The sequence below is a fragment of the Rhinolophus sinicus genome, chromosome 16 (genome assembly GCF_057876585.1).
Source record: "Rhinolophus sinicus isolate RSI-liver-muscle chromosome 16, RSI-T2T, whole genome shotgun sequence".
Lineage (NCBI taxonomy): Eukaryota > Metazoa > Chordata > Mammalia > Chiroptera > Rhinolophidae > Rhinolophus > Rhinolophus sinicus.
Window position 1 is genome coordinate 125,823,112 of NC_142516.1, and position 144,179 is coordinate 125,967,290.

Genomic DNA, 144,179 nt, shown 5'->3' on the forward strand with positions numbered 1-144,179 from the left:
TTTTCCTCACTCAAAGAAAAGTCAGCTAAAAACAATTCACTATTATTGTAGTTACCTCCTACTGAATATTTACCATGTGTCTACACTGTGCTAGTGCTTTACCTATATCACCTCTTTCTTTACACCCCTTTTAATAAATGAGGGAACAGAAGCTCAGAGAGGTTAAATAAAGTCTTAGAGCTCACAGAGTTAGGAAGGTGCACAGCTGGATTTCAGCTGTGTTTGCACTATGTCAGGCACTCTCTTCATTCTCATTAATGAGTTGAGGGAGGGGGAGGTTGCACTTGAAAAGACCACCACCCCATTGGGGGGATTTATTTCCTAAAATGAGTCCTTGTCTTTTAAGGACATCCACTGAACTATTCCCAGATGAAAGAACTTGATATCTAAATAATCTTGAGGATGGTAACAAATGAAGCAATATTGACCAGAGTAGATAAATATTTAGTGTACTATTTTTAAATATATTGTTTTTTAAATATGTTTTAATTTTTTCAAAACAAAATGCTTAAAAAGAAGAAGAAAGAAATGGAATTGAAACTAAAGGTCAAGGGGCTGGCCCGGTGGCTCAGGTGGTTGGAACTCCGTGCTCCTAACTCCGAAGGCTGCCGGTTCGATTCCCACATGGGCCAGTGGGCTCTCAGCCACAATGTTGCCAGTTCAACTCGTAGAGTCCCACAAGGGATGGTGCGCAGCGCCCCCTGCAACTAAGATTGAACAAGGCACCTTGAGCTGAGCTGCCGCTGAGCTCCCAGATGGCTCAGTTGGTTGGAGCGCATCCTCTCACCCACAAGGTTGCTGGTTCGACTCCCGCGAGGGATGGTGGGCTGTGCCCCCTGCAACTAGTAACAGCAACTGGACCTGGAGCTGAGCTGCACCCTCCACAACTAAGACTGAAAGGACAACAAATTGACTTGGAAAAGAAAAAAAAGAAACTAAAGGTCAAAAAGGGGCACAGGGTGGCCGGTTAGCTCAGTTGGTTAGAGCGCGGTACTGATAACACCAAGGTTGCAGGTTCGATCCCCACCTGTGTCACTGTGAGCTGCGCTCTCCTTAAAATAAAAAAATTTTTTAAAATGAGGGGCAGCCTTTCTAAAGAAGACAATATTTCACCGAAAAGAATTCTACCATGACATCCTTCTGTTGAACTGCAAAGAACTGCAATTCCCTTTAAATACCCCTTTAACTATCTACAACATCTAAGCTTGGCCCCTATCTTCATCTCCACCATAAACTAGAATCTCCCTGAGATGCCCATCCTAACTCTATCAGTCTTACTTTGCCAAGAGGTGATGGAAGTCCACCTGTTTGAGCCTATGTGTCTCAAAAATAACACTAGCACTGATATGGAGGAAATGTCCACTGATGCACCGGATTGGTTGAACACTTGCTGTCCGGAGTAGAGCCCCCCTCTTCTCTGAGGGGGATACCCTCCAAAACTCCCAGTAGATGCTTGAAACCATAGATACCACAGAACCTTGTTACACTGTTCTTCCCTACACTTACATTCCTATAGTAAAGTTTAATTTATAAATTAGGCACAGTAAGAGATTAATAATAACTAATAATAAAATAGAACAAATGTAACAATGTACTGTAATAAAAGTTATGTGAATGTAGTCTCTCTCCCACTTTCTCTCAAAATTTCTCATTTTACTGCATTCACCCCTTTACTTAAAGAAAGCACTTTACGGCTTCTCTTTGGCATATCCAAATTCCTGTATCACTAATCTTTCACTTTGGGCCCATATTAAGTAAAATAAAGGTTTTTTGAACACAAGCACTTAGATACGCAATAGCTGATCTGATAACCAAGGCGGCTGCTAAGTGACTAACAGGTGGAAAGCATCTACAGTGTAGAGACACTGGACAAAGAGATGAGTCATGTCCTGGGTGGGGCACAGCTGGACCTGGAGAGATTTCATCCGTTACTCAGAACAGTACACAACTTAAAACTTCTGGATTGTTTATTTCTGGACTTTTCCAATTAACATTTTCTGACTGCAATTGACCATAGGTAACTGAAACTGCAGAAAGCAAAACCGTGGATGAGAGCAGACTTCTGTATATACAAGGGCTGATAAATAATGTACCATGCGTGAAGAACCTTATCCTTTCGCATCTTTCAACAGCTACAATTTATAAGTGATTCTGGAGCCTAGATTTGACTTGAGGATCTCAGCAAGGAACAGTTCGTAGAGAGAAAAACTACCAAGTCAGTTCATCTCCAATGCTAGTGATCACGGTGCCAGGTAGTGACTTTGGTCCTTTGCTTCCAATCTCACCTGCTCCAGTCAACACCTTTGTATTATATGCGGTTGTGGTGGAATTTTGTATTGCGGTGCCCTCTCTGGCTTGGGAATGGGCATGTGACCAAAGTAAAGGCAAACGGACCCTTCATCTCCCAGGATCCCTCGTCTAAAGTGGAGTGGCTTAAGGACAGAATAAACTTTTGAAGTTGATTCATGCTCACTGGATTTTGAACCTCCTCTTGAGTTTAACCATATCCTCTGTATTAGTCTGCTTAGGGTGACATAAAAAAATACCACAGGCTAGGTAGCTTAAAAGGCAGAAACGTATTTTCTCCCAGTTCAGGAGGCTAGAGGTCCAAAATCAAGGTGCAGCAGAGTTGGAGTCTGATGAGACCTCTCTTCCCGGCTTGCAGAGGGTGGCCATCTCACTCTGTCCTCTCAAGGACTTTCCTGTGCGTGTGCAGAGAGAGAGACATCTCCTTATAAGGACAGCAGCCCTATCAGATTAGGTTTCCACACCATGACCTCATGTAAGCTTACGTGCCCTATCTCCAAATATAGTCACATTGGAATTTAGGGCTTCAACATATGAATTGGGGGGCATACAATTCAGCCGATAATATTCTGAATTTAAAAAAGAAGAACTGTCCTCCTCACCTTAGCACCCCTTTCCATACAGCCCACAATCTGACCCTTATCTGCTTGGTTTCCTCCTACTTCCATTTTGGATTCACCTCATGGCTTACCTCCTCCGTAGACCTGACTTGGACTTCAGTGCCCCTTCTCTGTGCTCCCACAGCTCACTATGCTGAGCGCGCCTAAGAAAGGGGGGAGTGGGACACATGATCTGAGTGGCACGGGTATGCAGGGCCTGCCAAGGCTTGAAGGTAGAACAAGAACACCTGGAAAAGCCCATCCCTGCTCCAGGACATACATGCACACAAAGTAGTAGTCAGCTGCCAGGGGAGGCACCAAAACCCACCTACATAACAGACCCCTGTGGGGTTATTTTTATGAGTATTTGTTCTATATTTCCATTTTGTGGGCTGAAAGGCTCTATTTGATCAGGAGCTTTATAAATATTAATAGGATCAACCTAGATATAATAGGGCTAGGGCCCTTCTCTGGCACGCACTGTTTTTGTTTTGTTTTTCTTATTATTAATTTAATTTCCAACCTTCTTCTCCCTAACTACTACTACTCTATAGACTAGAAAAGCTATTTTTTTCTTCCGTTTCAGCCTCCTTGCAGCCACAGGTGATCCTGTGATAGGCCTATAGCCACTGAAATGTGAATAGATGCAAGTTTACGACTCTTAAGAAGGCTGATGCGAACCCAGGATAGATTGTTTTTATCAATTCCACTATGTGCCTGCTAATGTTTTCTAGCACCACAAAGGAAAAACAAGTAACTGTAGTTCCCAGAATTTCCTCTCCCATATGGTTCTGAGTTCAAGTTTGCCATAAAAGATACTCACCTGAAAGTTTGAGGACAGGAATGAGAGGCCAGCATCTTTCAGAGACAGTAGCCAGTAAGTTAATGACAAATGTGTGTTTGAATCAGCTTCCAGAGCCGTTAAAAACAACTTACTTTGCTGTTTCAGATAGATAGTTGGTAGGAGCTTTGCAGAGGTTCTTGAGATTTGTAGTAACTTGTAAGCTCTGAGCACCAGCCACTGGGGTGCTGCGTGCTGAGACCATCAGCAGTGCTGTCTCGCACCTGTGCTCCCCAACCCTTCCCATGGTTATGTAAACATCTAATTCCATATATTAAAATGTTTCATGCTTCAATACATATAGTTCCTTTTGTTTTCCTGACCAAATCCTGAGTGATATCTGCACACAGGTTTGACGCCTAGGGCTACAACAGCTCGCTTGGGGCTGAGGAAATCAACAGAATCATAGAGATGCCAACAGAGGCTTTCCCTCTCTGGGCTGCTAAACCAACGCAAGAAGCCACCTACCTCCAGACTTTCCCTTACTGAGACAAATAAAACCCTGTTTTTTTAAACCACTCTTGGTTGGGTATTCTGTTATTTGTAGCCTAATGCAATCCTGTTGTATCTTCCAATTTTTCAAAAATAAATGAGAGTCAGAGAACAAAGGGGGTGGGGGAGGGAAGGTATAATGAAAAATATTGAATTACTTTCAAATCTAGACCTGGCATATTAGCACTGTCCATCAAGTTAACACAATGATGATGGACACAAAATAATAATTTGCATAAAGACCAATATAAGAAGAGGTATGATGACTACTGTTCTTGCCTTCTGCTCTCACTGGAAAAGATAATTATTCATCCAGCAAGGTGCATATGGAGAGTACAGGAAGAGAGGGAGGAGGTGATCTCTCTGAAATTTAGCAAAGAAAAACAATAGAGGGGAGAATATTCATGCATAGTATTATAGAATCATAAAATGTTAGGGTCCGAAGGGGTTTTAGTTTCATACCTTCATTTTACACATGAGCCTCAAGGTTGCTGTTTAACTTGCTGAGGTCACTGACGGAAACAATCACTCTTTTTGTTTCTTTTTCTATTGCAACTCTCTCTCCCCAGAATTAATTCAATCATGCGACTATGAAGCTGCAGTGGGCGGGGGGGGGGGGGAAAGGGAGAAGGCAAGTCAAAGAACAGACCTCAAATTGAACTCAGAATCCCTTCTTCTCTGCTACTTTGGCCCACTGTCTGAACAAAACAGGTACACATGACTTTTTCATCCCTACAGATGAGGTCTTTGCTAAGAGGTATGTCAGCCCTCATGTAGTGAACTCGCAATGGGCTCACTCACTGTCCTCCAACATGTCCACATCTGTTTAACTTTTAGGGTGAACAAAAGTTGGATTTTCAGGCTGAGACCTTCATGACATGAGAAAAATCCTGATAGTCACCAGTGAGCCAACCTCGTGGGAGACCAGTCTCACTTTTAACCAAAGTTGTGAGTTCCTCGTGTGAAATTCTCTGAAATGCACTGATTAGTGTAAATCTATCTCCAAATCAAAGGAATTAACCACAGGAAAAAAAATGGGTACCCATAAACGAGACTGCAGTCTGCGCCAGTGTCAACTAGGGCCAAAACCCTCTGGACATTAGAAGGGGACCAATGTATGGACAGTTCCACGTGGGGCCTCCGGTCCCTGTTCGTCCCCTCTGACCGGGTACCTTGGCCCCACCCCTAATCAAGCTAGAAGGAGTCGGCCTCAAGCAGCCGCATGAAGTCCTAGAGGGACACGGGTCGCGCTTTCCCAGACTTCTCCTTTAGGCTTCTCCACAATTGCTGTTCTGGACGCAACTGTTTCCAAAGTTCCAGTAGGAGTGCATTGGGTTGTCAGTCTATTTTCTTCCAATTGACCCCTGCTGCCACGAGATCACGCCACATCTGTGCGCGTGTTACTCTCTGAGGCCCGCAACCTCGCCCCTTTACCTTTGGTTTGGGCTTCCAGGTCTCAACTGTGCGGACCTCCTGTCTTAACTTCCTTCGCCTCTGGCTTTCAACATCCCCCAGGGTAGCCATGGCACCCTACATAGGGTGTAAGAATAGCAACCAAGGATCCAAAAGCACTCGCAGGTGCAGTATCCAAAACCAGATCTCTCATGCTGGCTGTAAAAAGCTTGTCATCCGGCCCCTGTATGTTAAGGTTAAAAATAGCTTGTCTCATACCCATTTCATGGATGATTTGTGTAAGTTCCGTATATGACTGCCATTGACTCACAGTGTCTGGCAGCTCGCCAGCCTGTCCCCATACTGTGTGTACCGCAGCAGTGAGCCACTCCATTAGGGAATGGTTGCCCTGGTCGTAGGCCAACCTATGGCAATTCTGTAACCTTTGTCGCAGGGACGGATGCACTGTCACGAAGGCTAGCTTTTCCATCTCGCCTGGGGAGCAGAGAATGCTGTCTGCTCCCTCATCCCATAAACGTAATAGCCAAGCCGAGACTGACTCTCCATGGCGCTGTCTGTACCGCCTCCCCAGTTCCTGCAACTCAGTGGGAGTGTAAGGGGTATAGGTCGCGAACTCAGTCACAGTTAGGTTGCCGGCAACAACACCCCCGGGGCCCAAAGGTTGTTCAAATTTTGCCCTTTGCTTCAAGATGGGCCGGACTTGGGGGTTGGGAGCTACATTGTCTCCACTTGCTTCCTCCGCCTCTGCCTCAGAGTCTCCACTGTGGGGCCCCTCTTCTAACAGGCGGACCCGAGTTTCCAGCGCTTCCAACCGGGACACCTGGTCCGGCACCTGGGCCATTTCATTAAGCACATTTTCCGTGTTGAGACTCAAGGCCGTGAGGAACATCCAGCCCACGCGGCCGGCTGTAGCTTTCTCCTCCTCCGGCAACCACTCAGCCAGAGCCTGCAGGGCCCTCTCCACGCTGGCCGGAGAGCCGTCCATGTCCTCCCACCCCTCCTTCGGGGTCCAACTCCTGAGAACAGTGGCCACTGGACACCACACACTGTGTGGGGGCCACACGTCCTCCTGCCCAAAGTCAGACTCCATCCCTACCTGGTCGGAATCTTGCTCACCGTGCCAGGTGTCTGAGTGGGTGGAGGCCTCCGCAGAAGATGTCCACAACCCTCGGAGCCTAAGGCCGCAGCAGATCACCAAAATGAAGGCAACGCCTTCCATGGCCAAGAGGGTGGTGTGCCAGCTGGAGGCTTGAGTCTCCCAGGCGGACCGCGCCTCCCGTTCCCGGTGTCGCTCCTCATGGGCCTCCTGAAGCTGGGCTCTCACACGCACAAACCACTCCACCATACTTCAGTAGGTTTTGGCACCGTACCCTGCTTACGAAACTGAGCTTTTATACGTATAAACTGCTCCAGTACTTTCTGGAGAGTTTCGGCCAACATCACACCCTGCTCGCTGTGCCATTTGTCATGTGGGGCGGCCTGCAGGGCCTCTGGTCCCGATCCCCATATAAGAACGCAGGACACGGTGAGGCCAAAAAGGAACACCCATGGAGCCATAGGTAGGGGAGTCATACCACTATAGTCTCACTGGAGGCTGGATTCACACGACGTGCGACCTGCCGTGTGCTTTTCTGCCAACCAACCGACTCTCTGATTTCCCTCGACTCTCCTCAACTCCCCAACCTAGCCGTGGCAGTTATATTAGTGGCCAGTGGCTCAATGGTTACAGCTGATGGCCATCTACTACCCAAGCCAGCACCCCTCCACGTGAGGCCGAGAGCCTGGAAACTGCTCTCTGGGGCTCTGTCCCCACAGTACCTCATGAGGCTTTATCAAGGCTGAACCTTAAGGAAGCTGGCAGGTGGCAGCAGGCCTTGGGGTGTCCTGGATTTTTGTGGAGTTACCCCAGTCTTAGTACTGGTGGCAACCGTCCTCAGTTCACAGAATGGCCCCTCCTACGCACCTCCAGGGTTACCACAGGCAGGGAAAAACCACGGCTTATTTTGTAGCTCCTACCAGGTAGTCTCTGGCCAGTCACAGGCAGTGGCTGCCCTGGACCTGTACTGAAGCCCCTCTCAAGAGACCCCAGAACCAACCTACTTGGAAGTAGGCTTTAGACCACAGCAGAGCACTGCCCAATTATCCCAAGTGGCACATCCAAAGGGCGTCTCAACAGGCACCAGAGCCCACTGGAGTGAATCCCACTCCAGTGTGTGTGTGTGTGTGTGGTAAGCCCCCAGCACACAGGCCTGTAAGCTGTGGATATGGCCAAACCTCACAGCCAATCAGCCTGAGGGTCAATCCCACCCACTGATGTGCCAATAGCAATCAAGACTCAACTATAACAGGAGGATACACACAAGGGCCACTTCTGAAGTACGTGGAGCAGGTGTCAGGACCCCACAGGGCACCTACTACATAAGGCCACCCAGCCAAGACTGGGAGACATAAAAGATCTACCTAATACATATAAAAAAAACACAGACAAGTAGCCCAAATGAGGAAACAAAGAAAAACGTCCCAAATGAAAGTAAAGGAGAAAACTCCACAAAAAGAACTAAATGAAATGGAGGCAACCAACCTACCAGAGACAGAGTTCAAATCAATGATTACAAGGATGTTCAAAAAACTTAGTGAGAACTTCAACAGAGAGACAGCAAGCATAAAAAAGGACCTAGAAACCATGAAAAAGAACCAGTGAGAAGTGAAGAATATAATAACTGAAATGAAGAATGCACTAGAAGGAATCACGAGCAGACTAGAGGAAGCAGAGGATCAAATCAGCAATTTGGAAGACATGGTAGAGGAAAACACCCAATCAAAACAACAAAAAGAAAAAAGTACCTCAAAAAATGAGGATAGTTTAAGAGACCTCCAGGTCAACATCAAGAGTAATAATATTCACATCATAGAGGTACCAGAAGGAAAAGAGAGAAAGCAAGGATTTGAGAACTATTTGAAGAAATAATGACTGAAAACTTTCCTAACTTGGCAAAGGAAATAGACATACAAGTCCAGGAAGTGCAGAGAGTCCCAAACAAGATGAATTCTGACAGGCCCACACCAAGACACATTATAATTAAAATGGCAAAGGTTGGTTACAGACAAAGAAAGAATCCTAAAAGCAACAAGAAAAAGGCGACTAGTAACTTATAAAAGAACTTCCATAAGATTATCAGCTAATTTCTCAATATAAACTTTGTAGGCCAGAAGAGATTTGGCACAAAATATTCAATGTGATGAAAAGCAAGGATCTTCAACCATGATTACTCTACCCAGCAAAGCCATCATTTAGAATCGAAGGATAAATAAAGAGCTTCTTAGACAAGAAAAAGCTAAAGGAGTTTATCACCACAAAACCAGTATTAAAAGGAATGTTAGGAGGACTTCTTTAAGATTAAAAAAAAAAGAAAAGATCAAAATTATGAATAACAAAATGGCAATAGCTACATGTCTATCAACAATTACTTTCAATGTAAATGGATTAAGTGCTGCAATCAAAAGACATAGGATGGCTGAATGGATAAGAAAACAAAACCCTTACATATGCTGCCTATAAGAGACTCATTTCAGATTGAAAGACACACAGACGGAAAGCAGTGATGGAAAAAGTGATTTCATGAAAACGAAAATGAAAAAAAAAAGCTGGGGTAGCAATACTTATACCAAACAAAATAGACTTTAAAACAAAGGCTATAACAAAAGACAAAGAAGGGCCCAGGAATCCCACTTCAGGTTATTTAAGAAACTGAAATGCTACTTTGTGGGAATATGTTCATCCATATGTTCATTGCAGCATTGTTTATAATGGCCAGATGTGGAGGCAGCCTGGGTGTCTGTCGATGGAAGAATAGACAAAGAGGAGGTGGTAAATATATACAATGGAATATTGCTTGGCCATGGAAGGGGATGGGTTCTTGCCACTGTGGTGGCATAGATGGACCTGGATGGTATTGTGCTGAGTGGAGTGTAAGACAAAGACAGATGCAATGTGATTTCGCTTATATGTGGAATCTAAAGAACAAAATAAACAAAATGGAAACAAACTCATAAACACAGAGAACATACTGATGGTTGCCAGGTGGGAGGGGGTTTGGAGGTGAGTGAAAAAAGGGAAGGGATTAAGAAGTACAAATTGGTTGTTACATAGTAATCATGGGGAGGTAGGATATAGCATAAAGAATACAGTCAATAGTATTGTAATAACTATGTATAGTGTCAGATGGGTACTAGATCTGTTGGGGTGATAGATGGGAGGTAGTTGGGGGGCAGGGTGAAAAAAGAGAAGGGGATTAAGAAGTACAAACTCGTAGTTACAAAATAGTCATGGGGATGTAAAGCACAGGGAATACAGTCAATGATATAGTAATAACTATGTATAGTGCCAGGTGAGTACTAGACTAGTCGGGGCATCATTTCTTAAATTATGTAAATGTCTAACCACTATGCTGTACACCTGAAATTAATATAAACTAATGCTGAATGTCAACTGTAATTGAAAAATTTTAAAAGGGGGTAAAGGTGAAGGGGAATAAGAGTCCACATTTCCAGGTGTAAAACAAATAAGTCATGGGGATGTAATGTTCAGCATAGGGAATATAGTCAATAATATTGTGACAGCATGGTACGGTGTCAGATGGTTGTTGCACTTATCATGGTGATCACTTCTTTAGGTATATGAATGTTGAATAACGGTGGTGTACCCCTGAAACTTATATAATATTGTATGTTAGCTATACTTGTATTTTAATAAAAATCTTTTTAAAAATGAAATGTGGTGTATTTATATAATGGAATATTATTCAGCCATAAAAAGGTATGTCATACTGATACATGCTACAGCATGATGAACCTTGAAAACAAATGAAAGAAGCCAGACAAAAAGGCCACATATTATATGGTTGCACTTATCTGAAATGTCCAGAATAGGGAACTCCACAGAGACAGAAAGCCAGTTAGTGGTGTTGGAGGCTGATGGGAAGAGAAAATGGAGCGTAGCACTATAATGGGTATCGCGTTTCTTTTTGGAGTGAGGAAAATGTCCAGAATTAGAGCGGTGATCATTGCAGATACTTTCAACTCCTTAAACTCCTTCCAAAGCACAACCCAAAAACTATGCACGGATCCAATATCATCTACCTCCTCTGTGCCTCTATCAGAAACAGTAGTTATTGCTGAAGAAAAACACCCAGTTAGGCAGAATGGTAACAGGTCAAATTCATACAGACCGATCTCAAATCTACACTCAACCACGCCAGAAATCTTCCTAATTTTCTCTCCTAATCCCCTCTCCCATGGGCTATTATTTCATACCTCACCTCTCCACTAAAACTCTGAATTCCTTCCCTTTTATCCTCAGCTGATGATCATTACTCATGCTTCATAAAAGAATATAGGGCACACCATGCCAAGCCCCTCATATTTTAGCCATTCATCCTCCATTTGCAGCTACTTTCTTCTTTTTCCTTCTATTACACAGAGGAAGTAAGTGCCTTTCCCTTAATGAAAGTCATATTTGTACATATCTGCCCTAGGCTGAATATTCTTTCCACTCAGGGCATTACTTTACGCCCAAGGTATTAAATATGGCATTTTCTGAGTGATCATGGGTGATCTAGTTTTGGTTTTTCTTTTGTCTATCTTTATTACAGATTACTGGTACAATTTGCTATTTAAAAAAGGGTATGACTCACAGTCATCTAAAAGTTCTGACAAGCTTGGAGATGAGGTAATACCTCCTTTGTCATTCGAGTCAACATTCAGCCACCATTTGGTTTTGGGGTAGGAATAGAAACTAAATCCTGCCAGCCAAGAAGCTAGATGAGCCAAAGTCTTGAGGAGATCATATTAAGTGCTACAGAATGTAATAACCATGTCTTGACAGGCTATATATCTCAAACCTCTTCCATAGCCGACTTAATTGTTACTAATTTTCTAATTTACCTTAATCATAAAAACTGAGTTGGAGAGGTTACCTAATGACTGATCTCTAAAAAAGGAATGAATTCAAAAGGAGTCAGACAGCATTTGAGAGGCTCAGGTGTGGGAGGGTTTATGTCCGCAGAGTCACGTTTCTTGTCAGGGAATCACAAGTCAAATTACAGGAGGCAGTGACAGGAATTCGGCTAAATTCCAATTCCCACTGTCAGAAGGTTATTCATCTACCTTAAAGCAACAGCTCTCTTTGGCAAGGGATGTTTCTTCTAATTAGATATCACTCCCTGTGGGCCACCAGCAGGACCTTTATTTTCTCCACAGTTATTAATCAGCTATCCAGTGTTAACAAGAAGATCAAATGTAGAAGTATGTAAATCCACTCTCAATTCTTTTTCCTAATCACTCAGCAGCCCACCTGAGGAGCTTACTAATGAGGTGCTCCAGCCAACTAACAAGCTGTCTGGCTCCCATTCTTAATGATCACTTCCAAAACGGGATTTTTAATTTCAAATATACAGGCCAGTTCAATACACTGAAATACATAACTTTTCTGCAACTTACTGGTAAAATTTTGTCTAAGTTAGGCAAAGTTAAAAAGTGAGTAATGAAATCACAATAAAATTAAATGCCCAGCCAATGGGGAATTGAACTGGGCACAAATTCAACACTTACGGACTTTTCTGACTATTCCCAGTGACTGAGCCCTCATCTGTGTTTCTATTATCAAAGTTTCATCCTTCTGATGTTTCTTTCTCTACTAACTTCAAAATAGGATTCATACTCTAAAGCAAGTATTAGTTTGAACCTTTTAAAATTGCCAATATTTAATGATTTTTCACATATAATCATGGCAATTTCATACAGTTCAACCAAATGCATAGGTCCTCAGAGGTTTTTTTGAATGGGTTTGAGTTTTTTTTAGCATACAAATAATTATAGTAATAGTAGTTGCAATAATTAGCATATTATTGAGAGCTCTCTATATGCCAAGCATTATCTATAGATAGATAGATACTCATTTAACCCTCACAACATTTAACACTCTCATTTCACAAATGTGAAAACTGAAACGTACAGAGATCAAGTAGTTTCCTCAATGTCACAGATTGGCAAGGCTCAATTCAAACACAGGTTGTCTGACTGCACAGGTATTAACCACTATGCTGTACTTCCTGCAGTTTCTATTGATAATAAATGGGGAAATAAAGTTTAAAAAAGCTCCTCTGATTTCATATACTTTTATAGCCATTCAAACTTCTACTTTTTTACTTAGACCCTATAAAGGATAAAATTACACATAGGTACTAATTGTGAGTCTATTATATGCAACTGACTTCTTAAGTTCAGGATTTACAGCTTTTGATAAGCTCAGTTACACTGTATTGCTTATAATTAAGAATCTACTAAGCTTTCCATAGGGTTAAGAGACTAGAAAATAGAAGACAGAGTACATGCATATGTACATGCATATGTACATACATCTGTGTGTGTGATATGTATGTAAATTAGGCCATGATGATGTGGTATAGAAAAAGACCCTTGATAGATTAAATAGAACCCTGAAAATTTCTAGTTTTATTAATAGGACTCAATATTCTGAAAACACCTCCCACATTAACACAGAGGAATGCCAGATATAACATCTTTTTTAATGTATAGTTAAGCTCACAAAGAAAAGTAATAGAAATTCCCAAATGCCAGAAATGAAGAGGTTAGTGAAAACCAGAGCATTATTATGAGTGTGCTGATGTGGCAGCCAACCTGGATTGGTGGGGTACATTTACACCAGTTTGACTAATCTAGGGAACTGGGTTTGTTTGTTCATTTTTTCAAATGTGTGTGCATATTATTCACAGTATTCCTTTATTATTCTTTCTAAGGTCCATAGGATCTGTAGTGATGTCCCCTCTATTCAACCACATTTTTAAGCATCAGAATTCCCATTTATTAAAGAGCTTGATTTAGAGAATTGGGTTTTAATGCGCACATAGTGTTAAAGCAAAAATCCTTGAGACTGTATCAAGTAGGGAGTTGAAACTAGGCCCTACCTACCTTCCCTCCCCTGCCCTCATAGACAGCATAGTGAAAGAGTAGACTAGCAATCTCTCCACCAACATAGCGTGAGGAAATGTTGTGGAAGCTTGTCTCTTTTGGCCTAGATTCTGAGTAGGGAAAAAAAAAGGAATTTCCTCATTGGGAATTCAATTATGGGTCAAAGTCACAAGAGAATCCAGCAACTTCCCCAGCCAAAACATTAACAGATAAATAGTTTCTAGGATGGTAATCTCCCTGGAGCACCTGGCAGAAGAAAACCACACAGGAGGGACACATACTCATCACTATTCCAACAAATAAAAGTTCTGCTAAATATGAACTCATAATATAAAACCACAAAACTCAGTACTTAGTAATCCATCATGAACAAGAACCAACCGAGGTAACAAGCACGTAACAAAGTTCAGTGGAGGGAGATTAAACCCTCAGAACTTCAGATAATTGAATACTTTAAAAATGAAGAATATAAAATGATTAAAGACATTTTTAAAGTAATCAAAACATAAGAGAATATTTGAAAAATAAAAATATAACTAACAAGCCTTTATCATATATGATGGTTAACGTTTTGTGTCAACTTGACTGGCCACAGGGTACCCAAATTAAGTACAATTTTTGTGTATGTCTGTGAGGGTGTTTCCAGGTAAGATTAGCATTTGAATCAGCGGACTCAGAAAAATACATTACCTTCTCAGATGAAGGTGGGCATCATTCAATCTGTTTAAGTCCTAAATAGAAAAGCCCAAGGAAGGAGGAATTCTCCCCTTTTTTGCTTCCTGTCTGCCTGTTTTAGTTAGGACATTTCATCTTGTCTTCTACAGCTCCTCAGAATGGGATTTAAACCATCTACTCCCCCAATTCTCAGGCCTTCACATTCAGACTAAACTACGCCATTGGCTTTCCTGGGTCTCCAGCTTGCTGACAGCAGATCATGGGACTTCTCAGGGTCCAGAATGGTGTGAGCTAATTCCTCACAATTACATGAGCCAATTTCTTATCATTGTGTGAGCCAATTCCTCAAATTTTCTGAAGAGGAAAAAATCTTTAAGTCCTCAAAAATGGAAATAGTGACAAATCTGTGTCCCCAAAATATATGCAGTAGGCAAGATATAGCTATAACTATATAGATTATAGATTTAGGTATAGATATAGATGATATAGATATACATACAGATATAGAGATAGATATATAATTTCTTTAGAGAACCCTAATACACCATGTAAAACAATAATAAAAAGTGGCAAATTTGCAGGGGAAAAACATTATGGAACTAGAATATTAACTAAGTATAACATATTATTGGAAATGACCTATAGGAAATGGTTCTCCTGCATACATAGTTCTGAAAAAAGTTGGTTATATTGATTAATTTCAGACTTCCTTTTTTTATTTCATAAATTATACATTATTTACCACAAAGAGAGCTAAGTGGACTATGTGGACATGGACTATACACATCAAAAACTGATTGAAAAGTGAGTTCACTCAACTAATTGTATCAACAGTACTAACAGTCATTTCCCACATTTGGTTTCCAATTGAATTTATAATTTAGCTTGATATTAAAAATGGCTTTCAAGCATATTCAACTTGTTATACACAAGACTAAAACCTTTTAATTTTTTTCTATTACTCCACTGAAAATAAAATACAGTTTGCAGTACGAGAGAGTAAATCCAGACTTTCATAAATCAAAATACAAATAAAATGTAATTGAAATTGAATACCTAACTTCTAGTTAGCTAAAAAAAAAATAAATAAAAAGTGAATTTAAAAATAACACATTAGAGAAAACAAAACTAATCAAAACAAAACAAAATTAAATTAGAAACAAAACAAAATTACAGAAAGAAAAATCATGATAAATAGAAAGCACAAAAGACGGTAACAAGAAGAAATCCAAACATATCGGTAATCACAAAAATATAAATGGATGACGGCCCTTGATTGATTAACAGAGCACCAGCTTTTTACAAATGCAGATATAAGCTGCTTACTAGAGACACAATGGAATACAGAAAGGTTGAAACCAAATATATAAAAATACATAGCAGATAAAGATTGTAAAAAATGTTGATGTATCTATAATACTATTTAATATAATAATCACTATTTAATACAAAAATGTTGATGTAGCTATATTACTATTTAATATAAGAAGAAGAATTATTATACTAGGGAAAAAGGGAGTCATGTCATAAGGATAAAACATATACCACCAATATCATATAACAATTCTAAACTTGTAGTCGCCTAATAGCAGCCTCAGAATACAAAGTAAAAATAGGTAAAATTACAAGGAATAAATTTTTTCATCCACTGTCAAAGGGAGATTTTAACAAAATTACCTCAGCAATTGATAAATCAAATGGGAAAAAAAATAGTAATATAGAAGATTTGGAAAATAAAAATGTAAGAAGCTTGAGCTAATGTATATGTATCTAGACTTACATATAAATAGAGTCTCATATCTATTTTAGATGTGTTATACATAGATATCTGTTATATAGCTATTAGGTGTTATACATAGATATTATATACACACCTATATATTATATTTGTATATTATGCATATAATAACATACTATTTTAATAGATATTATAATATATATAGATCTGAAATAGATGTAACAAAATTTTAAGGTTTAATAAACCTGGGTAGTGGATACCAGGATATCTGATATACTATTCTCCATCTTTTTCTCATACTTGATATATTTTGTAATAAATTTTAAAATTAATAATTATTCACAAGAAAAGCTAAAATTGAGCACTGAGGCTGAATTCCCCGTTTTGCTCTCTACAGTTTTGCTCTCTGTAGATGTCTGACACAGAAGAGAGAACTAGTACAGATGTTTCCCACTTGTTCTCCACAAGGTTCCCAAGATAAGTGATGTCACTAGCAACAAAACATCCCAGCAACTGGGATGGGGAGGAAATCAGACTAAGACTGTACCTTAGGTAGGTGGATATAGTATAAACTGGGGCAGATATTCTCAACCCTGTTTCCTCTGAGACATATCTGAGAAAGAAAAGTCACATCTGAGACACACTTCCAAAAGAGATATTTTTTGACTATGGGTTATGCACAGTATCGTGATTTGCTATCTGTCAATATAAGCCCACCTCTTTCTCTTCCTCATAACAGGAGACAACAAAACTTTTGACCTAAGATTTTAAAATAACAAGGCATTGTAATGGCTGTGTGCGATGTCAGAGGGGTAGCGGATGGGGGAGGGGAGTTTTCACTGTGTGAGGGATATAAATGATAAATGTCTAACTATTACATTGTTTTGTGCACCTGAAACTAATTTTAAAAATGTTAAAAAAAAAAAAAAAAGAAAAAAGATAAAATTAAAAAATAAAAAGGAAAAGACATTTAAAAAATAAAAAATAACAAGGCATTGACTTTAGACATCTGACCTCCTGACCTGTCTACACCAGTCCTACACCTGGCCCGGGGCGATTTGTGAGTACTGGTGATGCCTTCTGGATAGTGCCTGCTGTTTGCTTACTATTTCCTCATTACTTCTCACAACTGTAGCTTTGAGAGCAAATCATTACCCCCAAAGGGAGGTAGAGTAGAAGGGCAAATTAAGGACTCGAAGAAAAGATTAAGAGCTCAAAAGAGGATGCCACCCGCAATGCTTGAGCCAGTAGTTAATTAACAGTGGTGGTTGTAAGAAGGGAAGGGAGAGATGCAGCCAGTTTACTATTCCATCTTTCTTCTCCCTCTCACTACTACCTCCTGTGCTATACTACCAATCCCAGTCATCTCAACTCTCCCAGGGCCTACCCTATAGTAGTACGAAAGGAGAAGAAAGAGTGGCCCCAGGCAGGAAGAAGAGAGAAGTGAGGGAAACAGAATGAAAGGTAGAAGAGACGAGACAGGTCCTGTGGATGTGGACCATTCCCAAGAGGCCATACACATGTAAGGATCACAGTGGGCTGGGTCAGTGCGGGTGGGGGATTACCAGATGGGCCCAAACTAGTACAGGATAGGGAATTTGCACGGTAATTCTTTTTAATACTAATGAAAGCTACTTTTACAATTGGAGATTGGAATTCATACTTTGCAATGCTCAGATATTATTTTTAAGTGAAGACAAAAGAGGTATTCTACTTTTAAATAGTTTGTCCTATCCAGGCTCAAAATTTCAGTTAATGTGTGTTTCTGATGCTTTTGAACAGGTGCACATTAATTTAAGAATACCTGGCCACTTAAGATCCTAACACTTGTTCCAAAGGACCCTTGTCTTAATTACACACACACACACACACACACACACACACACACACACCTGTATTTTTTCCCAAGAGGTTTCTGTGAATTCTTTGAAATCAAGGTAACCATCAAACCTGTCCATTCCTTGACTATTCCTCCCTCCCTTGCCCAAGCTTACAGGGAGAAGCAGAACAGGAAAGCAAGAAGATAAAACAATTTCTTTTTCAAGTTTCACATTATTATTTCTGGAAGATAGTGTTGGAAGGGAGGCTGGCAAGTCCCAAGCAAGATCTGCAGACTGATTTGGTAAGCTGAAAACCCAGAAAAGCCGGTGGTATAGTTCCAGTTCCAAGACTGCAGGCTCGAGACCCAGCGAGAGCTGACATTTCAGTACAAAGGCAGTCAAGGAGAAGGAACAGCGTTCAAGCCTCACCCCCCTTCCCTTTGTGCCCCACATCTGGACAAGCTGATGGGAGCTTTCACCCCAGCTCCACTCTCTAATCACAATGAAAACCCATTTCAAACCTGTTTGAGAGGTCTGTCCTACTCTCCCAAGAGTATTCGGTTATGTAAGTGATAAATCACCTTTTATACCCTCTTGTGTATGTAAGGTGTCATTGGTCTCAACATCCAAACCAAACTTTGGGTGAGAGTCCATTTGCCTCTGCAGGGACCGTAACAGAATATATTTAAAATAAGTGATTGTTTACCACTATATTTGTGAATCCAACTGTAAAAATAATATCATCAATCTGTTTATTGTCATGATGCTTAAGGAGCTCCCAGGTTCAAAAGAATTCACTCCCCCAGTTAGACATCCTACTTTCAAAGACTTTCACTGTGGTTTTAAATAACCACAGAAAGTAATTTCTCTAATTCATGCCATTGTTCCTCCTTTGCTACTCAAAGCATGTACGGTGGGCTATTGTATGAGACCAAAACTGATGTATGACCAACTGCTTATTCATTCGATACGTACTACTGAACGTACTATAACAGACACTGTTCTGAGCAATGCGGATATAGTACAGAACAATACAGACAAATATCCCTGCCCTTGTAGGGCTTATATTCAAGGGAGGAGAGGTAGAAAAAACAATAAAGTAAATTATGTAACTTGGAACATAAGTGCTATGAGGCAAGAAATGCAACAGAATAAGGAAGATGCAAAGTCCTACGGCAGGAATGGGGAATTGAAAATTTTAAATAGTTTGGTTTTACCAAATGTATTTGTTTTTCCATTTCCAGGCTCATGCTAGGATTGCCCTTCCCGCCATATTAAAGGTAGGAATAGCCATCTGACTTGTTTTGGCCAATGAAGAGCAGAAATGACATGTATGCTTCCCAGACAGAGCTTTGTACAGTGGAGCATTACTGCATGAGTCCCCACAAGCCCTTCCCTGTGCTGCTGCAACTGCAGAACACGCCGAAAGGAAATTTCCATCAGCCAGAATCCCTGAGCAACTGTGATGAGCAGAAGCTCCTGCCAACCTGTGTGAAGACATGTGGTGTGAGCTGTGTTTTAAGCAAGTGAAATTTGGGGATTGTTATGCAGAATAACCTAAATTACTCTACTAATGTAGTCAGAGTAGACCTCACTAAGGTGACAGATGGAGGCTTGAACCTGAGTGGCAATAGTGGAAAAGATGAGAAGTCATCAGAATCTGGATATATTTTTATGCATAGAAAAAAAATTAAGTCCTGTATGACTGAAAACATGAGAACAGTGACAGCAGACTGCACTGGTTCTAACAGTATGTCAGAAATATCTTGTGTGAATAACACCTCTAATGTAAGCAAATATTATATTCCGGTAAGTCTGGGAGAAAATAAACAATCTAGTAGGTCTACAACAGCATAAACAATTTGCTAAGTATTAAAAGTTAAAAAAGAGAAAGACAGATTTCACTGCCTACTTTGTACAGTGGAGCATTGCTGCCCTCTAGTAATGGGGAAAAAAAATAATTTAGGAAAAGCTCGAAAGTGGCAACAACTGTTGCAGAGAAATATATATTTCAAAATTTTGTGATGAATACAGATGCAAAAATCCTAAACAAAATTCTAGCAAATCGAATACAACAATGCATTGAAAAGGTTATTCATCACGACCAAGTGGGGTTCATCCCCGGGGCACAAGGATGGTTCAACATACACAAATCCATCAATGTGATACATCACATAAACAAAATAAAGGACAAAAATCATGATTATATTAATTGATGCAGAAAAAGCATTTGACAAGATACAACATCCATTTATGATTAAAACACTTACTAAAATAGGTATAGAAGGAAAATACCTTAACATAATAAAGGCCATATATGACAAGCCCTCTGCTAATCTCATAATTAATGGAGAAAAACTGAAGCCCTTTGCTCTACGTTCAGGAACACGACAGGGATGTCCCCTATCACCTCTGCTTTTCAACATAGTGTTGGAAGTCCTCACCAGAGCAATCAAGCAAGAGAAAGAAATAAAAGGCATCCAAATAGGGAATGAAGAAGTTAAATGGTCACTCTTTGCAGATGACATGATGCTATATATAGAAAACCCTAAAGACTCCACCAAAAAGCTATTAGAAACAATAAACGAATACAGTAAAGTTGCCGGCTACAAAATCAACGTACAAAAGTCCATTGCATTCCTATATACTAACAATGAAATCTCAGAAAAAGAAATACAAAAAACAATTCCTTTTGCAATTGCAGCAAAAAGAATAAAATACCTAGGAATAAACTTAACCAAGGATGTGAAAAGAGCTATATACTGAAAACTATAAGACATTTTCTAAAGAAATTGAGGAAGACACAAAGAAATGGAAAGACATTCCGTGCTCACGGATTGGAAGAATCAACATAGTTAAAATGGCCATATTACCCAAAGCAATATACAGATTTAATGCAATCCCCATCAAAATCCCAATAGCATTTTTTAAAGAAATAGAACAAAAAATCATCAGATTTGTTTGGAATCACAAAAGACCCCGAATAGACAAAGCAATCTTAAGAGAAAAGAACAATACTGGAGGTATCACACTCCCTGACTTTAGCTTGTACTACAGGGCTACAATAATCAAAACAGCATGGTGTTGGCAGAAAAACAGACATGTAGACCAATGGAATAGAATTGAGAACCCAGAAATAAACCCACATAAATATGGACAGATAATTTTTGACAGAGAAGCCAAAAACATACAATGGAGGAAAGACAGCCTCTTCAATAAATGGTGCTGGGAGAACTGGATAGCCACATGCGAAAGAATGAAACTGGACTGCTACCTGTCACCATGTACCAAAATTAATTCAAAATGGATCAAAGACTTAAGCATAAGACCTGTCACAATAAACTGCATAGAAGAAAACATAGGTATTAAACTTAGGGACCTTGGGTCCAAAGAGCATTTTATGAATTTGACTCCAAAGGCAAGGGAAGTAAAAGCTAAAATAAACAAATGGGACTATATCAAACTTAAGAGCTTCTGCACAGCAAAAGTAACCATCAACAAAATAAAGAGGCAACCAACTGAATGGGAGAAGATTTTTGCAAACAGTGCCTCTGATAAGGGGCTAATATCCAAAATATACAAGGAACTCATGCAACTCAACAACAAAAAAACAAACAACCCAATTGAAAAATGGGCAGAGGACCTGAAGAGACATTTCTCCAAAGAGGACATACAAATGGCAAATAGACATATGAAAAAATGCTCAACATCACTAATCATCAGAGAAATGCAAATAAAAACCCCAATGAGATATCACCTCACCCCAGTCAGAATGGCTATCATCAACAAGACAAATAATAACAAGTGTTGGAGAGGCTGAGGAGAAAAAGGAACCCTCATACACTGTTTGTGGGAATGCAGACTGGTGCAGCCGTTATGGAAGGCAGTGTGGAGGTTCCTCAAAAAATTACGAATAGAATTACCATATGACCCAGCAATCCCTTTCCTGGGTATCTACCCAAAAAATCTGAAAACATTTATACATAAAGACACGTGTGCTCCAATGTTCATTGCAGCTTTGTTTACAGTGGCCAAGACATGGAAACAACCAAAATGTCCTTCCATAGATGAATGGATAAAGAAGTCGTGGTATATATACACAATGGAATACTATTCGGCGGTAAGAAAAGATGATATAGGAACATTTGTGACAACATGGGTAGATCTTGAGAGCATAATGCTAAGCGAAACAAGTCAGACAGAAAAAGCAGAGAACCATATGATTTCACTGATATGCGGTATACAAACCAAAAACAACAAAAGAACAAGACAAACAAACGAGAAACAAAAACTCACAGACACAGACAACAGTTTAGTGGTTACCAGAGGGTTAGGGGGAAAGGGGGTGGGAGATGAGGGTAAGGGGGATCAAATATATGGTGATGGAAGGAGAACTGACTCTGGGTGGTGAACACACAATGGGATTTATAGATGATGTAATACAGAATTATACACCTGAAATCTATGTAATTTTAATAAATTAAAAAAATAAATAAAAAGAACCTTTCAGAAAGGTTAAAAAATTTGAGTTCTCTTTGTGCCATGACAATTTACTTTATAACAATTTTTGATTAAGACATACGAGAAATTCTACGAAGGAAAACAAAATCTGGCATTGCTTTTCCAAGTTATCCATAATTTTCAAGAAGGCAAGAATCCTGAAACCCACTGGTATCATGACTATCGTAGGTATAAGAATTAGTAGTTCTTGTAGTGATATCAACAACACAAATCTTTTCTTGTCATCCATAAAAGATGATGAAGTGTAAAGAGTATAACTGGGAATTCCTGAATTTAGATTTTTGGGGTTTTTTTTTAGTCTATTGTACAAGTACAAGATGGTGGCAAACTTCCTGGCTGTAAAGAGAGCGGTTTTTTTTTGTTTGTTTGGTTTTTGTTTTTTATCATCTTCCAAGGCTTAATATAAAGTAGTAGAGAGCTGTAGCTACCAAAAAGACTGCAGTAATAAAATGTGCATCCACATCAAGGAAGTAATATATGCACTGAAGTTTGTACTGGTATAACCAGTATGAATTATTTCACCAGCTGGAGTAACAAATGATTGCATCTCTTATTTTTTCTGATTAAACTAGGCCAGAAGCCCAATATTTTAGATTAGCTGGAAGTATACTACCTTTCAAGAGACCTCTCTTCTTATCCCTTTATTCAAGAACCCCAGGAACATTATCCAAAGTAGCTGACCACATTCCTTAAATGCCTTCTAGAGGGCAATTTGAAGATCTGATCCATCCACCAGCAGACTAAAGTTTTTAGCTACCAATTATTGTTGCCACATTCTGAAAACTGGTTTTGATGTATTCTTCTCACTGTTTCTTCCAGTCCCTATTCTTGAACAGGCCACAGTGGTGCCCTACACCTAGATGTCCCAGATTATAGCTGTCTAGTTTGAGACCTACATGTTCAGCCACTCTTTCCAAAGCACACTCATTGTGCCCTGTTTTAAGATCTGGGGCAATTCCAGTTCCAGACATAGCCAGTCACAAGCTAAATCAAAACCAGGTTTCCCCTCAGACCATCTAGAATCCGGTAATAAGCCAGAATCACCAGTCTAAACTCATCCTGCCCTCCCTCAGTAAGTGCTCTAACCATCCAAGAGGTACTATTCAGGAGGTATTCCAAGAGAGAGGAGTGAAAGATGTTGATACATTGTTTTCCAATAGCCACCTTGGTCTCCAAGAAAATTACTTACTTCCTCTTAAGCAACCTTTGACCTTTACATATTAAAAGGTATTAAAAGAACTGGCCTTCATTAAGCCATTTTTTAAAGTTCTGTTATACACTTTCCCAAGAGCAGTAAATGGCTACTTACCATTTATTTACTTAGGAGACAGTCCTCTCAGAACAAAGATCTGCTTCTGTGACTCACTTTTTCCACCCATGTGGAAAGATGGGAGGTCATGTTTAAATGACAGCTCCTCTTACATCCACATCCTAATTTCAGTCTGGGTGCCACATTTAAGCATGGATCTTACCACTCCAGAAATATATCCTACAAATCTAAACATATACATATTAAAGATCTAAACTACATTAGAGTGCAACTCAGTTGCTTGGGTGGGGGCCCATTCTGTCCCTTTGTAGAGTGACATAAACACATGTATTAAAGATATCTTTGGATGTTCATTATCACATTGCTGAAAAAAGGAAGATTTTTGAAAACATGGCAAAAATCATGGGCAGATTAAATTATGCTATATCCATGTGATGGAATGCAACGCAGCTATTAAAAAACGTACTTTGTGAAAAAAATTCTGGATATGATGTATTATTTCTAAAACAACTGAAAAACAGAGATTACGTCTACGTACAGACCACTCTGAAGGGAGAGAGGAATGACCACAAGGAGTAGTCCAGATAGATTCCTTTTGCTTTTCTCTTTATATCCCTTCTAAACTATTTGAATGTTTTATAAAGAACTTAGAGTACTTTTATCTTTAATTATGGAATATGTATGATTATGACTTAAAAGTGTTAAGATATGTATAACTGCAAATCAGTTTAATTACATAATTTAACCAAATACAACTTAAATAATTTAAATTAATATTCATAATCTTGAATGTTTTAATGTAAGGGAAAAAAATGTCTTTTTTCCTCTAGTGTTATAAGGAAACTAAAGAGATTATGGTAGGGATAAAAAGATAAATATTATCAAACCTAGAATGATGACCAGATAGATGGTGGGACACCTAAAAACTAAAGAAAGAAATGACTGATGATGTTTTGGATGTCTGCCTTGGGAAAAAGAGCTACCTTCAAATATGTAAATGAGGGGAATTCCACTTCCAAGTAATTGAGGACTAGATGATTTGTACCAATCCTATCACATAGGGAAATTAGCAACACTGAACAAAATATGAAAAGACATCTTCCTGAAGGCATCATAGAGCTAACAAAACCATGAAGATTTACTGCTCCTGGATCCAGGAGAGAACAGAGACCCCTATAAAATATGTGGGGATAGTTCATTGCTGCATTTCATTCACTATGAAATGAGTTTCTTGGAAACAACGTAATGCAGAATACTGTAATGCTTAATAAGGCATTCTGTACGTCCACCTATCACGTATTTTACAAGAAGCATTTCAAATGGGAAAGGCAAATCCAAACCTAGAGTAAATGTATATTCCAATGACATCAAATCGTAACAGAAGTAGTTCAATGTAATCAAAGGGACCAATTCCCTGGTCCCCCAGGGAATGATAGCATACCCAGAACTCATTGTTGATCGCTGCTGTTAAATATTGGGCACTCAGCAGTGGCTGTAGCCAGATCAAATTTGTTGAGTAAAAGCCTCTGTTGCTGTCTATGAATAACCTTCACCCCCCTTACCACTGGAAAGAGTCAACAATGCCTTTCAATTTAATCAGATTAGAGAACATATTCTAGAAAACCAAGAACCAATTCAAAAAAAATCCTCCTTAAGATTGTTTCTCCAGAATCATTTCTGATACCAAAATCTGTATCAGTTAGGGTTCAACCAAAGAAAATAGAATCAGTAGCTGATATATAAACAGGGATTTATTGGAAGGAACTGGCTTCAATTGCAGGGATTAGCTAAGCAAGCCCAAAATCCACAGGGTAGGCCATTAGGAAGGGCAGGTGCTAATTCTGCAGCTAAAGCTGCCATCCACAGGCAAAATTTCTTCTTCCAGGAAACCTTAGTTCTGTTCCCAAGGACTTTCAACTGATTGGAGCAGGCCTACCCAAGTCATCAAGGATAATCTTTGCTTAAAAGTCAACTGATTGTACACATTAATTACATCTACAAAATACGTTCATAGCAATACCCAGAATAGTGTTTGAGTAACTGGGAACTATAATCTAGCCAAGTTGACACTTTATATAAAACTGACCATTAATCCTACCACTGGGGGTAATGCCAAGCAATCTGCATTTTTAAAAGTCCTTCAGTGATTCCGATGCTCCTTCACGTTTAAGAACCACTGGTTTAGAGACCAAATCAACAGAGAAGAACAAATGTCGGGAGTCAACCACAATGTTTTATTACAATTAGTCAGTATCTGTTGCTTACAATTAAAGAATCTCAGGAGATTCACCATACATATGAGGTTCTTAGTAACAAACAACAGAAAACGACTCTACTAAATTGGGCAGAAAAGGAATTTATTAATGTATGTATCAAACAGCTCACAGAATCGATGAGAAGGCTGGCACACCCATCTTAGGAAGAGGCAGGTTTTCAGGCATGCGCATCCAGGCAGCACACCACCCAGCCAGGACATACCACAGCAACTGTCCAGTTAGAATGTCTCCCTAGGAACTGCCACCAGACACTCACCAATACCTCCACTAAGGCTCTACTCTATCACTGCTGGGAATAGTCTTTTCATTGCCCTGAGGTCTTTGTGCCACTACCTCCAAGACCCAGAGGAAGCACCTGATTGACATAAGTTAGTCACGTGACAATGCCCTAGTTGCAAGGGGCAGGAAGAAGTAATATTTGACCCTCTCCCCTAAGGAGCTCAGAGTAGTAAGAAAAACCTGAACTTAAAAGACAATTATAATGCAGTGTAGCAAGTACAATAGTAAAAGTGTGTACAATGTGTTATGGAAGAGCAATAGATAAATTTAAGCCAGTCTTAGAGGATAGGGGTAAGAATGGAAGAGATCAAGGAGATTTAGAGTATGCATGAAACTATAGAAACATGCTTAATTGGTTGAAAGTATCAGAAATCCCATCCTAACATCCAAAAAGTTCTGCTGAACCCTCACGTGACTAAAACTGTAAAGCTTGTCTTCAGCTCCTTTTCACCTCTTTTCTCCTTTTATGCCCTCCCAACCAGGCGCACCAAGCTCCCAACTGAAGTACCCCACATTCCCTAGATCCCAATCCCTGTTGCAGGCCATCAACTCCCCAAAGGGACCCAGTTCTATTGTCCTCTATTCTCTGAGTCTTAGATCTTGGAAGTGATACCTCAGAATCTTTTCCTTAACAAGGAAGTGTTACACACACAACACATAAACAAGGAACTCTCTAGTGGGGATGGGGGTGAGGAGATCTTAAGCCCTACATACTCAGTTTCTTTGGCCTCCTTCCCTCCAGGTAGCCTCTGAAAGAGCCTCAAAGAACACCACTAGGATTTCTGAGAGCAGTCGGAAAGCCACCAATTTAATCAACTCTATATTCACTATTTTCGCACAATCTAAATGACCTGCAATAATGTATTCAAAAATAGAAATCTCAGCAGTGTTTTAAAAACAGCAAATTTAAATGCAGATCAATATAATCAGCCCAATCTATAGTTTTAAATTAATAAAATTTTTTTACTTTGCTCTCCATTGCATACTCAATGCAAGATTATCAATGCCTGTAGCAAAATAAATAAATAAATTAAAACCCAAAACAGTAAGCAAATGGGGAAAAAGGCAATAAGCTGATTTTCCTTTATTCCATCCCTTTCTACTACGGAGAAACAGGGTAAGAATTTTGTGCAACAAACCTACTAAGGAAAAACGTGTTTCCTCTGTAACATAAATTAAAATTTCTACTAAGTTTTACCAATAAAGAAAGGATAGTTTCATTCACAATACCCTTTAAACTACTCCCTAAATTACATTTTAAAATCTAAATAAGGGTTTGTTTTCACATGGTTCCTAAAAGGTAAAAATGAGACTCTCGGATTACAGAGCTTAACTAAAACAGACTATATAACCTTTGAGGATTGGGAGGCTTAGAGATTTATTCTTTTTAAAAAGCAATTTTTTAGCGGAGGCTTCCTTCCACACCATTTCTAAATTACTTTTTTGAAAACATTTACCAAATACTGGTAGCTGAGACAAGACTACCATGGAAAATTATTGTTTAGGGAACCAGACCTTCTACATGAACCCTTTTCCCTCTGGGAAATAGGGCAAAAAAGTAACATCAATCTGTGTCAAAGCAGCTAGAAAGAATAAGAATAAAATCCCTTGTTGGTTTGTTTTCATCATTTTAATGTAAGACCAAAACAGACTGCTACAACAATATTTGAGATTCCACAGTGAACTGCATGCTTTTGGTATTAAAAGACCTTTGTTGAAGCATGTGAACTTTACCTCTTAAGAAATGAGTATGGGGATTTCAAGAATTTTTTTCAGCACACAATCATTCACAACAACGTTCTAGGTACTTATTTTTTCTATCGTTTCCGAAAAAAAGTAATTCACACTTACCAGAACCCCCTCCGCCCCACCACCACAGAAGAATTCAAAGTTCCTGAGTTCAAAAGTGATCAAATCCCACAGGTTCATAAATCAGTAGTCCAAAGCTTGGTTTAAAAGTTTGAAGAACAGCAAACACCAAATACTAAATACCAAATAGACTATTATTGTTTGTATGAAGTAATGACTCATCAACTAAAACCAGACTGAAATTTTCTGTACCCAGGGTCTACTGGTAGAAAGCCTTCACTCTTAATGCTTCTCATAGCATCACAGGTTTTAGAAAATAAACAATATGTTTTCAGCATTCCACAGTAATCTTCTTTCAAACACTGTAATAAATATCTGCATGTTACACTAATATACAATTTTCTACCTAAGCATTTTGTCGTATTATCAACTCTCAGTCTCAAATAATAGAATACAAGAAGCTATATAGGATAAAACACTACAGAGCTTTTGAATATTCCTTTCCCCAGCTGTTAGCAGGTAGCACTTTTTTTTTAAGAGAAAGTGATGAAAAATCAGAAATTTTGCATCCAATGTTTGACTTCAACTTTTTACTTTATCGTCTTCTGGTACCACCATACCCTAAATGAGAAGAATAAAATTTATATTAATTTTTAAAAATGCACTAGAATTGCTCATAAAGTTAAACAGTAATACATTTTCTTTTTAGCAATTGAGTAAGAGAAAGATGAAGGAAGGAGAGAATGAGCGCCCGGTGGAACAGCACTACACAGGGCATCGCCTCCCCACAACGGCCCTCCCCATCATCCAGTCATCAAGTATACGAAACTCACACATGCTTGCAACGAACAACTTTTAGTCAGAAAACCAAAGATGTGTTCTATGGGGGGGGGTCAATGTGGTACAGGCAACACACAAAGTCTAAGCCAAAAAGAAGGAAGGCCAATGAAGCCTAAGCCATGTCCTACTACCTCGCCCAACTCCAGCGGTAAATAGAAGTAATGTGGGGGAGGGCTACAGACTTTCAAAGTCACGCACATACAGGCGTGCTAACACATAGGTTACAAAAGAACAGTGTTCCGTCTGGAAAGTCTCAATTTTTTTCAGGTTTTCCTTTAGGGTTTTTTTGGTAATGTTTTTATGATTTTCTTCATATAAGTCCCGTACGTTTCTGATTGACACTTATGATTTCTTACAATTTGTTTCAACTAAAAGTGAGTTTTCTTTTGTCACGTTGTATCCCATGCAGTTCTATTTTTATATATCCTCCCAATCACTACTTTACCTTTTCTCCCCAAAAGTAACAACTACCTTAGCATCTAACACCATAGGTTAGTTTTGCTTGTTTTCAGACACGTAGATTTATAAAATATGAATGTTGTAATCATATTGTACATATTCTTTTGTGTCTAGTTTCTTTACATTCGGTAGACATACCACGTGATTGCATATAACTATTCATTCTCAGTGTCGCATAGTATTCCATGGTATGTATATAACTCAATTCATTCATCCATTTTACTGCTGATGGATATTCCAGTTGGAGGTTATAATGAATAGAGATGCCACGAACATTCTTGAATTTATAGTTTTGTGTACAAGCATATGCATTTCTGTTACAATACATTTGAGAGTGAAACTGCTGGGTCCTGGGTATGCTTATGTTCAATTTCAGTAGGTAACGCCAGTTTTTCAAAGTAATTGTGTCAAATTTATATTCACACCAGCATTATAAAAATTTCACTTTTACATTTCTAAACATTTCTAAACATATGTAGGTATAGTCTATCAATTTCAAGAACTAATCATTGTTCTATAACTGCCCCCTGCTGAAGACAAACTCAATCCCACAGCATTCCATTACTGCCTCGCTACCTACCACCTCCCATTCTCTGCTAATTAGATATTTAACTCCAAATAGTTAATGTTTTTAATATTACATCTTCACGTTTTGCAAAATGTCCTCTTAACAACTGCAAGAAACATTATAATCAAACTTTTGACAATTATTTCAAGTATGACTCAATATATTTTTGAGTTTTACTGAATTTAGAAAGTTCAAACTTCTACTAGAAAAATCCACTTTAGAGCTTAAAGGATCCCTACATATCACAGAATTAAACATACATAGACACCAATGTCCAAGAAAGTTTTAGTTAGAACCTTGGTTAGTGGTAGAAGTGAGTCTAAACCAAATCCTTGTTTGATTTTTAAAAAATGTTTAGAAGTGAAAGAATGAATATGAATTATATTTTAATCTCAGTGAATTCTGCTATTAATATTTCTGGTGGGAATGCCAAATAAAACCACTATCACTAAATGTATAGTTAATCATCCTTCTTAAGTTCCAAAACTATTTCTGTACTTTACTGCTATGTAATAGAAACTTCTATATTTTGCTCTTACCTGATGCTGTTCTGGATTTTGTCTCTGAACTTGAACATGCTGAATGGCTATCTGAGCCTCCATGAAAAGGTGAGTAAGCACGTCTATTCCATGTGCTGGAGTACGAGGGTTGAGATGGGTAGTACCACGAGTCTGAAAAGGGTGTTGCTGCTCTAGAAAGACATAAAAGTGTGTCAAGCATTGTTCTTGTGCCTTTAATTTTTAAATACCTTCCTATTCCTAAATTATCAGAAAAAAATCTTTTTACCAAGTGTTTTTCTTCAATGTTCTGGTATATTAGGGTTAACTTGAAATAAATACTGTCTTATATCTCTGGTCGTTGCCATGGGGGAAGAAAGTGACAGGGATAAAAGGCATTTTCTTTCTGAATTTGCACTCAAGTAAAATCTAAACTTAAACTACCAATAATACTGAAGACATTCCAAAATCTGGCTCCACGCTTTTTCCAGCCTTGCTTCAATCATTCTCCTACCAAACCAGTCTGCCAACTATTCTCCAAAGGTTGTGTTCTTTCCTGCCTTCTCATTTTCTCAGATGTCAAATAAACAGTCATTTTCCTATCTCATATTATCTATAAAGATGACATAGGAAGAAACATAATGAAAAGAAAATAACATACATAATATCAATCAAAGCATAGACAGTGTACCTTCTCCATCCCCAGAGAATCCGAATTAATAGGGTAACGTCACTGTAATTTATTTTCCGTAACAAAACCAAATCAAATTATAAGGAAAACAAAGAACTCTCTAAAGAAAAGTTGAATTAAAGACCAAGTGAGATAAATGCAAAGCCTACCTATTGCTGCCAAACAAATATCCTAATATTCCTCCAGTTCCCAAGCCAGTCCAGAAACCTGGTCCTGAATTTTCACGTCCTTGTTGTCCTGTGAAAGCACTGCCAAAACCATAAGTTGCACCATGTGGTCCTAGAAATAAAAATGATTATGTATATCATTTAAACAAAACATAGCATACAAAACCAAACATAATATGACACTTCAATTATTTTATCTGTCTTATTGTACTTATCAGTAATACTCAGATCTCAACTTATAAGTTAGTTGCATTCAAAAAGTGTATTTCTAAAATATTGGTTTATAACTAAGAAGCGCCTTTCCCACAGACATAAAAAAGAGGAATGTATTTTAGGATTGGCGGGACCTTCCCATAAGCTCACATTTGCTCTGGTTAAGATCACCTACTAGAACATGATCCTCACTTATCAGTTACTTCCTTTCTGCATTGTGAACATCTCTACAAGCTCCAGGTAACAGCTATATTTGAGTGTCTAATGGAGGAACCCATTAGAGGCAGCTACTAGATATTTATTAGTTGGGAAGTCAGATCTTAACGGGACCAAAAAAGCATCTTCTGCTCAGAGGAAGTATTCTTAAAATTGATGTATAATATACATAAAGGAAAGTGTGCTAATCTTACATGTACAGCATAATAAATTTGTATATATGTACCCACGCATGCACTACCCACATCAATAAATCATTTCTAGTACCGCAGAAGGCTCCCTCATGACAATTCCCAATAGATAGCCATCCACATCAGAGATAAGCTTTACTCTAACCTCTCTCACCATACTTTAGTTTTATCCATGCTTGAACTCTATAACTAGAACCAAAGAATAGGTGCTCTTTTGTGTCTGGTACACCATTATGTCTATGAGAGTCAACCTCACTCTTGTATATACCACGTTTTAGGTTTTTTAAACTGATGTGTGGTAGTACATTGTGTGAAAGGAAATCACAATTTGTGTCATTTTAATGTTTATGGACACCCTATTTCCAGTTTTTGGTTACGGTGAATAAAACTGCTACGAACATTCCTGTGCATGTTTTTTTATACACATACTCGTATGCATGCATTTCTCTTAGATATGTATCAAAGAATGGAACTGCCAGATCATAGGGCAGGCATGTGTTTAGTAGGCATTTAGTTTTCCAAGGTGTTTTACCATTTTACCTCCTACCAGCAACTTCCAGTTGACTATACCCTTGCCATTACTTAGTACTGTGTTTTTAAAGTTAGCCATTACAGTGGTTATATGGTAATTAATAATGAATTCAGTGTGGTTTTAATCTGCATTTTCCTGAAGACTAATGAGGTTGAGCACCTTTTCATATTTTTATTGGGCATCTTGACATGTGCTTTTACGGTAAAATGGCTGTTCAGGTCCTCTGTCCATTTTTAAAATTGGGTTGTCTGTCTTTCTCAGATTTGTGGGAGTTCTTTATATCTAGATACAAGTTCCTTATCGTATAGATGTCTTATAAATATTTTCTCCAAGTATGTAGCTTGCTTTTTCACTCTCTTAATGTTTTCTTTTGATGACCAAATGTTCTTTCATGGCTGGTACTTTTTGTGTTCTAAGAAATTTTTGCCTATCCCAAGGTCATGACAAGTATTTTCCTACATTTTTATCTAGAAACTTGTTTTACCTTTTATGTTGACATCTATCATACTTAATAAATGTCGTGTATGGTGTGAGACAGAGTTCAAGGTAAATGCTTATTACCAAATCTGATCAAGTTTTTCTGATTAAGATGATTTGTAATCTAATCATGCAACCTAGAAATAGTAATCACAAATACCTCAGAGAAAAAAAGAACAGAATTAGTAAAAAAAAAAATTTGAAAGTAAAAAATAAAATGAGAAGACAAATCTGCTTTGGTTTCCCAATGCAACCATTTTCTATTTCAGAAACTGCACAGAATTCATACCTCACATCTACCCGATGATGGCCATTGGCCAGGCAAACATACCTGTGAACTCTGGCTTAAAGCCTGAGGGAGGGGGTCCTGCTGAGTTGGTGAATCTCTGATGATGATGGAAATTTGGAGGATATTCAGAATATGGTGGAGGAGAATCTTGACCATTGCTAAGGAATAACTTATACACTCCAAAGGCAACAGCAAGTAGCACCGCGATGGTAATCAATCCACTGAGGCCACTGGAAACTGGGGAGTACAACTTATTATAATAATCAGAGAAAGAGTTTTTTCCAGACTCTCTCACTTTCTTCAGGCCAAGTTCCGTGTAATCTAAGTTATACTCCAAGCCACAGGAACCTCTTAGTACATACTGGTCTTCAGAAGATTCATAGCCTTCACAGCTCACCACAGTTTTTCCAAATTTGTATGCAATATCTAAATCGGTCTTACATTCCCACTGTGAAAAGTAGAAATAGGTTATTAGAACAAAAAAATTTTTTTTTCTCACTTAATGCATATCATTTGTACTATCTATCTGTCAGAAAACAGCAAAATGAAGCAAAGAAATGATAAAACAAGATTCAGGACAATGAGTCTTCCTGTGTTGGGAGAAGGGCAAGTTCGGGGCCTCGAAGATATTGATGTTGAAGGTCTACGTAAGCTCGGTGGTGGGCACATGAATGCTCATTTTGTTACTATTCCTTATTCTTTACGTATAGGTGTAAGGAATTATTTTGTACAAATTAAGTATTCCCTAATTTATAAATTTTAAGCAAATTTTCTAAATGGCAACTTTTTGCCACTATTGTTCAAGATGCTCTCCTCAAAAATAGAAGTTTTTATTTCTTAAGGCTCAAATATCAGCATCATATATGATATGATACCTTCATATAACATTACAGATAGCATATAACCTTCTGAGAAAAGCTTTCTATGCAAAGTTTTAAAAACCATGGACTAACTCTTCAGAGTACAATCCTGCTAGTAATTCTCTTAAGTTTAAAGATTTTCAAAAAATGCAGAAAGAATCCATGCTAGCCTCAAAAATTTCTACCTTTAGAAGAAAAAAAAAAGCCCAGGTTTAATTTAAATTTTATAACTATATTTTGAGCTGAATAGCTAATATGCTTCTTTAACAAAATTTAAAGAGACACAAGCTAAAATAGAGTTGGATTGGCTCTATGACTGGTTCTATCGCCTTTCTGTGAGTTTATCTCTAAGAGGAAGACAAATTACCTCTTCTCTCAAACTTCAGATACACTATTTTTATAACAGCTTTAATAAGACATAATCTACGTACCATACGTTCACCCATTTCAATGGTTTTTAATATATTCAGAGTTGTGCCACCATCATCACAACCAACTTTAGAATATTTTCATTGCCCGTATCTCATACCCATTAGCAGTCACACCTTATTTCCCCCCAAATCTCCCAGTTCTAGGCAACCACCAATCTTTCCCTATTCTAGACATTTCATGTAAAAGGAATAATACAATATGCAGTTCTAAGTGACTGGTTTCCTTCACTTAGCATAATGTTTTCAAAATTCACACATATTGTAGCATTTCAGTACTTCACTCCTTTCTATGGCTGAACAACATTCCATTGTATAGATATATCATATTTTGTTTATTCATTCATCAATGATGGATATTTGGGTTGTCTACTAGTTAACTACTATGAAGAATGCTGCTACAAAAATTTATGTACAAATTTTTGTGTGGACACATTTTCAACTCTCGAGTATATTCCTAGGAGTAGAATGGTTGGGGTATATGGTAACTAATCTTTTGAAGAACTGCCAGTTTTCCAAATCAGCTATACCATTTTATATTCCTAACTGCAATGCACAAGTTTCTCCACATCGTCACCAACATTTGTTTATCTGTCTTTTTTATTACAACCATCCTATTGGGCATTAAGTGGTATCTTATTATGGTTTTGACTTGGATTTCCCTGATGGCTAATGATGCTTATCATTTTTTCATGTGTTTGTTGGTCATTTGAACATATTCTTTGGAGAAATGTCTAGTCAGATGTTTTGCCCATTTTAAAATTTGGTTGTCTTCTTATTCAACTGTAAAAATTCTTTCTATATTCTAGATACAAGACCCCTGTCAGATATATGATTTGCAAAAGCTTTTTCCCGGACGGGCCTGGTGGCTCAGGCAGTTGGAGCTCCATGCTCCTAACTCCGAAGACTGCCGGTTTGATTCCCACATGGGCCAGTGGGCTCTCAACCGCAAGGTTGCCGGTTCAATTCCTCGAGTCCCGCAAGGGATGGTGGGCTCTGCCCCCTGCAACTAAGATTGAACACGGCACCTTGAGCTGAGCTGCCGCTGAGCTCCCGGATGGCTCAGTTGGTTGGAGCGCGTCCTCTCAACCACAAGGTTGCTGGTTCGACTCCTGCAAGGGATGGTGGGCTGCGCTCCCTGCAACTAGCAATGGCAACTGGACCTGGAGCTGAGCTGCGCCCTCCACAACTAAGACTGAAAGGACAACAACTTGAAGCTGAACGGCACCTTCCACAACTAAGATTGAAAGGACAACAACTTGGAAAAAATCCTGGAAAAATACACACTGTTCCCCAATAAAGTCCTGTTCCCCTTCCCCAATAAAATCTTCAAAAAAAAAAAAAAAAAAGCTTTTTCCTATCATACAGGTTGTCTTTTCACTTTCTTAATGGTATCCTTTGAAGCCCAAGTTTTTAATTTGGATAACATATAATTTTCATATTTTGTTGCTGTTGTTGCTATACCATTTTATTTAGAGGAAGATTTGTAAGTTTGCTGATTTAGGTAAATAAAACAAACTAAATCTCTATTAGTATTTCATGTTGTCAATTTCTTAATAATATGTACTAAAAGTGGCTTCTAATTATTAAACTCTTAGAATTAGAAGAGGCTCTCCTGCTACTAAACGTAAGTCAATGTATGATATCCTCTAAACTTTTTTGCTAATGGTATTCTCTTCTCTATCTCTTCAGCTCTAAAAATCTTATGCTTCCTTCCTAACACGGCACATACTTTCTTCTTTAAGTCTTTCCCAATTCCCCCCACTTTGTTGGTACCAACATGTAATTTGAGTGCTTGTCTTATCTCCTCTACCGGGAAGAGAGTTTCTTGGGTTATGACTCCATCTCTTTCGCTTTCCTATACAGTTTCATATATGTTTAATGAATGACGTCCCCTCACCATTAGTATCTTTTTCCCCATCAAGACTGTAAAAGTAATTTAAAAGTAAAATGAGAGTGGGACGTCTGAAGATTCTTGATTCAACTGGCAATAATAGAAATAAATGTTGTGAATTAAGTATCACCTAGTAAATCTGAACTCTCTCTGTGAACTGCACATATCATGCATACAGGTTGGAAGGGGAAATCAGCAACACAAGTTTCTTGCCAAATGACCAGTCATCTTAAAACCTTTTAAAAAGCTGGCAGAATACAAAGCAAAATATAATAGTATTGATTTAAACTGAATTCATTTAATAAAATCTATTCCATTTCTAAAGAATAAATTTTGGAATTTCAAGAATATGGTCCACCCTAAGTACAAAATGCCACAGTCAAAACAATAAAGACCACTGAAATGCTTTTGTTCAGAAGTAACCACCCTCAGTTCTAAAATAATTTTAAAATCAGCTGTTTGAAGCACAGTAGGAAGACATGTATTCCCACTGTTTACAATCTACAATTCTTTACCATAACTTTAATATATTTCTTAAGGATAAGTTGGTATTCTTTAAGGAATGGCAGAAAACTAACAACCAGAAGAAATCCTACCCTCCCCCATCCCAAGCATATGAAAAGTATTGAAAATTTACTAATGTCTTAAAAGAAAGTTCTGGTACAGAAAATTACAATGAATATTTCCAGGCCTTAAAATCAGTTCATTTCTTGTGGAAGAAGTTTCTGCCAAAGAATGAATAAATGATTTATCTTTATAGGTTTTAGGTTAACCTGAGATTTTCTATAGGTGCTACCCCCAAAATACTGAAAAATGCCATAATAAACACTTTATTAAATAAAAATCCCATTTAAACTGCCATCAACATAATGAATATTACCTGTACATCAAAACCATCCCAGCCTTTGTTCTCACACTGTATGACTTTTGGCGTATAAGAATCACATCCAGCTGTGCCTCCAACACATTTCAACTGTGGGATCGGATCCAGCCTACGGGAGGTAGTATAGCGGTCATAATGGAGGGTAAGAGCTTTTACATCCCGCAGCAATATTCTGTCTGAAATAGTAAAGACACACGTGAACAGACAGTAAATATCTTGTCAAACATATAAAGTCATCCTAATAAAACTCTTGTCATATGAAATACTTTCAAAAGTCAGGGTCTTTCTCACTTTTTGAGGATGACTAAGAAAAAATGAAACAATCTCCCAAAGCCATCCTAACTACAGAAAATGCAGGTGGTCACACCTTTAAGGCCTTCCTTCATTTCAGGCGTGATGCTCCCCAAACTGCTTCTACATCACAAGTTCTACATAATTTTTGCAAAATCAGAACAAAAAGTTCATTAACCTGAAACATACTATTGTACGACCACATTAATGGTTAACCAAAATGGCAAAAAATATACATCAATATACGTCAAGCACATTTAATGACTCTAATGTCTGTCAATAGGTGAATGGATTAATAAAATTTTGGTGTATTCATACAGCAGAATATTCTATACCAGTTAAAATGAGTGAACTACAATTTATGTATCAGTCTAGGAATATTAAAAACATTTTAAGTAAAATCCAAGATGCCAAATGTTTATGATAACTTTACATAAACCTTGAAAGCCAGCAAAACATTACTACATATTGTTAATGTTGATATGTGTATATAATGAGAGTATGCAAGCATGCACAGGAATGATTCAATCCCAAATTCAGATGAGTATCTCTGAGGAGAGAAGAGACTATTTATTTAGCTCCCCATCTTTGTTTTATTACTTTTGGGTGGAGGGGAAGATTTGCTGCAAATATGGTAAAATGTGAAGATTCAATAAAATTGTGTGGTGAGTGTATGGGTGTTCATTGTGTGTGTATTTAAATATTTAAAATATTTCATAATTATACAAATTAAAAATATTTAAACTGTTTTATAATTTCAAAATCACATTGACAAAGAGGTTTCAGAATAAGAAGTCAAACAAGAAAATTATGTCTGGCATTCATATACATAAATGAATTTTAAAGTATTACTGGAAAATTAACAGTCTTCCTCCTTATCGCACTTGGATTATGATGAAAGATGACTGTGAACTGGTTCACTCAACATCCATTTCACTCTCAAATTTGTATGCCTTCTTGCAAAGCTAAAAGAATCGCAGAATCTCTTGCAACTTCTGTTCCCAAAAAGGGACTCAAGCCAGGTCTAGAGAACAGACCTTAAACTCAGACTGTGTACGGTGTCCTTTGCCTAACAAGCAGTCATAGGAGCTCTGGGTTTTCGTGACAGCGTTCCAGCACCCCTTAATCAGCTTTGTGGATGTCAAGAGGCTTGATGTGAGCAATCCATTTTTCACTGCTGCATGTAGCAGGCATCACTTTCTACCATTTTGTTAGCATCGAATTCCCTGTATTCAACCTGCCATGATTAACACAATTTGCTGCCTCCCAAATTCTACTAAAACTACAATAAATGGATTGTTTTGTTGACATGAATAAACAATGTCAAGGAAAACAGAAAAGGAGATGGCAACAGAATTTCGGAAGGTGAAAGCAGATGGACTAGTGGTAGGTGACTAAGCCAAATGCCAGACCAACAGGGTTTGGAAAACTGAGAACCAACCTGACATACATAACAGAATCCCTAAAAAGAACAAGAAATGGCAGCTCTTGACTTGGAGATGCCTATAATAAGCACTACAAGGCGAAAGCTACTTGAGAAGCTACAATCTCCAGACCCCCTCCCAACTCTACACTGCTGCAACTTGCCCCTTCTCCACCAGGAAAATGTCTGGAGACGTATTCTCTAAGAATGGTAAAAACCGAAGGGCTCTGCACTGGGGCATAGTTGGCACAGCAGAAAGGTACAAAAACATAACAGGGTGCCCAAGTAACTGTATGCACTCTAAATGCTAAAAGCATAGACCACTTTCCCACATGGCTCACAAAACGCTAGCAACCATTTCTTTGCCCTCTGAGTGAGAGACTGGGAAGTCTATTCCTGCTGTAATCTAACCAACAAGAAATACATATATCAACATCAGGAGTTTTCCCCAAAAAGAACCGCCTAAGTAACCTTACAGTCACCAGGTCGCCCCACAGTAAAGTTCAAAATCCAAAAGCACCAACCACACATTGATAAGCTTCCAATCAGCTTTTTGGTTCCCACCAGTAATCATGAGCAGAGAGCCAAGAATTACTAAAAATATGAGGAAACCCCTAACATGGAATACAGCAACCAATACAAAGCAAAACCACAAAAGCAATTTGGAGGAAAGAGAGACTGTACAGAAGAAAAATTTAAAAAAAAATTTTTTAAAGCTATGATCCTTAGAAATATAAAACATTGCATACATAAAACAGTCGTTTTTAAAAGGAACACTCAGAGAACAAAACAAGAACTCCTGGAAATTAAAGACAGGGCAGCTGAGATGAAAAACTCCATAGAATTGTTACAGGTAAGACAATCTCCTAGGAAGTAGAACAAGAAGATGGAAAGCAGTAGGGGGGAAAAAAAGAAAATTACAGGACCAATTCAGAAAGTCTAAAAATCTAACAGGGGATGGGACAAACTCAGTGATATAATTTAAGAAAAATTCCCACAACTGAAGAATGTGAGCTGTCCTACTAAAAGGACCCAATAAATACCCAGGCCTCAAAACAGACCCACACGAAGGTATATCATTGTGAAATCTTAGAACACTGTAGACAATAACTGCCAACAAATTGTCAGAAAAAAAAGGGAAAAACAGGTCACATACAAAAGAGAAAGAATTAGAAAAGCTTCCAACAACTCAACAGGATAGAAAAAATTGAGAAATGTCTTCAATATCTAATGGAAAAAGACTGGCTGGGTATAGAATTCTAGACTGTCACTCAAACAGGAGGGTAGAATTTTCAGGAATATTAGTAATGGTACACAGAGTTCTTTCTAGTCACAAGGTGGGGGGTGGGTGGGAATTTAACTCACAAGAGCGAGATAAAGCCACTTTTATCCACTAGTCAATCTTGGCATCATTAATGGCAGAACAAATTGACATTACACTATCTCCTATGATGTAATCCCCAAAAGTACTTAACATGAATCTAATCAAGCCTTTGGACGTAAGCCAGTTTACTAAAAATACAGGGAAGAAAGAAAACCAAGCTAAAACAACATCATGAGAAAACAGAATCCAGAAGGTAGACTATTCTAAAGGACAATTGGCCCAAATTCTTCAGACAAGTAGTAGCATGAAAAAAAGGGCTGTCCTACCTTTAAAAAGACTGAAGGGATAATTCAATTAAATGCACTGCATGTTCCTGGATTGGGTCCTGGTTTGAACAAACTAGCTTGGATGTTTTAGGGACCACTATTATATCTGAATATGGAATGGGTAATTAGTGATATTAAGAAATTAGGTCAAAGAGCATTTTATGAACTTGACTCCAAAGGCAATGGAAGTAAAAGCTAAAATAAACGAATGGGACTATATGAAACTTAAAAGCTTCTGCACAGCAAAAGAAACCATTGACAAAATAAAGAGGCCACCAACTGAATGGGAGAAGATTTTTGCAAACAGTGCCTCCGATAAGGGGCTAGTATCCAGAATATACAAGGAACTCATGCAACTCAACAAAAAAAAAAAAACAACAACCCAATTGAAAAATGGGCAGAGGACTTGAAGAGACATTTCTCCAAAGAGGACATACAAATGGCAAATAGACATATGAAAAAATGCTCAACATCACGAATCATCAGAGAAATGCAAATCAAAACCACAATGAGATATCACCTCACCCCAGTCAGAATAGCTATCATCAACAAGACAAATAGTAACAAATGTTGGAGAGGCTGTGGAGAAAAAGGAACCCTCATACACTGTTGGTGGGAATGCAGACTGGTGCAGCCGTTATGGAAGGCAGTGTGGAGGTTCCTCAAAGAATTATGAATAGAATTGCCATATGACCCAGCAATCCCTCTCCTGGGTATCTACCCAAAAAATCTGAAAACATTTAGAGATAAAGACACGTGTGCTCCAATGTTCATTGCAGCTTTGTTTACAGTGGCCAAGACATGGAAACAACCAAAATGTCCTTCGATAGATGAATGGATAAAGAAGTTGTGGTATATATACACAACGGAATACTATTCGGCAGTAAGAAAAGATGATATAGGAACATTTGTGACAACATGGATGGATCTTGAGAGAGTAATGCTGAGCGAAACAAGTCAGACAGAAAAAGCAGAGAACCATGTGATTTCACTGATATGTGGTATATAAACCAAAAACAACAAAAGAACAAGACAAACAAATGAGAAACAGAAACTCATAGACACAGACAATAGTTTAGTGGTTGCCAGAGGGTAAGGGGGGCGGGGGGTGGGGGGTGGGAGATGAGGGTAAGGGGGATCGAATATATGGTGATGGAAGGAGAACTGACTCTGGGTGATGAACACACAATGGGATTTATAGATGATGTAATACAGAATTGTACACCTGAAATCTATGTAATTTTACTAACAATTGTCACCCCAATAAATTTAATTTAAAAAAAAGGAAAAAAAAGAAATTAGGATTAGTTTTGTTAAATGTGATGTTTTTACTATGTGGAGAAAACTTCCTTTAAAAAAAAAAAAAGGATGAAAACTGGAAGACTTAGGGGTGGCCTGTCATGATGCCTATAATTTACATTAAAATATTTCTACATTTGAATAAAAAAGAGTTGAAAGAAAACAAAGAACTTAAAAAGACTGATAATTTTCCATAAAAATTTAAAATACCCTTCCAAGAATTCCTCTAGCAGACAAACTAGAATGACTCAGCATCAAGGGATTCTACTAGGAGAAGTATTTGGCTTTTCCAGTATTGTCACAGAGGTAGACAAGAAGAAGGTAGAGAATGGCATCCAATAGTGTCTGTCACACTTGGTACAAACAGTAGAAGAAAAAACATTTTATTTAGAGTTTCTGGACCTACAAAATCCAAGAGAACTTTCCAAAAAACAACCCTACTATAGTAAGAGAATTAGGTAAAACAGCTGCATATTTTATCAAGTACCAAAAGTCAACAGCTTTTTCTATACCTGTAATATCCAATTACAAATGAAAATGGAAAGCCTATTTCAAATTAGTGACAAATTACATACCTACAAAAATATTTACAAATAAGCTTAAGGTCAAAATGTGATCTTCATATATAAGAAAATACTATGTAAGACCTAAATAAATTTAATGCACTTCCAACCAAGAACCCAGTTGGGTTTTTTGGAACCGGAAGGAAATTATGTTAAAGATCCAATGGACACTGATTTGTGGTTCTTCATTTATCCTATTAAATTTTTCTATATTCTAAAGGAAAAAAAGAAACCCAACAGAAAAATTAATGTTTATAAATAGCCAAAGAATTTTGAAAACTACATTGCCTACCAGATAATAAAGCTTACTATAAAGTTACTATAATCAAAATAGTATGGAATTGAAGCGGAAATAGACAAGGGAACTGTGAAACAAAAGAAAGTCTAGAAATAAATCCAGATATATGTGGGAATTCAATAAAAGAATAATGTAACCTATTTAACAGAAAATGCATGGGTTCTTTAATAAATGACACTGGCATAACTGACTATACAGCTAAAAGAAAATCCTCCTAAAGCTACATAAAAAGTTAAATCCACATGGGCTAAAAATCTAAAATTTCCAAGAACTATATTAAAATAAAATGTGCTCTACTAAACCCAAACTACCTCCTCATAAATAAAAAATTTAACAATGAAAAGGTTCAACGTTTAAAAAGCCACCAAGTATAATTAAACTTAACAGGAATAATAACTTGAATTTATTGTAGCAGAGTTAAGATAACGTAAAGAACACTGCAGTTATTAATAATTCCCATCACTACCTTGCTTATGACTTTGGCCAAATCACTTAATTTATCTATATAAAAGTCTCCTTTCCTGTAAAATTAAGACAATAAATCCAAGGTAAAATTGGTTGTGAAACTTAGATATGAATACTAAAATTATCTAGCAGAATACTTGACACATAATAGGTGATATAGTACGATACAAATTACTGAACATGTTTATGGGGCTATATACACATGGGATACCACCGTGTTTCCCTGAAAATAAGACCTAGCTGGACCTAATGTGTCTGTTGGAGCAAAAATTAATATAAGACCCGGTATTTATTTTGTTGTGTTATGTGTTGTTATGTGCCGTGATGTGACGTGACGTAATGTGAAGTGACGTTATGTTATACCCGGTCTTATAGGAAAATAAGACCAGGTCTTATGTTAATTTCTGCTCCAAAAGACCCATTAGAGCTGATGGTCCAGCTAGGTCTTATTTTCAGGGAAACACGGCATTACCATAGCCCTACAGCATCTTTCCTCCCTAGAGGTCCTAAAGGTCACTATGTTTTGTGTCCCCCAAAAGTCGTAAGCTGAAGCACTGATCCCAGTGTGATACTATTTAAAGGCAGGGCCTTTGGGATGTTATTCATTTTAGATGAGGTCATGAAATCAACTAAAATGACTTCTAAAGATGTTCTAAAGAACATCTAAAGATAACATCTTTACATCATAACATCTTTACTCTTCAGAACAAAAATGAAATTGTAATTGTTTTTAATTCTAATTTAAAGCATGCATCATTTATTAAATGGAAATCTGTATGTATGTGATACGTATACACATACATATATTAATTACAAGGAATATTATTATTCCATAAAAAATTATTTACATAATTCTAATAACATAGTGATATAAAAGAACATTTTCCCTAAAAATCTCTTATGTCCCACCACAAAAAATAATATGAAAATATTTCTTATATTCTAAAGTACAGTTTAAAACAATAAGAAAAGCTGAAATAACACAATGTAATTCACTCTAATGGTCAGAATAAGACGCATGAGTTCTGCTCTCATAAATGTTATGATTCTGCTAACCTACCTACAAGGTCTGCTGCCTCGTCCACTAAGCGTGACTCAGAGACTGTGGATGTCAAGGCAACTGCCAGTCATAGCAACAGGCAGTCACGAAAACAGTCAGCGACATCAGACACTCATGAAAACAAAGCGAGATGCGCAGGTGAGTGTCGAGCTTTCCAGCCCGACTCTGGCATAAGGGCTGTTGCCCCAGAACAGAGAAAGTGGGCAAATTCTGAGAGTCCAGAGAAAGAAGGAAGGAGATGTTAGAATACTAAGCTGTCCCGCCCCGCCCACTCCCCAACAATCCCCACTCTCCCGTAGGACTTCTGCGAAGACCAAAAGCGCCAGGCGGCTCACAAATAAATAGAGAGGGGGACGAAAATGAGGAATTAGAGCAGAAAGGCTCAAGGGGCGGCAAACGGAAATGGTCGCCCGCGAAGCCTCCCGAAAGCAGGCTGAAGGCGGCAGGAAGGGGCGAGTGAGGACAGCACTCACCAGGATTGTTCCAGCCCAGGACAGGGCCCCCGATCAGCAGAAGCAAAAGGAGGCTGAGGAGATGGCAGCGTCCTATCGCTCCGGGCCCACCAACTGCGGCCATGGCGCGCGGCTGCCAGGCATTCGCAGGCCGGAGCCGAGGCTGCGGAAGTCAGCGCGTCGCTGCTTGGCGATGCTGGGAGCTCGGGCCACGGAAAACGGAACGTCTGTAGGCAGAAGCCCAGCCACTACGAAGGTTCGGCCGCCAGTGTCACGTCACTGCCGCCGCGGCGCGTGGGGGAACGTGAGTGGACGCTGCTGGTCCCGCCCGTGGTGCTTTGCGCGGACGTGGGTGGGACGCCGCCATTGAGGGCGGAGCCAATGGCGGGACGCAGAGGCTGTGGGCGGGGCCGCGGGCCGCCCGGCGGGAGGCTCTCCGCTCAGGTGGTGCGGTTAGAAAGAAACCAACTCAAAGTGAAATCTAAGATATGTAGTCAAGTTATGTATTTACAAAAACCTCAATAACTTTACCCTTACTATGCCTTATTCAACTTTATGTCTTCAGCACCTAGCATAGCACCCGGCACTATTCGTGTTCTATTACTGCTCGCTAAATAGAGAAGATTCGAGCGAAAGGTAGCATGGAAATAAATTGTCTGGTTTCAGAAGCTCAAAATCTTTACATATTTCCTTGTACGTGGTGGCAGTAAGGGTTTACAAAATACCAGAAGAGAAACTACTGCCTAAAGAGCCAGCCAGAGAAAACAGTTCTAAAGTGCAGAGGCATTTAAGGTCTGACAGGCCTGGTTTCTCTGGTTCATTCATTCAACATATATAGGTTGAATGCCTTGGTGTGTCAGGTACTCTTTTAGGCATGAAGGATACACCCAAGGTCCTAGTACTCATGGAGCTTACACTGAAGTGGGATAGGACACATAAAGCTAAATAATAAATTAATAAATATAATAGGTAGAGACAAGGGCATTGATGAAAATAGAACAGTGAATAGGAGTACAATATAGAGACTGGGAGGCGACTTCAAGGAGAATCTTGCTGAGGAAGTGATTTCAAAGATTTGATACCTGAATGATGAGAAAGAACCAGCCATGCAAAGATCAGGGGAAGAACCTTCACGGCCTGGTGAACAGTGGATGCAAAAGCCCCAGCTTTGTGTTTCGAGGAACATCGTTCACTAATTTGACGAATATTTTTATATATTGACCACCTACCAATACCTAGTAGTACCTGCTAGGCACTACTCTAGTTTCTGGGGATGATACAGCAATGAATAAAAAAAAATTGAGGGTGGGGGTGGGGGCTAAAAGAGGAGAGGCAAACAAGGCAAGTATAACTGAAGCAAAGTAAATTAGGGGAAGAGTGGAACGAGAGAAGACAGAACAGTGGTGGCTTGGAGTGGGACCAAACGGGACTGGAATAAAGATAACAGAAAATTCTAGTCTCAGTACATTAAGTTTGAGGTAGGCACTCAGGTAGACATATCATGTAGACACTTGGATACACAAGTCTGAATTTCAAGCTAAGGTAAACTTGGTAGCTGTTATCAAAATGAAGACAATATTTAATGCCACAGAAGGAGATACAATGTGTAGGGAGAGAATTTAGTTTAGCTATGGCAGTAGCAATGTCTGAACCTGATTTGGATCCCGATTCAAACAAACTATAAAATAAATGACATTTATAAGACTGACATTTATAAGACAATTGGAAATGTGAACACTGACTCAATATATAAAGGTATTAAAGAATCATTTTTCATGTGTGATAAATGTACTATGACTATTTTTAAGAATTATTTTAGAAAAACTAAAATATTAAAGGTTAAAAATTGTATAAGGAATTTCCTTCAAAATAATATGGGGAAAATAATATGACAGTGTGGGGAAGCAGATGAGGAGTATAGTAAAACAACATTGACCATGTGTTAACTGTTGTGGATAGCTGATGGTACATGGAAGTTCATTATACTATTCGGACTACTTTTTTTTATATATATTTAAATTTTTCCATAATAAAAAGTTCTTTAAAAACTAAAACTTTTCTGATTTGATCTGTAAGGTAGTAATTCAAAATTAACAAAATTGTGGGGAGGATTAAATCAGATAAATATTTAAAACACCAGGCACATAGCAGCTGCTCAATAAACAACAGCTCTCTTTCTCTCACTCCCATTCCCATCTTTGTGAATTAACTTTGGAGGACAGGAAGCCAACTGAATGAAAAGTTTTGAAACTATGAAAGGTTAACTATTATGTAAGAATACTTAGAGAACATTTAAAGGAGTAACATTAATGTTTAGTATTCACTTGGCAAACTGATGAAGAAAACTGACATTCTGCCTTTTTCATATAATTATTTTCAAGCTTTAGTTTGCATAGGAAATCTTTAGGGTGCTTGTTAAAATTTCAGATTCCTGGGCTCTGCCCACAAAAGTTCTGATTCAGGTCTGGAGTGGGACCCAGAAGTTTGCATATTTAGGAAGCATCCCAAAGAATTCTGTTGTAGGTGGTCTTTGAAGTACAACATTTGGAATCACTATTTTTAAGATCTCAAGTGACTCTTGACAACATCTATAGACCAAAAATAGTCCTTAAGGTAGTGTTTTCTTCCTAGAAATACTGTGAATCTCATGGGAAAGTCAAATGACACAATCTCTTAGGATCCTGTGACCATGGAAGCAAAAGAATATAGATCCCTCTGACCTGAAGAACAATCCCAGTTAGCGATAAATGTCACGAAGGATGACTGTCTGTAATGCCCAACCCATTGTATTCACAAGTGGAAACTAGCGGACTAGCACTTAACCTTGCCACAGGGGCTTGTAGAAACTCCAAAAGGCTTCCTAAAATGTGATTTTCCCCAGGAGCCAAGCTATGAGCCTATGAGATAAGAACCTATCACTTCCCAATACCACCACCACTGATCAGCTATATCTGCTATGTTCCCCATTCCCTGCTTTCAAGGATGGAATACTGTGAAACAAAGCAAGAAAAGGTGTTAGTGGTGACTATTTGGGATGGGATCATTTACTTCCCCAGGAATTCTACCTACTCCTTTCAAGATGGTTGGGGAGGATGCATACACCTACTTCAGATTAGAGAGCTGGTGTCCACAGACTGTCTAAACAGCAACATTTCTACAGCATTCGAGGTCTGGAAAAGTGCTACATACCTCATTGCTGAATATCACTATGGTCACCTTCGAAATACTCCCCTTGGAAAGCTATGCATCAATGCCAGTGCCTAGTCCACCCTTCAAAGCAATTTTGGAACTCTTTTTCTGGAATGGCCATCAGAGCTGTCGTCTTATTACTCTTGATGTCCTGAATGTCATCACAATGTCTTCCTTTCAATATTTCCTTTATCTTTGGGTAAAGAAATAAGTCACTGGGGGCCAGATCAGGTGAGTAGGGAGGGTGTTTCAATACAGTTATTTGTTTGCTGATTAAAAACTCCCTCACAGACAGTGCCGTGTGAGTCGGTGCATTTTCGTGATGCAAGAGCCATGAATTGTTGGAGAAAAATTCAGGTCGTCTAACTTTTTCAGGCAGGCTTTTCAACACTTCCAAATAGTAAACTAGGTTAACTGTTTGTCCAGTTGGTACAAATTCATAATGAATAATCCCTCTGAGAGCAAAAAAGGTTGGCAACATCCTTGCCATAAGTTCCCGAACTTAATTGTCAGATCTCTTATATTCGAGTGTGCCTTGTGGTTTTGCTACCACAATCCTTAAATGGAAACTCTTCATGGTACAGAAGATGGCAGAACTTTTTGCACTAACTTGAATTTAAAAAAAAAAAATCCTACTTCTTCACAAGACACCTATAGATTTCTTTGGGACATTAAGCATCAAGAAGTGACCTGCTTACAAAAAGAATTGTAATTCAACCCCGGAAGTAGTGGAGAAAGGCAGAGTGGATAATACCTTTTGCTTCCCAGTAGCTCTCATTTTTAAAGCATGGTGGAAACCATTCACTCCACAAAATTTTACATGCCAGTTTTAGTCTGATGACTGAAGATTTTAAAAATTCAAATCTTATGTCACCCACCTCTACCTGTATCTTTTTAAAACCCTTCAAAAAATTCTCATTGCTCAGAGAGGGGGAAAAAACTCCTTATATAGGACCCTACTGTATAATCACAGTCCCCAAACCCCAGCAATCCTGCTGGCCTTCTCTCCTCTCCAGCAGACCAAGCTCCAGGCACCCAGAGTTTGCAGCCAAAGCTCACCCCCTCCACCCCCTCCACAAACACACTCCCCTCTCCACGACGGCTTTTCCCTCTTCTCCAGTTAACACACCTGTTCATCCCTTCCGGTGTTCCTCCCTCGGGGAAATCTTTTCTGACTGCATCGAAGGCTTTTATGGGACTATTAACCCATTTTCCTAGCAATTATCACTGTTGCAATTTCACACTTTTTTATGCCTGTCTCTCTCACTAAACGCAAGCTCTTGGAGGGCAGAAACTGTACCTCGTTTTGCTCACCCAAGGGCCAAGACCTGTTCCCAACACATGGTAAAGGTTCAGTAAGTTTCTACGATGACTTAAGTAAATGTATTTGTATCTCTGCTCTCTCCTTTTTTTCTAGCCATGTTACTACCAAAAACCCAGCGATTCTCACAAACTTCCAAGAGATCGGCTTTGTATTAAATTCACCCCTGACTGGATCCCGCTACTCCGTTCTCTGGAGGTAAGTCTCACCAGAACCCTAGTTCTATGTCGGAAACCGAGAAGCCAAGTGCAGACCACCCAACGAGCCTTACTTCTTCGTTACAAGGCTGGGAGGAGAAATGGGTGCGCTTTGAAGATCGCAACATTCTCCCCCAAAGACATCACACCTCCCGAAGGTCAGCGGCCACTTGCGCTCCCTCCTCACAGAATGTGGGACGTTGCGGGATACCGGAGAGGAGCTTCAGACCGAGCTTCCGCCAACCCTGAGGGGAATCTGGGGGCTGGCGTCCGCACGCCCCGGAAGCCGACCTGGGAGGAAAGCCTCCGAGGGCGGCGATCTGCAGAGGAGCCGGCCTGGGAAGGAAAAAGTCGGCTAGACAGCGCCGAGCCCGCGCGCCCCCCGCGTCCCTCGCGCCCCCGCTCGAGCGCGAGCCGCCGGCGGAAGTGCTGCGTCGCGCACTTCCGGGTGTTGTCTGGTCGCTGCCGCCGCGCGTCTGTGGTCTCCCGGCCGCCGCCGCCGCCTTGGGTCCTGGAGCCAGGAGCGACGTCACCGCCATGGCAGGCATCAAAGGTGGGCCTGAGACGCTGGACGCCACAGTGCTGGGTGGTCTTCTGGGGCGAGGGGGACGCGGCCCACGCGCGCCGCCGCCTCAGCCCTGGTGCGCGCCGCGGGGTCCTTGCGCCCGAGGCCGACCCCCGACCCCCGACCCTCCCTCCGCCCTCGCAGCCTCACAGCGGAGGTGGGCGCGGCGCCCTCTCTGAAAGGGCGGCGGGGACGGCGGCTTCTTCAACAGCCCCCACTTTCTGCTGATCTCGGCAGCCTCTCTCCTCCCCATCGCCCCGAGTACAAGGAATGAAGTGGTCTGCGGTCTCTTAAAAGTCCCGCAGCGACTCGGGCCATCAGACACGTTTTGCAGGAGTTTGCCTGCGAGAGAGAGGACGGCAGAGTGTGGGTTTGAGGGGTTCGAGGCCTTAGAGATGCCAACTATGGAAAATCAGTGTCATTTCCCACTTAAAAGGCGTAAGTGCGATCTTCAGAGGTCGAGCCGAACGGAGTCCCTCGGGAACGCCCAGGAAGGGCTTAGGGACGGTTCTTTCCGAAACCTGGGCCATCACATCCACTCTCAGGACCTGTAAATGCTCCGGAAACGGATGCATTTTAATTTGTGGTGGTTATGCGATGGGCTAGACCCTGTAAGCGACTCCGGGGTGCTCCTGTTCTCTGTCCTCTCCACAGTTGCCCGATGAGCCTTTTTCACATTTCAAAGTTTTTATTTAGTTAGATTTTTTAAAGATAGAATTGTGTTAAAACTTAAGGAAAAATTACTCGTTTGTTTCTTTAGAAATGGGAATGTTGCATTTTTTCCAACTGTTTGGCAGCTCTGTTAGTGTGATTAAAAGCAAATACCATTAACAGCATTTTCAACTTGACAAGAAACTACATTGATTTCCTGACCTGCGGCTTTGTAAAAGGGGCAGATAAGCAGGAAATGAAGAACTTTGATAAGTGTTTTCCTGTGTATTTTATTTCCTTTAACAACAACTTTTGTTGATCTTCTTCCCCAGAGTCACATTTTACTGTTTCTTCTTTAGCTTTAATGTCAGAAAACATTTTATTTCCCATATAAAACGTAATTTGAATAACTGAGATACTTTTTAATCTCCTTTTGAACTATAATAGACCTTTTTAAATCCTTTAAATCCTTTGAATCAATGCTGTGGTTTTTAGGGTGTTGCCAGGTTCTGTGCTCTTCCCCATTTCTTCAGTGTCATTAATGCGGGAGTCTCTCTCAAAAAAAAAGTAATTTCTTTCCGTAAACCTAGGTAAATATTAATTAGGTGAAAGTGTCTCAATGGAATTGTGCTTTACATTTCAGTCAGATTTTCTGATTGTTATGATTATCAGGATATTTTCTTCTTGGTGGCCTGTCTTTACATTAAGTAGTGTTGCTATAATTGAATTCCATTACTTATTTCTTGAGCCATTTGCTCATTGCTTTGTTATATATTGGGTTTCTCTGGTAACTCCCAGGTTAGGGAATTGGTCCCTTCTCCTACTTTAATTTCTTTGTAACCACAGAACCATCACGCTGTCTCTAGAGAGTTTAGATAATTGAGCTGTTTCATTGCTAGCTTAGAGGCTTTGGGAAGAGAAACCAGACTCATCTAAGTTTTGCTTCCAAATGTTGCATCATTCAATTGCAGTATAAATTCTTGTCTTGTTGATGTGTCATCTAGAACAACCATTTATGCACAAATGATGAAATTTATATATAAATCAGCCTAGATGCTGATTTCATAAGACTGGAGATACTTTACAAGTTTTGGAAACACTTCTGAACAATTTATTTAATTCCATTGGCATTTGTCTTATCCAGTATGACTGGGAGGTAAGATGTCACAGAAAATTATTTTTTTGATACCTGAATCTTACCTCATTTTACTTGATTTTTTTTTAAAGAAATTGCCTTTCATTAACTTCAAGAGTATACTCAAAAAATTTAGACTTTCTTTTTTTGATAAGACATAAATAATTGTTCTCTGTCAGAACAGAATTACCCTCAGAAATGGAATCTACGTGCCTGTTGTCCACGATTACCAAAAACTGGTATGCTTTTTGAGAATTTTTCTGCCTGATGTAAAATATTTTTCAGTCTTCTCCCTCCAGTCAGAGGGCAGATCTTTCTCATATGCAATTCTATCTCCTCTTTCTCATTTGTTTCAATATGGCAATCAAGATCATCAAACTTTATAAATTTTATGTCACAAGGTACAGGTAACAGTGATCTTTTCTGGGAAGGGAAAGTTACTTTTTACTTAATTTTGTTCTGGGTACATGAATATTATTGAAAAAATATAAATAAGCATTAAATGATTCTTTAAAATGAAAATGTTTTATTCTGCTGAAGTTCACAACAATTGTGTTACAAAACATGAATAAATAACCTCTGAATCAGAGCCCAAGTGGCTGTTTATAAATAATGTTAGCTTTAGTGTATGGGGTTTGTGACATCTACTATGTCTCTTTAGTGACCTTTGTTTCCTCCAGGATTCTAAACTATAATCTGGATAAATGGCTTCTGAATAAAGAAGGTGTTACCATATAGTATTTATAGTAGTGAACTTAGCTGTTTGGCAACTACTTTCAAAAAGTAGAGATGTTTTTTTACTTCTTCAGCATGTCTTACAACAAATATCTTTAGTGTTCAAGGACTTATTTGCATTTTAGCTCTAGTCCGACTCATTTTATAAAAGAAAGAAATGACATCCAGACATAATTATTTAGACAGCTAGTATGTGGCTGGTAGGAGGCAGGACCCAGCATCTCCTGACTTTCAGTTAAGCACTTTTTCTACTCTGCTACATCAGGTACTGTCTTTCCCTCCCTTACCTCCTCTTCTCTCCCTTTCTCTGTTTTTTCCTCCTTTGGTTCTTTTCAGGTATTCATTCTACAGGTATTTATTGTTAAGAGCTGGAGCATGAGCATCAACAACAGAAACCTTTTACCCTTGTAGAGTGAACAGTTTAGAAGGAAAGACAAATAAATCAATATAAAATTATAGCTGTGATAACTGAGCAAAGGGGAGGTGTACAGTGCAAAGAGAGCCTCTGCACATGCGTGACCCTCTGCCAGAAATGCTCCCCGCAGTTACCCACATGATTCACAATGATTTCATATAGATCTCTGCTCAGATGTCACCTCATCAGAGAGGCCTTTCCAGGCTACTGTGTCTAGAATAGCACTCCCTCCCCTTACTCTGCCTGATTTTTTCCATAACACTTGACTTTCATTTGGTTACTTTTTAAAATCGTTTTATTCTCCCACTACAATGTAAACTTCATGAGAGCAAGAGCTTTGATTTTTTTCATTATTTTATCTCCAGTATCAAGAACTGTGTGATATACATTAGGTGCTCAATAGATACTTGTTGAATGAATGAATGTAATTGGGGGAATTGGTCTATTCAGGAAGTTTGGAAAAACTTCACTGAGGAAGAACTGATTGAGCTGAGATATGAAGGAAAAGTAAGAGTTAACTTGGAGGAAAGAGGAAGGAGTAGGACAAGAATACAAGCTCCATGAGTGTGAAAGGGCCTTATCTCATTTATTAACATATCCCCAGGACCTGTTACATATTTGATGCTCAGTAAGTATTTTTTTAATGAAATGAATGAAAAAGTGTCTGAGGTAGAAGAGACAACATGTGCAATAGCCAGGTGAGGGAACCTATTGATTTCCAGGAAAGGAGAGAGGGCCAGTGTCACTAGAGTGCAGAGGGCATGGATGAGTAGCCTGGTGTGATTGATATGTGTCAGAAGTAAGGAGGGCAGATTATGAGGACATATTTTTAACTGACCAAAGCAAATGTAGACTCAGTATTTTCCTCATCATTTACATTGCCTTCCCTTGTAAACATAAAGTTCCTCGTTTGCTGTAAAATAAAAGTGCAAATTTCTTTCTCTTCTTTTTCTGTAACTGAAATATTATGTATGGCATTAAGGACTAAATAAATGTGTTCAGGGTTGACATGCCCTATATCAGTGATCCAAATAGAAACTAAATCTGCCATGCTACCATATCAGTGAGCATCCTTGATTATGACTATTTTAATTCAGAGAAGTTTTATCAGTAGTACTTGGCAGCATTTAACCCCTTTGCTGTTAATTTTGGTTTCTACATGTTAGATTTTGTCTTGGTAACTTTTAGAGCTTGTACAACTCTTAAACTTTAACTACATCATTAAAAAAAAGACATAAGTTATTCTTTTAATCACTGTAGTTGCAGAAATACAGATTATACATAACTCAAAATAAATTGATCATTTATTTATCTGCTTAATTCTAGGTCATTGATTAACTAGGCCTAGTCAAGAAAGTTGTTTGTACTCATTGATACATGTGAAAACACTTTGTAAAATATAATGCTTTGTATAAGTATGTGTCTGTAACTTTAGAAGCTACATTTCACTTTTAGAAACTATATTTCACCTGTACAATGCATCTGTTGCATTGTGATAATGCCTTAAAATAGTAATACTACAAAAAGACTGTACCCATTTTCCTGCATATTTTCTAATGTGTAAGAGATTAGGGGAGGAAACCCAGTTACAGTTTTGCCAAGTATTTAAATATTTGGAATAAAATTAATTGATTTAAATAATTAACTACAGATATCCTTGTATACTTTTTTCTTGTGAGTTTTGTGCCTGTTGGGGGTAGACTTATATACAAAGAAGCAGAAGCCAAACCAGAGAGATTTTCCCAATGGATGAGGCTTCTAAAGTCCAGTAAAGCTGACAGTGCAGAGTTTCTTCACATACTGTTTTTCAAAACGATAGTGATCTGTGAGTAAATATGGTAATAATGTCTGGAGGAGCATTGATCTTGCAGACTGGGATACTCATTAGAAATGGAACCAGTAATTAGGGTATACAGTTGTGTGCTAGTAATAGGTCAGGGCTTTGAAAATCAGTATTGCTTTATTTTGCTTTGAAGATGCTACGCAAGACTTAATTCTGATACTAGATAACTTACACTTTGGATAATACTTTTAATACATTTCTTTTGTGTGTATTGTTTTACTTTTTGCTTCTGGGATCACATGTAATGTTCAGACTGCTAATATTAATAAAAATAATATTAATTTAGTTTAATTAAATATTTCTATTTCACTTTTTATTTACCTTGCAGCTTTGATTAGTTTGTCCTTTGGAGGAGCAATTGGGCTGATGTTTTTGATGCTTGGATGTGCCCTTCCAATATACAAGTATGTAAAATTTTTTGTCTTTTTGAAAGTATAATGGCAAAATCTTTCTACTTTTACACCTTTAAAAAAGTTCTTTACTATTGTAGAAATAATCCTGAGAAATGTTTATTTGCCAAGGACAAACTTTTTTTTAAAGTGTTCACTTAAAGTTTGTTTGTAAATATTTTAAGACATCAAGGTGCAAAAAAAAAAAAATACTTTGGCTATTATTCCTTAACTATTGCCAAGTCTGTAACAGTAAGATAGCAAGACAATAGCCCAGCGCTACTGTCCAGTTTTGAGCACCTACCGATAAAATTAAATACAAGAAAATTAAAAATACCTTTTCAGCAAAACATACCATAAGCAGAGTCAAGAGACAATTAACTAAGAAAAAAAGTCATGTAAGCAATTACTTTTCTTAGAATAAGAAAGAACTTTTAAAAATTACTAGGATAAATTAAATATATAGAAAACTCACTAGAAAAATGAAAATATGAAATGAAAAACAAACCTGAAAAATAATTTCAAATTGCCTATGAGCACATGAAAATATACTCAATGTCACTCGAAATTAAATGAAATCCATTGGCAAGAATAAAAGATATGGGAAAACAGGCACTGTCATGTACTGCGAGTGGAAGTATAAATAACTGCAGTCTTGGAAGCCAGTTTGCTTGCAGCTCACAAAATGTATTTATTCTTGGAACTAGCCCTTCCACTTTTTAGAATTTCTCATACAAATCTACTTGCAGATGTTTGCACAGATATGTGTGCTCGTAATTGGGTGAGAGTATGGATGTTCATGGCAGACTTGTTTATAATAAAAAAAAAAGCTGGGAGCATCCAAAAGGTCTGTCAAAAGAAAAATAGTTAAATTATAGCACATCCATCAATGGAAATATGAAGCAGTCTTAGAAAGAATGAGGAAAATCTGTAAGTGCTAATACGTAAAATTCAAGATACATCGTTAAGTGAAAAGGTACGGTGATCCATTCATATTTTTAGAGTTTATCTGTATGGAAGTATGGAAGGATCCACAAGAAGCTCAGTAGGAGAGTGGGAAAGAAAACAGGAGATGTGGGCAAATTTGAGTTTTCACTTTTTGTGCTTTTGTATTGTTTGAATTTTTTTTCCTTAAGCATTTGTTCATTTGTAATTGTTTTCTATTCTCAAAATATTTAGGAAAAGATTTTTAGTAAAAACATAGATAAATCTTTGCTTATCATAAGCCTGTAAGTATAAGGAAATCTCCACTATGATGTGTAGTTTATTTTATGGCAGTTTCAAAGACTATTTCTTTTTAACTTTTTATTTTGAAATAATTACGGACTCTCAAGAATTTGCAAAAATAGTAGAGTGGTCCCTGTACCATTCACACAGCTTCTGCCAGTGGTATTGTCGTATATAACTATAGTTATATTATCAAAACCAGGAAATGACATTGGCACAATACAATAGCTAAACTGTAGACTAAAAGCCATTGATTTTTGTGATGAATTCTTTATTCTGGCTGAAAGTCTTCAATATTACTTTTCAGTTCATTTCCTGTATTTTGATTTCACTATTTTGGGAGTTCCTAAGAGACGTTTGGAGGTGTTCCAGCACTATGCTAAGGCAGGATATCATTGAAATCAAGGGCATGAATCTTGAATTGTAAAAATTACTGTGTTAATATTCCTCATTTTCCATATTCCTCTTTATAACCTAAAATGAAAAATATTTTTAATTTTGGGTCTTGATTCCAATTGTTATAATTTATAAAGCATTTTCTTGTAATATAAGAAATACTTCATTGTGTCATAATTGACATTAGGGATACTATGACTAGATGTTTCTCTATTCAGTGTTCAGGTGATAGCTTATTTTTAAAATGTATCATGCTTTCTACCTTTAGTTGTTATTCCTTTAGTTATTATTTTTAAAAAGCATATTTTATGTGCGGGAAAATAACAGATGGCAAAAACTGCATTAACTTATTTTTCTTTTTCTAGCCAATACTGGCCCCTCTTTGTTCTCTTTTTTTACATCCTTTCACCTATTCCATACTGCATAGCCAGAAGATTAGTGGATGATACAGATGCTATGAGTAACGCTTGTAAGGAACTTGCCATATTTCTTACAACAGGCATTGTTGTCTCAGCTTTTGGACTCCCTGTTGTATTTGCCAGAGCACATCTGGTAAGTAAATACATTCTTCACTAATGTAATGTAAAGTTTTTCTCAGGAAAAAGTTTTTGTTAAATGACATAAAAAAGGGCCGGCCGAATGGCTCAGGTGGTTGGAGTGCCGTGTTCCTAAGGCTTGGATTCCCACATGGGCCACTGAGCTGCGCCCTCTACAGCTATGATTGTGAACAACAGCTCTCCCTGGAGCTGGGCTGCGGTGAATAGCCGGAGTTAGGCGTGAGCTGCCCCGGGCTGCTGAGTGCTGCCATGGCCTACCATGAGTGGCTGGCAGCCGGCGAGAGTTGCCGTGAGCAGCTGCCCGACGACCGGCGACTGACTGCCTCAGCAGGCGGGGGACACCCAAGTCTCCCAATAGCAGCATGGGTCAGGGAGTTGTGTCCTACACAAGTAGACTGAGAAACAACGGCTTGAACTGGAGTTGGGGGGTGGGGGGCCGGAAGAAAGGGAGGGGGAATGACGTGAAAAAGAGATGAGAGATATAGGAGACTAGGAGATAGAGATAAAAATCTTACTTTCATTGTTAACTGATAAACAGTATATTAGAGAACATGGCTGGGGGCTGCAGCAACAGTTGGCTTGCCAATACTTCGCCCTCAGAATTGGGCACAACAGCTGACCAAGCCAGTGCTGAACAACCACAGGCCTGCCCTGTACAGCTTAAAACATGGAAGACCCAAGGAGGTCCTGTGTTCTTTGCAGGTGGGAAAGTGCAAAAGAGAAGGGGCTGGGCTACATATACTGGCTTCTTCCTCCCACATTCCCCAGTCAGATCAGTCTTCCATCTCGGGAGCTAGAGAAGGCGGAGAAGATAGGCATGTGGAGAGGGCGACTACTCCTCCTGCCCCTTTAAAAGAATGTGCATGAGTGTGTTTTCACCTTTGATACTTTAAATTTTTTTTTTTAATTTTATTCGGGAATATTGGGGAACAGTGTGTTTCTCTAGGGCCCATCAGCTCCTAGTTGTTGTCCTTCATTCTAGTTGTGGAGGGCACAGCTCTCTGGCCCATGTGGGAATTGAACCGGCAACCCTGTTGTTCAGAGTTCACACTCTAACCAACTGAGCCATCCGGCCACCCCAGATACTTTAAATTTAATATACTCTCTAGATAAATTTTTAGATTCACTAAGGAAGAGTTGGAACAAATTTCTTTATAAACGGAAAATTGTAGAATTCTGTTCTGCCTCCTCATGGCCCAAAGTCAGGCTTGCCTTTGAACAGTTAATCATCTTTCCGTGACTTTGTCTTTTTAAAAGAAATAGAGATAAATAAAAACAGCAATACAGAAGTACAGGTAAGTGTTCAGTAGTGTGAAAGTTATTATTACAAGTCTTATTTGTTTTAGATCATAATTGACATACGACTAGAGCCTTGATTTGCTTTTCATTTTCTCTCTGCTAACTGGGTGTTTGTGTGTTATTTCCATAGATTGAGTGGGGAGCTTGTGCACTTGTTCTCACAGGAAACACAGTCATCTTTGCAACTATACTGGGCTTTTTCTTGGTCTTTGGAAGCAATGACGACTTCAGCTGGCAGCAGTGGTGAAAGAAATTACTGAACTATTGTCAAATGGACTTCTTGTCATTTGTTGGCCATCCATGCACACAGGAGATGGGGCAGCAATACTTAATGGGTATAGCAAGCCTCTTGGGGGTACTAGGTGCTCCCGTCTCACTTTTATTATAAGCATACTATTTTCACAGAGACTTGCTAAAGGATTAAAAGGATTTTCTCTTTTGGAAAAGCTTGACTGATTTCACACTTATCTGTAGTATGCTTTTTGTGGTGTCCTGCTGAATTTAAATATTTATGTGTTTTCCCTGTTCAGTTTTTTTTTTAAATCAATATACAATGTTAAACAGTTTTTAAATGTAATAACCATTCACATTGGTTAGGAATTAAGATTTCTGCTGGCTGTTACTGGGCTAAAGTATATTTTTCCTCTTAAAATTAACTTCATTATTACAAAAAGTTATAAAAGTAAGTTTTCAATCAGTCAGGATGACATCATTCCCAATTTTATGCAAACATTCAGACTGTTGGCATACCTTATAGACTATATACTCAGTGCAAATATAGCTGCATTTATACCTCAGAGGGGCCAAGTATTAATGCCCATAAGGATTGCTGGTTTTGCCAGTAAGCAGGTGTTTTGTGAATTGAAAATTATTTTATGGAATTGCTACAAAGGAGTGCTTTTCTTCTCAATTGTTAGAAGAATTTTTTGTTAAATTTTAAGATAAGGGTGTAAAAACGGATTTTGACATATGGTTTTTATTTATGTCTATGATAGAGTGAGTTGCATTGTGGGAGGAAATGATGTTGAAATTCCATTTTTTGAATCCTGTTTCTATTTATAAGCGATCTTTTGGATCGTCTATCAGCCTTTCATGTTTTACTATGGGTAAAATGGACATTCATGGAACTACTGATAAGGGAAAATTGTGTGTTTGCATCATATATACCAGAAAACCTTTCCCTGTTCCCTCCTTTTAACTTATTTTATACGATGTATATATTAAATAACTTTTCAGATGTAGTTTAACAACACTTTAAATTAGAGGTGTTGAGCTCACCTGGAAAGGAATTGCTATGCCATACATTCAGAGTGCTCCCTGCCCCACAAGGCCTTGACGTAATTAGCAAGTGACTTGTTAGTCTGGCAGATAATTCATACATTAACAATTTAAGATTTAGACCATGGTAATTATAGTTCTTATCCTCTAAGGTTATATATCATGTGTACTTTAAAAATATTTAAGACAAGTTTCCTGTATACCTCTCAGTTGGTTTGATTTTTAACTCATCATGATAGATCTGCTGTTTATTTTTAATGGCATTTATTGTGTGAATTAATGCAAAGTAGCCAAATCCAGCTGTACAGCAGCTTCAGACACAAAGCTGACCCAACAATTCCGAGTAACTAAGCATGATCAAATTGCAGTGGTTATTTGCCGCTCACAATTATCCGTACTTTTTTCAGGAGCTAGTTATGAAAATGTTCAAGTTGGTCTGACTATTTTGTTAAGGTTATTTGTTTGTATGTTTCTTCAGTATACCTACATAAAAATTGTTTTGTCTTGAGACAAAACTGAGTAATCATGACAGCTATCTTTTGTTGTTTTATAAAGTTTATTTCTCAAGAAAATGGGAACAAATTTTGGGTTTGTTTAGTGTTTTACTAAAGATGCCTAAAAGCCACAGGTTTTATAGCTGAACCCAAGTTGTTGCTTTTAGTTGTGAGATGGGAGGCAGAATGAAATATCTGCCCAGTGGTTGTCCCATTTACATGTTAGGCTGAAAATGGCTTGCAGTGTTATAATGTTGTACACTTAAAGAAGAAGGTACGGATACACATGAGTTAGCTGGTGAAACAGTTGGGAATTCAGTGCCTGTGATTTACTCAATTTTTTTGGGCAGGAAGTACATTCTCTGGTCCTTCCCCATTTTCTGTTCTAGAATGTCAGTGCAGTGCACTGCAACTGTTTTATTCACTTGGCCATAGACTCTTTTTCTAACAGCTGCACATTCTTCCTGTATACTAATTACACTGGCAGCGTTGTGTCTTTGATCTTGCACACTAGCTCGACATAGTGCTGTCTCTGATTTCTAGGCTAGTTAACTTGAGGTATGAATTTTCCATAGAATATGCACTGATCCTGCATTGCCATTGTTCTATGGAAAGAAAACTTTTGATGATGAAACAATAAAGATTTTAAATATGTTTTTAGTTTGTGGGTGTTTTTGAAATGAAAATATACTGCACACTTCAGTTTCTGAAGTGCATTATCCATTTTAATAGTGTGATACAAAGCAGCTATGACATTAGTTATAATGTCATAGTCACTTCCAAAATAAAATTGAAGCTATAATAATAAATGTTATAATGAAGCCCTGTGATTTTGAGCTCTAGTAAAAGGATTGGTAATCTGGAGAATTAGAATTTTAAAATTTTTAACCGTTTACAAAAACAGCCATAGAACGTTTTGTTGACATAAAAAGACTACTGATGATCTAAAGTCAAGGTTGTACTAGTTCTAAAATTTTCAGAACTTTTTTATGACTACGTGTTTTAATATATTTACTACCATTTATTATTGCTGTTTACAAACGTTTCAAACAGTTAAAGGTAAAAAATTAATCTGTGTGGTGGTACAATGTAAACAGAGAAAACATGAATCTCGCTCCAAATTGTCCTAATTATAGTCTCATTGTATACTTTACAAAGTATGGATTACAGGTTCTTAGTGTCTGCTTTAATATGATTTTAGGGGGAATTGTCATAATCCAGATTTCTAGAGTTACTCTAGAATATTTTATTAAATGTGACTGGATTCATAAGTTTTAGGTAACTTTGAACCAGCGTGTCAAATTTAACAAGCAGCCATGCAGCAGTACTGTTAAATGATATGTACGTTTTAGATCTCAGGATGCTTTATGATGTATAAAATTGGTGGGAAATGCAAATTCATATTTCTTCCACCTAAACCTGTATTGTCCTTTCTATCAATGAAGATAAGGGAGCTCTTATTTTATTACAGGCCTCCTAATTTTCTAGCATTCCCAGGGAACAGAACATACCCTGTAAAATAAATATTGCAGATAACTGAAGCTTAAGTCAAAAAGAACTAACACTTGCTAACTGGAAACCTGAATGAAAGCAAAAGATGTTCATTGTCTGCCAGTAGTGGCGTGCAGGCTTTGGCAGATGTAAGTTTTTTCAGGGGCTGACAAGATTCTGCATGCCACTGCTTTTAACCAGATGTAGGAGATTTGTGACTTTGGCAGTAGTTTCCTTACCTGGGTAGTAGTGGAAACTTCCTTACCTCTGGATTACAGGTACAGATGTCTAGCTCCTTAACTTTTGTTTTCCCAAGCATTCCAATGATTTTTTTTTTTTTAAACAACTTTAATACCAAGATAATTCAATGGGGAAAGAATAGTTTTTTCAACAAATGGTGCTGGGACAACTGGATATCCATATGCAAAAGATTAAAATTGGATCCCTACCTCACACTATATTCAAAAATCAACTAAAAATGGATCATAGACCTAAATGTAAGAGCTAAACTATGAAAGTCTGAAATTTACATCATTGTAAATCTTCAATGACCTTGGATTAGGCAATGGTTTCTTAGCTATGACAAGCAACAAGCAACCAAAGGAAAAATATATAAATTGTGCTTCATCAAAATTTTAAAACTTTTGTGCTCAAAGGACACTCAAGATAGTGAAAAGACAGCCTATGGAATGGGAGAAGATATTTGCAAATTATACCTCTAATGAGGATTACGTATCCAAAATAAATAAATAACTCATAACAGTGGAAAGACAACCCAATTAACAAATGGACAAAGCATCTGAATACACATTTCTCCAAAGAAGATATACATGCCAATAAGCACATGAAAAGATGCTCAACATTAGTCATTAGGGAAATGCAAATCCAAACCACAATGAGATACGACTTCACACCAATGGGATGGCTAGAATGAAAAAGACATAATAAGTTGGTGATGAAGTGGAATAATTGGAACCTTCATACAATACTACTGTGAATTTAAAATGGTGCAGCTGTTGTGGAAAATAATTTGCAGTTCCTCAAAAAGTTAAATATAGTTACCATATGACCCAGCAATTCCACTCCTACATATATACATAGACAATTGAAAACATCCATACAAAAGCTTGTACATGAATATTCATAATAGCTCAAAAGTGAAGTATCTGTTCTTTTGTGAAGCATCTTCACATTTTTTTGCATATTTTTACTGTACTCTTATTGCTCTTATTACTGAGTTGTAAAATCCTGTGTCAGATATATGTGTTATTTTTCCCATTGTAAGGTTTGTGTTTTGCTTTCTCCATGCCTTTCAAAAAGCAGAAATTATAGTCTTACCTCTTATATTAAGGCCTATGAGTCATCTCAAGTTATGTTTTGTGTGTGGTATGAAGTAAGAGCTGAGGTTCATTTTTTTCTCCATATGAATGTTCATTTCCAGCATTTATTGTTAAGACTATTTTTCCCCTTTGAAGTTTTGGCACTTTTGTAAAAAATTAATTGACCATATAAGTGTCAACCTACTGTGTCTTTATGGTAAGCCTTCATACTCTTCATTTTTTTTCCAAAAATTGTTTATGCTGTTCTCAGTACATTCATATAAACTTTAGAAATAGATTGCCAATTTCTATTTTTTAAAAAGCCTATGATTTTAATTGATATTGCATTGAATCTACATCAATTTGGAGGAGAACTGAAATCTTAACAATTCTCTCAGTTACCTATTGCTGCATAACAAACCACCTCAAAACCTATTGGCTTAAATCAGCAGTCATTTAGCTTATAAATCTGCAGTTTGGGCAGGGCAAAAGGTTCATTTCTGCTCCATGTGGTATCAGCTGAGGTGGCTTGACTAGTGGCTGGTGGATCATCTCCCTAGATGACACGTTTAACGCTGGCAAATTGGTGTTGGCTGTCAGCTGGGAGCTCAGCCAGGATGAGGGCCAAGGACTCTTGTTTCTCTCCTTATGAACCTCTACCTGTCCATGGAAATGCGGCTTCATCACAACATGATGGCCTGACTCCTAAGAGCAAATGTCCTGAGAAAACCAGTGAGAAGCATATGGCAATTTTATGACCTACCTTGAAAGTCACATAGCATCACTTGGGTCAGACCAGTCAAAAAGGTATCCTCCCCCAACCCAGGTTCAAGGGAAATGGCCATAGACCACTCAATGGGAAAAGTATCAATGTTATTTTGTAAGAAACGCATACGGAAAGGAATATGGTATCCATCTTTAGAAAATGTAAACCTCCACAATTTTGAATGTTTCAGTCAACATGTACATCTCTCAAGTTTTTTTGTTGTTTTATTTTTCTCAGAAAATGTTTCTTAGTTTTTAGTATGTAGGTCTTATACTCATTTTACTATTACCGTGTTTTCCCGAAAATAAGACCTAGCTGGACAATCAGCTCCAATGCGTCTTTTGGAGCAAAAATGAATATAAGACATGGCATTATGTTATTATATTATATTATATTATATTATATTATATTATATTATACCCGGTCTTATACTAAGACTGGGTCTTAGATTCATTTTTGCTCCAAAAGATGCATTAGAGTGATTGTCCAGCTAGGTCTTATTTTCAGAGAAACACAGTAGGTTGGTACAAAAGTAATTGCAGTTTTTGCAATTATTTTTAATCTTTTAAACTGCAATTACTTTTGCACCAACCTAATGTATTTTACTCTATCCCTAAATATTTCAGGGTTTCTAATGTCATACTGGCATAGTTTCTCTCAAACCTGAATTGTGAAGTATGTTTGCGTGGTTTCCATGTCTTGTTCCTGTTTAGGAAACTATCCAGGCCTTTAATTTATTTAACAATAGGAAAACAGTATAATTTCATTTCATGAAAAGTAATATGAAGCAAACAAAGGGTAAGGAGGTGGGAATGCTGTAGTGGAAAGAGCATTTATTTTAGACAAGGTGGTTCTGTACATTTGAGCAGAGACATGAGTGATGTGAAGGAGCAGCCATATGTAGATCTGAGTGAGAATATTCTAGATTGAGGAAACAGCAATTTCAAAAGCTCAGAAACTTACCGTTTAGGCAGATAGAAGGAAGGTCAGTACAGGTGGACTGCAATGAAGAAGAAAAGGCCAAAGGTTAAGTTGGTAAGAGTAGCAGGTAAACTGCACTGCCTTTTGTAAACTATTCTTAGAGGTGACATACCATCACCTCTGTCATAAAATATTTGTCACACAGACCAATTTTGGTTGAATATGGGAAAAGGTGAATACCAGGGAGAGGAAATGGATCATTGGGGTTATCTTAGAGGCTTCTTATCACAGTGATTTTTACAGTTTTCGTTCTTTTCATAACAAGTTGGGGAAGGGAAATTCCTTAATATGACTTCACTCTGCCATATTTACCTAGTAGTCTTTTGCATAATTGTTTTCATGTAAATTTTTAAGCCTACACAAAAGTAGAGAATATATTGAGCTCCTATGTCCCCATCATGCAGCTTCAACAATTCTTAACGTGTGTCCAATCTGTTCTATGTGTATGTCCCCCATTTCCTCTACCCACTATTATTTTAATGTAAATCCAAGACATTTCATCTGTGAGTATCTCTAAAATGTGACCTGTTTATTTTTTAACATAAGCACAATATTATTACACCTGAAAAAATTTAAAATGCTTAAGAAGAAAAGTTGAGAAAATATCGCTTTAGTAAGTCGATACCAGAAAATGCCGCCCATGTTTCCACACTAGTGGATCCATTAAGGCACTTGATTTAATATACTCAGATTGGCCATGCAACTAAACCAAGGTAACAACTGCGTTATATGAATTGTACAAACTCCATGCAAGTAAAAAATATATAAACACATTATCTTGATTGTAGCTTAAAAGGTATTGCTAAGATAGTTGCAGCAAAAACCAAGGCAAAGATACTTCCTTTGAAATAATCTCATCTCTATTATAATTGTTCCAGGACATGAGGCCCAAAGCAGATTAATGTTACAAGTATTTGACAGTTATCAGTTGCCAAATATAGACTGAGAAATCAAAACTATTATTCAAGAAAGGGAGAATCAAAGGAAGTTCATAGTGTTTTATTAGTACTAGGGAAATAATGTTTCAGTTTTTTAGCAAGCCACAAAACTAGCAGTTTGTTCTTTTAATACAGTGAGAAATAATTGGAAGAAATATATGCCAGTTGTTTATAAAGAACCTTAGACACTCAGCAGATTATCTTTTACTTCTTCCTGCAAAATTTTTTGCTTGATGAATAGAGGCAGATTGGGAGAAAGCTGCTTCACTTTTCCTATGTTGAAAAATTGACAAAGCACTTACACAATCATAATGCCTTCAGGTTTAAAAATAAAGGATATTTTATCCACCTTTAGTTTTGGCACACTAGGAAACTTGGGCCTGGAGAGGGAATGGCTGGGGTCACACAGGTGGTTAGTGCTAGCCCTGGGACTAAACCAGACCCTCTGCCTCCTAGAGAGGTGCTCTGGCTACTTCCCCACTGGGCTGTCTCGTTAACATCAGAATCAGCAGTGATTACAAATCAAATGCTAAAGGAGCAATAGCCATGTTACTAGACCTTTTTTTAAATTTGTTGCTTTGGAAATAGGTGCAGTTGAGAAAGGTCACATACAATATAATCCCTTCACTTCTCAGTGCTGCTCCCCGAGATGATAGGGAACCAAGTTTCCTGCACCATCTGCTACCATGTTTCCCCGAAAATAAGACCTAGCCAGACCATCAGCTGTAATGCGTCTTTTGGAGCAAAAACTAATTTAAGACCCGGTATTATATTGTATTATATTATACCTGGTCTTATATAAGACCCAGTGTTATATTATAAAGACCCAGTCTTATATTATAATAAGACCAGTTCTTATATTAATTTTTGCTCCAAAAGACGCAATAGAGCTGATGGTCCGGCTAGATCTTATTTCCTGGGAAATACGGTATGTTACAAACATGTAAAGAATCTCTTGGCCTGATCACTGTACTGTACACCTGAAACTGAAGTTGAACCATAATGAATGTCAAATATAATTTATATATATATATATATATATATATATATATATATATATATATATATATGTATATATATATATGTATATATATATACATATATATGTGTATATATATATGTATATATATATACATATATATATATATATGTATGTATAGTTACAAGAAGCGGAGTACAGCATTAGGAATAGAGACAGTGGAAATGTAATAGCTGTGTGCGATGTCAGAGGGGTAGCGGATAGGGGGACGAGGGTTGTCACTGTGTGAGGGATATAAATGATAAATGTCTAACTATTACATTGTTTAGTGCACCTGAAACTAAGAAAAAAGAAAATGGAGCACATTGCAATGAAGAAAAAAAAAATCTGTTGGAAGTGGCTTGAATCTATAGTCTAATAGTTGGCATTTTAATCAGGATAATTACTAACGATTGCCATTTATTCTTTTATAGCAGTTGGTCATTGCAATACCCATAATCTATTGGTCTCTACAGTGTTCCTATGAGAACAGAGGTCAAATCAGCTCTTTCACACCCACGGAACCTGCTTCACCATCAACCTGCTCCTCATTGTTAGATCCCTTTCCCTTCACCCAGGATTGGCAGGCTGGCTGCCAGGACCTCTCAGGTGACCAGAGAGACAGCTCATTGCCTCCAGGAAGTCGGTCACATAGGCTGAGTAGCATCCTTTGGACAGAGGCAAAACTTGGCTTTCTTGGCACTTACCTGGTTGCCATGACAAACTCCTCAAAATTCTCCATCTGGGGGCCTCCTTTCCCATGTTCTCATGGAATTGATGAACAAGGATTGGATGTGTATCAGTGAACTCTCCCTGTGTCTGCTTTATAAAACTACATGGGTAAAAAAAACCAAGACTGGATTGTCTCCTGTGGAGAAGTTTAACAATTAGGGTGGATCGCCAAGTCTGGGCTCCAGTTTAGATCCACTGGCTACCTATTGGTCACGGCACCTGCCAACAGAGTAAAACCAGCACAGGTGAGTGGTTACCTATGCATTAGAGGGACGTGAACCTAGCTTATCCAAAATAATAGGTCAAGAGGTGAACTTAAGTTTCCATGGAACATTTATTAGATAATGCCATTTCACAAACAATGGTATCTGTAGTTCCTTGGTGCTCTTAGGAAGACACATTTTGTGGCTTTCTGTTAAATAATTTTCTAATTAAGCTTTGCCAGGATTCTGAGCTTTGCAGTTATCATGGTTTATCCCCTTTTCAGGGATTTCTTAATCACCAGAATTGCACACAGTGATATTTTCAAACAACTGGATAGGGTCCCCTTCTATCAACCCCCCCAAAAATGTTACAGTAATGGCTCCTACCAAGCCCTTCAGAGTGATTTCTCTGATGAAAGGTGGGAGTCCAGGGGTCAGGATGTGTATGCCCACTGGGGGATGTTTCAATGAGTCGCTCAGCTCTAATACTTGGCCCACAGAACCTAATTCACTTGTCCAGGGCTCCAGTCTACAGGCTGTTGGCCCCTTCCTTGCATTTGTAGAAGATAAGCATGATTTGTCAAAATACTATTCTGTTTGGGCCAACAAATGGGCCAGAACAAGACATAAAGCCGGGGAGGCCTGGGGGCGACTTCTAGATGAAACAAGAAGAAAAACATCAAATCCAGTTCTGGAAGCAGGTCAGAGCCATGAGGTTAATAAGAGGTGAATAAGCAGGTGCTACCAGGCACGTATCCAAGGGAAATAGAGGCAACCGGTAGAGTCTTGGGAGTGACAGAATCAGTAATTGAAGGAAAGGAAAACTAAGTTGCCAATTACTGAGGGAGCATCTGGGGCAGGAGTCTGGAACAGGAGTTAAGTCTTAACAAAGGAAATGAAGACTGGAGGAAGATCCATTCTCCCTATTCTCTACCCTTCTTGGATCCCAGGATCACATTTCTGCAGACAGATGGTTCCTGCTGGCTTTGACTTTCCCCTGAGATTGAAGTCTCTCAAATCGCACTGTTCTTTATCCTGTCCAGCTTCATGAAACCCTTCTTCTAGGTTGCAAATAGAAGGGATGGAAATAGATGTTCTGGTTTTAACCAATCAGAGGAGCAGAAATTATCCTTGGCCATGAACAGAGACCAAGGGCCATAAATTTGGAGACTGAATTGCATTTCAAAAGACTTTACTAAGCAACTAATTTTAAAAATTGAACATTTTCTCATAAGCATTTCCCTAAACATTAAAACCACTCACTTAAAAAAATGATTGAAGTGTAACATACTACAGAAACTTACGTATATCTTAAGTGTGGAGTTCCAAGGATTTTCACAAACTGACACATACATACATGGAGTCAGCTCCCCAGAAGTGCCTCTCTGAAAAGCACCCATTGTTAATAGCTCTGTAGTCTATCATAATTTGCTTAACTGTTCTGCTAATGTTGACTATTTTCTTTTTCTATAATAAATAGTGCTGCAATGATTATTTAAATTTTCTCCCAACTTACTACACTACTACCACCACCCCACTTGCCTTTCCGGTTTGGAATCTCAGTGAGGATCATTAGTTTAGTAACGTGTTCGGAATGCTCTTAGAGTCATTCAAAACGCCCTTGGCTATATCTACTGTTTCCCCCTTGACTGTCCCCAACCCTGGGAAACCCAACTGGTCTGTGCTGTCTCCTTTAAGCTACTGACTGTGGTGTGAGGAGTATAGAATTGTGATGATTCAGGCCAGCCCACATCCATGCCATCTGTTCATCCAAGTCCTCGCTGCTTGTTGTGTTATAGTCTGCGTGCTAAGACTAGGATGTTTGCTCCCTTCGTGTTAGTGAGTGATATTGACTGAGAACTTGCTAAGTGACCTAACTTAGTAGTATTAGGCAGACTTCTAACTTAGTAGTCTTTTTGTCAGGCTTTAAATAGTAAAAGCTTGCAATTTTGTATTTTGAGAAGGATGAAAATGATTGGTTTGGGAAGTTTAGATAACTGTACAATGCTTCCTATGGCAGAGGAGATGTAATCCTGGGTAAGCAGGTGATTTTAAGCAGTACACAAATACACCTCTTTCATTTAAACAAGTATGTGTTTCTTTTAGTGAGTACTAGAATAAAATATAATTAGGACACTAAACCCAGTTTTCACCAATGCCAGTTCTTAAAAAGAGGGAAGTCTTTTAAAAGTAAGTGGAGTTAAAGTTGATTTAAAGAAAACTAGTAATTATATACTAGTCCAGGAGGCCTGCAGATGGGTAGATGGTGAAAGTGCTAGTTAAATGGCATTGCTTCACTGTAACTTGGAGGTGCGACGTCTTTCAGTGTATTTTAAATCCTCACAGAGGAAAGAACAGAGGGAATTATTTAGGATATGTTGAGAAAAAGGAACCAGACCCTCAAAGTTGTGCTAAAACAGTGCTTACTTCTTGTTACAGGTCTCTTCATGTGACATATTTCATGAATCAGTTTTGTATTTAATAATTATGTAAGTGGTTATCAAGTCTTAGCTACATTTTCAGTTTATTAACATATCTCTGAGATAATATCAGCCTTTTCATTTTTAGACCAAGTTTTTCAGATTAATAAGGATGAGTCTCTAGTTCATGTAACAAGCCAATATAATGGGATTTAAGTGTTGTTTCGTTGGTGTTCTTGTCTTGCTAAACTCACATGCCAGGATCAAGTGGACCAATCGGACACTCAATTTTTAGAAGTCCGTGTATATACCATTTGCCATTTGGTTCATAGTACTTTATGTTTTTATGTATCGCTTTTCTTAAACTGCTCCTACACCAAAACTGCAAACTACAAGGGAAGAAACAACGTCTTTTTTATTTCGGGGGTCCTCTGTACCAGTATAATAGCTTGCTAAAATAGACACACAAATTATTATGGCAAGATATCAGGTATATTCATGCAATACTTAAAAAAAAACCTTTTATTATGGAAAAGTTCAAACATATGCATCAACAACGCACCATCTGCCACTTTCTAAATTCTGTGTCATGGATGTATAAGATGAAGGCTGGGGAAAGATGTCAGTTAAATTTATACTTTCTCTTTGCTAACAGAAAAAGCAAAATACAGTACACCATAGGAAAGACACTGTTGTAAGAATTACACAGCAGCCAGAGAGAGGAGAGGCTCCTGACCTCCACGGCCAGCATTACGTAGGCAATGATGAGTTGGGTGTGGGCCCAAGTGACAGTTCTATAGACCAGCTGCATCGGCCAGGATCTGATAAACAAATTGGCAAAGGTGTGAATCAGGTAGTCAGCTTCCACCATCACAGCCCAGCAAAGGAAACCAAACACCTGTCCCGGATGGAGTCCATGCCACCAGGCAGAGAAGGCAAAGGTCTGCAACAACGGCCAGGCCCTGCCGTGCTGGAAAATGAGGCGTCTGAGCCACCGAGCTGTGCTTTGGTTCCACTTTCTCGTGAACAGGGATATTCTGTGGGTTGTTTCCAGTGTCCAAATGTCCGCATCAGGGATGTATCCCTCCTCCCCAGGGCTCTGACCAAACTCAGATCCAAAGCCCGCTGCACAGAGGAGGGAGTCATCCAGGAGCCAGTGGGAGTAGTAGGTGAGTTTGAAGAGCCCAGCTGTGGACCACATGACACAGATGCACTGGAGTCGCTGGCAGTCAGCCAGTCCCGCGCCTGTACTCACCACCCCCCTCATAACCACCTTTAGGCACTCTAGTCCCAGAATCTGCAGACCCCTCCAGGTCAGAGCCCAGAAAGAGTGTCTGGGACACAAAGAGCTGGACCCTTGAACACGAGCCTGAAATCTCTGGAAAGAACACAGAGGGCCTCCTAGGAGAGCAGGGAAAAAGAGCAAGTAGCTGAAGTAGGGCAGTGCCTTACACAGATGCTCAAACAAAGAGCTCCTGTTCCTGATGCCTCCTGATGCTGCCTCCACTTTTCCCTCACAAATATCCAGTGAGAGGGATGTGACCCTCTGGGTCAAGAGCATGAGGGAAGAAAGAGTGATGCACAACCTGAAAGAGATGTTTTTTAAAATGTAAAAACACTCCGTATTTATTTCACCCCATTCCAGTCCCTCCACACAATGCCACAGAAAATGGGGGCCTCTGAACAATTAAGATCAATCTCACAACCTGCAGTGTCCCCCTGCAGTGACTCTTGGAATGGGCGGCCAGTTGACTCGGTTAGAGCGCGGTGCTCATAACACCAAGGTCGCCAGTTTGATTCCCACGTGGGCCAGTGAGCTGTGCCCTCCACAAACAGATTGAAAAAAACAATGACTTGACTTGGAGCTGAGCTGCGCCCCCCACAAGTAGATTGAAAACGACTTGACTTGGAGCTGATGGGTCCTGGAAAAACACACTGTTCCCCAATATTCCCAATAAAAATTTGAAAAATAAAAAAAGACTCTTGGATTAATTCAGAACCACAGGCTACTCTGGGCAGGATCAAAAGGTAAATGGGGAAATTAATCATTAGAGAAGCAAATAAAAGAATCACAAGAAATATTGTGGGGAAACATTGATTATAATATTTCTATGAGTGGTTTATAAAGATTAGGATCAGGGACCTGGGAAAAAATTGCCATAGAAAAAACAAACACTTAGTAGCAAAGAGATGATAGGAAGTTGAAGATTTTAAACAGGAACATTCCTGACTAAGATTCTGAGGGCTTCAGGATTTGTGCTGAGAAAGAGTGAGTGAGGCTAGAGGTGAGGCTGTGCCCTGAGTCCTTAGCATTCGAGGTGTATTCTCAACCAATTGCCTGAACTGTTCCCGCTGCACCATCACAGAGAAGATCCTGCTGACAAGATTACTGGGGAGAAAATTAATGAAAATTACAGCGACGTATTCTACAATCAGGAATGTTCTCCTGTGGAGAGAAAACAGCACAGTTTCCCAGTCACTGCTGTTTCTATCTGTGTGTCTGGGGATATAACGACAACTGACCTCCCCATTTGACTTACCCTGACAGTAAGCAAAGTAGCCTCCAGATGCCACCAACCCCTGTTCTCTCACCTTCTGTTAAGGGCTGAATGTGTCCCTCACAAAATCATATGCTGAAGTCCTAACCTTCAGTACCTCAGAATGTGACTGTATTTGGAGTAGGGTCTTTAAAGAGGTGATTATATTAAAAAGGAGTCATTAGGGTGGGCCCTAATCCAATATGACTGGTGTCCTTATAAGGAGGAGAGATTAGGACACAGACACACACAGAGGAAAGACAATGTGAAGACACAGAGAGAAGATGGCCATCGACAAGCCAAGGAGAGAGGCCTCAGCAGAAGCTGAACCTACCAACACCTTGATCTTGGACTTCCAGCCTCCAGAGGAAATAAATTTCTGTCGTTTAAGCCACTTGGTCTGTGGGACTTTGTTATGACAGCCCAAGCAAACTAATACATCTTCAATCACAGCTCGGGTTCAGCCTTCCTCCTGTCCAGCTAGATCCTGCCTAACCTTCCTCCAGCCCCATCAGGTCGTGGCTTCCTACTGAAACCCTAAGTCACCACATCCTAATCAGTACCCTCCACGCCCTGCCCACCTGCCATCTTGCCTTTTCTTCAAAGAAGCAAACCCTGAAGCTTTAGTGAAATAGTCACAAGAAAGAAAAGGACTCTGGATTTAGTAGGGACAGCAAAGTGAGTGAATCAATGGCTGGCTAAAATCAGAGAGGTAGCCCACCTCGACAGGTTAAAGCCCCAGTTCTCTGAGTGACCATGGATCCGTGCCAATTGTGATAACAGGGGGAGCCAGGACAATAGGCCTCAAGATCACAGAGATATGTTTCCCCCTAATCTTGGTGATCGCATCGATTCATGAAAACACTTCTCGATGCTGTAGTTAGTGCCTGATTTTTTATTTCCTAGATATTGGGTGACTTCCCTCCTGGGAGGATGGAACACCTGAGTCTCAATGAAGGTACAACTCTAACACAGCAGGTGCCGAGGAAGGGCAACAAAGGTTTACAGTGGATTTATACCTCTCCTGTCCTGCTAAAGGGGAGGGCAGACTGCTGGCTGTGTGTCTAAACCATGTGAGATAAAGAAACTGTGTTTAGTCACTTCCAGGCAGGCCTCATCTGTGGGCCCTGGGACTCCTGGATCAACCCCCTTCTCAGGCACAGTGATACTTACAGCTAAGTGCCAGACACTGGGCTTCATAGGTAACACATGGTTGTTATTAGTAGTCATATAATTACATTTAATTCATTACCTCTAACATAAGAATCTTGCAAGATAGGTATTATTATCCCCCCACCACAAACTTTTTTTCAGAAAAAGAATTTGAGGCCAAGAGAGGTTAAATGACTTGCTCAATGTCACACTGCTCAAATGCAAAAACACCCAGTTCTCTCCACTACCACCACAGTATAAGCAAACCCTCGGTCAGTTCAGTACAACCAAATAAACAAACTGCCTTACCTCATGGAAGGAGGTTCTTGCAGATAATACTCCGTGTAGTGCAGACCCAGGTGACACAGCGTCTGCCAGCTCATCTGAAAGAAGAAAGTCCACCTGTGCACTTCCTGTGGGCCCAGTGAGTAGATCAGAACCACAGAGCACAGAGCAGGGATGAAAACAAGCAGAGCAAAGGAACCCATAGCAGCCCAGGCCAGGGCGCCTCCTCCAGCCAGGAGGAAGAGGTACCTGAAAGAAAAAAGGACAACCTGTGAGATCGACTTAGAACAGTGCCACAGATGAGTCACTTCAGAGGTCATTCTGGGTAACCCAATTGAGTCAGGCCTCCCATAACACCTAAAGAAGTCAAACCGTTATCACTCCAAAATCTTCCATTTGTTTTTCTGAAGGAAAAAACCATGGGAGAAAGATCCAGAGTCAATTTGTGAACGATTACCTCAAGAGACAAACCTTGATTCCTGACTCAGTGAGCCTGGGAGCCTCTCTTTGACATTCACCTTTCAAGTAGGAACAACACCTGTCCCTAACCATCCTGTTCGTAGCAGATCCAGAAGGTTTCCTAGTAGGGACATCTTCAAAATCTAGTGGTATAAAAATGATGTCCATCTAGTGTTGAGAACCTAGGAAAGCTCTCTAGACATCGTCTCATCGAGATGAATCTCTTTCCTTTTCACAGGGTGTGTGTGAGAGTGTGTGAGAGAGAAACAAAACAAAAAAAAACAACTCAATGTCTCCCTTTGGTAAGTGTTTGAAAACTCAATGAGAAAATCTTTATAACTGCCCTTAATCCTCTCTACTGTAACTTTACGATATCATGAGTTAGTGTTTTTTGTGATGGAAATACCCATATCAGTGAAGTGGTTTGTGGACACGACTCCCTTGGAAGCCAGTAGATGCCCTGGGAGATTTCACATTCTGTAGACTTGGTTCTTCTTTCCACAGTATAGGGAGGTTTTCTGTCTTTTTGTTTGTTTTTCATTGGTACCAAATTAATAACTCTAAATGAAGAGGTCAGAAAATGTGCAAAACAGGGACTGACTAGTCAGGGACAGGGAAACTGAGTCAAAGAGGACTATGTTTTCTGTACGTCACAAGGCATATGTCATGACACCGTGACACACTGACGTTGCACACCATGGTGAAAATTCTTTCCTGAGGGAGATTGGTAGTTGCCTCAGTGTGAGAAGCTCTGTTAGACAGGCCGTGAGCCATTCCTGTGCTTCTCTTTGAGCCTATGCTTGGGGTGACGCCTCCCAAAACCACCCCAATTAACACTGTGATCCAAACCTTTCATTTCCCAGCTGTGGGAAAGTAAGGGGAACTCTTATTCCTTACACAGCAGAAGTAGCAGCCTGAAACAACACTTTACCCAGAGACAACTGCCCTGGGGATTTGCAAACATTAAAATGTCTGTACATGTACAACGTAGAATGAATGATTTTTTGAGCACTTATTTTATTCTAGGCATTGTGCTAATAATCCCTTTATAAGAAATATCTTTATTTAAGTGTTATTATTTCCATTTTACATATAAACCTAAGAGAGTTTATTCACAAAGGACACTCAGGAAGTGAGGGGGCCAGGATTCACCAGGCTGACTCCAAAGCCAGCAATCTTAATCCTATGGAAATTAACTCTCATTTTGTAAATGTTTTGCTTTCTTGTTTGTGATTCTCAATAGAAAATGTTTTTATAACTGCCTCCCCCATCTCCTAAATGAAGGTAGGGGCTGGCAACCAGTTGTGAACATGTAGTAACACTACATAGTTTAATCAAATTCGGCCATGCTAACTAATTGCTAGAAACAGTTAAATTTTACTTAACAATCCCCCATATATAAATATCCTAATTTACAAAATAAGTGAATTATTAGGAGGCAGCCCTTTGGCAATGGATTTTCACTTTACAAAAGGATATTCCACAAAACTTTTTTAAAAATAGGAACTGTCTCTAATGTACTGAGATTATTAGCTATAAAAAATCATTTAAATCAAGTTATCAAGTATCTAGTGATAATTTTTGAACCCCAGATTGAGGTATAGCTAATCTAACAAAATTTGTTTTGACTTATTTCATTTCTCTAAAAAAATCATACAAAACTATGTTTAAAATCACATTTAGTTACATATTTAATAAAATTTAATTTTTTTGAAAATTATAGAATTCCTTGAAATTAAGAGTGTGCAAGAACACCTGGGGCATACAGTTGTATAGATGCATCTGTTTGGCGCATTCCTGTACAAGCTCAACATCCATCTCTGCAGTTTATTTTCATCTTTTTCCCATTTCATGTGAAGCTATTAAACTTTAGCTGAGGCCATGTAGACATGATGTCAATTTCCATTTCACTTTTACTCTATTGGACACCTTCATGATCAAGGAATCAATAATCGGTGGCAGTGATAACTTAAAAAACAAGCAGTGTAATTAATATTTAATCTTCACATCTGCACTCCAATCTGTGCTTTTTGACCTACTATAGTATTCATAGATGTAAGAGCAAAATTAGCCATCAAACCTACCTGGCATGAGTGGGAAATGAATCCATATTGCAGAGATAATTAAACAGAAGTGCAAAAGGAAACGCAGCTCCTTGATAAAATGAGACAGGATGGAGGAAAAAGAGCTGAAGCCAACCCATGATGAACTGGAACAAAAGATACTGTCCTTTCCAGAGTCCTTAACTCGTGCCTTCCTACAACAGAAACCTCAGCCAGGCTCTCTTTGATCGCTTTATATGGTTCAGGAAGGCCCGGGTGAGCAAAAGCAAACAAAACAACTGGCGATAAAAGCAGAAAAGTTGGCATTCTGATCAAGAGAACTGCACTATAGAAACCAAAACACATTTGGGGTTATATTACTTAATAATGATATGTACTAAAAACACTGCTTTCAAAAGGTCTGGTTTTGTTTAGTTTATATACCCCAATATTTGCCTTTCCAGCCATCTAACTGTCATATTTTCTTCACTAAGTTAATGAAAAATCTCATTTTCCAGTTGTGGACAGGCAATTCCCCGGCCTGGGGAGGGGAAACAAGCACATGAGCATGAGGAAGGGAGGCAGATTCTCAAAGAGTAAGAAGATACCCTCCCCCCAACTTCCACTGTTCTCCTTATGCTATTTCTTCTTCTTTCTTTAATAGTACCCTCATAAATCGATTATGCTATTATGTCAGCTCTACAAGGGAGGGACTTTATTTATTGCTGTATCCCCAGCACATAGAACAGTGTTGGGCACATACTATGTACTCAGTAAATACTTGTTAAAGTTAAAAAGGTTTTAAGGAAGCAAAGTGTGAAGAGGAAACACTTAAAGAGAAGCTTGTCTGCGGTGAGGGCAGAAATACAGGAGACATGCCTAGAGAACAATGGGCCATCTCTTAGCTAGCAGAGTCCCTCTACTAAACTCAACGCACTAAGTACTGTCCCTGACTAGCCATCTTTCATCATGCAAGAGCAAGCAGCCTTAAATAAAGGAGGGGAGAATATAGCCTGATGCAAAAGTATTTTAAGAGCATTTTAAGGACGAGGACCACCTCTTAGTGAGAGACCTGTGCTAAACAGCAGGAACATAAAAATGAGTAAGACATGGCCCCTGTCCTCAAGTAGCTCTCAATATACTAGGGAGACAGAAATGGCAACAAATAATTTCCTTAAAGAACTATTGGTGCAGTACAGTACAAGTATGCTGTAGTGAAAAATAAATAAGCAATCATTGGCAGAGATAGGGGATTTTTAAAAAGCAAGAGAAATACAGAAGTGAAAATGCTAAAATTGGCTGTTTCCAAACAGATGGATTGCTTTTTCCAGGCCATAGATGGCACAAAGATCTAGACAAACAGTAAAACAATTAATGGGGAGGACAGGGCTCCCTAAAAGTGAGTAAGCTCATGAGACAGGTTAGTTAGCATGTTGTTAGGTAGACAGGGAGGTCCCTGGTGGAATAAACAAAAAAGCAGCCACATCCTGAAATTCCAGGTTCTGAAGTAGGCCTGAGGTTAATAAGTTACCCCATAAATTCCTTTTGGCTGGACAAACGGAGCAGATCTGATAGATAGGAATGGGTTATTTCATTAATCCCTTCGGGATGGGCAACAGGACAAACCTGATAGATGAATTCCATTAGTAGGCACCAGCCCCCATCCCCAAGCAGGCAAGGGAAGGTATAAAAATAAGAACTTTTGCCTCAGTCACAGGACACCCCCCATTCGGGAACCCCCTCCCGCTCGGGAGCTGTATTTCTTTGCTTTTACAACTCTTTGCCTCTCCTTAGTCCGTGCTTCCATTCTTCAGTTTTACGAGACAGGATCCCAGCACTCACAGAAATTCCCCACATCATTTGGGGACTCACAGGAAAATCTCCTACATCACGCACATCATAGTAAACACATTAAAATGCAACCGTATCCCCCATTAAAGATAATTGCTAGGTACAGAATTGAGTTGCAGTTAATTTGTTAGGAAAAAAAGTTTTTTTGTCTTTGCATTAAATATTTTTTATTTCTACATGTACTTTTTTTTAAAATTTTTGGAATCAGTACATTTTATTTTCAGGTCTCAAATATTTTGTAGATTCCTGAAAAGCTTATAGGCTCTAGACACTGTACCTAATGTTGGTAAAATGGTCCTTCTTATAAACATGCTTTTGTGTCAACTCAGTTAGGTTATGATGCTCAGTTATTTGGTCAAACACCAGTCTAGATGTAGCTATGAAGGTATATATATGTGTATATATATATATATATATATATATATACACACATATATATGTATATATATGTGTGTGTGTGTATATATATATATATATATATATATATATATATATATATATATGATTAACATTTAAATCAGAAGACTTTGAGTAAAACGGATTACCATCTAATATGTGGGTGGGTCTCATCCATCACTTGAAGGCCAAAAGAGCAAAGACAGGTTTCCCAATGAAGAAACAATTCTGCCTCAAGATTGTAACATAGAAACCCTGTCTGAGTTTTTAGCCTGAAGATTTTGGACTTGAGACTGCAACATCAACTCTTCCCTGAATATCTAGCCTGAGGGTCTACTATAAATTTCAGACTGGCCAGCCCCACCCAGTGTGTGTGTGTGTGTGTGTGTGTGTGTGTGTGTGTGTGTGTGTGTTTGAGTGAATTGGTTCTGCTTCTCTGGAGAACCCTAATACACATGCCATAGAAGTCTTTCAAATTAATTTAGACAGTTATCATTTGAAAATTGATAGGTGTTTATATGCTTGGAGAAAACAGAATGTTCTAAATTCATCCTGTGAGATAACAGAAAATATATATATTGGTCTCGGGCCCCAATTCCTGCCACAGAGTTCCTAAAACTCTTGTAAATTCCTAAATGATAAGAGCACTAAGAACATCTTGTTTTAATGAGGCCACTCTGGGTGGGTTCCCAGATGGGGGCTGGTCACCAGAAGGACCAAGCCATGATTAGAAGCATGGACCTTTCAGCCTTACCCCTCTCATTGGCTATCTTCTTGGTAACCAGAGGCCTTAGAGGTACTTTCTGTTGTCCTGGCACATAGGCTCATGGCCAATGCTCAGATCCATCTAAACCTGAGCTTGGTTTAGCATCAAGGTCAGATCCAGAGCTTTCTTTTATTTTAGCTATTACAAATAATAACCAAAGGATTGGTTATTAGCATGCTTCTTATTATTTGCATGTACTTACATTTCCAATGAGCCAACTCCTCAAGAGTCGGTCGGGTTTACCCCCATCTCTAAGTTCCATCGGTAACTTTTACCTTTAGTTACTGATCACAGTGTAGCTGCAGTTTCAGTTTCATACCATGGGTGACTAGGTAGCCATCCAGGGATCAAAGGTTCCTCATCCCCCACCCTTTTATCCTTTCTCTTCCCACCACATTTCCATGAGCCAGTGCCGTACTAGCAAATCCCACTTCACTGACACCAACTGTAATGAAAAAATTGACACACTGAATATGACTTGACATGTGAGAATGAAAGGATCAAAGGAAGGTGGGCATGGGACAGGTGGAAGCTGTTTGGGAGGAGTCAGCTTGGCTTCTTAGAGAATGAAAGTGTGATTAGAGAAAGCGGAAGAGGAATATGAAATTAAAGAAGAGAGAAGTAGGCAGGGGCTGCATCTAGCTCAGAGATAGGTTATGGAAAGGAGTTTGGATTTTAAAAGGAATAGATAGTAAAAACCAAACTGGATTTGGTTTTTATTTTATTTTTTATCATTAGAAACTATTTTTTATTGCTGCATTTTTAAAAAATTTGTTTTTTAAAGGATTATTTTAACTACAGTTTTGGATGAGGGTGGAGGGCAGGGATGGGGGCGTGACTTTAGAAATCAAAGGTGGAAGGAGCAGACAATAGGGGAGAGATGGCGGCTGAGATTAGAGAGGTGGAAATGAGAAGTGGAAGAATGAGCTCTAGGACCAGCAGAACTTCCTGGTGAATGATACATGGAGAGGTGAGGCGTGCGTAGGCTGACTCGAGTTCCTGGAGGTGGATTCCTTTACTGAGATGGAGATCAAAGGACCATTTGGTTGGAGAGAGGGTGAGAGAGTAAATCAAAGCCCCATTCTGGACGTTTTAGGTGGTAAGATTTTGAGGCAGTAAGCAGTCGAATAATCAGATGTGAAGCTCGGCAAAGCGGACAGGACTAGATATGTTAACCTGAGAAAGCCAGCAGGTAAAGGTACGTAAATTATGGGAACGATGAGCTCATCAACTAAGAGCTCACTGAACAGGAAATGGGCTCAAGGCCTAGCCCAAGGAAGCTTGAGGACTAGAGACCGGAAAGAAGAATGAAAATAAACGGTGCGACATAATGAGGTCATAACGATGTGCGTTGGATTAGACTAAACGGGTGTTTTAAATACCAATCTATCGCTCCCTGGACTGCGCTACAATCAGGTGCTGCTACGCACCTCCCCGCGCCTCGCACAAACCGGCTCACCCTAGCAGAGGGGGCGCAGCGCGTCCTAGCTGGTCCCGCCCCCGCGGGCACGCCCTCGCCCTGGCTCCGCCCTCTTCCAATCCTGCCAGGCTCTCCAATCGCTTGTAGAGATCATCGCTTTGCCCAAGCGGTAGTGTCCATCTCGGCTCCAATTGGAGACCCGATCCAAACCATGGCGGACAAGAGTCAAAAGAGGTGGGTCTGCTGTTTGAGAAAAGCTTCTTCTCAACGCTCTGCAGAGGTGGAAACTTTTCCTGGTGACCAATGGTCGGGACTGAGATGATGTCTTATCCCTGGCACTCGGCCTGGATAATTCCTAAAGCCCAGGACTGGCGTCCGCTGAGGGGGGACGCGACAGAATTGGGGTAGGGCGCTCTGGGCAGGGATGCGGAAGCCGTGCCAGGATGGTTTTTCTTTCATCCCCTGCCGACCTCGTCGTTTCTCTCCCGCAGCGCGCCTGCGCGCGGAGGCCTCCGGGCGGGGTTGTGGGCACAGAATGGCGTCGCGCCTGACGTTCTGCTGCACTAGGTGCGGCTGTTCAGCGGCGTCTCGTAGCTGCTTTTGTTGTGTGTTCCCAGGCACCCACGTTAGTGTTGGCCGCACCCCGGTCCCTTCCTACCTGTCGTGGGTCGTGTGTGTTTGTATAAACCGATTCACTGTCGCTTGTCGATAAGGGGGCCGCGCCCGGACTAGAACTTGACACTGTGCCCAGCGTGGACAAGCTCCTTTGTAGACGTGTGAGGACAGTAATAGTGGCTTCTTCCCAGTCTTCATTGCAGGGAACTGTTGCTGGTGGACAGGAGCGGCTTGGATGAGAGAAATGCTTAAGTGAGACTATTTCCAAAAGCAGCAGTGTTGATCACCCCCTGCTGGCACTTTGAAAAGAAAACCGACAAACTATTTCTGGTGCCATAGGTTAAAATTTAGATTTTTCTTCTACTTAGGTAACTGTAATCTTTTCCCATAAGCTGCAGAGGAAAGACTATGAATATTATGTACAGTATACAGTAGTGTGCAGTGAAGATGAAGGTATTGTTAACTTGTTATTTTCATAGTTATTGGGTCTTCAGCCAATGCTTCTCTCAGCCGCCTGCTACCCACTCCGTCTCACCGAGGTGCAGTGGAGTCTACTCGATGTTTGGACCACGTTTTATTTGGTCAGGTGGTGAATTATTTCGTGCCTTACGGAGAAGTATGCCGATTGTGACACAAACTCTACCATCAGTCTCTCTCTTAGGCGTAAAACCGAAGACAGAGGGGCACTTATGAATCGCTCCTATTCTCATCCAAGACAAGTCAGATAATGCTCTTTTCATAAAAAATCATAGTGAAAGGGAGGCTGAGGGAATGAAAAGTTGGAATGTGAAATAAAGTCTAAAACGAGGCATTTTATAAACCCTAATTTAGTTGACCCAGGGCTTAATAAAATTGCATATTTTAACACACAACTCCCCTTACCCCTTCCCACTCTAAATGAAAAGCATCAGAAATAGCGTTTACAAATGGTGATACCTTCAAGGACAGCATCATTGAGCTGTCACAGAGAAAATATCCAAAATGACAGGTTGTTTCCAGAAAACTTTCAATGAACAGAAAAGAGATGATTGGTGTTAGGATAATGATGCCTCAGGAAAAACTGCTTTAAGAAATTTCTAGTCTCAGTTTCCTCATCTATAAAATGAGAGGGTTGGGTCATTTTCTGCTGTTTTGTGTTACTGACGTTCCCTTCTATTCACTAGAGGTTATATATTTTCTGTGATTTCAGCAGAGTCAAGCACACATAGTAACCCAGGTGGGTCATTTTTAGAAGTTCATTAACTTAAGCCTTGTAGGTAATTTCATGAACTTGAGTCAGTGCATGTGAAAATGATGGAAACAGATGTAGGTAGCTGTGTCTAATCTCACAAACATTACTTGAAAGTAGACCCAGGGATTATTAGTTGTTTGTTTGTTTGTTTTAATATATATTCTTTTTGCTTAAAGCTTTAAAAACACTTTGGTAGAAAATTTTGTTCACTGAAATTTGTAGAAGAAAATTTTGTGTATATCTTCTTTCTTTAGTTTTTCATATCAGTAGGGAAGTTGATGTGATTTACAAGAAATATTTTTGGTGTCATTTTGCACTTTGGTAAAATTTGGGGGGATTCTAGAATATGAATGATGGAGAGACACATAAAAAAGTTTGTATCCTGCTGATTCTCAGAGCTTTATTTCTGGTCTATAGCTTTCTGAATAACTCCAGATTGGTGTTTTCAATTGCCTGCTGGGTCTTTCTCCTGAATTTTCTGTGGATACCTCAAACTGAATTCATCCAAAGCTTAACAAAATAACTTCATTTATTTCCTTACTTTTGTATGAACTGATGTTTTCAGATCTTCCAACAGATATGTCAAATGCTAGTAATGTTTTTTTCAAAATGCTCCTTACATAACTTTCTTTTTTCTTTTTCTTTTTTTCCCCTTGGAGATCTTCCCCTTTATCATCTTTGTTCTCTAAGACTATTGTACAGCTATTGTCCTGATGTTTCCTTCAGTCCTTAGAAGCTAGAGCCTTTGTCTTGTCTGTTGGTTTATTTTTATTTAGCTAGGTACATTCTTCAGCAGCATTCTAAGAAAGAGTGCATAGAAGATACTTTTTTTTTCTTTTAAGTCTTTGCAATTCAGAAAATGTCTTTATTCTCCTTCCATACTTGATTGCTAGTTTGGCTGGATTGGTACAGTATTTTCAAAGAGGTGTCCCGAGAGTGCAACCAGAAGTGTCCAAGTGTCTCAGTTAAATTACAGCTGCAGCGTCATGGATAGCTATCATAAGTAGAAAAACAAGAACACCTCATCACCCCAAACAAACTAACATGAGATAAGAAATGGGCCAGAATATAACCATATTGAATATTCCAAGTATTCACATTTCGTTCATAATATATCCTTTCATTCCTTATACTGACTTGTATCGTGTTTCTGCTAATACAGTATCAAGCATCCTGAGTGTAATATGACAGAACATTTGTGAACAATGGTCTAAAAATACTATAAATGAATACCATTGTGAATATGGTATTTGAAATTAATGAGAAGTGAAACTAATGAATAATAATTTTGTCCTTGATTAAAGAGGATTGTTGCTGATGCAATGGGAGAAAATGATTTAGAGAATAGAAAAAACGGTCTTAAAGGAAAACTAAGGAGTCTAAAATTCATTAAGTGATACTTAAGAGTTATAAGAAAGTCTTTTTAGATAAAATAAATAACAATTTAAGGGGGAAGACCCTTGTTGGCATCATGATTTGAGGGGAATTTTGTAAAGAAAGGGGGATAAAACTTCACCCTGATTATGCGAGTGTATCTAGGACCTCTTTGTCACATGGTCTAAAGAAACATTTATTTATATTTTTGTTTGTTTTATTTAATAGGGGATGGATTTGTGTGATTCAAAATGCACATGATTAAAAATGGTATTTAATGAAAAAAATCTTCCATCTACCCTTGTGTTCCTGCTGTCCAGCTCCTCACTCTGAAGGCAGTGAATATGATTAGTTTCTTATCTTCCAGAGATAATTTGGAAATATTCAAACAAATACAGATGTTCAGCAGTTACACACTAGTACAGCTATACTGCTTGCACCAGTTGTAAATGATGCTCAAAAGTTAGAAAAATTGTATGTGCTATACACTTAAATATTTTATTAGAACTGCAACTGTGTCCTATGTAAGTTCATGTTACCTATAATGAAAATTTGCAATCATCAAGGAGGACAAATTAAAAAGCATGAATCTGTTTCACAGTAAAATGTTTGAAAAAATAAAACCTTGCAATAACAATATTTTTAATAAAAATGTATCCAAAAATGACATGCAAAACAGAAAGTACCATTAAATTTTTTATACTCTCTACTGTAAGTTAAAAATAAGCAAGCATTTTCATACATGAATGTTTATAGAACTTAAAAAAATAATATTGATATGAATGAATTATTGCACTCTAGATTTCTGGTCCTTGCTGGTAAAGCCGAAAAGAGAAAACAACTTTTTGGAAAATTTATAAGTCAAGTAACATTTTAGTCCACAAAGCTTCAACTGTTTCACATACCAGGTTTTAATAACTTACTTAAAATGCTAAGTTCATGGCTTAGAAGATAATTTGATAGGTTTTGTTGATCTTATGTAGCTAGGACAAGACAAGGATGTCTGGTCTCATCACTCCTATTTGTATATCATACGGGAAGTCTTAGCCAAGGCAATAAGGCAAGAAAAAGGAATAATATGCATACAGATTGGAAAAGAAGAAATAAAACTGTCCATATTCACAGACAACAAAATTGATTACATAGAAAATCTAGAAAAATGTTACTTGAACTAAGTGGGTTTAGCAAGGTTGCTGGATACAAGATCAATGTACAAAATTATTGTATTTCTATATACTAGCAATGAACAACTAGAAGTTAAAATTTTGAACAATCCAAAAAGAATTATAGTCAAAATACCTTAAATGGTATTGTTAGTTCATAGAAACTGAGAGGATCTTTAACACCATGAATAACATAGTTACTAAGAAAAATTCTTTATTTAATGGGAACAATGACTGCCAGTTTAATGGGGAAGTCATTAGTGGGTTCATGTCAGCTCATGGCTCAGCTAGGGCAGCATTTAGCTAGATTCAGCTGTGTCCAACAAAAGATCACAACAGAATATTAAAAAGCATCAATAAATTATAAATTATTAATGTTTTGAACAATTTGCACTATATATAACAAAGAGTTTTATATATAGTTGGAAAATAAATAGGAATATTTGTGTGTGACACCGATTTCTATGTAAATATTACCTTGCTGGTTGTTAAATAATTTGAATGTACAGTCTTTCCCCACCTTTGTACAAAAATAGTGGCATATTGTAAACTGTCCATTTTCTGGCTTTGCTTTTTCGACTTCATTTAGCCTGGAGATCATTCCAATTCTTTACATAAAGGATTATTCATTCTCTTTTATGTGTATCCATTGTTTAATATAATTTATTAACTAGTGCCTTCCTAATAGATATCTACTTTGTCTTCAGCTTTTTGGTATTTAGAACAATGCTGGTGTTAAAAAAGAAAAGGATCCACAGCCTCTTTTTTCTCAAGAATTGTAGTAAGGCATCATGTATGATTTTAGCCCAATGGATAGGGTGCCACTTGAATTTATATTATTACCCTCTTACAGTTTACTTTGCATTTTTCCATCAGTTGTTTTTTTTTTCTTAGCCTTTTTCTCACTGCAGTTCACGTTAACTTCTATAACTAAATTTGTAAACCTTATCCATGATAAGTGTTACCTTTTTCTTCCTACAGTGTGAAGATTGCTCCTGGAGCAGTTGTGTGTGTGGAAAGTGAAATTAGAGGTGATGTAACTATAGGTAAGAAAATAGTTCATTAGTGTTGTTTCTCAAGAATTGATGTGATTTAATTTTGGTGCTTTATAGTAATTGGGTATTATATTTGTTTCACTGATACCCTAATTTTATTGACAAAACAATGTATTTTCTCCCATAAGTGTTTAATATTTCTAAAAGAATATAATGTGATGGAGTCTATATTTAAACTTCTATTGGATAATGAGGCAATATAATAAAGTAATTTGTTTATTTGAGGAACATCTATTGTGTACCTACAATGTGCCAGGCACTGTGCTAGTATTAGGGACACAGCAATGAACAGAGCAGAAGTTACCGCCTTGTAGAGCTTACATTCTGCTGGTAATTATTAAGATTGTGGACCGTGAAATCTGACACACTTGGGTTAGCATCCTTGCTCTTTACCCGCTGGGTTACATGGGACATATTTCTTAACCTCACTAACCTTCCTTTTCCCCATCTCTGTAAATGTGTGCTTTACGAATAGGTTCAGCTGCATGTAGGGGTGGCTTACACATGCCAAGTTTATTCTCTTATATAAAAAGTCTAGAGGTAGACAATTTAGGGACGGTCAGTTGATTGTCCAAAAGTTCCGGCCTTGCAGGCAAAGATGTGATGGCTAGAGCACCAAGTGTGACCTTGGATAAGAAAGAGGAGTGGAGACAAAAAAAAAAAAAAAAAAAGGGGGATATACCTCCCAGTTGAGTCAGTTCCCTTTAAATAATCTTCCTAAAAGTTCTGCACAGCCCTTCTTTGTGTGTCTTTTGCCTTGGATTTAGTCTTGTGGACACATAGAGCTGCAGGGAAGGCTGGGAAATGTTTAGTCTTAACGGAGCGCAGTGCTGCCCCTAGTAAAATAGGATTCTGTTATAAGGAAAAGGGAAGAATGGATAGCACATGCAAAATAGGAGTGCCTACCTCCTAGGTTTTTGAAGGATTAAATAAGAGAATATTTGCGGATTAAATAAGAAAGTGATTGCTCAAAACCTAACAGAATAAGCACACAATGAAAGTTACCTAATTGTACTACTAAATCTTATCTGTGTAGCCTTGCTAGAGGTCAAGTCCAACATTTAAAACAAATGCATAATTCAACATGTGGCAACTCGCTTGTATGAACACGATTGAGTTCCCCCAAACTCACATTTTACCCAGTTCTTTTCAATATGTTTTCACTGGATATGGTCCCCTTGTAGCTTTAATAATGTGAGCCTATCCCTGCCAGCAGCTACATGTTACTAGAGTAGAGCTTTCAGTGAATTAAATACACTTTCAGAGAGAAAACATGTCTTGTTACCTTATATTAACAGTATGTTTAATAGGAAAAAAATTATAAATTTTAGTAAGTCTAAGCTTTTAACCAATTTAGGCATTCAGGTCTTATAAAAGCAGTGAAGATTGTGTCAGTATTACGGAATATCAGTAGGAGTTTGCCAGGTTGGATTTATTTATTTTAAATTGACATCATTTCAAAGTTTAGAAGGTGGCCCTGTTTCTTTTCAGTGCTGTGTTAGCTCTCTGTTAACTCTTCAACCACTTACAACTTTTTTATGAGGAGACATTATCATGGCCACGTGTTTATCAAAATACTCATCTACATTGTTTTTATTCTGGTGTTTTCATGGTTTCATCATGAATCAAAGAATGACATCTAATAGTAGCTCCCAAGATATTCTATGAATAGAAGGAAAGCAACACTAAAATGATGTAGCTAATTATATAAACTTTGCCTTTCATTTCTACTTCTCCATGTTAAACAATAAGTATACAATATTTACTATGTAATAGGTATATAGAAACTATATAACAGGTAAATAGAAACTACCTCTATTGGTACAAATATACACATGGGTATACCTCTATGTGTTTGTGTGTGTATTTCAGATTTGAAATAACTCCTATTACTTGTAGAAGCTTTTCTGAAAAGCAGTAAAGGCTTTATCCTATGAAAGGTCAGCCACTGGACCACTGCATAGCATTGGGGCGTGAGGGCATCAGGAGTCAGCACTCTCCATCTCCTGTTTCTCCCTCTATCTTTCACTACTTTGTGCTCCTCCCCTTCCTTTATCCCTTTTATCCTCCTACTTTCCCTAAGTATTGAAATTATTTATCTCAATACAGTGATTAAATCTTTCCATATAATATTTGACTGGTTGATAGGGTACAGTTCTGATGATTAAACTATAAAGTAATAGTTCAACACAGATTTTCAGTGATGGATTATAACGTAAGAAGTAATAATTTAAAAAAATGGATTTAAATTAATCTTTGTTGTTATTTTTGACCCGGTTTTTTAAAACCAGAAAATGTGCTCAAATACTTTACAGAAACATCTCAACTTTAAAAATTAAGGAAAAGATTCAGAGTTGATATAGTTCCCCAGTGTTCTGTCTGCCACAGTTCTTATCTCATTTTTAATATACGTGATTCTTATTTTTAATTATATATATAAAGATGGAAATTTTCCAGAATTAGTATTTAGATAGTCATTTCTATCATTGTTGTATTTGGTATAAAATATCTCTCACCTTTTGGCTACTGTTAATTCATTTTTCTGATATATCAGATTAAAAAGCTCCTGGGAGATATAATTATAAAGTTAAGTCAAAGCACAGAGTAGAGCTAAGTTATCTGATTAAAACTTGATTTCTGAGCTTTTTCATTTTATGGCTTCTGTTGTTTTTGTTTTTTATTAATTTAGCAGAATAATTGATTTGAGTCTTTTTTTGTTGTGCTATGAATATAGAAATTTAAACACTTAATAAGCTGTTTTCTGGGTTAAGTAGCAATAAACTTGAGTGTAGTTTAATTAACAGATTTTTCAGGATGTTATACATAACTTTTCATCCCCTACTTGTTTATATATATTCTTACCAAATTATTCCATTCTGAAATATTTGGAGAAGAAAGTAAATTTTTCCTTTACTATGTTTCAGTGGAGTAGAACTTTAAATCCAAACTCCAGTTTTCCTAGAGAATCAGGTATTTGGTTTAACAAAGAAACTAGTCCAAAGCTTTGAAGTATTTTCCTTAACCAGAAACCATATGACTTGAGGTTCTGCTAGAGTTCTTTCATTAGAGGCTTCTAAGAAACAGACCTGGGGAAAAATAACAGCTCTCTTGTTAATTATAATTTGGGTAAATAAGGTTTCATAGTATCAAGGCTGTTTTTAATTAGGCTGCCTTGATTCATGGGCCATGCATTATTTCCTATCAGTGTTGTTTTGAAAGCCGAAAATATTTCAGAAAGGTACTTTAAGCACAGTCCTGTAATCCCATAATGGGGTGAAAGGCAAGTCTGCTGGTGTCAGGCCCTGGCTCTGGGGGAAATCACAATGTGAAGGCAGAACTTGGCACAATGGAAGAGCTTTGTGGTAGAAGCACTATGTCCCACTTACTCGTAATGTCTCTCTTGTCATTTGAGTTTTTAATATAGATCAAAAGCTCACCGTTTATTGTGGAAATCTTTTTCAATGAGGCAGAACAGTGGCTTTTACTTAAGAAATTCATGGACTATAAAGCAGTTCTTACAGGTACTTCAGCTTACAGGTCAAAGGAATTGTTTTAATTTTCAAAAGAGAGCTTGTGGCTTTTTGAACTATTTATTGACATATGTACACAAAGATTGCTTTCTGTGGCAAAGATAGAGAGGAAAAATGTCCTTTACCAAATGAGGGGAATGGAAATTTGATGCAAGGAATGTCTTTCTGGCTATGTCGCATCAAGCCCAGCCAACCATTTACAAAAATAATTCATCAGCCAGTAAGGCAGCTCCAACTCTAGACACATTTATCCAAACAAGGAGATAAGCCAAATAGGGTTTCAGCACATTTGGTAAGAAAATATACAAACTGCCCTGCCAGAAAGAGCCCAAGAAGGTTCACAACAGTCTTTAAAAAAAAAACAATTTTTTTTTCCATGGTGACAGATTTTTATTTTTAAAGCGTTTTAACCTAAAGACCTTTACACTTGGTTTGAATTCAGACTTATTCTAGGTAAAAGTGCTTCCTGCATGCAGTAAAGCGTGGAGCAAACTGTGCCCACATTTCCGCGTGCTGTCGCGGCCCGGGTCTTGACACAGTGCTCTGGCGCTGACCTCCGGCACAAAGCGGCGCCATGCGCATCACTCACCCGAGTCCGAACATTTCGGTTTGGCGAAGTTCTTAAAGGAGTTCTCATTTACTGAAGTACATGTATTCTAACCTCTCTAGTCTCTTCCTAAAAAAAGACCTACGGGAGGTCTAGGGGAACGCTTCCGTTTATTGTCGCCCATGACATTGGCTGTTACTTCACAGCTCCAAGTTGCTAGTTTCACCTTTTGGTTATTTCAGCCCTGAACCACCAGGACTTGTAGTTTGGCACTGCTGCCACCAGGTGGAGGTGGTGTCTTAAGCACAGGTCTCACGAAAGTTGTTAATGCTGTACCCCCCAGTCAAGGCCCTCACATTTGTAATCAGGAGTTTCCTACCGTGTTTCCCCGAAAATAAGACCTAACCGGAAAATAAGCCCAAGCCGATTTTTCAGGATGACATCCCCTGAACATAATCCCCAATGCGTCTTTTGGAGCAAACCTTAATATAAGACCTGGTCTTATTTTCGGGGAAACATGGTGGTTATTTACTAACTTATTAATAATGATAAAAATAACAATAAGAAAACATCTGGTCAAAATAGCTCAGGCATTATTTTTAAATAATGTGTAAGAAGACATCTTATGAGACTTGGGATTGATATTTTTAAATTTGAGTTTATCTTTTTTTCCTATAACTAATGTGTATCGATTTTGAAAGGGAAAAGTGAAAATAGCAATTCTTTTCAAAGCTATACTTTAGAGCAACTTTTAAAGAAATATAGGTCTAGTGGTACCTTTGTTTTATTAGTCCATTCTCACGTAGCTTCTTGCATATCTGCTTGCTAACAGCTACAGGCTGAGGGCCAGCAGAATATCCAGTGCCTCTGGCTACTTAGCAGCAGTGCAAAGGATCTGCTTTTCAATCACAGCCATGATGATCTCTTTGTCCTAAGAGTTTTAATGCTAGTGTGGGAGTTTTCTTTATCAATTTTTTTACTATCTTTCAATAAGGGACAGATATTTTTCCCCCTGGTTGGAAAGAGTCATCCTGATAACCTGAGTAGAGTAAAACAGACCCTTTTCTTCTGTATCTTAGACCAGAAGGCGTTCTTTTGCTTACTACCGTTTGATAAAATTATTTGTTAGCTCTTAGTGTCAGATAGTGATGAACCTCCATTTTTAAGAACTGTGGGCTAGACCCCATGATCTCCCTATCAAACACTATTTCCTATAATCCACACTTCAACCCTATGAGGTAGATTGTTAATAGATCTCATCTTTCTATAGATGAGAAAACAGGCTTTTTGAGAGATTAAACACATAGCCTTTAAGTGCTGGAGGCCAGAGTCTAGACTTTCTAGACAAGGGGTGGGGTACTGTCTGGGATTTCAATTACAAAGAACCTAAAATAGAAAGATCATGTCCCTTTATCATAGAACATTTTGAAGTAAATTATCAATCTAGTATTGTGCAAACTACAGATTTAAATTGGCTGACACAGCTGGAAGACCGGTAAGAAGTACCTCGTGTCAAAGGAATCCAATGTTTGTTTCAGCATTGTTTAGTACCTCTCCCCCCAAAGTGGTAACATCTAAATGCCCATTATTAAAGGATTAATTAAATAAATTATGGTATATTAATATGATGCTAAATACTGTTCAACCATAACAAGCATATCTACTTAGATGTGCTTATATGGAAAAATGACCATGACATACATATTAGGTGAAAAAAGCAAATTACAGAATAATAAGTACTATTCCTTTGTTTTAAAAAAAAGTATGTGCTTGCAATCCATGTTTTTTTCTTCTTCAAGATGAATTTACTTTTTAACTTTCTAATGAGATACAGTAGTGCTTAAGTCTGGAATAGTATACTTCAGACTATTAAGAATAGTTACTTCTAGTGAATGGGATTAGTATGAGAGGATCTTTATATGTTTTGCTTTGTTTGAAGTTTTTGTAATGAACATATATTCCTTTTATAAGTGTGTGTGTCTGTGTGTAACAAAGAAGAAATGCACATGTGTTCACAATCATGATCAAGTTGAGAAGCTTCCCAAGGATCTGAGAAATCCTGACTTCTATCCTGAATAGGAGAATTTGCCAGGGAAATTTTACGTTAGCAGCGGAAGATTTGGGGAGCCAGAGGTGACATAGCCACTTTCATGTTATTTCTTACTAGACTGTGCGTCCTTTGTGCATCTGGTTTTAGCTCTTCACTCCCCTCTTTCCCCCCAATCAATCCTCAGCTCTTCATTGCTGGGAAAAAAATAAGCTGCACTGAGGTTCCTTCCAATTCTCTGGGCACCAGGAACATCTCCTTATTTATTTTAATACACTTGTGAGTAAGTGTGTAAAGTTCCCAGTTTTTAAGATAACAGGCTCCAAGGGCAAAAATAGCATGTGTGTCTCTGTTTACCCCCTAACATACAGCACTGCATCTTGCCTGTCACAAGCAGATAATGATTATTGAATAAATTAACAATTTATACAACTGAATTTCATGATCCATGTCACCTTCCTGTCTGCTGGTTTGCTTGTACAAACAGCCTTGGTATTGGGAGACAGGTAGAGCAGGTGTTGGAGGGAGAGGCTAAAATGAGGTTCTGTTTTCTCACCAGTGGTTTCGTTATCACCAAGATGCTAGGACTGTGGGTAAGTAAAAGCTACGAGGGAGAAGGTGTCAGCATTCCAGCATCTGGGTTTAGGCGATGCAGTGCCTCTATCAACCTGATCATGAAATAAATGGATGTGATGAGAGTCCTTTCCTGCTCCCTTCTATTTGAGATTAGAGGCATGGCCCTGGGTCTCCCTATAGCAGAGTCTCATGACTCCAGTAATCACATTTAGCTCCTTCCATTGCCTTCCTTTAACCTTTTCCTAATTTTAACTGTTAAAAATCACATCCTAGACCAGACAACAGAAGCTCTGCCTCCTCCCCATAGGTGAGCTTTAGTAGGGATAGTGACAAAGTAATAAAGCTAAAGTTAGTTTCCATATTTTCTGACTCCTGTCCAGCCCATACTCCTTCTTAATCATTTAATAAAAATACGAATCCTATAGTCGACCAGCATAAGAAAGTGTTAGGTGGTTCACTAGCATAAGAAAACACCAAGGTTGTAAGCAAAGAGAGCCTTACCTTTATAAAGGAAAGGAAGGGAATTAATTTTTATTGCCAACTATGTGCCAGAATATTGGGTCTACAAACATTATCTCATCTAACCCTTACAACAACCCTGCAAGACTGGTATTATCACCGTCTCCATTTCACCACTGAGATAACAGAGGCTTCAAAATAGAGGGTGAGCCTGGGCTGTCTGGCTCCAAAGCCTGTGCTGTCTGTCTCCACTCACCTTGGTTTGAGCTTTGGCACTAGCTGCTAATGATAACAGCCGAGGAGATAACATTTGTAAAGTGCCCTGGGTGGTGCCTGGCACCTACTTTAGAAAATGTTCCTCCCAACAGCCTCCTTTCCCCTCCGTCACCTCCTACCCTCCTGTAGGAAGCTTAGCCTCCACCAATAATTTCTTTCACTGTACTTTTAACAGGACCTAGGACAGTGATCCACCCTAAAGCACGAATTATTGCGGAAGCCGGGCCAATAGTGATCGGTGAAGGTAACCTAATAGAAGAGCAGGCGCTTATCATAAATGCGTGAGTAAGACTTACAGGTACTCTGAACTAAGTGCCACACATCGTGGTTTATTCATTTCCGCTCACCGTAGGGACCTTTTAGAACTGACATCTGCGCAGCCCACTGTTTTATCTCTAGGGAAACATTCAGCATCTTTTTCAACACAAGCAATTAGAAAAATGAGGAAACCAAAGACCAGAGAAGAGACTTGTCCAAGCTGAGGTAGCTCCTTGGTGGCTGACTGCACTTCCTGACTTGCAGTCTGATCGTTTTCCCCTTTTGTATCATTGCCTCCTGTCTTCCTTAAGCAAACGTTTCCCGAGTACCTCCACTGTCCAAGTGCTGTGTGGACCATCCTGAAGGGAATCCTTTGGTTGGATTTCTTGCTTCTGGCTGAAATGTTATTATGCATGCTCAACACGTGAACTTTACTTTGACCTATATCTTCATATGCTTTGTAGGAGTAACACCCAGAATTATATTTGAAAAAAAATGGGGTCCTAGAGGCAATTTTTAAACTTTAAAGATTAAAAAAGTAGTAAAATATTAGAACATGTACATGATCTTAGTGAACTAGACTGAAATACCCGTGAAATTTTCATAAGCATTTATAAAGCTTTCTAGATAAAATTTTGGCAGGAAATGCAAGCTTATACCTAATTTATAACAACAATGTATGGAATTTGTAACAAAAATCTTGAGAAAATATTTAACTGATAAAGATTTTTTTTTTGTCTTAATGCTTGCTTAGGGATTTGGAGTTTCACTATATTAAGAAGTTTCTTTTTAAAATGTATTTTGGCACCTTTAGTGCAAGTCAGTTAAAAATACCTATATTTGCAATAACTCAACTGTCAGAGATAAATCATCATTTTAAAATGATTTCCTCCTCTTAGACCACAAAAATTTTATGTTCCAAATATTTCAACTAACTACCTAATAGCATAAAATAATTATTTAATGTAAATATCTGTTTACGTTTCACAATCTCAAATGATTAAGAATGGAAAATTTCAACTTAGGTGTGATTTTGATTCCAATTCAACAAGCTAAAAGTCAGTCATTCTTTGCCAATATCTTTTTCACCTGGTCCTGGAGAAGGCCCTCTGGGCTTTCAGTTTAAAAGGTAAAGTTATAGAAGGAAGGCTGTCCATCTATACATATCCGTGGCTTGTTTACATTTCAGTAGTTCTTTTTCATCTCAGAATCAAGTCGTCTCCAATAATTTACCTGGATTAAGAAATTACTTACAAAGCTACTTATTTTAAGCTTGATGTAGTTAAAATTGAGAGAATGAACTCAAATTCTAAAACAGGATAATTGCTTATTGCGTTATTGACTTTTTGATGATTTCTGTCTTCTTTTTATAGTCACCCTGACAATATCACCCCTGATGCTGAAGATCCAGAACCCAAACCTATGATCATTGGCACAAATAATGTGTTTGAAGTCGGCTGTTGTATCCTTTACAATAATTTAATATAAATCATCCCCAGCTGTCTTTTAGTACCCAAATCTCCATAGAAATTGTCATAATTTATCAAATATATTTATATATATACATTTATTACATATTTAGCACTAGGCCATCCAGTTCTTTGAAAAGACTTACTTACAGTGTATCAAAAATATTATCCCTTCTCTTCCACTGAATAACCCAAGAGTAAAGGAAGTATGACATTTTCAGATGAGTTTGCGCATGCACACACCCCTTTCGCTCACCATTTTGAAGGTATCGTTCCTATTGCTACAACTTGTTGACATGTAGCAATGACTAACTGGCAGTAGACACAGAAATAGTAATCTTGGCTTCTGTCCTGATTTAAGTACAGCTCTGTCCATTTGATTCCTACATAGTTTTAGCTTGACAATACATTGTCTGATGCAAGGAAATGGATGTGGGGATGAAAATATTTCATTGTTTTGGTTTTTCTCCCCTGGAGTGTTATCAGTTCTTTTGCTTGATTTTGTACTCTAAAAAGACAGTAAAATCTTTTTATGATGTCAGCTAAACATTATTTTATAGTAGAAAATACTTGGAGGAAAAAAATCTAAATGTTTAACAATAGCAAAATATTTAAATAAACATCAAATGGACTATTAGGACCATTAAGCAGTCATTTAAAATTATGTTTTTTAACAATTTTAATGTTATATAGTAATGTAAATTCATAGGTAACAAAGTGAGCTGCAGAAGTTTATACAGTTTTAGTTTGATTTTCAGTTATATAAAGGGATTTATACATATTTATATAAAGATATATGAAACCATTAACAGTTATCTTTAAGTGATTGGTGCAAATATGTCACTCATAGAATTGGGGTATAATGAGGTGCTCATTTCTTTAAAAAAACATAGAAGTTGTTTATTTATACATAGAGGTATTTATATTTAAAGATTAAAACTTTCTTTCAGACTCCCCTGAGCAGAGTTTTGGGCAGGCTGAGCATGCGTGGCCCTTCCCATGCCTCTGTCCTCTGCAGTGCAGGAAGGATAAGGACCTAGTGAATTAGTAGAGAAAAAAGAGGAACATATTTATAGTGTTTACTTAACTCTGGCTTACAGATTCCCAAGCCATGAAAATGGGAGATAATAACGTTATTGAATCAAAAGGTAAATTATATTTGGAGTTTTATTACAAACAGTGGTTACCTCCTTTCTCTTTGTGGTGGCCGGAATACAACCTAAGTACAGGCATACCTCATTGTATTGTGCTTTGCTTTATTGCACTTCACATATATTGCATTTTCATTAACATCAAGGCAAGACACTCCACCAGCAAAAAGACTACAATTTGCTGAAGGCTCAGATGATGGTTAGCATTTTTTAACAATAAAGTATTTTTTAATTAAGGTGTGTACATTGTTTTTTAGACATAATGCTATTTATTGCACACTTACTAGACTATATAGTATAAACATAACTTGTATATGCACCAGGAAACCAAAAAATTCATGTGACTTGCTTTATTGCAATATTTGCTTTATTGTGGTAATCTGGAACTAAACCTGCAATATTTCCGAGGTATGCCTGTACAAACTATGGCAAAGTAGTATGCTTAGAAGGAAGGTGTGGTTGGAAGTGGACTAAAGTAGCTGTGAGACTAATTCTTTGCCTTTAAGGAACCCAATTTGGTAATGTGTTTAATACATTAAATTAAAAATTCAGCTGTGTATGCTTAAATCAGGATTGAATTAAATCACAAAGTTCAAGTGAAAGTTTGGAAAAAGATTTCTACTAAATCCTAGAGTCAATGATAATATAGTTGATTAATGCTGTTGTAGAATTAAGGGAAAAAATCAGTTTCTCTAGCAGTTTGCTTTCTTTAATTTCATGTCTACTACCCTAGCCAATCAAAACCAAACGTAAGCTACTTTTCATAAATGAGGCCAAGCAAGGGGGCCATGTAAAGTCACCACCACCTTGGGAAACAGCTGTAAGAACTAAGGTTCAGAAAGAACCTGAACTGTGAGGCATCTTTAGAATAATGCTTTATCTTTCTTGGTTCTGATTGGCCTGAAAGAAAATGGTTCTCTTTAAATAATAAATTTAGACTTTTTGTTAATCTACTTACTGGTTTTTATCTTAATTTAGATTACCAATGATTACCATCACCATTGTCATTTCTGTTTATTATATACTTACTATGTGTCGAACCTGTGCTCAGCACTATACATTCACTATCCCATTTATTCCTTACAACAAACTGTGAAGTAGGGTGGTCTCTCCATTTTATAGATAAACTTGCTCAGAGAATTTACAGTGACTTGCCCAAGGTCCTACAACTAATCAGCTGCAGAGCCGATTTGAATACTAGTTTGGTACCTGCCTCTGTGCTATGCAAATTCTGAAATGAAGTATTTTCTTTAATTTTTTTCTGAAGGCCAGTTTACATTTTTATACCTAAATCATCTTAGAAAAACAAAATAGTGTTCTAATCATTTGATGTCTTAAATTGTAATTCTTCCTGTGTTTTTACTGCAGCATACGTAGGCAGAAACGTAATACTGACCAGTGGTTGCATCATTGGGGCTTGTTGCAACCTAAACACGTTTGAAGTCATCCCTGAGAATACAGTGATCTATGGTGTAGATTGCCTTCGTCGGGTGCAGACTGAGCGACCACAGGTACTAGAACCTCTCATTTAAAAAGAGTTCTTTCTAGGGCTGCTAATTTTTCCAAAATACTACATAATTTTTTTAATGTCGCAGTGAGTCCACTATTTAGAAAGCAAGTGATTAAAATAAAACATCAGAGAAACATTCCTAAAACTAAAGTTTATTTGCAGTGGAATTACTCAGTTTTTAAGTTAATATAAAAAATATGTACAAAGATGACAGTGTCAAATTGATGATGGGAAAAGAAAATCCAGAGATATGATCCCTGGTCTTATGCATTTTCACTGAAGATGCATCACCAAACCATAAAGACATAATGATTCCTCCTAAAATATTAATCTTAGAGGGTAAGGAATGACCCTATCAAATTTATACTGGACAGCCAATTTAGGCTCATCTATTAGTTTACTAACATAGCTAGGTTAAAAATAAATACACTGTGAATATGTAAGTGTGTTTGGATATTTTCCTGGCTTATGAGAAACCATTCCCTGTTAATAACCAAGAGTAATGAAGAATACATATTGGAGTTTCTTGTTAGAGTAGGAGATGCATAAGAAAGAGCATTTGCAGCTTCCTTTGGACAGAAGACATTCTGATTGAAATTTGGAGCTTTAGTGGTTGGCACATTCAATATATTTCTTTAATTACCCAGCCTCCTTCCATTCCTCCAAAAGAAAATATTTTTCAAGATATTTGTCACTTTGCCTCTAATTCTTAGCCATATTTTATCAGAAATTTAAACTCCAGTTCTTTCTGGGTTATACTATTTCTGTAATGTTTGGCTTTTATTATTACTATTATCACAAGCAAGATGTAAATCTGTAGACTAAAAAGGAAATAACAGCCAACCCAATATTTTTTCACTATCTTCCTGTATAACAGCAAAAATGATGAAAGAGGGAGAAATGAAGCTGGAGTTGGGGAAAGGAGATTAGAATTCAGTGAGCAAGAATACCTGAAGTCCAGTACGTAACGCTATGCAATACTGTTTTCCCAATTTCAGTGATTATAAGGATCATGTAGAGGCTCTTATTTAAAAAAGGATCCCCTAGACTTACTGAATCAATGTCTCAGGCAAGGGCCTAAAAAATCCATATTTTTCATAAGTACCCCAAGTGAGTTTTACAGTGAGGGGAGTTTGGACAAAGCTGGTATATATGAAGAGTGAAGATCAGTTGGGTATCACGGACATGTGCTGTATAGGTCTTGTGGAAAGCAATGTACTCTGGGTATTTTATTTATGTTGTCTTCTGTAATTGGAACTTTTTAACATTTTAGAGGCCAGGATGAACTCTATAAGAGCAAGATTGAAAATGGAATCGTATATATGTTTATATATAAAATCTTTTGGCCTTATTACCAAACTTAATATATGTTCACTGTAAATTAAACAAAACAAAACAGGTAAGCAAAAATAAGTCAGTGATAATCACCTGTAATTCCATGACCTAGTGATAATCATTTCTACCTGGTACTCTTTAACTTTGCTTTCTGTAGATCAGTTCTTAATTACTTTATCTTTTTAGCCCCAGACACTACAGCTGGATTTCCTGATGAAAATCTTGCCAAACTACCACCACCTAAAGAAGACTATGAAAGGAAGCTCAACTCCAGTTAAGAACTAAGAACAATATATGACATCAAGATAACATTTGGTCTTTGACCACTGTCTTTTGAAAGGGCCACAGTGTTTATGCCTTCTTAGCAGTTCACAGAATAATACATGTTAACTTTATTTTGTAAAAATTGAGTTAGACAGAAAAGTAATGAATTTTCATTGTAACTGTCCTCTGTAATTTATATAAAACGTATTATTTTCCTATATTCTTGCTCCTTTTCTGATTTATAGATTTAGTTTTCTTTTGTTCTGTAAAATGTCGGCCACAGATTTTAGTTATACAAAAGACTAACCATAATAAGAAAGGGCATATTGTTATGTATTTATATTCTAGCACCTAGTAAACTAAATAAAAATGTTGATGACAAGACTTTCAGTGAGCATACTTTAATCAATTTTTCTATTTGCATTAGCTTTCCCAAAATAGCTCTTTCAATTGCTTTTATATGCTACCATAGCTCTATTAAAGCTAATGTGTTTGCCTTTTCCTTTTGTTGATTTGTAGCTGTTTAAAACTTCAGGTGAAATTTCACTAGCTATTGAATTAACTTAGACTTCATTTTCTTTCCAAGAAAAATATGTTTTGTTTTCTTTTTAGCAAAACAAAAATGGGCAGGGAAAGATATATTCAGTGGAATACAAAATAAAAAAGAATGGTGTCTGATGAAAATGTCAAGTGACCATTAATTGAATGGTTTTCCTGGGTTTCTGAGGACAATGAAATGAAAAGAGATTTTGATATATTTATAAATTTATGAAATTATTTTGACATTACTAATCACTAATTATTGAGCTCATTATAATTCTATTTAGCTAATTACAAAATGGGCAAAATAGTGAGGATTTTATTGTAATTCCTTGTATTTTTAATAATTCAAGTGCATACGTTTAATGTAATATACTTGGGTCATGCAGGGTCTCAGCTCCCGCTTCCCGCACAAGAACGCAGGACATGGTGAGGCCAAAGAGGAACACTGACGGAGCCATAGATAGGACAGTCATACCCTTATATTCTTGCTGGCGGCTGGTCGAGACACAAAAGCAAACATCCGCCAGTACCCCAACGAAGGGTCTGCCTGCACCCCAGTCTTGCTTGCGGCCGGGCGAGACACAGGAAGTAGGATCAACACAATCCGCAGTCTGCTTGCTAACTGCACTTGCTAGACGCAATCCCTAGTCCGCTTCTCTGCCAACCAACCAACCCCCGAGCGTAGCCACGGCAGTTGTATTAGTGGCTAATGTCTAACTGGTAACAGCTGATGGCCACCCAGCCTCAGTGGATGGCCATCTGATTACAGTTGATCACTATCTACTACCCGAGCCAGCACCTTTCCACGTGAGACTCAGAGCCTGGAAACTGCTCTCTGGGACTCTGTCCCCACACTCCTCCCCTTCAGGGTCTCGTCTCAATCTACACAACAAGCATCTTCTGCGAGGGGCCCTGTACCAGGAACCCAACTCACGAGAAAAAGTTTTAGTCCAGTTCAAGTAATGTCCCAGTGGGTGTTCACCTACTTTCTAGGCACAGCCAGGGTTTCTCAGGGTACCACCAGTCTTTCTGGGCACAGCCAGACTTCCTGGGCACAGCCAGGGTTTCCAGGGCACCACATTGGAACAATAGTGGCTCACAGCCAAGGTGCTTACACATTCTCCATGGCAGTCAGTCGAGACATAGGAAGCAAACATCCTCCAGCACCCCAACAAGGGGTTTTCCTGCACCACAGTCTTACTGGAAGCCGGGTGAGACACAGAAAGCAAACATCTGCCAGTTCCACTACATGGTGGTACGTTCCCAAGCAAATAGTCAAGCAGGCCCATCAAATGGGGATGGAAGGCAATTCCCCATAGTCCACAGTCACTAACCAGGGCTGTGCATTGACCTCATAATGTGCGCCCTCTCCGCAGGGTGAGGGCTCCAAATTCTCCCCAACCTGGGGATTAGGGACAACTTGACCTCACCCACATCCTCCACCGAGGACTCAGCAAGCGTTTCCTCCTGGGACTACAAGTCCTGCATCCGGACTGCCCCAGCAAGCACTTCTCAGCCCACACGGCCGCAATGACCTTCGCTTTTTCTGGCCTATGCTGGTTGGAGAACCATCCACATTTTCCCACCCCTCCACGGGGTCCAGCTCTCCGGCAGCTGCTCCTCACAGGCTTCCTGAGACTGTGTTCACACACATAAACTGCCCTTTGGAGAGTTTTGACCAGCACCGTACCCTGCTCGCTTCACCATGTGTCATGCAGTGTCTCTGGTCCCGCTCCCCGCACAAGAACACAGGATATGGCGAGGTCAAAAAGGAACAATGAATCCATAGATAGGGGAGTCATACCACTGTATTCTCGCTGGTGGCTGGTCGAGACGCAAAAGCAAACATCCGCCAGTACCTCAACAAGGGGTCTTCCTGCACCCCAGTCTTGCTGGCGGCCGGGAAAGACAGGAAGTAGGATCAACACAATTCGCAATCCACAATCCGCTTGCTAACTGCACTTGCTAGCCGCAATCTGCAGTCCACTTCTCTGCCAACTAACAACCCCCTAGTGTAGCCACGGCAGTTATATTAGTGGCTAATGGCTAACAGGTAACAGCTGATGGCCACCCAGCCATAGCAGATGGCCATCTGCTTATAACTGATGGCCATCTAAAAACCGAGCCAGGACCTTTCCACGTGAGGCTGAGAGACTGGAAACTGCTCTCTGGGACTCTGTCCCCACAACTTTTCAACTTTGAATCAATAGATACTGGTTAATACTAAGATATTAAATACTAAGGTATTTTCTCTTGAAATTTAATTTTTAATTGTGGATAGTAAAAACTTTTTGAATTTCTGAAACTGATAGGTACAAATTAGCCTAATTGTTTCAAATTTGAATGAGTTGGTTTTGGTAAGAATACTCATGATTCAAGTTGGAAAACTACTACTACATACAATGGACAGAAAAAAGGAGAGCGTCATATAAATACCCTATTTTTGATAACTGGTATTTATTCATTTTTCAACTCCTGGTGCTCAAGTCAAGATCACCAGGTGTTGATCGTGAAAATTTTCTTAGATAAAAGATCAGCAATTGCAAAATTGCCTTTGAAATACTATGCCAGTTCTAAAATATCCCTGATCAAGCTTTGATATGCTAATAAATGGCTTCTGATATAAACTGTACAGGTAGTGCGTGAGGGCACTTGTGAGATACCTCCCAAGGACTTGGTAATAAGATACCCCCCAGAGAATTAAACTAATTAAATCAACATATAGTGAGAAGAGCCTCAATGTTTCCTAGATACACTGATTTTTAAGTGACATTAACTCATTTGAGGAAAAAGAAAATGTGAACAGAAATAGTCAATTTACTAAACAGGATTTGGAGGGAATAAAATGTGACAGTGTGTACAGTGTTACCCACTGAGGGGAGGTACTGAATCCAAAAGATGGGAGCTATTTGTGACCAAAAGTGTTCTCTACTTCAGGTAGGATCAGAGACTTGCTGTGGCTTGGGAAGAACGTACCTTCAGACTTACCCCTTCTTTTGGCTCTTAGTTGCAAACTTCACTGAACCACCTTCTGAATGCTAGCATGGCCTTCAAACTATCATTTAGGAAAGAGGAACTCGGGATGAAGGCACCAGAATTCTATTCTGCACATAGTACATCTAGAGAAACTTTCTGACTTCCACATTAGTCTCATGTGAATTTAATTTGCATAGTTCTGCCCCCAAGCCTGTCCATTTAGTCTATGAGTTCTGAATATTCTAATGTATAGTTTCTGACCCTTCAGGACAAAGAACCAAAGCCCAGAGAGTTTATGGTAAATTTCACTTTTGGGGGCTTCCATAGGCAGGCTACCAGCCTTCTCCTAGTAACAGATTGCACTCAAACCTTACCAGAGATATTCTAGGCAGTTATGCTAACTGATAGGACAAACCCTGACAGCTTGTGACGTAAAAAGTAGTCACTGGGCAGGGAGAAGAAAGAAACCATTTTATGACAGCTTCTTATTGAAATTTGGCAATAGATCTTAGGTCAAGATGATGGATTTTCACTGGTTGAATTGTGTCAGTTCTAGAAAGGTTACTTTATACTGCTCTCTTGTTCATTCATCCATAAATACACACTGTAGTAGTTATCTATGCTGTGTGGAAAATTATCCCAAGCATATACCAGCTTAAAACAATGAACATTTGTTATCTTACATGGTTTCTGCAGGTCAAGAATCTAGAAGTGGCTCAACTGGTAGTTCTGGCTCGGTGTCCCTCATGAGGTTTCACTCAAGCAGTCAGCTATACCTGTGGTCATCTGAAGACTGACGGGGGCTGGAAAACATGCTTCCAAGATGGCTGCCTCCCAGGGCTGTTGGCAGGAGTTCTCAATTCTGTACCACGTCGCCTCTCCACGGGGCTGCTGAGTATCCTCGTGACATGGCACCTGGCTTCCTTCAACTTCCTTCAGATCCAAGTGAGGAAAGACCTAGGCTCTAAAGTTGCTCACCATCACTTCTACTTCATTTTATTTATTCGAAGCAGGTCACTAGGTCTATCTCACACTCAAGGGGAGGGGATTAGACTCCACCTTTGGAAGGGAGGAACATCCAAGAATTCATCTTCTGAAACCACTAGCATATACACAAGCATCCATTTAAACTGGGTTCCTCCCCATGCGCTGTCAGCATCTCTTAGGGGTCTCACACTGTGGGGAAGATGACTTTAGGAAGGACTGCTGTTTATTAATGGGCATGGCACATGATATCATCAAAGGTCTTCATTTTATAACCTCTGTAAACTCTATCTTCCTAGAAATTTAGATTACTTGTCCCTAAATACATCATACATTTCATTATGCATCAGTTTAACCTGTCTAGGTTTAGTAGACATTATTAATAAGAATCTTGAAGGATAATGTTGAAAGAGAATGTTGAAAGTAATACAAAAACTATTCTTAACTTTAAAATGTATACTTAGTAGACACATTGTTTTTTTTAATTTGCATTTCTTTACTAAACTTGTATAGACCCTACTACATGCCAGGCACTGTTAAAAGCAGTTTATACATAACTTATTAATTACACATTAACTCTTTTAATTCATAGGTATAACTATTTTACAGATGTGGCAATTGAGGCACAGAGAGGTTAAGTAACTGTCCAAGGTCACTCAGCATTTTGGCTCCAGAGTTCATGATCTCCACTCCATTTAATGCTGCCTTTTGGAAAACTTGTTAAACCTTTTAAGATAGAGATTCCATAATTCAGTGGGCTTCCTAAATGCTAGTTAGGAAAACAGCTGTGGATTTGCATTGCTTGGTCTTTGCTTCTCCTAAAGTTCTTAAACTGCATGAGACAAAACAGTAGGAAAATTGTAAAAGAATTGTTTGGTGTTCCCACTGAATTCAATAAGAACCACCCAAAGAGGGATCCTCTGTTGAGGCTACAGGTTATTCTGTTCAAAACTTTAAACTGTTTCTGCCTAATATTACTAATTGTGGTGGTAAATTGTGGTGCTGTTTTTGTTCTTGTTTTTACTCATAAAAGGAATATAATTTCATTTTAGACAATTTAAGGGAGGCGGGGAGGAAGTACTTCTAATTCAATGGCCCACCCTCAAGCACCACCACTTTTATCATTTTGGTGGGTAATTCTTCGGGTGCAATTTAACCATTAATGAAGGTAAGTGCAGATCTCTTTCAGATTAAAGCTTTATAATCCCCACTGTAGACCAGCTGTTTTATCACAAGAGAACACCAGGAAACGAGAGTTTTTCCCCGACTGGTTAGCAAATGGGTTCTTTTGGAGAATTTTATTATCCTTAGTAATCTGACCCATATTAAGGCTACTTTAGACTTCAATATTTTATTAAATACAAACTAGGAACAGTTCCTTTCCTGCCTCCTTCAAAGCGAGATATATTTTAATATTTTAGAGCATTTACCAGTAGACCCAGGGACTCTAATCACATCCACATGGAGACTCAGGCATCACGCCCTCCCACAGAGACGCTGCGCTGGTCCTACTGGAGACCTAGCAAAGAAAGGTTTGCTCAAATCTCCTTAATTAGCATTCCTCTCACAAGAATTTCAGCACTAATTTCGTGTGAGTTTGAGGGCTAAGTCTCAGAATTTAGATTTTCGTTTCTTAAATGGACTCAGCTTTCCTATGGTTCAGACCTTTGAAAAATATGCCTGACATTTTGGGGCATATTTGGGCTCCAGGCCCACCCGATTTTTACAACTAGAAAGTAGTCTAGTCCCTTATAGGCTAATTATTTCTCTCCCTAAGTGAGTTGTATGCTTTCCAAAAGTTAGTCATTTGTTCCCAAACTTGTTTATGCAAGTTATACTTAGTAATTACATAATTAAATTCAATATTGCTCAAACCATCCAAATATGAGTGTAAAGAGGGTCATCTCTATGAAAATAAGTTGAGAGCTTGGGAAAAACCAGATAAGGACAAGACTTTATCAGGTCTTTCTCAAGAAAAAAAAATGTTGTGGAATTAGGTGTGGGTAAAACAAATGTGAAAGTTTGGGTGGAGGAAAGGGTTGTCAAAATCTAGAATTCTGCCCTCAGTTTTTGCTTTAGTCCTCACTGAAACTAAAATTGACAATGCTACTTGCTGTGTTAATGGAAGCCTTACGTGCAGCCCCAGTTAGTATACCTCCCCTCAAAGAAAAGGCCTTAGCCTGATACCAAGAGTGGTGGATGAATGGACTTCTATATGTTTCAAATTAAAAATAAAGTTTTAAGGATATTTATTATAATTTTGTGATTCTCTACTTTAACTGACCAACTACAGATCCTGATTACATACGGAAAGAGACTTTCTTACAGTAGAATTTCAGGAGCTGTCAACTAAAAGTACGGGGAAGTGAAATGAATTGCCTGGACCTCAACACTTGCTAGTGACTTAGTACTCTCAAATGAATAACCTCATATTTATAAAGGTTACCCATAGAGTCCGTTATCTCTGGGATAGATGTGCTTGATTTTTAATACAGCATAGTTTTAGAACTTAATCACTTACAATGTGCCTAAGCCTATGTCATGCGAGGGACCCTGCTGGCTCCGCCATTTGTCATGTGGGGCGGCCTGCGGGGTCTTAGCTCCCGCTCCCCACATAAGAACGCAGGACATGGTGAGGCCAAAAAGGAGCACCCACGGAGCCATCGGTAGGGGAGTCATACCACTATGGTCTCACTGGAGGCTGGAGTCACATGACCTGCAACCTGCTGTCCACTTCTCTGCCTGCCAACCAACCGACTCAACTGGACTCTACTCTCTCGACTCCCAACTCAACTGGACTCGTGCAGCTGAGGCAGTTATATCAGTGGCTAATTGTCTAACCGGCTACAACTGATGGCCAATTAGCCACAGCTGACAGCCATCTACTACCCGAGCCGGCACCTTTCCACGTGAGGCCGAGAACCTGAAAACTGCCCTCTGGGACTCTGTCCCCACAGCCTATTAGATGAAAGAATGATTTCAGGTCTTTCAGTTTATCCTATAACTGTGCCTAAAACCTTTCCTTTTTACTTAACAGCTGGCCAGCACAATTGCAGATATGTGATGTATATGTATTGCTTAAATGCTTAGAACCCAAAATGGAGGATGGTGACTTTGTGTATACCCCTGTAGTAAGGGAACCTCTTCCATCATGCTCAATATATACATATATATTTTTTAAGCGATGATTTTTTTAAAAAATACTTATTTATTTTGTGTGTTTTTCCAGGACCCATCAGCTCCAAGTCAAGTAGTTGTTTCAATCTAGTTGTGGAGGGTGCAGCCCACAGTGCCTCATGTGGGGATCGAACCGGCAACCTTGTTGTTACGAGCACTGCGCTCTAACCAACTGAACAAACCAGCCGCCCCTCAATATACTTTTGAATTGGAAAAAGAACAACCCACACCTAATTCTGTATCATAGTCTTTACATTTTAACTTTACCATAATGCAAGAATAATGATGGGAAAGCTCTTTACTGAATTATAGATAAATTATTGAATTTTGCTTGTGCCAGATGACAGAAAATCAAGTGCATTTGAATTTTGAATATTGAAATACAAAGGGGGAACACTCATGCTGTAAATGATATTTTGTAAAGTTACCTTCCTTTTTCTGCACTATAGGAGGGTCCCTTTCTTATATTTCAAGCTTTGCATAAAAGAAGAGACATATTAGGTCAAGGCAACATGTATTCCCCCTGTTCCTCCTTCTCAGCAGATCCTCAAAGTTTCTTCAGCTGTCCACCCAATCCACAGGTAAACCTTAATCATGCCAACAAGTGTTTGGACTTTCCCTGGTCCACTGCGTCACACATAACTTCAGTTTGCTAAAGGAAGAACTTCATGTTGGAGGAGATTTTCCATCTTCCACTGCTTGTGAATAGAAGAACATGACGCCTATTTGCTGCTGGCAGCCACCTTACCATGATGAGGGGAGGCAGCAGAATGGAAAGAGAAAAAATTAGGTGTTTCAAGACGTGCCTGAGCTTAACCTTACAGCCTACCTAACTTTGAACTTGTTTGGTGAAATAATACATTTTCTCCCTATGTCAGCAAGTGTGAGCTGGGTTTTCTGTTACCAAACAGAAATTTTGTATCCTAAGTGAGACAACATATCAAAAGTTTTCCAGAAATGTTGGTTCCATTTTTTGGTGCTTTACTCTGTTGATGTAGTTAGCATGTGCCTGGTCTGTCTGTCCAGCAATCCAGCACTACCAGCTGCTGCATGGACGGCAAATTGCAGAGGGACAAGAGCGTATACAAGTAGAGAAGGAGGCCAGGTAAGAAGCTTTGTTAACAAGAGACAATGTTGGCTTTGGGACATAGCAATAAATACGGACAAGTGGAAAAATTAAAGAGATATTTAGGAGGTAAAATGGATGAGATTCAAGGATGGACTAAATATTAGGGGAAGGGAGAGACAGGTGCCAAGCCTGACACGGGTTTCTATTTCATGTAATTAGATGGATGGTGGTCTACTCACTAAGCTCTAGAGAGCACAGGAAGAGGATAAGGTTTGATATTAAAGAACATGAGTTTGATATTGGACACAGTGAATTTTAGATGCCTTTGAGATATCCAATTTAGATTTTTCTATAGCGGTTTGAGACACGTTTTATGTGGTTTTTAATACATTCACAGAGTTATGCAGTCACCATTACTAACATTTAAAAAACATTTTCATCACTCCAAAAAGAAAACCCCATTAGCAGTCATTCCTCATTCCTCCTTCGTAACCTCTGGCAACTACTAATCTACTTTCAGTCTCTATGAATTTTTTTGCCTATTGTGGACATTTCATAAAGATGGAATCACACAATATGAGGTCTTTTGAGACTGTATTCATATTTCCCTTTTTTATAAGGACACCAGTCACATTAGAGTAAGGCCTACTCTAATGACCTCATTGTAACTTTTGTACCTCTGTAAAGACCCTATCTCCACTTAGCATAATGTTTTCAAGATTCATATATGTTGTAGCATGTATCAGTACTTCATTCATTTTAATGGCTGAACTATATGGATATTACCTCTTTTGTTTATCCATTCATCAGTTGATGGACATTTGAGTTGTTTCTACTTTGTTTGCTATTATGAAGAATGCTGGTATGAACATTCATGTATATGTTTCTTTGTGTGAACAAGTTTTTGTTTCTCTTACCTAATCCATTATCTAATCCAAGGTCACAAAGATTTACATTTCCTTCTAAGGATTTTATAGTTTTAGCTCATACATTTAGGTCTATGATCCATTTTGAATTAATTTTTGTATATGATGTAAAGGAGTGCAACTTCATTCTTTTGCATGTGGACATCTAGTTGTCCCAGCACCTTTGTTGAAAATATTATCCTTTCCCCCTTTGAATGGTCTTGGCACCACTGTCTAAAGTTGATTGACCATATGAGTTCATTTCTGGACTTTCAATTCTATTCCATTAATCTATACATCTATCCATCTTGGATTACTGTAGTTTTGTACTAAAATTTGAAATTGAGAGACATGACTCCTCTAAATCTGTTCCACACTAGATTTTGATGTAGGCCAGAAAATATATGCGTCTGGAACTCGGAGGAAAATTTCCTGTTCCTGATCTTGGTGTCTGAGACTTGTCTATTAACACTAGCATCCTCTCTGATAAGTGTATCGTAGTGAATTAGTGTTTGGGCTTTTTGCTCAATTATAAACTCAATTTCTTTCTTGACCCTGCTATATTAATATATTTCTACAGCTTGAAAGTTCCTATGCTGGTTATAGTCAAGGAGCAGGACAACTTGATGGAAGAATACTTACTAAAATCATCTTGGATTTATAAAATATAAACGTGTTTATAGAGACAGAAATTAGATTAGTAGTTGACAGGTGATAAAGAGAAGGGGCAATTAGGAAACACAGGGTTTCATTTTGGAGTAAAGGTAATATTCTGGAATTAAATTCAAAACATTGTGAATTTACTAAAAAAATCACTGAATTGTTCATTCTACATGTTTAAAATAATTAATTTTGTTTCATGGAATTTAACTCAAAACAAAAATATTTTTGTCAGAATTGTCAAAGAATGATGAGACTATCATGCACTATCTAAAATAGAAGGGAAAAAATTGCATTTATTGCTTGCTTTAATAAGGGAGAGCTCTGCTAGTCTGGCACCATCTCCAAGAACAGAGGAGACTGGTGATGTCAGGTAGGGTTGTTGAGAAGTATGGAATTTATGGGCTGGTGGACTTTCAGGGCTGGAAGTTGGTAGACATCACCTGTAAAAGTGTGTGGTTGCTCAGATGATTGGTTGCTCAGATGATTGGCTGGCATTCGTTTTTGTTGGAGTGGGTCCATGTTTATTGCCTGATTTTCATAAGCAAGAGCTGACACTGACTCGTAGGTTTGCAGAAGTATGTTCATTTCAGCTAGTCGTCACCAATAGATAAACAGATTTAAAACCAGTTCTGGTGGCTCCTTGTTACCACGGCTACAAAACCATTAGTCTTTTTCTAAGTTTGTAGGATCCTTTTTATTCTCATACCAACCTCTTCCACTTCTATAACCTCTTTTAATCTGTCCCTTAGGTTCCCATCAATGAGAGGGAAAGGGCAGGAATCTCCTTTCACTATGGGCTCTACACGTCTTTGTTCATGCAATTATCCAACAAAGTGTGTTATGGGATATAGAGGAGAATAATCCAGTCCCTGTCTCAGAGTCCCTACTGTCTGGACAAGGAGCCCAATTGCACACTTGTTTCCAATTCAATGTAGAGAACTACCCAGGGAACCCTCTGTCTGGGAGAGGGAGGGAGGTTCACAGAGAAGAAAACCTTGAATGGACCTTGACCCTGACCCACTCCTGGCCCTTACTCTATGAGCAAAAGTGTGCAGGATAAGTCAGGAGAAAAGGCCTTTCAAGAGAAGCAAGTTAACAATATATTATGACTAATTTTCTATATCAGTTCATCTAGATAATTAATATTTATTGGTTATTCACCTTGTGCTAGGCATTTTGCTATGTGCGTTAAATGGATTGTTTTCCTAAAACCTCACAAAAAACTTAGGATTAGCTACCACTGTTGACCTCATTTGCCAGTGAGGAAATTTAGCCTCGAAGAACTAAATAATTTGCCCAAGGTTATATGGTGAGTAGGAGAGACTGGATGCAGACACAGACAGTCGGACTTTGATAGCTACTTGGGCCCTTTGATAAATTACAAGTTCAGCAGAGGTAACATAAAAGTAACCTGTAAAAGAGGGTATTCAGTTTCCATGTGAAGTATCCTTAATCTACCTTAACAGGACATTTGTAATGTTTGAATCACAGATCATGATTTGCATTCAAAAAGTATTTTAATAATGAAAAAATAGTATTTTAAGTACTATAAAAAGTATTTTGATAAATATCCCATAATTTAACAGATAATAACTTCATTGAATAATACTAATTGAGCCAGCTGGTGAAGGAATTATAGTAAGTTTACAGATCTTATCCTTTAGAAAGGAGCTTATAATCTAAATGGGAATGTAATAAGAATAATAAGTATATATGTATATTTATTAAGGCTCAAATCAAAACACTAATTATCTAAACTACTTATCCTGTGGTCCATGAATTGGATGCAAAATGTATTTTTTATCAATTTTGTTTCCATAAAATATCACTGTTTTATACAATAAACATGAGCAGAATAATTTAACAAGAATGGCTGTTGTCTTCTTTCCAGTAAACCATCAGTTCTTTAGAATTTAAGACAAACTAAAGTCTTCACAATTAACCACTCTTTAGAAAAATCATTCCAAAATTGTATTTCATTAATCAAAATGTTACCTTTCCAAAAGAAATGTTAAGTGGGTTAAGAAAAAGCATGTGTATGCTTTAAGATTAATGAAGCAGAAATAAATATAGCAAGCAAGAAAATGAGGAAAAGCAGATGTGCTACCCCTGAGAACCAGCTAACCACTCTGACTGAGCCCTAGAATTGGCTTCGAGAGCAGGTATACAAAGCCGTTAGCAGAAAACCTGAAACACGATAAGTGCTAATAAGTGGTAGCTAATATTATTATAATTTATAATCACTATGACATTTCTCTTCTGACATACCCATGTTATTTCGCCACATGAAGTCGCAGCTACATCCATTTTTTAAGCTTTCATATAACTTTGGAACAAGACGCTTTCGGATCAGAATCTTCTAGTCTAGTCCAGCACCAAGTTCTGCTGGGCTGTGTGTGAGCTCACTTGTCTTCTGACTCAGGATCATGTGAGTCTTGTGTTTCAGGAAATAAAAAAAGAATGATTGAACTGGCAGTATACTTTTGCCATATGTTTAGCTCTTTCATCTCACTGGAAAATGTGGAGGCAATAAGGTCCCCCAAATTTTGGTTTGAAACACATATCTGTGACTCTGGGTAGCCATGACAAATAAGACAAAAAGGGTAAGTTCACATTGATCTCATCACATATAATGGAAGGTTTCAACTAGAAGACTCTCAAAAATATTTCTAGTGCAGATCAGAGAGCCTGGAGAATCTAACCAAACAGGATTTTCCTCTTATCCCTCATCTGGATCTGAGATGGATGCCCTCAAGGACCTACTTATATACCCTAAGGCATGGTGCAGTCCCTCAGAGTCTCCTGGAAATGCCACCAGTTGGGGGTCTGGAGTGAGAACCCCATTTTATGTAGGGGACGATGGTTGGCACCCATGGTACAATTGCAGACCTTAAAAGAACTAGGAGATTCCACCTGGGTACAAAGGCCAGGTCTCTCTTTATCTGTCCTTCTTTAGCTCTGCCTTTTTGCCTTCTGACAAATTCTTAGGTGATTCCACTTTTAGATTCACCTGAGATGATACCACAAAACATGATTAAAAGCATTACTTCTCCTCAGATATCCTAGCACAGTGCATGGTAGGCTCTCAATAAATAAATGAATGAGAACCAAATACCATCCAGAAAAAAAAATGACCCTAATAGTTCAAGTTCAGTTCAGAAAATATTTTTTTTAAAGTGAGGAATGGGTTGTCAAAATAAAATTCTCAAAATGAGACCCCACAGATTTCCCCATATGCTGCTTCCTCCTTCAATCATACCTGTTGGGTGTTCCCTCAATCTCTATGATTATCCAATTTCCTCGTCTTACCAGAAACTATCATCAACTACTATTGTTTAGCAATTCTGTCTTAATGAGATTAAGAAGATTTGGGGTGAAGAGAGGAGCAGCAGATGGAATATATTCTATTTTCTCAATTGATAAGAAGGGAAAGGATGGAATGTTCACACGATCAATTTCCATCATTAATCAAAGAGAAAATACTAACTTTATAAAAAGAAAACTTGTGGGTTAAATGCGTCTTTACTTTTTCTTGAAAACTCTGCATTTGGTCCCAATCCACCAAAATGAATGCAATTTTCTCAGATTTATCTTAGATTAATAACGACCCTATTTTGCTTCATTCGTGATTTAAAAACCTCTAAAATCTACCTCCTGTCCATTGGAATTTTTATTTAACCAAAGAAATAAACATTATTACTAATGTATGTATCATTACACTGTGATTATGAAAAGTAGAAAAAGTAAGAGAACAATTTGACTTATAGAACCTTTATATCAAATTCTCCAACCCTGTCCCATCACATTCCCATATTAAAAATCTTCAGAGATGATTATAAAACTTCATGCATATATTAAAAAATCTGTTTGCACATAGGATAGAATTTCAATGAACGTGATTCTGCTTGCTATGTGAACATAGGTACACAAGCTTTTCCTGACACTATTACATATTGTTGTTTATTTCGTTGGTTAAGTGAAATTTCCAGCTGACACATGGTAGTGGTTAGAGGTGCTTAACCGTGAAGATAGCAGCTGGCTTGCCAGGATTAGAACATGCCATGCGGTTCTTCTGATAACGGGGGGAGTGCTTTTTTCCCCCCTAACTGCTGAGTGTCATGACCTTCATCAATCAGCCCAACACCCAATCTCTCAGCCAACAAGCACCAGATTCTTAAGAAGCTTTTTTCTTCTTTTTCTCCTGGAATGTTCCTACACAAGATCAAAGCCACTCGCAGAAATATCTCTGCATGGTATCGACGCTGATATATTTTTTTTTCTCAGTGCAGAACAAGAAAGGACAATGTTGGCCCAGTGGTCCAGAAGCTCTTATCCCAGAGATGAGTGAAAGGAGGTTATAAGACTCTTCTTGCTTTACTTCTGATGCCTGGGGACTGAACCCCAAACGGTCAAGGCAGTGGCTTTCCTTAGAGCCATGAATTATAGGCCAAGAGCAAAGTAAGCTGGGCCTGGATTGAGAGCAGTTAGTACACAGGCACAACCGTCCAGCTCCCACTGCCTCCCAGGCACAACCGTCCAGCTCCCACTGCCTCCCGGGCACAACCGTCCAGCTCCCACTGCCTCCCTTGCCCCAGCTTCACTTAGGCCAACACACACCTCCTCCCTGCCCTGCCCACTTCTTCTTGCTCCCACTGTGCCTGCTTCCCCCGCGGTATTTACTGGCTTTACTTGCCTCTTAACCAGCCTGGTCCCATCACATGGCACAGTCCCAGCCTCTGCTCTCTCCCTGTCCTCTTCATACCTCAATTTCCACTGCCACCCCTCCACAGCGGCTCCCTAAATGCTGATGTTCCTTGGGTTTCTGTGCTGGGCTCTCCTTGGATGATTTCACCCACCAGCTTGGCTTCCGCTGCCTTCAGTAGGCTAATTATTTGCAGCCCAGACTTTCAACCTGCCTATCTAGGTTTCTGATATCTCAGCTCAGGCTGCCTTCTAGAAAGTCCTTCTAGCGTTTCATTCAATGTGTGCTTTCATCCAATGAGTCCCAGAAATGCCTCATATGTGGGCGTTGGGAGTGAGAGTTCTACTTTATACAGCAAACAGTGGTTAACATCAATGGCACAACTTCACACCTTAGAAAAACTAGGAGATTCCACCTGGGCACAAAGAACAAGTCTCTCTTCATATGCCCTCCTTCAGCTCTCCCTTCTTGCCTTCTGCCAAATTCTTAGGTAATTCCATCCTTATGTGCAGCTGAGATGATACCAGAAGAAGGCAGTTTATATAAGTGTTACCTCTTCTCAGGTATCCTAGCACAGTGCATGGCAGGCACCTATGTTCCCAAACTAGCAAACTTCCTAGCACACTTTACTCCTTTCTGTATCATCAGTACTCAGCTCAGCTCAATTCTGCATCCCACTGCCTAAAGCAGGCTTCATCATCTTTATCCTCTAACCGCTTGCAGATTGATTTTTATCACTCCCCTTTAGTCTACCCAGTTATCTTCCTGAAACACAAAATGCATCATGCCTACGTACATTTGATAACTTCCAGTTGCTTGTAAGTGAAGCCCAACTCCGGTCAGGGCCTTTGCACTCAGCCCTCAGGCGACTTTACCAGCCACCTCTGCTTCTTCCATCACTCTGCAAACACCTAGGCCTCCAGCCATACCTAACTCCTCCCCCGCTCAGCACACTATTTCCTCCCATGCATTTGGTCACGCTGTCTCCTCCTTGGAATGCCCTTGTCTTTGCCTGTCAAACATCCACTTACCATTTAAAAACCCAGTTCAGGGCAGCCGGTTGGCTCAGTTGGTTAAAGCACAGTGCTCATAACAAACACCAAGGTCACCCGGTTTGATTCCCACATCGACCAGTGAGCTGCACCCTCCACAACTAGATTGAAAACGACTTGACTTGGAGCTGATGGGTCCTGGAAAAACACACTGTTCCCCAATATTCCCCAAGAAAATTTTTAAAAAAAATTCTTAAAAAAAAAACGCAGTTCAGACACAAGTGCTGCTGACTCCCTTGAGCAGAGGGAGTTTTCCCCTGGGCTATGGCCCTACCTCTTAGAGGACAGAACTGGCTGTTCTCTGCCTCATCCGAGTGCGAACCCCACTCCCTACCCTGTTTCCCCAAAAATAAGACCTAGCCGGACAATTACCTCTAATATGTCTTTTGGAGCAAAAATTATTTTTGGGGAAACATGGTAGTGCGATGCGTTGACAGGGCCGGTCCTCAAAAATGTCTGTTGCTTCTGATTTCACCAGAATAAGAAAGTTGAAAAGTCACAGACCTGATTGCTAACAGTCTCGTTACATTTTAATTATCTCCTATCCCCACAACAGATGTTATTTAAATGAAAACCTAACCTGATAGATATTTACTGAAATGACTTCTGGAAGCAAAGAATAAACTCTTACAAGGAAACTCTTACAGTGGAGGCCTGTTCCTGAGATAAGAGAAATGTCCCCTGGAGTAGTCACAGGGTCTTCACCTGGCCAACCTGGAGAGTGACAGCGGAAGGTGGTAAGAGGAGGGAGGAGGAAAATTTGTTTCCATTAAAGAGGAAAAAAAAGGTGGTTTTCTAAACATCCCCACGAGTTAGAACCCCACCCCCCAACAGCATAACTTAATCCCCTCATAAGTGTACAATTCAATTAATCTGATAGAGAAGTAACTGGACTTATAAAACTGCAAAGAGCAATGAAACTGCACGGTGATCAGATAAGGACCCTTGGAATGCGGAAGCACAGGCAGGCTCTGTTTCTGCCAATTCTCTGCTGTGGTCTCTTCCCCTCCCCAGACTTCCTTCTTCCCAGTTGTTTAAGGAGAGCCTTTCTGAAGGTTGGACCATCTGGAAGGCTGGGGAGCTGCTGGGGAAAAGGTTGGCAAGGGGCAAGCGAGGAGAGAAGGCTGTAAAGAGGAGATGGAAATGTCAGCTGGGTTTTGGGAAGCAAGATGGTGTGGAAACTTCTCTCTATCGCTTTCTTCCCTGCTGGAATTTGGGCCCTGATTGCCTCTTTCCTGTATTGTTTTCCCTGAATAAGCTCAGTCATCCACTGCCACCATCAGGCCCACCATCACTCTGGTCCCCAGGCTGCTGCCAGAGCAGTGTCCCCAATGGGCTAACCTAACCATGTCTTTCCCCTGCTACCCAAGGCCCCATTCTGTTACAGGATTAACCCAAGTGCCTCAGCCAACATCCATGGGCCTCCCCGTCCTGACCCCTGCCTGCTTCTTCAGCCTTGTCTGCTGACCTCCCCACCTCACGTCCAAGTTGATGGGTCTTCGCGTGTCAGCTGGTGCCTCAGAGCACTGCTTCATCCCCTTCTGTTTGCTTGGTGTCTCCTTTCAAGATTTAGGTCAGGCATCTTGTCTTCAAGGAAGATATACACACTGACACACTCAGATACTCAGACACACTCATAGACACACAGACACACATATGGATACATACATAGACACACACAGATACACACACACACACACACACCACACACGACACCACACCACATTCCAACACAGGGCTCAATCCCTTCTCTGGGCTCTCATAGCCCTTTATCCAGACCTCTGTCACTGAACTAACCATCTTTTCCTGACAAATCTGTTCTCCTATCTCAATGATAAATCCTTCAAGGTCAGAGACTATGCCCTTTGCAACTTTAAACACCCCATCTTCCCTCACACACTACGTAGTTCATAGAGGGCCGTCAATAAAGGTTTGCTAAACTGAACCCAACAATACTTCCAGGGCAGGCCAGAGGGACTGGGAAATAGAATGACTTCCATAGCGACCAAATCTGAAATTTATTCTTCTCTCCAAAGTCTGGGGCAAAGACAGATTGCAGCCTCTCATGGTAATTGACAGTCACAGCATTACCCCACCCTTCAAACCTTAGCCTTGCCCCTGAAAACATACACGAAAACGGTACTCCTAAAACTTAGCCTGTGGCTGTTAAATTCAAGGCCTTTCTCCAATTTGAGATATTCAGCAGAATAAACTGAGTTGATGCCATTTCTAGGCAGCCAAAGGGGAAGAGCAAAGAAACTTGCTAAAAGCTTCATTCAGCATTTATTTCAACCCTCCATTTATCTCCTATATTAAAACCCTTTGAAGACAGACACTGTGTGATTATTCTTTATACTTCCCCCCAGCTCCTAGCAGAACGCTTTCAGTGGGAACATCCAAGTATTGGAGAAGATGGGATAGAATGGACACAGGCCCTTTGGATTTTCCAGAAGGAAAAAAATAACATCTAACTTGGAAATTTGATAAAACCTTCAAAAGTATGTGACACTACCTTATGTAATTTGTATGTAATTTATTTAATGTAACTATTAATTCAAGCATTGAATTTATTTATTTATTTTTGTTTCAATTAATTCATTTTATTTGAATTGCTTTGTTTTAATAATTTGTTTAATTAAATAATTACAATTTTAGTATTAAATAATTATGTACTTTACTTAAAGTACGTGTTGAGAACTCAGCGTGTTTCTATTTGTTCCACAGCAATCTACACAGCTGTGCAGTCCACTCACCTGAGTCACATCACAGTCAAGAATACAGGCTGTGGGACCAGACAGCTCTGGTGAGAATCCCAATGCTGTCACACACCAGCTGTCCCCCCTGGGTTAGCCTGTTGGATCTCAGTGTCCTCATCTGTAACGAGGAAAACAACACAGGTCTCACAGGGAGGGTGCCGAGCACGGAGCTCGGAGCTCGGAGCTCGGAGCTGGGCACACAGGATGTGGTCTAGAAACAGTTACTATTTTATTATTGTTCTTGTTCTTGTTATGTGAGTCCTCAGTAAACTGGCAAGGAGAGTAGAGATTCTAAATTAGAGCAGAACACTATTAAACTATTGGTGGATTTGGCACTTTGAAGATCCCACCTGAATATATGTATAGACAAAAATAAATGAGTAAAGCAACTTGTTAAAACCATAGGCAGGATGTTTCCTTGGCAAAACAGGGCAGGAGTGGAGGAAGGGGGTCTAGGCCTCTTCCAACCTGCCCACAGATGCTACATCCTCACCCCAGTTTGACTTGGTTCGTTCCCAGCTTCTGGTTTCAGCAATTTGCCTCTTGGTCAGTCAAGAGTGGCCTTTGACATCACCCTAGGCCTTCACCCCAAGGACTCCAAAATCTAGTGGAAAGTTCCAGGCTGGTCTCTTCACTGTCTTCCCCTCCCCCCACCCCACTCCCATCCCTTGAGTTCTGTCCTGCCTTGGTGGTTGCTCTGCAGGTCTGAAGCCTGCTCCCTCATTTCTTCTATCTGGTCAATTTCTTCCATCAGAACATTTGATTTGGGTTTTGTAGGATGAATAGAAGTTTGTCGATCATAACTGAAAGATTGCTTTCTCTGGAAGTTATTAGTCATTTACCCCATCTGCCCAGACATTTTAATGCTGGACCAAGAGCTGGGGTGACTGGTTCTAGTGGAATACCCTTGTGGGACCCGTGCCCTGGGACTTGTGTGTGACCTACAACCTAGGTTTCAGTGCAACATCTCCCAAAGTAATTAAAAATACTTTAGCCACAGATTGACATTGAACTCCCGTCTCTGCATCCAATTAAAAAAATAGTAACAGCCTTATTAGATCTAAAATGAGCCCCAAATAGAAACAGCCTGTTTAAAAATCAATAAACTTTTCTTAATCCCTGCAGTGGAAAAAGGAAGAGGCTCCTCTCTGTCTTCCCTAAAAAGTCAGTATTTATACAAAGCATTATGTTGCTGGATTCAGAGACGCAGAGGTGCCCAAACTTCCACTTAGCTGCCTGCACCCTCTGAATCCTGCATGACTTATTTGGCTATAACTAATCTCAGCTGCGGGCTTGCTTACATTTTTGGGTTACCCTTTCGCCTGGAATGCATCTCAATGTTCTCATTAGCGCTGTTTCCCAGCCCGGCCCTCACTTTCCTTTTGTTGCTGTTACTTTCAGTCCTGCCATTAGTAATCTTGACTGCTCCCAGCACGCAGCCAGGCCCTGGTTTGTTCCCCATCATGCTGACACTCTCTGTTCCTGTGCCAGAGCAAGGTTCAGACTCCTCACTCCCGCCCGTCCCCACAGCCACGATCTTTCTGGCCCTTTCTGGATATTTTCAGTAGGAACTTTTTGAAATTCTTTTTCTAAATAGATGTTATGCTTTTTATAGAACACTATAAAAAAAAAACTGAGAAAAACCCTCATGATCCACATTCAGAGTCAAACACTGTTTCTTTTCTATCATAATCCTTATTTAAAATTTATTTCATTGTATGTTTCATTAAAAAAGTAATATATCTCTTGATATGATATGATGAGTATGGCACTTAACTTCTGTCGTTTCTTTCCTAATCACTCATAACCCCAGTCTAATCATAAGAAAAACATCAGACAAACTCAAATTGAGGGACATTCTGCAAAATATCTGACCAGAACTTCTCAAAACTGTCAAGGTCATTAAAAACAAAGAAAATCTGAGAAAATGTCACAGTCTAGAGGTCCCTAAGGAGACATGATCACTATTTGTAATGTGGTATCTGGATGGGATCCTGGGAAAGAAAAGGGACATTAGATTAAAAACTTTAAAAATCCCATTAAAGAATGGACATTAGTTAATAATGATGTATTAATACTGGTTCATAAGTTGTGACAAATGTAATATGTTAACAATAAGGAAACTGGATACTGGATAAGTGGGAACTCTCTGTATTATCTTTGCAACTTTTCTGTAAATCTAATACTATTTTCAAATTTGAAGTTTATTTTTTAAAAGGGCTACGTGATCACTGGGGGAAAATTTCAGACAATATGGAAGTATGTAAAATAAAAAACAATAATAGCTCTCTGCTTCCATCTCCCCACCTCACAGTTGGCACCAGCCTTATTTTCCTCTTTATTGCATCGTTGAACTCATGGTTGAGCAAGTGCAATTTTGAATCCTGGCTTTTTTGTTTAGCCTTACAACATAAGCATTTCCCCATGTCCTTAAGAACTTCTTAAAGACAATTTTATAGTTTGCGTAATCTTCATTGCACTGTTTCCTTGCCTAAATTAGCTGTGATCGAACCTTTATGTTTCCATGAGATGTGCTTTCATTACCCATGTCTTAGAATGTTTCCTCCTGCAGAGAACCGTTCCTGTGCTTTCTCTAAGCAACAAGGAAGACAGCAAAATCTTCATCGATGCTCTCCTGGGACTGCCAGACAACTTGTTTAGTCTAATGTGTTTCAGCAGAGTTCCATGTCAAAGACTTTCTTTCCTTAATCTCTTCCCTTGCCTTTATTTCTCATGATGTAGGGATCTATAAACCATTGTGATACCGGGTGCTGTCATTGCTGATGGCTAAAATGTAGAATGTTTGAACCAAATGTATGGGATTGAATAGCACACCCCCATACCCAAAAACAATTATATCCACTCAGAACCTCAGAATGAGACCTTATTTCAAAATAGGGTCTTTGCAGATGTAATTCTGTAAGATGAGGCCATACTAGATTAGTGTGGGTCCTAAATCCAATGACTGATGTCCTTCTAAGAAGGCCATATGAAGACACAGAGACATACAGAGAGGAGAATGCCGTGTAAAGATGGAGACAGAAATTGGGGTCATGCATTCTACAAGCAAAGCAACACCAAGGATTGCTGGCCACTACCAGAAGCTAGGAGAGAGGCATGCAACAGATTCTCCTTCACAGTCTCTAAGAAGAAGCCAACCCTGTTGATACCTTAATTTTGGACTTCTGGTCTCCAGAACTGTGAAAGAATAAATTTGTATTGTTTTAAGCTACCGGGTTTATGGTACATTAGTCCCCCCTTATCTGTTGTTTCACTTTCCATGGTTTATTACCTTCCGTCAAACACAGTCAGAAAATACTAAATGGAAAATTCCAGAAACAAACAATTCCTAAGTTTTAAGTTGCTTGCCATTCTGAGTAGCAAGATGAAATCTCATGTGGTCTCACCCTGTCCCACCTGGGACATGACTTATCGCTTTGTCCAGTGTCTCCACGTCGTAGACACTCCCTGCCAGTTAGTCACGTCGTAGCCATTTCCATTATCAGATCGACCGACTGTTGCAGTATCCCAGGGCTTGTGTTCAAGTCACCTTATTTTACTTAATAACGGCCCCAAAGCGCAAGAGAGTGACACTGGCAACTCGGACATGCCAAAGAGAAGCCATAAAGTGCTGCATTGATGTGAAAAGATAAAAGTTCTCGACTAATAAGGCATTTTATCATCTCACATCATCACAAGAAGAAGGGTGAGTACAGTACAATAAGATGTTTTGAGAGACCACATTCACATACCTTTTATTACAGTATATTGTTATAATTGTTCTGTTTTATTATTTGTTATTATTGTTAATCTCTTACTGTGCCTAATTTATAAATTAAACTTTATCATAGCTATGTATGTATAGGAAAAAACATAGCATGTATGGCGTTCAATATTATCTGTGGTTTTAGGCATCCACTGGGGATCTTGGAAAGGATCTCCTGAGGATACGGCGACTACTGTACTTTGCTACGGAAGCCCTTGCAAACGACTACAGTGGGCTGTGGTGTCAGGTCTACACACAGGTGCCTGCGTCTTGTGGGGAAAGAAGCAGTGGTTCTCACCGTGAGGGGTAGTGAGTTGTTTGGGGGTATTCACAGGTGCCAGGCATTGAGCAAAGGTCCAACCAGAGTGCAAGTGTTTTGTGTCACTTCCCTTCTTTTCAATCCTCCCCACCTAGTGGCCATTTCTCTCTGGGCAGACAGAAAGCAGACCACAAAGACCACTTTCTCCCCTTTTTATCTGCCTCCATAGTATTTCTAGAAGATTTAAGTGGCTGTTTGCCAGAATATGCTCTTAATTCACAAAGCATTCAGGTTGAAAATATGTTAATGTCAAAGCTTTGGCTATGACAAAATAAATTACTTCAGCCCTTCATTAAAAAAAATTGTTTATAGTGAATTTGCTTTAAGAACACATGCACACACAAAAACCTTAACAGTGATTGCTGTATGTATTTTCCAATTTTTGTAAAATGAGCTTTTACTATTTTTTAAAGAAAACTTTTTTTAAAATTTCCTTTAAAAATAATTGCATCCTTAAAAAAACTGATTTTTGGATGGAGAGATTCTCCTCAGATGAGAAGCTTGAGGTTGGTGAGGAAAATGTAAGTGGGATGTTGGCGATAAATTTTCAATGTGTGTGACCTGGGAACCTCTCAGGTCCAAGGAGTAATTGTCTGTATGGTGCTTGGAGGTCCCATGAGGTGCTGAGGTGAGTGTGGGTGACGGATCCGTTCCTCTGGGGACGGGGTGGGGAGTGGATGGGGATGGTGCCCGAAATCAAAGTTTTGAAGGAGTTTAATGACTTTTGGTAAAATTATGGGGTCACAGTGGCAAGAGAAAACATTTCTAAGTCTCTCCCTAGGCTGCTGTGAATGAAAGCCGAGGAAGGAGGATGAGGTTTGTGGGCAGAAGAGAAAGCTCCTGTGGTTCACCACAGGAAGGGAGGCCACACCTGCGGAGATGCACCTTCGCATCCTCTGAAGGGCCCAGCATCACTTCCTGTATTAGTTATCTATTGCTGTGTAATCTCGAAATTCAGTGGCTTAACACAATGATAAACATTTAGTGCCTCATAGTAGGTAAGCAGTTCAGGAGAGAATTCGCAGAATAATTCTGGCTTGAGGTTGCAGTCAAGATGTCAGCCGAAGCTGTAGTCATGTGAATGATTGACTGGGACTGGAGGCTCACTTCCCCAGAGCGGCTGGTGGCAGGAGGCCTCAGTTCCTTGCCCAGTGAACTCCTCCACAGGGTTGGCTTCTCCCAGAGCAAGTGATTGAAGAGAGAGCAAGGCAGATGCTGCAATGTCTTTTATGACCTAGTCTCAGAAGTTGCACACTCTATCTCTTCCACAATATCCTATTGGTTACATGGGTTGGCCCTATTCAGTGTGGGAGGGGCTATAAACCAGGAGGTGAGGATCACAGGGTGCCATCTTGGCGGCTGGCTGCCACACTCTACACGGAGCTAAGGTACGAGTGCAGCTGCATCATTGGATCCATGGCTCACTGAGTGCCTGGAAAATTAATGCTGGGGCTGGGAACTTCCAAAACCTGAGCAAAAACGTATTCTTTCTTAACCCTTAAAGTGAAGCATTCAGAATATGCCCAGCCATATTGAGAACCTGGAAAAGATCCTGAGGATTATCCCAAAGAGGTCAGAAGTCCAAGAGAAACCTCACTCTACCCATACTCAGCATTTCCCCCAACTCTTTCTAACCATTTTTTCTTTTGATGTGAATTTTACCTATCATTAAATGCACAAATCTTAAATGTACATTTATTCAGTTTTGAATAATGCCTCATACCTTCATAAACCAAACTCCTGTAGAAATATGGAAAGTTCCCTTACATTCCTTCCCAGTCAACCCACCTATTCACTACACACACACACACACACACACACACACACACACACACAAACACACACATGCTCAGGCAAGCATTGTTCTGATATCCTTCCACTGGTAAAGTGTTATGTGTTCTAGAATTTCAAATAAATGGAATAATAAAGTATGTACTCTTTTGTGTCTGGTTTTTGCTTTTTGGTTATCATACATCAGTAATTTGTCAACCCTAACATTATCTTTTTTAAATTTCAAGCTACAGAAGAACCAGAAGATAGTAGAATGAACCTAGATCTACCAGTTGTGAAAAGTTTGCCACATTTGCTTTCTTTCAGTTTCTTTACTGAACCCCTTGAAAATTGCAGATATCAAGACACTTCATTCTTAAATACTTCAGCATGTGCTGCTAAGAACAAACACATTCTCCTCCATAACCATAATATTGTTATCATGCCCAAGTCATTTGATATTGATACAATAGTATTATCCAATGTACAGTTCGTATTCAATTTCTCCAACGATGTTCTTTAGAGAAGGGCAGGCACACATCGTAGGAAGTGTGGTGAGGTCTGGGAGTACAGGGTCTGCTAGCCTGACCTTGAGTCCTTCCTTTTCTCTCTCTGCCTCCATTCTTTCCCTATCCCCTCTCCGTGGCCATCCAGTGTGCACTCTGCCCTGGCATGGATAGTCACCCAGCTTTTTAAAACCTGCTCAACTCCTCCTGGGCAGTTTACTTCAGCTCTATTTATAGGAACTTTCCTTCCGTTTCCTTGGTGGCCAACCCCTCCACAGTGGACCCCACATACTCACAGGCCCCCCTCCCCAGGGATCACTTGGATGAATCTCTGTGATGGAAAGAGTTGTTGTCCATTCCTCAAGGAACCATAGACACTAGGAAATAAACCCCCTTCTCATTTTTTGAGTGCTCAGGTCTAACTGCTTGTAAAACTGCCCTCCTCTCAGTCTTTCCCCCCAAGTACAGGAAAGGTTTCCTGGGCTAAGAGTAAACACACCTTTCCAACACACGCACATACACACATAAGACTACACCAGCAGCCTCACACTCAGGTCTGATTCTCTCCCATCACGGGCCTGACCCTCTAAGTGGCCACTAGGGTGAGGCAGGAGCAAGGGAGGTAAATGCCATATTTAGATGTAGATTCACAGCCCTCTCAGCTCTGCAGTCTCCTTGCTCTGAGCCCTTGGTAAGCTAAAGGGGCCTCCTACTCAACTCCAAATGCCCAGCTATCTCCCCCAACCTCACTGCTAACTTGGTCTCAGGGCAGAAGTATACGATTTTCTCTAGACAGTAATTGGTCCTTCTAATTATTGGTCACTCTAAATATTTCTATTCAGTTCTCTGCATCAGGCCATTGTCAACAATGCAGTGATGAACCTCTCACTGCAGCTGGCCTTGGTGCTTACCATTCAATCAGCACAGGTTTATTGAACATTTATATTTTATAAGGTGTTATGCTGGGTGCTGGAGATAAAAAGATAACAGAGATTTCATCTCTCCTCTGGAGAAGCTCACTGCCTACTCTACCTAGGAAAGGCTAAGCTGCTTTATTAAAGAGACATCTACACACACACACACACACACACACACACACACACACACACACACACACAGAATAACTTAAAGAAGATTCAATTTATTTACTTCTCATGCAAGAAACCAGAGGTGAATGGTCTAGGCTGGTGGGGCTGGTCAGCTCCATCAGGTCAGGATATTTTGCTTCATGGTGGGTGGCTAGTTACCAGGAAAGTTCACCAGGTATTTTGAAAGTCAACCAAAAAATAATCCTTTTGTCATTGCCAGAGGCAAGGAGACGAATTATAAGGAAAGGGTGACAGAATTGATAGAAATAGAAAGTAGTCCATTTTGCACCGTTCACTCTTCAAAGCCCCCACCTCCCTTTTCCACATACAGACCCTTTCCTAAGGGACCTCGCTCCCCTTTAGATCTTCCCTTTCTATGACCCCCAGGGCACCTTTAAATCTGGCTCATTCATTCAAATATTTAGTCATATGTTGTATTAGAGATCTGAGGTGGCTTACGAAAACATAAAATAAAGATTAAAAAACTCAGGTATAATATTGGCACAGAGAAAAGCACAGTCTTATACATCTGCTAAAAGAAGGCCAGAAATTTTCTCTGAGTTTCCTGGAGGCCAAAGCTAAAGGGCAAACCATCCTTGCAGGGGCCTCACAGGGCCCTTTGGTGTGATCAGACCAGTTTTTAGGAATAGAATATCTCCGAAAACTGTGAAAAATCTCCCTAGTGGGCCCAGCTGAAGAGCTGGCTGTACATCTCTTCTGAGAAGACGGCTAATTTTTCATAATAGTGTGGGGTTTTTGTTTTGTTTTGTTTTATTTTGTTTTGGTTGGTTGTGGTTCTCCCTTGTCCCCCGCCCCAGCACCTTTTTTTAACCAAAACCACAAGTTGGCTCCAATAACTTCACATTACCATCATGACTAATTCCTTTGGTAGAAATGAGAAAAGCATAAATTGGTGTGAAAGGACAAGAAAGAATCACAGGAAGAGGGAAAGGATGGGAGAGGCATTGTACAGTTTATCAAGATCAAAGGGCAGGAGTGCATCTGTAAAAAAAAAAAATCAAAACCCAAATCCCAGACCAGGAACCATGTCTAAAGTTTGCTGCATCCCCACTACAGCCCCCATCACAGTGATTGGCCAAGAGTAGTTCCAGATTATTATTGATCACCCTGGCATTACCCTTCCTATTTGTAGCTTACAATACAACTGCTTTATTTATCTCTTCTTCACTTGACTGAGGACTCGTAAATAGCCAGGGTTAGGCTGCAGTGTTCCAATCTGACAGCAGATGCCGCCAGCTAACACGATTCAGAGAAGCCTGACCATGCAAAGTGCTTTTCCCTTACTTTAAAACTTTCCATGGAACCTAAATAAGGGCAATGTCCAAATTCCAAAGTAGGACATCCCAGGCCCTTCAGATTTGATCTAACTCACTTTTTATGGCCTTGGTGCTTACCAATTCAGGCACCCATTCAATCAGCAGAGGTTTATTGAACATTTATATTTTATAAGGTGCTATGCTGGGTGCTGGAGATAAAAAGATAACAGAGATTTCATCTCTGCTCTGGAGAAGCTCACTGCCTACTCTACCTAGGAAGGGCTACGCTCTTATGTTAAAGAGACATCTACACACACACACACACACACACACACACAGTGACTTAAAGAAGATTCAACTTATTTACTTCTCATGCAAGAAACCAGAGGTAATGGTCTAGACTGGTGGGGCTGGTCAGCTCCATCAGGTCAAGATGTTTTGCTTCATGGTGGGCAGGCTACCCAGGAAAGCTGGGGGGCTGTGCTGCACTAGGACACCCAGGAAACAGGCTCCTTCTGTCCTGGTTCTCAGCCTCTCCTAGAGTGTTGCCGTTCTCTGCAAGATCAAAGCTGGCTCCCAGCACTATGCCTGCATTCCAGCCACCAGCAGGGAAGAAGATAGCAGGAAGGCATATGCCCAGTATTTTTTTTTTTTTTTTTTTTTTTTTTTTTTTTTTAAGATTTTTATTGGGGGAAGGGGAACAGGACTTTATTGGGGAACAATGGTCAAATTGTTGTCCTTTCAGTCTTAGTTGTGGAGGGTTCTGTTCAGCTTCAAGTTGTTGTTCTTTCAGTCTTAGTTGTGGAGGGCGCAGCTCAGCTCCAGGTCCAGTTGCCGTTGCTAGTTGCAGGGGGCACAGCCCACCATCCCTTGTGGGAGTCGAACCGGCAACCTTGTGGTTGAGAGGACAGGCTCCAACCAACTGAGCCATCCAGGAGCTCAGCGGCAGCTCAGCTCAAGGTGCCGTGTTCAATTTTAGTTGCAGGGGGCGCTGCCCACCATCCCTTACGGATGCCCAGTATTTTTAAGGGCAAGACCCAAATGGCACATAATACTTCTACTCATAGGCCTTAGCTGCATAGTCGTGTGTCCAGCAGAAACTATTCTATGGAAGAAGGAGAGAATGGATATGGAGGAATAGCCAGCTACCTGTCTGCCTCTAGGCGATTTCTGAAAGCAGCAACCAGAAAGTCCCAACTTGAACGAGGCCTCCTTGGTACTTGATTCTTAAGCTATGTCACTGCACTGCATTCACCAATTTATTTACCTATGTGGAAGAGACTGCTAGCTATTTCCAATTTCTGTTCTATTCCTCTTCCGTAGTAGTTAAATCCTCCTGCCCCAGGTTTTGTGTTTGGCACATGGATAAATGGAATAAAGCTGACATTTGTCAGGCTCACTTTCTGTTAGGTGTGGTCAGGTGATGAAGTTCTGGCTAGGAAGATGCAGGCTGAAATGATGTGTGACAGCTTCCAAGGAACCCTTTGCCACTTCTCTTCCTCATTCCTGCTGGTTAGGATAGCAATGACGTGACTGGAGCTATGGCAGCCACCTGAGACCATGGAATGATCTTGGGAATGGAAGCCATGCCTATTAGAGTAATGGGAGAGAAATCTTAGTTCACGATACTGTAGTGTGCCATAGTAGCTCTGGGCTACTACATATATCATTTTTCAGAGAGAAGTAGACTTCTGTTTTGTTTAAGTCACTGCTGTTTTGGGCGTCTCTGTTACTCCCAGTCAAACCTAATCCTTACTGTACAGCTCACGTCCTAGAAACGTCCCAGTAGACCGTGAGCCCTGGAGACTAAGGACTGATGTTTTAGTCATCTTCACATTTCTGGTGCCCTTTCTTCAGACTATATTCCTGTATGTGAGATGGATTTCACTTTGACCCTAACCAGATTGGTTCTATTCTACGAAGGGTTCCTCAGACCTACTGAGTAGCACTATTAGGCTTTTCCAGTCCACTTACTCTCTTACTCTCGCAAGTGTGATTTCAAACCCACTCTATTCTCAGATCTCCTCAGTCTCAGCAGGTTACCTTACTCCTACTGTACAGTGAAATAGAAGTGGTTGAGGCAGCAATTGCCTCTTCTTCCCAACACCAAACAAAAAGCCAACATGTCCTCTTTCCTCTTATTATGACAAGGGTGCTGTCCCTTCTACCAAAAGGTAGGCCCTCCATTCCTGCCTTGAATCTTGGCCAAGAGCCCTTCATACAAACATAAAAATGTCTGTTATCCCTTCTCTCTCCTGTTCTCAACCTCTGGATCCTGGATCCTTGCTATTGACTCCATAGCATACGCAAGCCATTTCCAAAAAGAGCAAAACAAAACATACACCCTGGACATGTCATCTCCACCCATATCTCCCTTGCAACCAAACTTCTCCAAAGAGTGGTCTATACCCGCTGCCTCCACAGTCTCACTTCCTATTCATTCTTCAACCCATTCTGCAGCATCACCAAAAAATGCTCCCGATGCTAAAGCCAATGGCTGAGCTTCTGTCCTCCTTTTTCTCTCAGCAGTGGTGAACCATGTTGCCGATTCATACTGGAGATGTCTATTCCCTTGGCTGCCATGTACCCCTCCCGTCACCTGGCCTCTGCCTCATCCTTCCGCAGACTCTTCCTCTTCTGCTCAGCTATTAAAATATTGATTGACCCTAAAACACCTGAAGGTACTAGATGCACTCTTTCTCATTCCTCTCTCCTGAGTGACCTTCTTCATAGCCAAGGCCTCTGACACCCTCTCTAGGTGAACAACTCACATATTCATTTTTCTGGCCCAGACTTTACAGCCAATTGCCAATCTGATATATTGACAGCCTAAAAGCCATCACAAAGCGAACACTTTGAAATACCAAACTCTCGTTTTTCCCTCCAAAATCTGGCACTGCTATCCGTCAAGTTGCACACGCCAGAAATCTAGATGTCATTCTTAACACTTCCCTCATTCCCATTTCCAGTCTATTCCTAATTATTGATTTTTTTGTCCAAATTATCTCTTGGATATGTTTACTTCTCTGCATTTCTATCATTATCACCAAAGTTCAAGCTCTCCGCTTCTCTCTCCTGGGTTATTGTAATAACTTCTTAACTGTGTCCACCTATACCCATGTTCACCCCCTCTATCCTGTTCTGACCTTGTTAAAAGATAAACTGAGGCATATTAACATTTTTTTAAGAGTTTATCTGAGCAACAATCAACTTGAATTGGGCAACATCCAATCTAGTAGATAAAAAGGAGCTTTGAGGAGCTGTACAAAATGAAAGTCTTTTATAAGCAGAAGGGAGGGGAACAAGGAAGTCACACTAGGCAAAAAAGCATAGTGGTCATTGCAAAATTACTTTCCATCAGGGGATGGCAGAGGCCTATCGGGCAGATCACCCAGCTAGTACTGATCAGGTGAGTCCTGATGGACTGGTTTAAGATTCCATGTCTCGGAGAGCCGAAACTGTAATGAAGTTAAGTCTTGGTTTGGTGACGTGGGACTTAGCACAAGCAACTCTACCGGGGGCCTGTTGTCTTATTTTTAACACCACACAGCAGGAAAAGTGAAAGTTTCAAAACACAAGTCAAAGCATAGACTCCTCCTGCTTAAAACACTTCCATAGCTTCCAACTGTTCTTAGGATTGGGAAAAGGCATCTCCCAAAGTGGCCCACAGGGATCTTCGGGTCTGTTCCTCCCTTCTTCTCCATCACCCGTGTGTGCCACACTCCTGTCCTACACTCCAGCCTTTCTCATCACTGCCTACTTGCCATGGTTCCTTCCAGGAAAGGGCATTGGCATGAGTCACAGCCCTGCCTGGAAAGTGCTTCCCTCCCCACTTCACCTGGTGACCCCTTGACTTGTGTCACTTCCTCAGGGAAGCCTGCCCTGAACTCTCTGGCTGTGTCTACATCCATTATGACTCACGTGTGTAACTCTCCTTCATGTCCTACTTGTCACAGATATAATCTTCCATTAGTTTGTGTGATGAGTTAATTTCTGTCCTTCCCCACCTGGACTTATCACCAGTGCCTTGGAAGCAGGAGCATATCTTACACTCATTATTCTCCTTCGAAGGACCTAGCCTGTTCCTGGTATCTGGTTGTGGTTGGAATAGTTAGTAGCTTGTAAGCCCCTTTCACAAAGGTATGAGTTTACGTATGAATAGCACAAACCCTTCCTTGATGATACCACGTATCCTTGTGTGCACGATTACAGTGCTCCTGGCTAACCCTATATACCTAGGTAGTTTAGCCAGCTGCCTATTAGACTTTTAGAGAAGATGAGATTCACCCATCCATTTATGCACATATACAGGTATTTAGTCAACAAATGTTCATCGATCAGGCAGAATGGTAGGCCATGGGGGGTGTAGAAATGAATAAACACAGTAGCTGATGACAGGGCTTCCCCTGTACAGTTCTGCGAGCTGTGCACAGAAGCCCAGTAAGGAAAGGAGCACAACCTGAAATCCAGTTCATGCTTCACTAGGCAAGTCCGGAAGCAAATGGGCTACAAGTGCCTAGAGGGAGGGCCTTTATCAGTGAACTCAAAGGAGCAATCTGAGGCCCTGGTTAAGGGATGGTTGCTTAAGGTTGTGGGAGAGAAAAAGAATGCACTGTGATGTAAGCGCAGTAATTAAGAGAAGGCTCTGAGGGCACCAGTGAAAGAGTAATACAAACCAGTGGAGAGCTGACCAGGCCCTTGAGGGAATGAATTACCAGACTGAAATCCTCTGCCGTGAAGTGAGCATGGACGGTCTCCTCTGACTCAGGTGCTCTTTCTCAGAAGAGGCGTGGCGCCACCAGGGAGCACACAGGGAGAGCGGGTAGTAAGGAGGAGGAATGGGCGTCACCAGCAGAGGAAAGGAGGCCCTGAAGCTCATTTCATCATTTTGCTCTGGTTTGACTCTGAAAATATTTATATCGCAGATATGCTCTCTCCCCATCAGGGCCGCCTAATCAGAGCTGGACACAGGCAGGGAGCATCCAGGCCCCCCAACTATATGCTAAGCCTGGAATGTTAATATGCTAATTAGCAGCAGCCCCCTCCCAGCCTTTCCCACCATCCAAGGGCAACCGGACACCAAGGTTAGGTTGATGGGAGAGGCGGTTCTGTGCAGCAGAGAGTGTTTATCTTCACAGTTTAGGTTGTGTTGGTGAAGATGAGGGCGAAGAAGAGGGTAGGGCTGAGGTTTGCCCCACGTTGCTTCAATTTGTGGAGGCTTTCATTTCTGGAGCCAGAGATTCCACTCACATATTGAGTCCAGAAGCCAAAACCCTCTCCCTTGCTATGCCTCTAGCAAGATGTGTTTTAGATCCTTTAAAATGATTGATAATATTACGTATATTCATTTCATTTAGTAAAAACCCTCACGTATGTTACACAATTTGAGACAGAAAACAGCTCAGTGAGGTGTGAAAGGACCGCCTCTCAGAGAAGTTGGGTGATTCAGCTGAGGTCATATGCATGGCTGGTTAACTGGCACAGCTAGGATGGAAATCCCTGTCTGCCTGATTTCAAAATAACTGCTCTAGTTTTCACCCAGAAAAAGGGAATAGCAACACCTGCCTTATGGGGTGGTTGTGAGAATGCAATGAGAAAATCCATACAAGATGCCCAGGAGAGCTCCCTGTATACAGTACTATGTCTCACACACTCAGAAACTCTTAATCCCTGCAGCCAAGAGTGACAAACCCCTGATAAACCACAATACAGAGAACACAGCCTGGTCCCGGGCCACAGTCGGCCTGTGCATCACTCTCTCTCTCCCTGTGCGATTTCATGGGGTCTACCTTCTGCTTGCTGTCCAAAGATGGCATCCTCTAGCCATCCAAGCTCCTTGTCTTGCTCCTTTCCCAGTAAAAACACAAAAGATCGCACGAAAAAGAAACAGCAGAGGGGGGTGGGCTTTTAAGACCATCAGTTATTATAAAAAAATACTCAATCATTCCATTTTAATGTGGTGGCTATCTCGGCACAGTGCCACAGACTACAGTTGTCTGGGACAGACAGCAGGAACAAGTAGAGAGAGGAAAAGCATCTTCTGATACCTCTGACCTACCAGCCATAGGAAGTCTCACTAGATAGACACAGTGGTTCTCAACCTTACCAGATCCAACTTCCCCTTTCTATAATAAATACTTTGTATTTATTATTATCATGAAACACCATTTTAAATCAATATAACTTGCTTTTGATGGGGTATTGCTTGGGAGGGGATGCAAGGAACCCTTCTGGAGTTTGAAAATGTTCAGTATATTGATGTGGGTGGTGGTTACATGGCTATATTCATATATAAAAACTCATTGAATGATGGTTCTTTCTGTATTATTTTTTACAACTTTATGTGAATCTACAATTATCTCCATAAAAATTTCAATTAAAAATGAGATTCAGGTAAGTTTTATTTTATATGTATTTTACCACAACTTTAAAAAAAAAACAAAAAAAACAAGATGTGCCTCACACCCATCAGATTGACAGAAATTGAGAAGTTTAATAATATTGAATTTGGCAAGGATGTGATGAAAAGGGAAATTTTTAAATGCTGGTAGGAGCATAAATTAGTATAATGACTATGGAAAACAATCCAGTATTACCTAGTAAGATTGGGAATGTAAATGCCCTATGAGACAGCAATTCTAGTTCCAATTACTATTGAGAAACACTTCCACACATGAACAAGAAGATACGGATGAGATAGTCTTTGGAATATTGTTAGTAATGGTACAAACTGAAAACAAAATGCTCATCTTTTTTTTTTCTTTCATTTAAAAATGAAAAGCCAGTACTGTGCAAAACTTAACATGGAACAGGAAATGTGGATGGAGATGTCTAATTTGATTCCATGGTTTGAGGAACTGTGCAGTGCCCAACAGACACACACATACCATCAGTAAGAAATTGTGGTTATTTAAGAATAAAATCAAAATACTTTTCTTTTTTTAAAAAAAATCACACTTCCATGTTGCCTGCCAAAACCGTAACCAGTAAATAATGTATTATGCCAGTAACACATCACTGTCTGTTAAAAAACCCCCAGAGAAGCAAGCAGATGAGCCTTGGAGTTAGCTCAGGGGTGGGAGTTACTGCTTGGCTAATTATAAAGTGTTCTCAGAACACTAGAAAACAATAAAGAAAGCACAGCTCTGAGGATTCAGGAGTGACTGTTGAAAAACACCAATGCAACAGTGAAGACACAGGAAGTTGAGAGGTCATGTGACCCTGGTACATTTGTGGAATCCGGAATTGAGTCCATCCATGGGGCAATGTGACAGCCATCCCCCAGTAATCCTAGACTCCTGGAATTCATGCGCTTGTGTGGTCTCCTCTCACAGTGAATCAGAACTGGTCCTGTGTAGCCAGTAGAATATGGTGGAAATGACGGCCTCTGGCTTCCAAGGCTAGTTCATAAATGGATGTACCACATTTATCCATTCTTCACTTGATAGACATTTAAGTTATCTCTCCTTTTTAGCTATTATGAATAATGCTGGTGTGAACATTCATGTACAAAAATTTTGTGTGGTTGGTCATGAGCATGGGAGGTCGAGACTTACAACTGGTCTCTGCAGTGGGGGCAGTCTTGCGGGACTGAGCCCTTACTAACCTGTGGGGTCTGCAGTAATTCCAGGTACTTTGCATCTCTGGGTAATTCTCCAACTCTCCATTTGGTGTCTGGAGAGTTGGAGAACTGATTGGTGCAGGGGAAAAAAATCTCACACATTTGGTATCAGAAGTATTCTAAGTAAAAACAGATCATAGAAGTAGGAATTAATGTATTCATTCTCTATTACTGCTTAACAAGCTATCCCAAAACTTAGTGGCTTAAAAACAAAATCATGTATTATGTCTCATGATTTTGTGGGTTGGTTGGTGGATCTTTTGCTGGTCTCGCTTGGGCTTACTCAAGAAGCTGCATTCCCCTGGTGGGTTGGCTGGAGCTGGAAGGTCTAAGATGACCCCACTTGGCAGGGATGCTGGAAAACGGAGACTGTTCTTTTCACATAGGGTAAACTTCTTTACTTGGCATCTGGGTTCCAATAAGGTAAGCCCCAATGTGTAAATGCTTATCAGGCTTCTGCTTGTGTCACAGTTATGTCTCATTAGCCAAGCAAGTGAGAAGGCTAAGGCCAGAGTCCATGTGGGAGGAGGAGATTCTCCAAAGCCGTGAATACCAGGAATACCAGTGGGCCTGATTCACTGGGAGCCCTCAGAGTAACAGTCTGTAATTTTAAATACATCACCACGAATACTAACAGCAGCCTGCCACATAGTTGTTATTGTCTTTCCTTTTTACAGATGAGGAAACTGAGGTCCAGAGAGGTCAGATAACTTATACTTGCCAAGGTCCATTATGATTAAGTGGGAAATTCTAAATTTTGGTTCCTAAGTCTGTGACTTTCCACTATATCACAGGCTCCTCCTGGGAGGACCTGGGGTGTTAAAAAAAAATGCAAGTCATGAGACAACTCCAACCCATGTTTTTACTTAATGGGACACACAATAGGCTTTATTTTTTGTTTGCGTGTAATGGAGAAGATGAATGAGTCAAATAATATGGGCGGAGGAGATTTTAAAATAGTTCAGTTGTCACCTCAATGGCCAAACCTTCCCACGCTCTCAGTGGAAGTTTTATGGTTCCTCAGCTGTAGTCACACAATACTTTATACATAATTCTCTGCCATCGCTCTTGGGCCAGGGAGCTGTGTCCTACACAACTAGGCTGAGAAAAAACAATGGCATGAACCAGAGTGGCAGGGGAGGCGGAAGAAGGGGGGAAAAAAAAAGAAAGTAAATTGTCTCAGAGAAAATTTGTTAAAAACTTCAGGAGTTGGGAGGCTTCATCTCTAGAGACACTGAACTGTAAAGGATTGTAATTTTGGTGGTACCAGGCACAGTGGAGGACAGGGGTGAAGCAAAACGTAAATTAAGAGAAAATTAACCTAAGAAAATTAAGTAGAAGTCCACACACTAAATATAGTACCCTCTGTTATTTGCAAATGGCATATTTAAGCAGTGCTGATGGAGTTTTACACACACACACACACACACACACACACACACACACACCCAAAGACCCTCCAACCAAAAGGAAGGGCAGATCATTTACGGACTACTTCTGAAAAGAACATCAAGATTTAAATCAGTAATTTTACATCCATATGAAATATAGAGAGGTAAGAAGTGTGTTTAGAACCATTTCTCGTTAATCCAATGTTGTAAAGTTCATATGCTCATTCACAAACAGACCGTGCTATTTCCTTCATTTCCCCGTTCTTTCAAAGTACAGCCAGTAATGGCCGCCCACAGTCTCCTGATCACCTGGGCAGGCTGTGACTGGCACGAGGCTCCTGGAGCTACAACTAGTTCCAGATTTTCCTGGCCTTTTTTCAGAAGGGTCTGCAGCTCATGTGGACTTTGTTCCCTGGAAACTGGTGGGCAGGTAGACCAGCCAGGTAAAGGCAGGGCTGAATGGTAGCGAATCTGGGGGCCTGGGACAGCATTCCAGGAAGCTGGCACGGATTTCAGATTTGTTCTGAACTGTGCCTTAACCCAAAGGAATGTCTCTATGGTACAATTTCTGGCAATAATCAGGAAGCTTGTGGGACAAGGGCACATACTTTCCATACTGATAACTGATAGATGACATACGAGTACAACACACTTAGTTTAAGAGAGTCTGGATAAGCTTCATCTCAACTGAGCAAGTAAGGCAGGTATCATTGACCCTAAGTTACAGAAAAGCAAACCAGGAGTTTTTGAAGGTCACACTGGAGGCAGATAGTAAAACCAGGACTAGAACACAGGTCTTCAAATTAACTATCCAGGCAGGCACACAGGGCTTGCTGGGGCCCAGCCTGCAAGGGAAGATGGGCCCTGAAACCACCAGATCGGCCAGTGTAGCCCATTGCTGGCTGTGTGAACTTCAAACATGGGCTGGTTCCTCACCGCCCTCCTAGCTGCAGTGAGAGTCTCATCGCTGTATGCTGGCAATGCCCTGATACAGGGGACTGTGGCAGAATATTTTTAATTATAAATATTTCTAATGTTGCATGTTAATAAGACATGTACTGAACACAAGGCGTGGATTCCTGCTTTGAAAATCAGGAGGCCTTTGACAGGTGGCAGGGCTGTGAGAATCAGGGGATCCATCTCTACATATCGCTAATTCCCCGGGGATGAGCTTCCACGACTCTTGGCTCTCCTTGGCCTGTCCCTAAGGTGGTTCTCAACCAGGGGCGATTTTATCCTCAGGGGACCTTTGGCAATGTCTGGAGACAGTTTGGTTGTCACCACTGTGGGGAGGAGGGTGCTCTTGGTACCTAGTGGGTAGAGACTGCGGATGCTGCTACATGTCCTACAATGCACAGGACAGCCCCACAAATATCAGTAGTGCTGAGGCTGGGAAACCCTGCTGTAAAGTAACAGGCTTGGGCTCAGGCAAGGACACCCCTGACAAAGCAATTTGCTCAGGACCTCACAGCTAGTAAATTCCATGTGTGAGATCAGGGATTCCAAGAGTCTACTCCAAAGCCTCACTCATTCTAAGAAAATCCATTGCTTCCTGGTATTGTTATCTTTCCGTCCTTACTCTCAATTTCTTCTCAGATACAATGGGGTTGCAATACTTTCCAAGTAGTAATATTGTGGAGATTAAGTCAGTTGAGGCATGTGGCAGCACTCAGTACACTTGTTAAGTACTTAACTAATATCAGTTATTATAATGGATAATAAGATTGGGAGTAACTAAATGTTTCAAGAGGGGCCGTACCTGAGCTTGGGGACTATGTGCAGCACGGGAAGTGGCCTCAACTCAATTAACATATAAGTGTCGGATGCTGGAGATGGGAAAGCATGATAGGGTCTTCATCTGTAAGGTGAGCGGGAGGGAGTGGTTCTCAGACCTATAGCACCGTGGTCGAGAGCATGGCTCTGGGAGCAAGGTGCCTGGGTTTGAAGCCTATCTCTGCCATATACTAGTCGTGTGAACTTGGCAAGGTGTGTGCCCTGTCTGTGCCTCAGCTGTAAAATGAGGGTAATAGTGTCTACCTCACAGTGTCGTTTCTTGTTTACAACAGTGCTTGGTACATAGAAGTGCAAAACAAACGTTAGCTATTGTTGTGGTTGCCGTTGCTGATGCCTCCTGCTTCCTACAGTGTTTTCTGACTCTATCTTCCCCATACCCCCTACCTATGGACGTTTTTACTCTTGTCCAATATTCCTCTTTGTAGTGTATACTGCAGACTCCCTGCAGGTTGGAGGCAGGACTGTTTTGCATCTTCACTGCCTAACAGGGTGCTATGGACTGAATTGTGTCTCCCCCAAACTTATATGTTGAATCCCTAACTCCCAGTGTGACTGTATTTGGAGATAAGGCATTTACGCTGAAGAGATAAAGGTAGGGCTCTGATCCTATGGGACTTGTGTCCTTATGAGAAGAGGAAGGGACACAGTGGAGACAGAAATCTCTCCCACATGCGCACACAGAGGAAGGGCCATGAAAGATCCCAGTGAGAAGGCAGCCATCTGCAAGCCAGAAAGAGAGCTCTCACCAGAAACCAACCCTGATGACAACTTGGTCTTAGACTTTCAGCCTCCAGAACAGGGAGGAAATAAATTTCTGTTGTTTAAGTCACTTTGTGGTGTTTTGTTATAGCAGTACTAGCAGACTAATACACGGGGAGTGCTCAAAAAACTTTGTTGAATAAATAAATGGAAGGATGAATAAATCCCCTGCTTTCAAGAATTGTACCACCTAATGGAGGCCTGTCAACAAATACTTGCAATGTAATACTTGTAATTATTAAAATATTTACTGATTCAACAAGTATTTACTGATCATTTGCTATGTGCCAGGCACGGTTATAGGTCCTTGGGATAAAATAATGAACCAAACAGCTTTGGCTCTCACATTCTAGTGGGGGGAGACAACCAGCAAACAACTAGGTATTATATCAGGCGTTGATATGAGGGGAGAAGAATAAAGTAGGGTGAGAGGGATAGAACATGGTGGAGGTTGCTTTTCATATAGAATGTCTGTGAAGGACTCTGACACAGTGATATCTGAGCAGAGACCTGAGGCCATGAGCAAGGAAACCATTCAGATTCATCTGAAGAAAGAGAATTCCAGGCAGAGTGAACAGCAAAAGCAAAGCCCTGAGAAGGGAACTGACTTGGTGTGTTCATATGGAGGAAGCCAGTACAGCTAGAGCAGAGAAAGAGCCTCGGCAGGGGTAGGTTCACATGAAGTTTTAGGGTCCTTGCTTGCACAGGTCCCCTCCAAGATCTGTGAAAAGCCTAGCAGTCTGTTGACATGGTCATACATTTTGTAAAATTTATGCAAATAAGGTATTTCAACTGTAGTTGATTAGGACTGTGGTCTCTTCCCACCCCGCCATCCCCTCCTTTACGTTTCCCCCAAGTTGGATGGTATTGGACATTTGACGCTTCACATTTTCAGGATCCAGCCAAGGGGAAATTGAGTTAGGGAGATTTTTAATTGATTGGGATTTGTTTTCTCACTGTAAATAAATATTCATGTTCATGTATATTTTGTCTGCTCTTTCTTGAAAAGCCCTTTAATGCGTATAGGCTTCAGGCCTCTTGAAACCTGGATCCCTTCCTGGAGGTAGGAGACGTGGAAGGAGATGAAGACGAGAAGGTAGTAGGATCTCTCCTTTGAGGGAGTTGGAAGCCATTAGTGTTTTGAGCAGAGATATGACCTGACTTACGCCTTAAAGGATTGCTCTGTCGGCCCTGTTGAAGCTACATCATCCTTGTGAGGGGCTCATGGTACCCCAGGATGCTATGGCACAGCAAATGCAAACCTGGGCATTTGAGCTGAGGCACAGGGTTTTTACAGGGTGCAAGCAACCTCACCCTTGGATGTGGAAGAATTTGCCATGGGCAGGGACCGGACACACGGGGTGAGGGGCGGTAGGGGGAGGCGAGCTGGAGAGGTCACTGGCACCAGATCCCAACGGGCAGGTGCTGCTCCTAATCACCTCATTTTCATGGGACTTATTGGTTTTTAATAAATGGACACCATATTGAAGTGGGGAGGAAATGACTTCCGCCAGTGTTTTCTTACTTGGCCCACACAGACTCTAGGGATATAGCTGTCTTCTTAGTTCTTGGTCACAAGAATTAGGGGTACTAAGAACATCTGCATGACAGAAATGCAACATTTGGTGCTGTAAGGATTTGGCTCCCCTTTGTACCCTAAACTACAGTTCCGGACCAAGGGGCTTGTACACATATATATCCCCTCTTATTCTCGGTCACATTTGTCTGTTTCCCCAAAGGTAGGTGATCTTATTCTTGTGGGGGTCTGCCTTCTGTCCCAGCATGTCCCATCATTGTCCCTTGCATGTGTTATCTCAGGCCCTCATGTAAATAGACCCTGGGTGGTCTCACATCCTGGCTCTTCAAACATGTCCGACCATGTCTGAATTCCCAGTGGATAGTCCAGTTAGATTCTCACTCTGGAATCCTCACTCTCTGTGTAAATATGTGTACGCCATATATAATATATTTTAGGTCAATCCATAGAAGTGTTTGTTGTTATATAGATGACACACCACATCTCATTGAGCTAAGACTATAGGAACGTGTTTTTCAATCTCTATACTAGAGTTTCTGTTCATGCCCATGTTTCCATAATTAGATTATAGGAGAGAACAACATTACTTCTCTACGTTAGTGTAAACACAAAGGAGGAGCTCATGTCTATGTTATTACAGTTACTCTTATTTTAGATTAATTGGGGAGAAAAGAGAACTTTCCATTGAGGTTTTGGCCCTCCACTAGGAAGGACATTGTCTGACATATTTCCTTTGTCTTCCTTCTTTTGCTTGTGTTTTCTAATATATTTCAACACAGACATTCAAAAGTCAGTTTTCAGAATTCACATTTGTAAAGAGCTTTATGGTTTTTAAGGGCTTTGGCATATAGCAGTTCATGTAACATGTCACAACATGTCATATCACAACTTTGTGTGGAAGGAATTGTTTCTATGTCATAGATGGAGTATTTGAGGGTCAGAGACTTTACACACTTATCCAAGGGCACATAAGTAGTAAATGGCAGTACTGGGACTTGCACCCTACCTTTATGTGCCAAGCCCAGCTCTGCAACATGAGACCTTTGGTCACGTGGTATGTTTTGTGTAACATGTTCAGTCGGAGGGTTAATGCTTGATTGCCATAGAAAGAGAGACTGATACTAACATTCAGTGTAATTGGTTTTCATTATTGTTATTAGACAAATATAATATTATTGGCAGTTCAAGAATGTCCGGTTTCTAACACGGTTAGGCAATTTTTCAAAACCAAAATTTCTGTTTTGGACAAAGAAGCATAACAATAAAGAATTGATAACCAATCAGTTTTTAACTAGTTTTTAGAAAAATAGGTCTTCTTACATGCTTATCAGTTAAAGTTCTTTAGGAATAGGTAATGAAGATGAACCTGAGCTAGTATAAAAAGAACAGAGGAATAAATAAAATCACAGGTTGTCTCAAGGAACCAAAGGGCAGGAAGGCAGCCAGGCTAGGACCAGAAACCCACAAGATTTTTTTTCTCTCTAGCTTTCATCTCTGCTTCTCTCTGAGCATGTGCTTCATTCTTCTCTCTTTCTCAATTCAGACACTTCTTCCTATCTCTCTGGCCCTCATGGAGGAATATAGGAATATGTGCACCCCAGTGTTTCCAGAAGTTGAGGTACCAGCCGAAGCTGATGAGTAGCTTCCTGGCCCAATTCTCAATTCCTATGAGAGATAATCTGGGGCCCCCCTTGGGCCAGATGTCCACTTCCAGTTTAGTTAGCAGCAGCCAAGGAGAGGGTATGGCCATAGCATATTAACACGGTTGCCAGGAGCCTACCCTCGTGCACCAGGGGCCATTCTTAAAGAACGAGGAACATTGAGTTTTGTACATGCCCCCAAAATAGCAGAACTGTTATACTGAGTAACAGGAGAATTTTTATAAAGTTTGTAATTAATCAGTCACTAATAGTTCTAAAGAGTTAAGAAACTCTTAAAAATGAACTTTAATATCATGTGTTTGTTTATATATTTAAAGTTGGTAATATCTTTAGGGACCACCTAATCCAAACCCTCTTTATTTAAATCATTGATGTAACTGAGACTTGGTGGGTTAAGTGACATAATCAAAATCACACAGCAAATTGGTTAAAAAGATGAAATTGGAACATGTATGTGACTCCCCAAACTGTGCTCTTTTTTCTTTTCATTCGTTTCAGGTGTACAAAACAATGTAATTTATACCCCTCACAAAGTGACAACCCCACCCCCCAATCTACCACCCCAAAACTGTGCTCTTTTTAATGTACCTAGGTTCTCCATGTAATCTAGAAGTATGATGACTGATTTTGGGGGGAAACTGCATGTGTCAGGCAATGCTAACTCAGAGAAGCAGAACCACTAGGGTGATGTAGAATAAGGGATTTAACTTGACTGAGAAAACTGGTAAAACAGTTTCAGTCCTGTCTCTGAATCAGCCCAAAGTCATGGGATGGGTGATGGGGAAGGTCAGAAGAACGCAAAGTGGGAGAGGGGGCAGCTGGACCTATGTCTGCCTCTCACTGGACTCCATGTCAACTCCGTACCATCGCCAAGCCTCTGACCCCGTTGCTGTGATAACGTGCAAGAGAAGCTGCTGCTCTGCCTACAGAGCCACTCTCGCACCTGGCCTAGGGTTTGGAAAAGCTGAAGGAAGTGATCCCATAGGAGCTGCAGCTTTAGTCAGTTTGCTTCCCTGATCAGCAACAGAGCCATTAGATCCTCAAAAACCAGTGTGAGCTGTGACAGGGCCTAACCTCCCTGGACCTTCCAGAATAGACATGGATACTGCTCCACTTCCATCTTCCAAATCTTGTTCAGATTCCTCTTGTGGCCAACCCTAACCAGAAACATAAGAATGGGAGTGTGGGAAACCTAGTTCAGCGAGGTCGAGCTGACATTGTAAAGCCGACACACCGCAATCCTGACAGTTCTATGGGTGGCAATGGCGCTACCTTCCCAGGATAGAACTGCAACTGCTACCCTTTCCCGGAGTCCAACCATCTCTTTCCAACTCACTTGTCCCTGCTCACATCAGCACAGTGGTGGCAGCAAGGCAGCCACCCAAGACGATGACCAACAGGGAAATGAGATGCCCAAAACAGGGCTTCTCACGGGCCCCCTCACTGTCAGTGAGTGGTACTGTGGGCGGTATTCTCTCTTCTCTTGGGTTCACAGAGCAGAAATATCTCCTTCCCTTTGAGGGTGGGGAAAGAATCACCGTTCATTATGAACCCTGATCCACTCCCCAATCTTTTCTGATAGAATTCACAGTGAGATGGTGATGGTAGCAGAGCCAGTTCTACGACTTCTTGGGAAACTCTGGGGGGATGTGTCTGGTCCCAGTTATCAGCAAGTTGTCTCGTTAGCTCCTCTTGTCCTCAGCTTCCAGCCTTAGCCACAGTTCCAGTCTGGCAGGAAAAGTCCAGCATAACATACCATTTTATATTCTCCCTTAGAGCTTCCTAGACCTTAAAACTCTTA

General features: G+C 39.6%; 4 protein-coding genes across 7 annotated transcripts; 2 read left to right on the forward strand and 2 right to left on the reverse strand.

The window, feature by feature from the left end:
* Positions 1–25,878: 25,878 nt before the first annotated feature.
* On the reverse strand, positions 25,879–45,008 carry SARAF (store-operated calcium entry associated regulatory factor). Its single transcript, XM_019750523.3, has 6 exons — positions 44,757–45,008; positions 37,232–37,410; positions 33,212–33,617; positions 31,234–31,363; positions 30,436–30,587; positions 25,879–28,650 (listed from the first exon to the last, which is right to left on the reverse strand). The coding sequence occupies exons 1-6, from the start codon at positions 44,857–44,859 to the stop codon at positions 28,625–28,627; spliced, it is 996 nt and encodes a 331-aa protein (XP_019606082.3). The 5' UTR covers positions 44,860–45,008; the 3' UTR covers positions 25,879–28,624.
* Positions 45,009–49,861: 4,853 nt separating this feature from the next.
* LEPROTL1 (leptin receptor overlapping transcript like 1) lies at positions 49,862–61,080 on the forward strand. Its single transcript, XM_019750525.3, has 4 exons — positions 49,862–49,995; positions 55,115–55,190; positions 57,164–57,350; positions 58,785–61,080. The coding sequence occupies exons 1-4, from the start codon at positions 49,980–49,982 to the stop codon at positions 58,899–58,901; spliced, it is 396 nt and encodes a 131-aa protein (XP_019606084.1). The 5' UTR covers positions 49,862–49,979; the 3' UTR covers positions 58,902–61,080.
* Positions 55,197–81,363, reverse strand: MBOAT4 (membrane bound ghrelin O-acyltransferase MBOAT4). 3 transcript variants are annotated; one of them, XR_016019450.1, is made up of 3 exons: positions 74,293–74,430; positions 64,966–65,002; positions 55,197–56,024 (listed from the first exon to the last, which is right to left on the reverse strand). XR_016019450.1 is itself a non-coding variant. In XM_088793469.1 (3 exons), exons 2-3 carry the CDS (start codon positions 74,469–74,471, stop codon positions 70,917–70,919), a joined length of 1,143 nt encoding a protein of 380 aa, XP_088649595.1. In that variant the 5' UTR covers positions 74,472–74,517; positions 81,242–81,363; the 3' UTR covers positions 69,374–70,916. The 3 variants fall into 3 exon arrangements, 2 of the variants coding, with proteins under 2 accessions (XP_088649595.1, XP_019606079.2); XM_088793469.1 differs by lacking the exons at positions 55,197–56,024; positions 64,966–65,002 and adding exons at positions 69,374–71,880; positions 81,242–81,363 and having other exon boundaries at positions 74,293–74,517; XM_019750520.3 differs by lacking the exons at positions 55,197–56,024; positions 64,966–65,002 and adding exons at positions 69,374–71,880; positions 76,812–78,827 and having other exon boundaries at positions 74,293–74,517.
* On the forward strand, positions 81,287–100,446 carry DCTN6 (dynactin subunit 6). 2 transcript variants are annotated; one of them, XM_019750524.3, is made up of 7 exons: positions 81,287–81,436; positions 86,567–86,631; positions 94,251–94,356; positions 95,707–95,795; positions 96,903–96,950; positions 98,322–98,464; positions 99,985–100,446. In XM_019750524.3, the coding sequence occupies exons 1-7, from the start codon at positions 81,414–81,416 to the stop codon at positions 100,081–100,083; spliced, it is 573 nt and encodes a 190-aa protein (XP_019606083.1). In that variant the 5' UTR covers positions 81,287–81,413; the 3' UTR covers positions 100,084–100,446. The 2 variants fall into 2 exon arrangements, with proteins under 2 accessions (XP_019606083.1, XP_088649597.1); XM_088793471.1 differs by lacking the exon at positions 81,287–81,436 and adding an exon at positions 81,491–81,606.
* The last annotated feature ends 43,733 nt before the right edge of the window (positions 100,447–144,179 follow it).

What these genes read in the sequence shown, in the direction of transcription:
- SARAF (XM_019750523.3), bottom strand. Translation starts at nt 44,859, where the DNA reads ATGGCCGCAGTTGGTGGGCCCGGAGCGATAGGACGCTGCCATCTCCTC. An exon ending in GGGATGGTTTTGATGTACAG is followed by an intron (nt 33,618 to 37,231) that starts GTAATATTCATT and finishes TACTTTTCACAG; the next exon opens with TGGGAATGTAAGACCGATTT. An exon ending in AAAATCCAGAACAGCATCAG is followed by an intron (nt 28,651 to 30,435) that starts GTAAGAGCAAAA and finishes CTTCTCATTTAG; the next exon opens with GGTATGGTGGTACCAGAAGA.
- LEPROTL1 (XM_019750525.3), top strand. An exon ending in TGTGCCCTTCCAATATACAA is followed by an intron (nt 55,191 to 57,163) that starts GTATGTAAAATT and finishes TTCTTTTTCTAG; the next exon opens with CCAATACTGGCCCCTCTTTG. An exon ending in TATTTGCCAGAGCACATCTG is followed by an intron (nt 57,351 to 58,784) that starts GTAAGTAAATAC and finishes TTATTTCCATAG; the next exon opens with ATTGAGTGGGGAGCTTGTGC.
- MBOAT4 (XM_019750520.3), bottom strand. Translation starts at nt 76,930, where the DNA reads ATGGGTTGGCTTCAGCTCTTTTTCCTCCATCCTGTCTCATTTTATCAA. An exon ending in TCATTTCCCACTCATGCCAG is followed by an intron (nt 74,518 to 76,811) that starts GTAGGTTTGATG and finishes TTTTTCTTTCAG; the next exon opens with GTACCTCTTCCTCCTGGCTG. An exon ending in CAAGAACCTCCTTCCATGAG is followed by an intron (nt 71,881 to 74,292) that starts GTAAGGCAGTTT and finishes CATCTCTTTCAG; the next exon opens with GTTGTGCATCACTCTTTCTT.
- DCTN6 (XM_088793471.1), top strand. Translation starts at nt 81,506, where the DNA reads ATGGTCGGGACTGAGATGATGTCTTATCCCTGGCACTCGGCCTGGATA. An exon ending in TAGAGGTGATGTAACTATAG is followed by an intron (nt 86,632 to 94,250) that starts GTAAGAAAATAG and finishes TACTTTTAACAG; the next exon opens with GACCTAGGACAGTGATCCAC. An exon ending in TAACGTTATTGAATCAAAAG is followed by an intron (nt 96,951 to 98,321) that starts GTAAATTATATT and finishes TTTTTACTGCAG; the next exon opens with CATACGTAGGCAGAAACGTA.